Here is a 137,919-nt window from a genome sequence, read left to right as displayed (position 1 = left end):
ATCTAAATGAAGGTTGATAATGCACTCTAAAAAATGCTGGATTAAAAACAACCCAAGTTTGGTTGAAAATGGACAAACCCGGTCAATGACCCAGAGGTTGGGTAATTTTTAACTCAGCAAATGGTTTATTTTAACCCAGCAATTGGATCATTTTTAACCCAGTGATTGGGTCGTTTTAACCCAGGGAATGGGCTGTTTTAACCCAGCAATTGAGGCATTTTAACCCAGCAATTGGGCAATTTTTAACCCAGCGAATGGTTTGTTTTAACCCAGCAATTGAGGTGTTTTAACCCAGCAATTGGGTCATTTTTAACCCAGAAATTGAGGCATTTTAACCCAGCGAATGGTTTGTTTTAACCCAGCAATTGAAGCATTTTAACCCAGCAATTGGGCAATTTTTAACCCGGCGAATGGTTTGTTTTAACCCAGCAATTGAGGTGTTTTAACCCAGCGAATGGTTTGTTTTAACCCAGCAATTGAAGCATTTTAACCCAGCAATTGGGTCATTTTTAACCCAGAAATTGAGGCATTTTAACCCAGCAAATGGTTTGTTTTAACCCAGCAATTGAAGCATTTTAACCCAGCAATTGGGCAATTTTTAACCCAGCGAATGGTTTGTTTTAACCCAGCAATTGAGGTGTTTTAACCCAGTGAATGGTTTGTTTTAACCCAGCAATTGAGGCATTTTAACCCAGCAATTGGGCAATTTTTAACCCAGCGAATGGTTTGTTTTAACCCAGCAATTGAAGCATTTTAACCCAGCAATTGGGTAATTTTAACCCAGAAATTGAGGCATTTTAACCCAGCAAATGGTTTGTTTTAACCGAGCAATTGAAGCATTTTAACCCAGCAATTGGGCAATTTTTAACCCAGCGAATGGTTTGTTTTAACCCAGCAATTGAGGTGTTTTAACCCAGTGAGTGGTTTGTTTTAACCCAGCAATTGAGGCATTTTAACCCAGCAATTGGGCAATTTTTAACCCAGCGAATGGTTTGTTTTAACCCAGCAATTGAAGCATTTTAACCCAGCAATTGGGTCATTTTTAACCCAGAAATTGAGGCATTTTAACCCAGCAAATGGTTTGTTTTAACCCAGCAATTGAAGCATTTTAACCCAGCAATTGGGCAATTTTTAACCCGGCGAATGGTTTGTTTTAACCCAGCAATTGAGGTGTTTTAACCCAGCGAATGGTTTGTTTTAACCCAGCAATTGAAGCATTTTAACCCAGCAATTGGGTCATTTTTAACCCAGAAATTGAGGCATTTTAACCCAGCAAATGGTTTGTTTTAACCCAGCAATGGAAGCATTTTAACCCAGCAATTGGGCAATTTTTAACCCAGCGAATGGTTTGTTTTAACCCAGCAATTGAAGCATTTTAACCCAGCAATTGGGTCATTTTTAACCCAGAAATTGAGGCATTTTAACCCAGCAAATGGTTTGTTTTAACCCAGCAATTGAGGCGTTTTATCCCAGCGAATGGGTCGTTTTAACCCAGTGGTTGGGTTAAATGTTTACCCAATGTGCTGGGCAGTTTTATTTAACTCAACTATTGTTTAAAAATTACTTTATGGCTAGCTTAAAATTAACCCAAAATATGTTGGGAATTAACATTTATTAAGATGTTGATTTACTGAAGTAAGTTTAATAAAAAACTGTCAAAAAATGACATAGGCCTAATGTTCTTTTATATATTCCATAATGCTCAGTTCTACGGAATATAAAAAGAAAAAAAAAAATCTGTAAATATAATTATATACAGTATAGGTATAAATGTAATGTAATGTAATTAAACACATTTATATAGAGAAAGAATTATAACGACAAAGTTTCCAAAAACATAAAAAATGTGATAAAACAGTGAATTTCTCCCTGTCTCTTTGTCTGTACAAAGTTTAAATCAATGGAAAATGCATGTCAATTCAATACCAACGCCTCAGAGTTGTCATGACTAATGTTTGACTAATGGTGGTTATGAGAGGCTGGAGATCTGGTCCTAGTCATTGAGTCACTCATTCGGTGACAATGTATATTTTGAAACAATAACCATGACAGTAAGTTCGCCCGTGGGTCAGCAAGCCACAAAGTGGTGCTTTATTCTACTGTAGAAAAAACGCCGGGTTTACCGTTAGTCCCACGCCGGTTCTGTCTCGTAAATGAGTGAATGGACTTCCTTTCCGGTTATCACCATACAATGCTTTAACAAGAGGGATGTCATCCAACGTCTGTAAATGGGGACAAAGGCCATTCATCTGGAAAGCTCCCACCACATTCATTCATTCTGCACTTATCCTGTAACTCCATGCATGTGCCTTATTTGAAAGATCTGCACTTCTAAACATGTTCCTAAATATAAGCTACACTTCCAAACAGTTACTCATGAGTAACACACAAGAGTCGATGCATGCTTAAGATTGTTATGTCACCTCACACTCTAAAAAATGCTGGGTTAAAAACAACCCAGGCTGGGTTGAAAATGGACAAACTCAGCAATTGGGTTGTTTTAACCCAGTGGTTGGGTTAAATGTTTGCCTAACCTGAGGGGTAGTTTTATTTAACTTATTGATTAAAAATGACTGTATGTCTGGCTTAAAATGAACCCAAAATATGTTGGAAATTAAAAATCAGACACATAATTAATAGAGGAAACAATAATAATCAAAAGGTGAACATTTATTAATAAGCAATTTATCTATCTAATCTATTCATTAAACTTATTAATAAATGATAATTTCCATCATATTTTGGGTTCATTTAATGCAACCAATAAAGTAAATTTTAAACAATAGTTGAGTTAAATAAAACTATCCAGCAGGTTGGGCAAACATTTAACCCAATCGCTGGGTTAAAACAATCAAATTGGTGGGTTAAAACAATCCAATCACTGGGTTAAAACAATCCATTCGCTGGGTTAAAATAACCCAATCACTGGGTTAAAATAACCCAATCACTGGGTTAAAACAATCCAATCGCTGGGTTAAAACAACCCAATCGCAGGGTTAAAACAACCCAATCGCAGGGTTAAAACAATCCAATCACTGCGTTAAAACAATCCAATTGCTGGGTTAATTGTTGGGTTAAAGGGGTGATGAACTGAGAAATCAAATTTTCCTTGAGTTTTAACATATTAGAGGTCATCATATTATAAGAATATCCTGTACGTTTTAGAGCTGAAAACTTCCTTGTTAGTCCAATAAAAGCTTTAACTGACCCCAGACCCAGTGAACGACAGGATTTAGAAAATGAGGATCTATGACGTCAAAGGGCAGCAAGCACCGCCTCCGCAGAAGAAGATCAACGCCTACTTCATCACTGCCTGTTTAGCCCCGCCCACCGATTCACACATGACATGCAATAGAATAGGTAGCCTAAGTAACATAGGCCTATGTGGTGCTAAACCAGATTGAGCTACCAAGCAATATGTTGAGGATTACAAAATATTGTGCACTGCCTGGACTGACAGTAATGCAACAACATGTCTGTAACTGTGTTCATTCTAATGCCTGATCTGATATTAATGATTCATGTACAGTTTCAATGACGAGATCACTGCTTTCATGAGCTCAACAACATGTCTGATCGACTACATGTTCATCACTGCAACCTTTCATGCCACGATCTAAATATAATGCAACACTTTTCATGATTAGTTAACCTTAGAGCTGTACTAGTAAAAACGCCCTAAAAGAGAGAGTAATACCTGGATATTTCATATGCAAAGATGTCAGCCAATCACAGCAGTGGGCGTTTACACTGAAGTCTCACAGCAGACACGCCCCTTAAAACAGAGCGTTTAAACCGGAGAGATAAAATCAGGGTAGCAAAAATGCCTTTTATTTATAAATTATGACAATTTTGGATGTAAAAAAGCATATTACATTATAAGTGCACACCAGGAAACATTACAATAAAACAACGCAGTTCATGACTCCTTTAAAACAACCTAATTGCTGGGTTAAAACAATCCATTCGCTGGTTAAAACAACCCAATTGCTTTGTTTTTAACCCAGCATTTAACCAAGCACAGTGATGTAATAAAGCATGATGATGTAATCACAACAAGCTCAGCAGGTTTGAGATAAATTAAACAGATTAACAAGGTATAATGAAGTAGCTGTAGCTGGGAAATACTCGACATGCACGTGGTGATTTTACCCAGAAATAGGCTCCAGATTTCAGAGGAAATTGTCTTACGACCATCTGTCCCAGATCTTTGAGTCTTTAGGAATATAATCCAGTCCATTAAACGACTTTTGGATCAACTTGAAGGGTGAGAGTGATTATACTTTTCACTAAATTGTAAAAGATGGGAGAATAATCCAAAACATTAGCTATGCAGATTTTCTCCAGTACTAGAGTATCTGACTGATGTGTTAAAAGAGTTCTGCTTTGGATACAGAACAACAGGGATAGTTAGAAACAGAAAAGCAAACAAGAACTTCCTCCCAGCAAATGAGTTACAACATAAATCTCTCGGCCAATTCCGATCGGACACACACCCAGCTAGGTGATGCCTATCCAGAACATGACTTAGACTTCAAGGAATTGTCTGTATCCAAGAGGACATTCATCCTCCAGAAGCCTGCTCCGAGACAGCACAACACACCATAATGAGACAGGGAAGCATTGATTAGCGGGACCCTGTGATTTAGTGGGTGAGCTCTGGCATGTGGAACAAATTATCCCACCATAAAGATTTCAGGGGGAATTCTCTTCGGGACAGAGGCTTGGACTCTTCAAGCCGAGTGTGAAAGCATTGGCCGCTTTGTTTCGAAGCACTCCGAGGAACCCAAATTGGACATGCGGCAATATAATGATGATTACCCAAGAGGGGGTAAACCGTAGTCCAACACACCTCAGCGCTTCATGTCCAATCGCAGAAACCCTCTTAAAAATGTCTGGAAAGCGGGGAGAGGCTCCAGCTCTGCGAAACATGTGCTGAAATCACTGTAAATCAAGCAATTTCCTCTTAATACACAGAGACAGTCACTGACCCCAGCGGTACAATCCTGGCTGATTGGGAGAAAATGTTTGTTTGAAGTAGGGTCAAAGCCTTCCCAGACTCGGCTAAGCTTTGTTTATATTGTAATGCATGTTATAATGTATTATTACTTCTTTTTAGAACAGATAAATGTGAACTAACATGGAATGAACAGACAAAGAAACACAAATCAGATCATCATTTCTGACAGATACCCCTGACATAGTTTCTAAAGCCGGAGAAGCACCTTTGGCAGCCCCTCGAATAATGCATGACAGATGTATATCAACCATACGCTCGGTGATGGCAAGATCGAGCAAATGTGTAGCCGAAAATCCCACGGGACACGGAGTTGTTAAGTTGCTCTTTCTCCTCGTTCCATCTGGATTCAATGTGCTGGGTGAAATGCATCGACAATCAAAAAAGAAATGAGTGGAGAATGTATAGTATATTTCACCCTTCATTCTCTTCTTTTGCCAATTCTTTATTCATTCCACCATACTTACTCCACACATATCCTCTTATTCAAACGGGTTATGCAAATCCTGTAGTATTTCCTGCATTTCTGCCATATATTTGTGCTGCTGTACTCTTAGTGAAAGGAAAAATATTTGGGGAATGTATTGTTGTTCATGTTCAAATACATGACTCAAGCCCTAAGGGCTGATCATATGATTAAGAAAGTAGAACACATTTAAAGTCAACACATTCTGTGATCATTCACATGCCTGAATTGTTGTGCCAAAAAAAATGCTGTTCAAATATATTTTGCTCAATGCTTTTGTTTTGTATTTTCTTAAAGATTACGGTGAGTTATTTGGAAGCATAACAACATACAAGTTACACTGCATAAATAAAGCAGAGCTCAAGGCAGTTGAGCTGCGTGTCATTCAGAGGCAGCCATTAGAGGGAGCACAAACACAGTGTATTTAACTCGCTTTGATAACTGCATCCAGGACTGAGAATTATAAAAGTGAGAATTATACAAAATTAATAATGCAATAAAGATATCAGGCTATGCAAATAATCTAGCACATAAAACATGTAAAAAAAAAAAAAAAGGTTATTTAGCTAATTTGTTATTGCAAAAATATATAAATGTAAATCCATTTATTTTCAGTTCATTGTTTTTTGTGTTGATCAATCAATCTACAGATTGCTTTAATACACATTACCAATGAATCTGAAGCAATCAAACACAATGGCCTGGTTTCACAGACTGGGTTTAGATTAAGCCAGGATTAATTCAGATATTTAAGTAGCTTTTATAAACATGCCTTAGAAAAACACATAACTGGTGTGCAGCTTGAGACAAAACAATGACGAATTTTAAGAAACATGCACTTTAGTCAGGGACTAGACTTGATCTTGTCTGTGAAACCGGTGGAGAGGGTTTTATATGATTAATATAATGATAATAATAAATGATACATGTCAGAAACAAGTGCAGAGGGTTACATAACAGCATGAGTCTGTGTGGAAAGTGCTGTGCATGCAGGGTCATCAGTCGATCTCATGTTCTTCTGAACTGCTGTGTCATTCTGCTGTTGGGCATTTCCTTCATTCTCTCAGCAGTGAAAGAGCACACCTGAGGTCTCACACGCAGTGGTTTACATTTTATACTGGACAAAGACCTCTATCTTCGTGTGCAATAAGAAAGAAGACAAAATAACTGCACCTGTCCTCAAAGCCAAATGTTGATCACTCAAAATGCTGGGTTAAAAACAACCCAAGTTGGGTTAAAAATGGACAAACCCATGCAGCATCTGGGTTGTTTTAACACAGCGGGCGGGTTAAACATTTGGCCAACATGCTGGGCAGTTTTATTTAACCCAACTATTGTTTAAAAATTACTATATGGCTGGCTTGAACCCAAAATAGGTTGGACATTAAAAATCAGACACATAATTACTAGAGGCAGCAATAATAATCAAAAGGTGAACATTTATTAATAAGCAATTTAATAAATGTTTATTGTTATTATTATTATTAATTAAACGTATTAATAAATGTTAATTTCGAACATACTTTGGGTTCATTTTAAGCAAGAAATACAGTCATTTTTAAACAATAGTTGAGTTAAATAAAACTACCCAGCAGGTTGTGCAAACATTTCACCCAATCACTGGGTTAAAACATCCCAATCGCTGGGTTAAAACACCCCAGTAGATGGATTAAAACAACCCAATTGCTGGGTTAAAATATCCCAATCGCTGGGTTAAAACAAGCCATTCGCTGGGTTAAAACAACTCATGGGTTAAAACAACCCAATCACTGGGTTAAAACAACTCATGGGTTACAATAACCCAATATCTGGGTTAAAACAACCCAATTGCTGGGTTAAAACAACTCATGGGTTAAAATAACCCAATTTCTGGGTTAAAACAACTCATGGGTTAAACATAACCCAATCACTGGGTTAAAACAACCCAATTGCTGGATTAAAACAACCCAATTGCTGGGTTAAAACAACTCACGGGTTAAAATAACCCAATTGCTGGGTTAAAACAACTGATGGGTTAAAACAACTCATGGGTTAAAATAACCCAATTTCTGGGTTAAAACAACCCATTCGCTGGATAAAAACAACCCAATTGCTGGGTTAAAACAACTCATGAGTTAAAATAACCCAATTGCTGGGTTAACACAACTCATGAGTTAAAATAACCCAATTGCTGGGTTAAAACAACTCATGGGTAAAAATAACCCAATTGCTGGGTTAAAACAACTCATGAGTTAAAATAACCCAATTGCTGGGTTAAAACAACTCATGAGTTAAAATAACCCAATTGCTGGGTTAAAACAACTCATGGGTAAAAATAACCCAATTGCTGGGTTAAAACAACCCATTCGCTGGATTAAAAGAACCCAATTGCTGGATTAAAACAATTCATGAGTTAAAATAACCCAATTGCTGGGTTAAAACAACTCACAGGTTAAAATAACCCAATTGCTGGGTTAAAACAACTCAAGGGTTAAAATAACCCAATCACTGGGTTAAAACAACTCATGGGTTAAAATAACCCAATCACTGGGTTAAAACAACCCATTCGCTGGATAAAAACAACCCAATTGCTGGGTTAAAACAACTCATGAGTTAAAATAACCCAATTGCAGGGTTAAAACAACTCATGAGTTAAAATAACCCAATTGCTGGGTTAAAACAACTCATGGGTAAAAATAACCCAATTGCTGGGTTAAAACAACCCATTCGCTGGATTAAAAGAACCCAATTGCTGGATTAAAACAACTCATGGGTTAAAATAACCCAATTGCTGGGTTAAAACAACTCATGGGTTAAAATAACCCAATCACTGGGTTAAACTAACCCAATCGCTGGGTTAAAACAACTCATGGGTTAAAATAACCCAATTACTGGGTTAAAACAACCCAATCTCTGGGTTAAAATAACCCATATGCTTAAAACAACCCAATCACTGGGTTTGTCCATTTTCAACCCAACTTAGTAGGGTAGTTTTTAACCCAGCATGTTTTTACTGTGATTCTAAACAGTGTTTCCAAAGCTTGCATGACAAGCATTAAAAGGTGGCATATTAAAGATGAGTTTATTATTTATTATAATTATCATAGTAAATAAATCCTAAATGATTAAAAATACTTTGATGGAACTGATGAAGAAGAACTCGATGCTAACGCTGCCATAATAAAACACTTTGCATACGTACCTGATCTTTCTAACAGTAAACTTTGCTGTGTTTTGTTGGAACAGTATTTGCTCTTGCACCTCCTGCTCTTGGTGGAATTTGCATGGAAAACAACGTTCATGCGTCGATGACTTCCTTAAGGCCATGACAAGACAAGAATCAGTAAAACAAACCTCACAAATTCTGCTGAGGTCAAAGGCCTGGGTGTAACCCAACAAGGAATATGATCTTCAGGAAACCTTGAGGAATTACTTACTGTAAAACAATCTGCTGTTTGTCAGAGATCCATAAAATCTGATATAGGCCTATATATGTATTATATATGTATGTGTATATATATATATATATATATATATATACACATCAGAGACTGGACTCTTAGGGATGTAAAAAATATCACATTCTACATACAATCTCCCATTAGTATCCACAGCTAATATAATAAAGTCGCTGTGCATCTATAAGCAACCGTTTAATTAACAGTCATTTCTGTTAAACATTTACCAGATTTAATAGTGGTATTTCCCTGTCAACATTGTTAATCACTACTTTTGAGGGGGCGACATGTGAGGCTGAAGTTCCCAGATTAAAATGTAGATTAGCTTGTTCATTATTGTGTAATGACACTCAGTCTCCATATATTCTGACTCAATGAAGCCTCAGGAAGAATTAAAATCCCGACAAGCCCAAACAAATACACTGCAAACACAACTTCATTTAGGATTAGGAAGAGGGTTTCCCAGTGGGTGTCTGTTTGCTTTTTACATAACAACCTTGAGAATTGTTGGCAAAGAACCGTGAAGCAGACAGAGAAGGATGCATTTAAAAGACAAATGAGATCAACTGACAGTCCTCGATATATCTTTGCTTTCGGTTCAGCTGAACAGAGGAGTTGCACAGTCATGCTGATGTCAATGGCACTCTGTGTGTTTGGAGCGCTGCCAGCGGGAGCGCGCTGGGGAGAGTGTGTGCACGAGCCTCCTTTACCACTCATGTTTGGAAGGCTGCTGCGCGCGTGAGTGACAGACAGAGTGCACGCGCGTTTTCCCTCACAGAGCCAGTTGACAGCTGGAAGGCGGTGGAGCTTCACGACACAAGAAACTTTCGGTTTTTTGAGTGAGTGTGCGCTTTGCTTTGACGTTTTTACGCGCCAACTACGAGAAGGTTCTGTTCGTGAATGCGCGTGGAGGGCATTTCCCTCTTCATTTATTAATTTTATCAGCATCATTCTTTAAATAAAGCATCTGTGCTGACAGTAGGCAAGTGGAAGTAAGCGGAGAACTGTCGCCGGTTCCTGATAGAAGGTGAGTGTTTTTAGTGGGTGTAGAAAGAGGATTGCGTTACGCTGGTGTCGATGGAGACCTGCGCGCGCTTGACGCGGTGCTAACTAACTAACTAAAAGTGATTTTTGCCTCTCGACTCGAATCGAATTGATTTTATCAGGGGTGCGAAAATGTGTCACAATTGTTAAAATCTTACATGACTGCTTTTTTTTCACCAAAGAAAAGTGCTGACAGAGTAGTTGAGCTCTTAATATTGTACTGAGGCGGCTGTTTTTGGCACGAGATTGCAGGTAAACATCAGCGTTACTGATATTTGCTACTACAGCAGCATGATTGCTAGTGCAATATTAAATATATCGAGTAACTTACGTTGCAAAGTTTGGCGAGTTATTTCGTACATTTCTTCTCAGCCTAAGAAATTAGTTCCGAAACAAGCCGAAGCGTCAGGCTTCGAGTCTCACCAAGCAACGAACATGCTAAAAGCCGGACTGGATCAGCGCATATGAGCGACCCCTCCCGCGCTCAAAGCGTTCTGTGATCCCTGGGCTTGGAGTCCACTCCGGGTTTTCTATTTCATACGCCTTGCACGAGAAACTCGTTCGAGAAGCAAACGAGAAATGCTTATAAAACACTCCGTTCTTTATGTAAAATCCTACAACTCTGTAGTGGTGTCATCGAAACTCCGATGATTGTGTCAAAACAAACAAACAACAACAGTACTGAAGCAGTGTACCTGGAGCTGAAACCACGTGAACACGATCTGGCATAAAAGCATCGATAAAACTTTTTTTTTTTTGGAATATGGTAATTCTTAAAGGGATAGTTCACCCAAAAATGAATTGATCAGATGATTTACTTAATCCTAGATGTATATGACTATTTTCTTCCAGATGAACACAATCAGAGATATATTAAAATATATATATATATATATATATATATATATATATATATATATATATATATATATATATATATATATATCCATAGTCCTCCAAGGTTTATAATGGTTGTGAATTGGCGCGTTTTGAAGCCTAAAATAATGCATCCATCCATCCATAAAAAAAGAAAGTAATCCATATGACTCCAGAGGGTTAATAAAGGCCTTCTGAAGCAAAGTGATGCATTTTTGCAAGAAAAATATCCATATTTAAAACTTTATAAATTGAAATAACTAGTCTCCGGGGGATGACCATACCCACACAGCAAAAGGACTCTGCGGCGGATCGGCCGTGGAGGTATCGCGGCTTCCGGAACGTATCCGCGAACGGACCCGTATCGGCGTCCACTTGCGCACAGTGACTGATCCGCAACGAAGGCCCACAAATTTGGGATCCGCAAATTATTACAACCGTTACAGTAAAGGTGCGTGCGCGTCCGCGGATCTGACATGGGTCCGCTCAGGATCTGCTGATTGACAGTAGAATTTACCGCCCAGAGGATCATCTCCGTCAAACGAATGTGACAGTCACGCGGGTTTGGCGACTTGAATGCGGATCCGCCTAGGAGTCTCCTGTTGTGTGGCAGAGATTTGCGGCAGAGAATATCCTTTGACCTGACAAACGCGGAGGCGCAGAGGATACAGCAAAATTACAAGTCTAAAATGATAATTATTAAAGAGAAATGATGGAGGATTTCGATATAAGAGAAGAGGAGCTTGAGTTTGTTGCACAGCCCTATTTGTTTGAACTGCGAGAGGCGTGTAAGCTTACGATCCTGCGTTATACATCGCGTTAGAAGATTACTCATTTTGTGCAAGTCGACTTGTGCATTCTGCGTACGGTTGTCCACCAGAAGCTAGTTATTTGAATTTATAAAGTTTTAAATATGGATATTTTTCTTAAAAAAATGCATTTCTTGACTTCAGAAGACCTTTATTAACCTCCTGGAGTCGTATGGATTACTTTTATGATAGATAGATAGATAGATGGATGCATTACTTTTGGCTTCAATATGCGTCTCCCCCACCCCCATTCACAACCATTATAAAGTTTGGAAGAGCCAGGATATTTTTAATATATCTCTGACTATGTATAAGGGATAAAGTACAGTTAACTGGTCATTATTGCGAAATAAACCTCTGACAGGGCGATCAGGACCTCATAAGACTATCCCGAAACTCTCTCACACTGGCCCAGGGCCATCAGGCCATGCTAATTGTGGAGCCCTGAGCTAATCAAACTATCATTATTAGTCATCTCGGTGAATCACACTGCAGTGCATTCCTACAGTGTGTGTGTGTGTGAGCACGTCTGACTCTTCCAAGTTAAACAGATTGTTATGCAAAAGGTTCAGTGTACTTAGAAACTTTATCTGAACAAAGGCTTTCCCATCAGCCTGATTCCAGGTCAGTGATCAGCACCCTGCCTTGATTTTATGATTCACAGTTCCAGACTGCTCATAGACTGACTGGCTCTTTATCAGGGCAAAGGAGATGTGTCATGGTGCAGTTATCAATGAGGTGCTTGTACTCGCAATAACCTCGGATATATAACTGTGACACGGTGGAACTTCGCGCTCTCTCTCTCTCTCTCTCTCTCTCTCTCTCTCTCTCTTTGAGCACTTTATGTTGTTAAACTCTGTGCAGAAGCAGATCTCATGCACACTACATGTGTTGTTACATATTAAAGGTGCAGTAAGTGATTTCTGAGAAACGCTGTTGAAAGTGGATCGGACTGAGCACCACAACACACTTGTAGCCAATCAGCAGTAGGGGGCGTGTCCACTCAAACTTCCCCTTGGGGGAGTCCCCACCGCCATTTTGATGTGCTTTCAAGTTTGCGAGTCAACTCAAACTTGGACACTTCAGGCAGATCTATAGACCACAATGCACCATGATTGTGATGTCACAGCAGATCACGCTTAATTTACCCCCTCCCCACACAACTAAACTTAATGCAATACAGTAAGTGTATTATATTGACATTTAACCGCATTTAATACTTAAGCTGACACAGTTATAGTTTATTGTATTGTTATCATTTTTCATGACACTGGTTCAATGTTTTTTTCAATGAACTCAATGGCCAATCAGAGACATATCTGTTGAGCACATGAACTCAATGGCCAATCAGAGACATATCTGTTGAACACATGAACTCAATGGCCAATCAGAGATATATCTGTTGAGCGTGTGAACTCAATGGCCAATCAGAGATATATCTGTTGAGCACGTGAACTCAATGGCCAATCAGAGACATATCTGTTGAGCGTGTGAACTCAATGGCCAATCACAGATGTATCTGTTGAGCGTGTGAACTCAATGGCCAATCAGAGATATATCTGTTGAGCATGTGAACTCAATGGCCAATCAGAGATATATCTGTTCAACACATGAACTCAATGGCCAATCAGAGACATATCTGTTGAACACATGAACTCAATGGCCAATCAGAGACATATCTGTTGAGCGTGTGAACTCAATGGCCAATCAGAGATATATCTGTTGAGCATGTGAACTCAATGGCCAATCAGAGACATATCTGTTGAGCGTGTGAACTCAATGGCCAATCACAGATGTATCTGTTGAGCATGTGAACTCAATGGCCAATCAGAGATATATCTGTTGAGCACATGAACTCAATGGCCAATCAGAGACATATCTGTTGAGCACATGTGAACTCATTGGCCAATCAGAGACATATCTGTTGAGCGTGTGAACTCAATGGCCAATCAGAGACATATCTGTTGAGCGTGTGAACTCAATGGCCAATCAGAGACATATCTGTTGAGCGTGTGAACTCAATGGCCAATCAGAGACATATCTGTTGAGCACATGAACTCAATGGCCAATCAGAGACATATCTGTTGAGCATGTGAACTCAATGGCCAATCAGAGACATATCTGTTGAGCATGTGAACTCAATGGCCAATCAGAGACATATCTGTTGAGCATGTGAACTCAATGGCCAATCACAGACGTATCTGTTGAGCGTTTGAACTCAATGGCCAATCAGAGACATATCTGTTGAGCGTGTGAACTCAATGGCCAATCAGAGACATATCTGTTGAGCACATGAACTCAATGGCCAATCAGAGACATATCTGTTGAGCATGTGAACTCATTGGCCAATCAGAGACATATCTGTTGAGCGTGTGAACTCAATGGCCAATCAGAGACATATCTGTTGAGCGTGTGAACTCAATGGCCAATCAGAGACATATCTGTTGAGCACGTGAACTCAATGGCCAATCAGAGACATATCTGTTGAGCGTGTGAACTCAATGGCCAATCAGAGACATATCTGTTGAGCACGTGAACTCAATGGCCAATCAGAGACATATCTGTTGAGCACGTGAACTCAATGGCCAATCAGAGATATATCTGTTGAGCGTGTGAACTCAATGGCCAATCAGAGACATATCTGTTGAGCACGTGAACTCAATGGCCAATCAGAGACATATCTGTTGAGCGTGTGAACTCAATGGCCAATCACAGATGTATCTGTTGAGCGTGTGAACTCAATGGCCAATCAGAGACATATCTGTTGAGCATGTGAACTCAATGGCCAATCAGAGATATATCTGTTGAGCACATGAACTCAATGGCCAATCAGAGACATATCTGTTGAGCACATGTGAACTCATTGGCCAATCAGAGACATATCTGTTGAGCGTGTGAACTCAATGGCCAATCAGAGACATATCTGTTGAGCGTGTGAACTCAATGGCCAATCAGAGACATATCTGTTGAGCACATGAACTCAATGGCCAATCAGAGACATATCTGTTGAGCATGTGAACTCAATGGCCAATAAGAGACATATCTGTTGAGCATGTGAACTCAATGGCCAATCAGAGACATATCTGTTGAGCATGTGAACTCAATGGCCAATCACAGACGTATCTGTTGAGCGTTTGAACTCAATGGCCAAACAGAGACATATCTGTTGAGCATGTGAACTCAATGGCCAATCACAGATGTATCTGTTGAGCATGTGAACTCAATGGCCAATCAGAGACATATCTGTTGAGCATGTGAACTCATTGGCCAATCAGAGACATATCTGTTGAGCGTGTGAACTCAATGGCCAATCAGAGACATATCTGTTGAGCGTGTGAACTCAATGGCCAATCAGAGACATATCTGTTGAGCACATGAACTCAATGGCCAATCAGAGACATATCTGTTGAGCATGTGAACTCAATGGCCAATAAGAGACATATCTGTTGAGCGTGTGAACTCAATGGCCAATCAGAGACATATCTGTTGAGCATGTGAACTCAATGGCCAATCAGAGACATATCTGTTGAGCATGTGAACTCAATGGCCAATCACATACGTATCTGTTGAGCATTTGAACTCAATGGCCAATCACAGACATATCTGTTGAGCGTTTGAACTCAATGGCCAAACAGAGACATATCTGTTGAGCATGTGAACTCAATGGCCAATCAGTGCTCAAAGCATCACATTTGACACTTTTGACAAAACTAAAAAGCATCAAACAGGCATAATGAATTTAAATTTAATATTTCGTGTTGTAGCTTGAGGTACAAAGTGGCAGATAAAAGCACATTTCTTAGAGAGTTATAAAAGTAGGACTGAAAAGGCTTGCCCATGTCATGCAAACTTATCCTAATCCGAGTAATTCCTCACTCTGACAGTTGGTGCACATGTAAACCTAGCCATTGTATGGAAAGTGCTGCGTAAAGGCTCTTCATAAATATTCCACAGACACGGCATATGGGTTTCGAATGACACAAGGGTAGGCAAATAATGACTATTCCTTTAATTGAATCAACATCGAGGTAGTTAACCAGGACAAAAGTTCACTTGGCAGCACCAACCAAAAAAGTTCCAGTGCTTTTCACTTTCTGTTTTATAACAGCAGCGAGTTAATGGTTAATCCCACCAGAGTGCACAGCACAGCATGTTAAAGTCCAGCTTTGCTATATGGCATGTGGGAGCATGACACAATGAGCCTTTATGAGCGATGGAGGCCACGGCTGAAGAGAAGTCTTGTGATAAACTGTGCTTTAAGACAAATAAGAGACTCTGGGTTGTGCAATAACAGCACCAGAGATGACCTGCAAGTGTGGGACGTTGCATAAGCCATGAAAAAAAAAAAAAAAAAGAATCACTAATGAACAACAACAGAGACTTTGGCCTTCACTTGAAAAGCATGTTAGTGTGCACAAAGGTCTTTTGATACTCAACTATTTCAAGCATGGTTTTGGAAGTATTGTCTATATTATGCAGGAAATCACGTTTCGTCTGCGAACAAGGGTGTGGCTTAGCTGTTTATTTATTTATTTTTTGGTAGTGTACTTGACATCCGTCAAGGAATAGGGAAGTGAAACTTGATTCAGCCGAGTCTGTGCAACATAGTCTGTAATTAAAGACAGTTTCTTTAGAAGGATTTGCGTAATGCTTCCAGTGTATTCCTTTTATATTGTAGTGTTTGTTTAGTTTTACATCTAAGATATCTTCCTCAATCATCTGTGGCTATATTCAATTATGCATTTGATAAACAATGAAAGCATTAACTCAGTGTTTTATCTGTTTTCTTTGCAGGGTGAAAAGGGCACAATCCATCTCAGAGGACAACAACCATTTGGAAGAAAAGAATATTGCTTAAAATAATTTTTAATAAAAATGACCTTTTACCTCCTCTGTACAAGATAAACAGCAGCATTTGTCTAATTTAATGCTATAATATCTATTTGTTATATACTGTGGATATTTCAACAATGCCAACTTGGCTTGATACAGGATCTTGGTATGGCGGACTTCTAACCCGGCAGAAGAAACATGGCTCTCTATCCCTAAGCGATCATCAGTTGTGCCTGTATTTCTTCATGACACGCGGATGGATTTAGACATTCTCTCGCTGCAGTCGCCATCCATTTCCTACGTATATCAGTGACATTCTAGGTCTCAGAGAATGATATGTCCAAGAAAGAAGAGGCCCATTAAAGATGAGGATTTCTCCGCCATCGTGGTGCCCTCCATGAGGGGTCATGGTTACTTGGATTACACGGTCGAGAGTCATCCCTCTAGAGCCATGCAGGTCATGGATGAGTTCCGCCATCACGAGCTGCTCTGTGATCTGGTTCTACATGTGATGTACAAGGATAAGATAGTGGATTTTAAGGTGAGAGTCCTTCAAGGTGTACCAGGTGAAAAAGCTGTCTTAGGGGGCATCTCAATCAGAGTTCCAGTTCCATAGTCAGGGCACTGGTCAGGGAGTTGGCCATCCCCTTCTTTTCTGGGGCACACTTGGTAGCTTTGTGTGTGTTCACATAGATAATTCGACAAAAGTCACCAAGTATCATCCCATTCTGATGAAGCAAAACATTAAAAAAAATTCAAAACGTAAAATTTCCCCCAGAGGGGATTAGTTCACTTCAGAATTAAAGTTTCCTGATAATTTACTCACACCATGTCATCCAAGATGTTCATGTCTGTCTTTCTTCAGTGGAAAAATCATGTAGAGCTCTTTGAAGCTGCACTGAAACTGACATTTGGACCTTCAACCCGTTGAACCCCAGTGAAGTCCACTATATGGAGAAAAATCCTGGAATGTTTTCCTCAAAAACCTTACTTTCTTTTCCACTGAAGAAAGAAAGACATGAACATCTTGGATGACATGGTGTGAGTAAATGATCAGGAAGTGAACTAATCCTTTAAGGGCTATCTCAATTGCAGTGCACTCAAACGTTTGCTCCATAAAAAGTCCACCGTGAAAACCAGGGAGCATCGATGTTCCCGTAACAGAAGTTCTGAAGCACGAAACTCACTACACGTAATGACACATGATAATTTTTTTTTAAAATACAAACCATTATTTAATTATATGTTAGCTTTATCGCTAGACAGATATTGAGCTAACATTTATCATTTATTCACAGCTGAAATGCTGCACGTATATGTAACAAGCAAAGTGTTTATCACACTGCACTTTAAGTAACATTAAAACAATTTCATAAAGATATCAGCTCCGCTGTTATTCATGAATACCAGTACAGTGAGGTCGTTGTCATGTCGCCGGGAATAGTCATCAGTGTCTCAATGTGCAGTGAGTTATTACTGTCCTTACCAGTGCTGAATTCATGTACACAATGTACTGAATGACAAGCTGATTGAGACGCACCCTTACTCTACTTAGTGTCGTGAGATCTCCCGTTCCAGCACAGTCTGTTCTCACCTTTTTGTTTATTTATTTGCTTTAATGGAGTTGAAGTTCTCACAATTAACAATTGCATGATAGAGAACAATGTTAGCATACAGTAGTTTGGGGTATTTGGGGATTTTATTTGGGGCTATATGTCAAAATCACAGGACTTTTCCCATTTGATATTAAAATTTTGAGCAATGCGAGTACAAAATTGCCCTGGCACTGCAAATTACAGCGTACAAAGATAAATCGTTCTCATTACAAGCGAAGAATTATGTCAGTACATGTTAAGGCATTTAATTGTAATTACAAGTACATGGCAGATACTGTACAGCTCTCATGATTTAGTTTCAGATGTGTCCTGACAGCTTTTTCTACATTCTCCAGGTGCATAAACTGGTGCTGGCTGCCTGCAGTCCTTACTTCAAAGCCATGTTCACCAGCAACTTCAAGGAATGCCACGCCTCGGAGGTTACGCTACGGGACGTGTGTCCGGCGGTCATCAGCCGCCTCATCGACTTCGCCTACACCTCCCGCATTACGGTGGGCGAGAAGTGCGTTCTTCACGTCCTATTGACAGCGATGCGCTATCAGATGGAAGAAGTGGCCAAGGCGTGCTGCGATTTCCTGACGAAGAACCTAGAGCCGTCTAATGTCATAGGCATCTCGAGATTCGCAGAGGAGATCGGCTGCACCGAGCTGCACCTGCGCACGAGAGAGTACATCAACACTCACTTCAATGAGGTGCGTGACTCCGTCAGCGGCGGTCGATAGTTGCTACCCGCTGCGCTCTCTTAAGTAACTGTACTGAGCCATTGACCTCTAACAGTCTGTGAATGAATGAAGGCTGTGGAGAACGGCGCTGTGCGGCTAATTGATCTGTCGATGGAACTCGGGTCTGTCTTACAGATGGATATTGATTTGTATAAATTATCCAGCCGTCAGAAGAATCATGCATTAAAGCAATAGTTAACCCAAAACCCAATTTACTCACCCTTATTTCTTCCTTCTTCAGCTCAAAAAGAGATGTTAGGCACAATGTGTGAGCTGATGGTGATTTATACTCAAAAAATCAAGCTCAAAAATTAAATGTAATGCATAAATGCAATTACCATAACAAAAGTACCAGAAAAGTTGTCCACATGATTCCATTTTCCTATACATCCCCATACGCAACGGCTCAATTGTGCACAATTTTGAAAAACCTACTTTTGCGAACTAGTCGTAGGTTTTTGACCCAATTAGAACCAAACCAATGCAGCCACATTCTCTGGAGTCTGATTATCAATAGTCAATAATCCCAAAAAAAGTTCAGAAATTCCAATTACTAATCCCTAAAGGTCCGCCAAAAAACGTTCAAACTGGGTGGAGCCACTTTTACTAAAATAGCTATAATTCATGAACGGAATGAGATATTTTCACCAAACTTGGCACACCTGTGTAAGAGCTCATTCTGTGGTTGTGAGAAAAATAATGCAGCGAATGGCCACTTGGTGGTGCTGTAACAGGAAAAAAACAGGAAAACTGCTATAACTACTTCACCGATAGTCCCATAGACTCGAAAATTGGCATGCAGTGTCTTCGTCCAAGTGGCCACGACTGCCTATGAGGACACTGATGTATCTTGATAAACATGTCTGCCATCGGCCAATGAAATTTGAGCAGCTATCAGACAAGGTTAACGGAGGCCTGTGAGAAATTCGCAAAAAATTGGCCACCGGGGGGTGCCTTCACGTTTTTCAAGTGCATAATGGATCGTGTATCGCATGATTTTTCACACATGGTAGAACTCCTCATTCTGAGCAGCTTTGCCTCTATCGAATCATTCGTTAAATATTGGAGATATTGGAGAACCAACTTTGCCAACTTTGGCAAACTAGTCCTAGGTTTTTGGCTTAACCTCGATAACTGTTAAAAAGCTTTAAAAATCATATTTTTCTTACGGTAAATTGCCCGTATTGTCTGTAAATGGTCTTTTCCATGTATGATCAAAAAAGTTAGAGGCTTGCTAAAAAAAATATTATTACGCATTAAAGCGCTTGAATCCCGATAATTGCTGCTCGCAGCTATATTTTAATTTATTATTCCTCACATGTAATTGACATACTCAAATGCAAATGCCTATTTACAAAGATTCAGTATACTCTCCCGATCTAACTATCCTCCATGCCCGTGTCACAGGTGACCAAAGAGGAGGAGTTCTTCAGCTTGTCCCATTGCCAGCTTCTGGAGCTGATCAGTCAGGACAGTCTAAAGGTGCTCTGTGAAAGCGAGGTCTACAAGGCCTGCATCGACTGGGTGCGCTGGGACGCGGAGGGCCGTGCACAGTACTTCCACGCCCTCCTCAACGCGGTCCACATCTACGCGCTGCCGCCGACGTTCCTCCAAAGGCAACTGCAGTCCTGCCCCATCCTAAGCAAGGCCAACTCCTGCAAGGACTTCCTGTCCAAGATCTTCCAGGACATGGCTCTTCGAAAACCCCTGCCTCCCCCTCCTCATCGCGGGACGCAGCTCATCTACATAGCAGGAGGGTACAAGCAACACTCTCTGGACTCTCTGGAAGCCTTCAACCCGAGGAAGAACGTCTGGCTGAAGCTGGCTGACATGGGATCTCCGTGTAGCGGACTGGGGGCCTGTGTGTTGTTCGGGCTGCTTTATACGGTTGGGGGACGCAATCTCTCGCTGCAGAACAACACAGAGTCTGGATCTTTGTCCTGCTACAACCCCATGACTAACCAGTGGACCCAGCTGGCTCCGCTCAACACGCCCAGAAACCGGGTGGGTGTCGGGGTCATTGACGGAAGCATTTACGCCATAGGGGGTTCGCATGCCTCTACACATCACAACAGTGTCGAGAGGTGAGGCTGGGACAGGAAGAAAACCATTCAAAAAGGTTTTGTGTTTTATGCTGTGGGGTTTTTCCCCTTTATGTTATATTTCCTTCCTTTTATACGTACGCTGGCGGAATCAAAACATTAGCACAGTGCAGAGTGACAGATTGGTTGACGGAGCTCGTATTACACCAAACACTGAGTCGCGCACCTGTCCGACGGAAGAACATTCACACAGATGAAATATTAGCAGACAGGTCACGATACACGCTACACTTGTCATGCAGAAAGTGTTTTAACTTCCATCGGTTTGCTCTGTTCTTTTCAGAGCAGTCACTCTTGACTAACAAGCTCCAGGCAAATCTGTTTCATAACGTACATTCCACGGCACAGAGTCAGGTCAGGTCTTTCAGGAGAAACGCATCTCCACAATATGTGTAATGATATATTATATTTATTAGCCAATGGTGATAGATCAGGTGAGAAGACCTTGCATGAACTTATAAACCCTAAACCTGAAAGGAAGGACTGAGGAGAACTGAGGTGGTAGCTATATTACTTTAGTTATTGGGACTGTCAAAACATATGCAGGAAGTGTGTACTTCGAACTGACTACATTATAATGATGAATGCATGAATTGGAATTAATTATTAGTCTTGTTTGTAAGGGAGTGAGCAGTCTAAATAAGAGCAGCTTTTCTATAAAAAATGCTTTTGTTGCTTAGTATTTTTGTCTTGTTTCTAGTCCAGATATCTAAAAATTCTTAAATCAAGCAACATTTACTAGACAAGTTAAAAATTATTGTATTGTTTTGTGAAAAAATAAGTTAAAATTAAGTGAGTTTTTGCTTGAAACAAGCTAAATAATTTGCCAGTGGGGTAAGCAAAATAATTTTTGATAAAACCGAAAACAAGATTTCTTTGCTTATCCCATTATCAGATAATTTTGCCTGTTTTAAAGGGGTGGTTGATTATGATTTGACTTTAACTTTAGTTAGTGTGTAATGCTGCTGTTTGATCATAAACAACATCTGCAAAGTTACAACACTCAAAGTTCAATGCAAATGGAAATATTTTCTTTTACAGAAATCGTTTTTTAAGGACTACAACAAACGGCTGGTAGGGACTACAACGAGCTTCTTCCTGGGTTTGTGACATCACAAACCCTAAAATGTGCATAAACCCCGCCCCTGAGAACACACAACAAAGTGGGCGGGGCCATGTTGGGCTGCTTTAGAGAAGAGGAAGAGTTGTTGTAGTCGAGTGTTGTTGTCATGCATTATAGGTCCACTTTAAGCACAAGTTAATTTTAACTTTTTTTCACAAAACAAGAAACTACTACTAACAACTAGTAAATGCTTTTTGATTTAAGAATTTTTAGATATTTTGACTAGAAACAAGATAAAAAATATTAAGAATTTTTTTTTTTTCAGTTACAAAACAATGTGGCGATTATAGTTCATTCACAAGTTTTGTACAAAAATAATTTAAAAAGTGGTTTATGCTCACCAAGGCGGCATTTATTTAATCAAAAGCACAGTAAAACAGTAATAATGTGAAATATTACTATAATTGTCTTAAGTGTCACATGATCCTTCAGAAATCTTTCTAATATGCTTATTTTCTGCATAGAAACATTCATTATTATTATTATTATCAATGTTGAAAACAGTTGTGCTGCTTCATATTCTTGTGCAAACTTATACATTTTCTTTTTCAGGATTCATTGATGAATCCTGAAGCATCCATTTGAAACTGATTACATTTTTTTGGTAATATTATACACTCTACACTTTCTGATCAATTTGATGCATCCTTGCTGAATAGAAGTATTCATTTCTTTAAAAAAAATCTTTTAGATGGTAGTGTGTATACAGTTAAAAAAAAATATGCCACAAAGTCAAACAGAATATGTAAGTGGCATAAACCTCATTAACTTCGTCTTTTGCTGTGGATTTGTTATTTAATTTTCAAAAAGCTCAAGTACAGATTCATAACCGTGGCATGTGAGTCCTATTGAGGATCATTTAAATCTGAGCACAAAGTTAATCTGTCCAGGAATGCAGGGAGAGAATGTGCTTGTATTCTATTCAGGAATTACAGCTAGACACAAATTCAAACAATGAATGTCGATAGATCATCTACAGTTTCAAAGATGTGTGAAATTCAAGACTCAGTATGTGCTGGGAGACAGAAACTCCTGGGTCCGTAACAGTAGCTGTTAAATGGAGATGCTGCATTGTTGGCAGGTTAAATACAACCTCTTCTTGCTGAAGGTGATATAACAGCTCATGCGAATTGCTTGCAGTCATGATTGGTATTTGGCTCTAGATATCACTGTGATGAGCCTGAAATATTTGCATTGACTTCTTCAACTATGTGTAAGGAAATTATATTCATACTTTATCTAAACTGGTTTTGTAAGGGTTTCTGGCTTGTTTGTTTTCACAGGTATGATCCAGAGACAAACCGCTGGACGTTTGTGGCCCCGATGTCAGTGGCGCGACTGGGGGCCGGCGTGGTCATGTGTGGGGGGAGTCTGTATGTGGTGGGGGGGTTCGACGGGGACAACCGGTGGAACACAGTGGAGCGCTTTCAACCTGACACCAACACCTGGCAGCACGTGGCACCTATGAACACAGTTCGGAGCGGCCTCGGTAAATATTCTGCACCATTTATCAAATTAATGAATTGGAACCGCTTTCTTTTACTTGACATGTTAACCACAGTCATGTGATGTAGTGCATGAATCCTGCCATTATATAAAAGTGATTAAAGGCAACAATATGAACAGAAGAGAACAAACGACTACATCAAATCTAATCAAAACCACATAAGAAAACATAATACTGTACTGTTCAGTGTTTGAAACATTGTATTATTAGCACTTGTCATGTTATTTCCTCCTTAAGATGAATCACTTTTTGTAAGATCTGCTAAATGAATAAATGTAATAATAAACCTGGATCAAACATAAACTAAATAATAGAGGTCGACTGATTGGATGGATTTTACCGATAACGATAACTAGGTTGGCCCACGCTGACTGATGAACACTGAATGAAAACAATCATACATTAAACATTAAAAATAAAACATTAAAGAATGCTGAATTTTATTACAAAAATTAAAAACAGTACTTTTTAAATATAAATATTAATATATTAATTAGCCTATATACGGAAGAGGATTAGGGCCAAGCAATAATAAAAAAAATAAAACCATCTCAAGAATAAAGTCATTAAATTACGAGAAAAGACTCGTTAAATTTCGAGAAAAAAGTCTAGATAAAATGTTGAGAATAAAGTTATTAAATTATGAGAAAAAAAGTCATTAAAGTATGAGAACAAATTTGTTAAATTATGAGAAAAATGTCGTTAAATTTCAAGAAAAAAAATTCGAGATAAAATGTTGAGAATAAATTTGTTAAATTATGAGAAAAAACTCGTTAAATTTCGAGAAAAAAGTCTAGATAAAATGTTGAGAATAAAGTCATTAAATTATGAGAATAAAGTCATTAAATTATTAGAACAAATTTGTTAAATTATGAGAAAAATGTCGTTAAATTTCGAGAAAAAAGTCGAGATAAAATGTTAATAAAGTCATTAAATTACGAGAAAAAAGTCGTTAAATTTCAAGAAAAAAGTCGAGATAAAATGTTGAGAATGTCATTAAATTACAAGAAAAAAGTCGTTAAATTACGAGAACAAATTTGTTAAATTATGAGAAAAATGTCGTTAAATTTTGAGAAAAAACTCGTTAAAAAGTCTAGATAAAATGTTGAGAATAAAGTCATTAAATTATGAGAATAAAGTCATTAAATTATTAGAACAAATTTGTTAAATTATGAGAAAAATGTCGTTAAATTTCGAGAAAAAAGTTGAGATAAAATGTTGAGAATGTCATTAAATTACAAGAAAAAAGTCGTTAAATTACGAGAACAAATTTGTTAAATTTGAAAGAAAAAACTCGTTAAAAAGTCAAGATAAAATATTGAGAATAAACTCATTAAATTATGACAATAAAGTCATTAAATTACGAGAAAAAAGTTGTTAAATTATAAGAACAAATTCGTAATTTAACCATCTTGAGATGGTTTTATTTTTTTATTATTGCTTGGCCCTAATCCTCTTCCGTACCTATACCTTGATCATTCATATTAGTTCATAGTACGTTAACTAATTTTAAGAGATATGAGAAGAAAAAATGACTAAATGTTCAAGTTAAAAATTAACAATCCTTTGTTTAACCTTAGTTAATGTTAAGGATGGGCTCTTACTGTAAAGAGTTAAAGTTACATTTCTTTTAAAGCCAAACAGACCTAACTATCTATCTTTAAACATAGCATTGAAATTACACACATATGTATATTGTATGTATACTCTCATGCTTCATTAGCTTCTATTTTAGAAGACTTCATGATTATCTAATAAAAAAAAACGAAATATGTATTACAATCACGATAAAAAAAAGAACTGAAATGGAATGCATTTATATGTTTTTGTCAGCTGCATAAACCATATCAATTTGCTTTCTAACGTCACTAGCTTTAAACTTTGCTGCATATCGAATGCACTTAAGTGAGCTGCTGGATATAAACGAATGCAAATACATGATAATAATTGTGATGCATGTTTTGTCACACTGTTTTACCCACTTGAGGTATTGCTAATGTTAGCGTCCTCTCAGCCTCACGGCAAACAAACTTCTGTTTTCCACTAATGCAGCGTCCAGTCAACAAATTAATGACTTTATAATGATATAAAACATGTACTGTATACATACTGTCTGTTTTAAATATGTGAGTGTCCGGCTCAATGCAGCGCTCGGTCTCACGTGTCAAAACAAACTCCATGAGGTGTCAGTGTACGAGAGCGACTGGAATAAAAACTATCAGTGTAATGACAGGAAAAACTATCGGTAATTGACCTGATTGATCTACTAAATAACTTTCGAAGTAAATAATTAATACACTATGGTTTCATTCACAAGTTAATAAATAAAAAAAGATAAACCCATTTTTAAAATGTCCATGAAGGTGACTAAACTTCTAGGAATTCACACTTCCCAGAGTTGCTTGACCCTGCAGCCTTACGCAACAATACAGCATGTACTGTAACTGATAAAGCTGTGGCAATGTCATCAATAATTCATATCAGAAGAGTTGAAGAATTACCTGTGCAGTCGACATAAAGAATGAATGCAGATAGGGACCGGGAACTGCCAAGCATCGTAAAAGCGTCATAAAAGTAGTGCATACATATATTTCATAAAGTTTTGTTTGACTTCCATTGTATGGCTGTAAGCTTCATACTTCAAATAATGAACTCTTATTGCTCTGTCTGTAGGGGTGGTGTGTATGGATAACTACCTCTATGCAGTTGGCGGCTACGATGGTCAAACCCAGCTCAAAACGATGGAGAGATATAACGTGTCTCGAGACGAGTGGGAGCCCATGGCCTCTATGAACCACTGCCGCAGCGCACACGGAGTCACAGTCTACCAGTGCAAGATCTATGTGTTAGGTGAGCTGGACTGCTGGAAGGGAATGCATGAATTGATCAAATGTATACCTTGGACGCAGTGGAAGTTGCTTTGGATTTAATGCATAAATCTGTAATATTATTCCATGTCAGGTGGATTCAATCAAGGCGGTTTCTTGTCCAGTGTGGAGTACTACTGTCCGGGCAGTGATGTATGGACGTATTTGACGGATATGCCTGTCGGGCGCAGTGGAATGGGTGTCGCCGTAACCATGGAACCGTGTCCTGGAATCCTGCCGGAGGAGGAGGAGGATGAGGAGGAGGAAGAGATGTAATGTGGAAGTTTGACCTGTGAACTTTGAACACGTGCCATGTTGAAGACCGCACATTCCTTCGAACATCTTCCTGCATGTGATGCCAATAAGGACATTCCTATGTAATTTAGGTTAATTAAGTATAATTTGATAAATCCACTACAAAGTGTGTGTGTGATTTAGAGAGCTAACCACTGGACTAATGAACCTCCGGTCACTGTATCAGGACTGAATGAATATCTGAGACACGCACAATCTTTTTGTCGAACTGCTGAACATGTAATTTTGTGAGCTTGTTCGATAATGCTTCTCATGTCTGTAAATACCTGATAAAACACTGAAATCTGATCAATGTTTGCTTTGATTTTTCTCACGACTGTTTGTCTGGAGCAGTAACACTTTCTTTGAAGCCAGGATATATATGATGCATTAAAAGGATATTCTTGCAGTTCTTAAAATAATGTCTTATAATGCACCATGTCCTAAACCAGTGTTTTCCCAACCCGGTTCCTGGAGGCACACTAACAGTGCACATTTTCCAAATCTTCCTAATCAAAAACACCTGATTCAACTCATCAGTTTGTCAGTAGAAACTCCAAGACCAGAAATATATGGTTCAGATCAGGGAGACATTCAAAATGTGTACTGTTGGTGTGCCTCCAGGAACAGGGTTGGGAAACACCGTCCTAAACTGATGCGATAAAAGGAATCTTTTCCAGTTTTTATCTTAACTAGCCGTGATGGATAGGTTTCTATTTGTGGTTTCTATAATGCATTAGAAATATCTTCTTTATAGGCAACAGGCTTCATAAAATGTGTCGTGTTTGCTTTTTACCACTAGGTGGAGGACTTCTACTTCCAGACACACTTAGAGCCTGTCTCAATACTGGTGCATGACCACTCGTCAGCTGACATGATGCATTTCCTGTATTTAGCCTAGTGTTTAAGTGGGTGTAAGAACTTCTGATCACCCAATGGGACACACTTACATCACGGTGCAAGAGCTTTATTTACACATTTTGACGTTCATCACTTTGCACTTTAAAATAAATTATATAACACGACACCACAACAATGTGGTGCTTCTAATTAAGTGGTGAAAAGCAGTTGCAAACATTTTATATAATACACACATACTCATAATTGCACCAATAAAATGTGCAACACTTTACATTTTACTGCCAAATTATATGTAATATCTAATTAACTTACATTGGATTGTTTTGGAGATCTGGTGATTTAAACATGAAGATGATGAATGATGGGATCTGAAGCAGTAGACTAATAGAAATGTGTGGATTTAGTGTTCAATAAGGGCACTGAGCTTGAAATTACTGTGCAAGTGTCCAATATCAACTTTTTCAAAGTTACTTTATTAAAATTACAAACTAAGCAAATGAATAATTCAAAAAACACATTTAAGTTGACAATCTTTCACAGATTAATTTAAAAAATGTCACATTTTGGATAGTTATTTTCTGCAAGGCAGTTTGTGTGCTTTTTTTTCACTGATAAAGACGATTATTTTTGTGATGTCACAATCATCCATCATGTACGGAAGAGGATTAGGGCCAAGCAATAATAAAAAAATAAAACCATCTCGAGATTAAAGTTGTTCAATTTCGAAAAAAAAAGTCTAAATAAAATGTTGAGAATAAAGTTGTTAAATTACGAGAACAAATTCATTAAATTATGAGAAAAATGTTGTTAAATTACAAATTTGTTCTTATAATTTAACGACTTTTTTCTTGTAATTTAATCTTTATTCTCAACATTTTATCTCGACTTTTTTCTCTAAATTTAACAAGTTTTTTCTCATAATTTAACAACTTTATTCTCAACATTTTATTTCTTGTTTTTTCTTGAAATTTAACAACTTTAATCTCGAGATGGTTTTATTTTTTTATTATTGCTTGGCCCTAATCCTCTTCCGTAGTCATGTCATAGGCTTCTTTATAGAAACTGGCCTCTTTTTTCTTTTGCTTCATTTGTGAGTTATAAAGTCAGAGTTGCGTGATTTAAAAACTCACAATTGCAAAAAAAAAAAAGTAAATTGCGACTTTAGATCTCACAATTCTAACTTTATAACTCGCAATTCTGACTTTTTTTCTCAGAATTGCGAGATATAAACTCACAATCTTGTACAGTCAGAATTGTGAGATAAATTCGTAATTCTGAGAAAAAATGTCTGTCTTTTTCTCCTCACAATTGGAGTTTATATCACGCAATTCTGACTTAACTCGCAATTATGAGAAAAAGTGAGATAAGTCATAATTACCTTTTTAATTTTTTATTTCATGGCGGAAAAAAGCTTCCATATGCTTCAGTCAAAGATTATAGATATAGAAAGACGGTTCACTCCTCTTAGTTGAGACTCGCTCTTAGGGCTGCACATGTGCATTCGCTCATCTAGCCTGAAAATCAGCTTTTTACGCTATTTGAGCATAAGAAACAACATTTATGGGACAGTTATTGTTGCTGGTTTGAAATATTTTTTTTAATTGTGAGTTCACCAAGCAGTTTATGAGATTTCAGAATTTCCCCATTCAAAGAAAGCAAGAAACTGTGAACAGTGTTATGAATCAGTCAAGATTTGTTGCTGTGTTAAAGCAAGCTTTTTGTAAGCAATTTCGGAGCAAGCTAGCTTTGAAGGCATGAGATCCCACCCTCCCTTCAGAGCGCTCTCCAAAGCCACGCCTCCTTCAAAACACATGACCGCGCAGGTCGCGCACAGCCAGAGATCCAGGACGAGACGGCGTTAAATTACTTCATGTCTCAAAACACATAACATTAACACGCTGAACGTAAACAACTTACTTATACCACCTGACTGCTGCAGATTAATTTCGCTTTTGACAGCGTTGACAAAGAAACATTACGGGAAACGTGTGATGTCCGCGTGCGCAGGAAATGGAAATACATGTTGACTGATTGGACAAACATTTTTTAGTCCTATAAGACTTCCACAGACGATATATGATTATATGATATATGTTTAGATATACATATATTTAAAAATCTAGACTTCTATTTTTGATTGCTATCAGGATGTGAAGAGAGTTTCAACCAGAATTACAAAAATTGCCTACCCTACCTTTAATACTCACTGTCTCCATGTTATAGTTTACACAGAGAGTCTCGTTACATTTCCACGGTGAGACTCGATGGTTTGTTTACCTACTCATAACTGTTTAATCCACAAACACAGGGGCTCCACTTCTTTTCTGCAGGTTCCTGGCTTTATCCGTATCAAATCATGAGGTGCCATGTCAACACTGGCTGATTCCAGTCCTTGGGCGAGATCCTCGCCGTGAGACGTGTGATCAGCGGGCAGTGGATCTGTCACACACAAACACATGCTGAGAGACACATCAGAGTGTGAGTACGGACCCAAGGCCTTGTTTTGGCTCATCCTGGACTCTGATTGGATGATGAGCCGGAGCTGTCTCTTCCCCGAGCCTAACAATATATCCGATGACTCACATGGCAAAGTATGACGCACTCTCCAGTACACACACACTGCCTGAGTGATCTGGAGTGACACGCAGCTGCCTTCAGTGTGTAAGGTACTTGAGACCGCATCCCTCGACATGTGATTATACTGGCTGGTCAAAGCAGAGGAGGTGCCTGCAGTCAATGTGAAAGATGCAACACAAAGTATAAAATGCATCAGTTTACCTGTGCTATAGGTGTAGTGTCCAGTAATGTGTTAATCTTCACTTCCACACATAGGAGGCGCTAGGATCCTTTGCTTTCAATGACTGGTTTGCTGGTTTCTCAGTGTCCTGATGTGGGAAAACCACCAGAGAAAACATGCATCAGTCCTGTTCAAAATCTCATATGGCCGGAGCCCAATACATCATTTTTAGATTGTCATAAAACCTTTTACATTTAATAATATTACATTTAAGTCCTTATCAATGTGTGTTTTTAGTTGATGGCTTGACATATCTTCAGTCATGGACTACAAATCCAAATGACCTTGACAGATGCCAATCATAAGTAACTCAGTGTGATATTTACAATACTGTAATTCAGTATTTTTTCACTCATTTCATATTGTGATATTCAAAATATAGTGTTGTAAATACTATAATATATACAGTATACTAAAATTTACTAGTTTACTATAGTATGGGGGGAACCATGATTTTTTTTTCGGGGTGGGGGGGTGTGTGTTTTTTTATTAAAAGTAATTAAATAAATTACATTTAGTAATTTAAGGGAATAACGAAAAAATAAATAAGTACGATAAAAGTTCCAGGTCTTTTGTAATTATTAAGTAATCAATTTAAGCTATATGTAAATACAAAAATTAAAATATATATACACTTATTTGTATGTCTGATGTCAAAAACGCAAAACGTTTCTTGTCTCATCACATTCAGATATAAATTACATTAATCACATCATATAAATTAAATAATAGCATGTTTCCAATTCAAAACAGCGAAATTTCATAAAAATGTTGAGTAGTTTGCATCGCTTGAAATTGCTGTCGGTTGCTGAATATTTCTATCATAAAACAGTCGACAAATATTAAAGGTTTAGTTTACTATAGCCACACACTCTTTCACTGTTAAAACTAAAACGTCACATTGAAATTCGTGCTAGTCTTCTGTGAACAGCAAGCCCCGCCTTCTTTGATTTGATTGGCCAGCTCACTCATTCTGACAGAGATGAGCGCTCTTAGCCTAAAACGTAACTTTTAAAACTTGTTTTGTCATCCTAACAACAAACAGAGCTGTGCGTAATGGAGTACAACAGAGCAGCATCAATAATATCAAATATTTGGCCATTTCTAATTATTGAGAAGTACTTCTCCCCCTCAATAACTATGTTTCCATCCACCTATTTTTATGCACATTTTGGAATATTGCATCAAAAACTGCTGGATGGAAACACCAAGATGCGCATATATTCTAAAAATGCGCATAAAAAAAAACGTATGTGCTATTTGATACATTTTCTATCCGATAAGAAAACGTACATAAACTACAATGGAAACACATTTACCGAAAAAATTCCTCGATGCGCATAAAAAAAATCGTGACTTTGTGCGATGGGACGGCGTAACTAGCGGAAAAATCTTGTTGCAAAGCATCTGAAATGCTGTTTTGGTTATTCAGAAGTACGGTCATCCGCTGGAAGCTAGTTATTTGAATTCATAAAGTTATAAATATGGATATTTTTCTTATAAAAACCCATCGCTTCACTTCAAAAGGTATTTATTTACCCCTTGGAATTGTACGGATTACTTTTTTTATGGATGCATGCATTATTTTTTGCTTCAAGATAATTTTCATTTTTTAAATTCGCAACTTTGGATGGAAATGTGGTTATCCCCACATTTTACATGCGCCACTAAATGTAAATGCTATCGAAGTGAAATCGCTTTGAGGAGGTAACCATAGCAACTACTGCTCGATCGCTGTCTGTATCGTAGAGCACCGTCGACAAAAAATACTGTAATTATTTTAACAATCACAAATATATCATAAATATACACATTTTGCAGATAGTTGGGAAAATGTAGACATTACTTTAAAAAGTTATTACTTTGAAAATCGCGGAATAACTCGCAGATCGGCATTTTAGTGTTAAAATGCAAGAAGATCCCTGACTTTGGGATTAAATCTATAGGATTTTAGTGTGTTCTTGGATGGGGATTTACCTCTAAATGCTCCACCTTTTTTCTTTAGCATATCAATTAGCTATTATCCCAGATAATAAAATGTTCTTTGTATATTTTACTCATTTGAATGCATGGCCGATGTCACACAGCGTCAATAACTTATAGCAGCTGCATAAGCGCGTGTGAAGATGGATATCTTGCGTCCAACGTGCGGTACGTGATTCAGGAACAGCGTCAGGAGGCACGATATCATCTCTTAACGGGTTTAATGTGGATGTCGTGTGAAAAAGCGAATGACTGCAAGAACGTCGCAACCTTCTCTCCCAAACCACATCGTGCAACTTTAAAATCCAAACTGTGTTCAAGTCTTATTTTTCCAAAACTAAGCTGAGAGAAGCACGAGTGGACGGTCTCAAGCTCCCCACTGTGTGAATTGATTCTACTATGGGTCTGCCTGAAACAGGGCTTCCGGAGCCGGGGGACATCTACACATCATTCCTACTGAAACATTCAAATATTCAACATATATTGATAAATACTTGGTTTGATCACTAAATATGTGTTTTAATAAGGTTTAGTGTTCAATCATGGAGAAATTCAGAACTTTAGGTTCTTATTAGTGGCATACAGAACCTTAAGCGTCCCTGCATGAAAAAATGGAACATTCCACAATTTATTCCAGGGAAAGACTGACAGTTTTTTGGGTCATGAAGCAGCTGTTCGAGTCAGCGTCGCGCCCTCCCGCCGCGGAATAAGAAATTAGTACATTTCAAATTAGATAACCAAGATTTAAACTTGGTTAAACGAAAGTAAATACAGCATACAAGAAGAAGATAATACTAGTAGTAATAATAATTATTATAACAAGGGTTATTTTGCATATATGTGTAAAGCGATGTTTAATATTTTATAATTTTGCAAATGAACAATATTGGACATTTTTGGGAAATATTTGTAAGTTAACATTAACAAAGAAATGTCATATAAAGCCACAGTTTGTAATTTATTTGAAAAATATAAAACTTATAAAGGGGGGAGTGTTTTGACCAAAGCCATTTTTGTCATTTATGATGCAAATGAACAATATTGAACATTTTAACCTGTTTGGTCAATATTTGTAAATGGATATTAATACAAAAATATATAAAACCATAGTTTGTAATTTATTTGGAAAACATAAAACTTATAGAGGGGGTGCGGTTTTGACCAAAGCCGTTTTGTCATTTATAATGCAAATGAACATTATTGGTTAACATTACAAAAAAATAATATATATTTTTTTAAAGCAATAGTTTGTAATTTATTTGAAAGATATAAAATTTATAAAGGGGGGTTGTTTTGGCCAAAGCCGTTTTGTCATTTATGATGCCGACTGTCTCAGCTGAAATGACCATGGGCACATGCCACCTCTTATGCCAATCATTTCTCATCAATTATTCAGACAGGAATGACTTCCGCTTGCAAGATTACAGTTCTTTTGCCGCTGGGACTTGCAGCGAGTACCAACCACAAGATATGCATATTTCAGTCAAGATGATGGCATATTTTTATGCATATTAGAGTATCTGTGCAGTTCTTGGCGGTGAGAATTGTAAGGCACTGTTGCATACTGATACTGTGTATGAGAATGAATGAAGCATATGAAATCGACAAGGATGAGAGATAAAGATGCATATGAAATACAAAGACATTTATTTGATGATATAGGTATGCATAATACAGCAACATAATGAATCACATTGAAACAAATGATAAATAAATTAGGACTCCTGCTGAATTCTCTCTCGCCCGCTGCATGAGAACAGCTGCAGATGCCCACTCTGCGTAAGTGGATAAAAACTATAATGCAATCTCTAGAGACATGAGGACATTGGTCAATTGGAGTTAGTTTAGATAAAGATTTAACCTGGATAATCGCTGCTGCTGTCCTGTTCATGTCTCTCTCTCTTTGCTGTTCAATTCAGTTGGAAATATCAGAAGGCAGATGCGTTTTAATTTCACCCAGGTTTGCTGTGTGACATCATACTAACTCAGACCTGAAGAGGTTAGCTCCATCTTGCCTCACCACACCTGTCTGGAAGTTTCTAATCTGCCTTGTAAGAGCTTGATTAGGTGGTTCAGGTGTGTTTAATTGGGGTTGGAGGCCAAAACCTGGAAGCACTTCTGGTTCCATCGTCAGTGGGTTAATTGGTTGAAATAAGGCCTGCGGTGAACACAAGCTCACAAGATCTTTTCAGGCTTTGTCCTACAATATAAAATACATCAGAAATACACTCTTGAGATGGTTTTGGGTTTGTGCCTCTCAGTGGTGGTTACGGCTCTGCTGCAAACTATTATAACTTGAACTTTCAATGAAAATGAAAATTTAATTTTTAAACAATTGACATAGAAGTCATGTGACCATTTAGTTTTTGACTTCTGTTGATTGTGCTCACGTGCTCAGCAATTGGGTTGTTTTAACCCAGCGATTGGGTTAAATGTTTGCTCAACCTGCTGGGTAGTTTTATTTAAATAAACTATTGTTTAAAAATTTAAAGACTGTATTGTTTAAAATGAACCCCAAAATATGTTATAAAATTAACATGTATTAATAAGTGTAATGAATAATATTTAAACAATAAACATTTTGATTATTATTGTTGCCTCTAGTAATTGTGTGTCTGATTTTTAATTTCCAACCTATTTTGGGTTCATTTTAAGTAATACAGTCATTTTTAAACAATAGTTGGGTTAAATAAAACTACCCAGCAGGTTGGGCAAATATTTAACCCAATCGCTGGGTTAAAACAGCCCAATCGCAGGATTAAAACAACCCAGTCGCTGGGTTAAAACAGCCCATTCGCTGGGTTAAAACAACCCAATCACAGGGTTAAAACAACCCATTTTGTGGGTTAAAACAGCCCATTTGCTGGGTTAAAACAGCCCATTCTCTAGGTTAAAACAACCCAATCACTGGGTTAAAACAATCCAGTCGCTGGGTTAAAACAGCCCATTTGCTGGGTTAAAACAACCCAATCGCAGGGTTAAAACAACCCAATTGCTGGGTTAAAACAACCCAATCGCTGGGTTAAAACAGCCCAATCGCAGGATTAAAACAACCCAGTCGCTGGGTTAAAACAGCCCATTCGCTGGGTTAAAACAACCCAATCACAGGGTTAAAACAACCCATTTTGTGGGTTAAAACAGCCCATTTGCTGGGTTAAAACAGCCCATTCTCTGGGTTAAAACAACCCAATCACTGGGTTAAAACAATCCAGTCGCTGGGTTAAAACAGCCCATTTGCTGGGTTAAAACAGCCCAATCGCAGGATTAAAACAACCCAGTCGCTGGGTTAAAACAGCCCATTCTCTGGGTTAAAACAACCCAATCACTGGGTTAAAACAATCCAGTCGCTGGGTTAAAACAGCCCATTTGCTGGGTTAAGACAACCCAATCGCAGTATTAAAACAACCCAATCGCTGGGTTAAAACAGCCCATTCGCTGAGTTAAAACAACCCAATCGCTGGGTTAAAACAACCCATTCGCTGGGTTGAATCAGCCCATTCGCTGGGTTAAGACAACCCAATCGCTGGGTTAAAACAGCCTAATCGCTGGGTTAAAACAGCCCATTTGCTGAGTTAAAAAAAAAACAATCGCTGGGTTAAAACAGCCCATTCGCTAAGTTAAAACAACCCAATCGCTGGGTTAAAACAACCCATTCGTTGGGTTAAATCAGCCCATTCGCTGGGTTAAGACAACCCAATCGCAGGATTAAAACAACCCAATCGCTGGGTTAAAACAGCCCATTCGCTGAGTTAAAACAACCCAATCGCTGGGTTAAAACAACCCATTCGCTGGGTTAAATCAGCCCATTCGCTGGGTTAAGACAACCCAATCGCTGGGTTAAAACAGCCTAATCGCTGGGTTAAAACAATCCATTATCTGGGTTAAAACAGCCCATTCACTGGGTTAAAACAACCCAATCACTGAGTTTGTCCATTTTCAACCCAACTTGGGTTGTTTTTAACCCTGCATTTTTTGATCATCAACAATAATTACTGCATATCAACAAGCACATCAGAAATGACCTTGACTAATTTATACCCACCTTAACTCAAAAAATGTTTTTTTTTTACAGTCTATGGTTCTTTCAACCCAAATTTATATGGACAAACTCAACCGTTGGTTTAAAATTTAAATTTAAAAATGTAAATTAGGTCTGTCCATTTTTGACCCAAATTTGAGTTGAAATAACCCAGCAATTTTTAAGGAGTGTTGGTCATTTCCCAGATATGTCAGATATGGTCAGAATGCTCCCTGTTAACACTTACATTGCTCAGTGCGGACCTCTGTCAGACGGTGAGGGCGCGGGTCCCGCGAGGCCCTAATAGGGATCATATGTGGAGTCAGCGTGTAGACAGAATCCAAGACCTCTGGCCGCTCAGAAAAACCCTGTCAGCAGCGGATCCCGGCCAGCCAAACGGCTAAAAGGCTGAGATTTGATTTGATGACTTTGCACCTCTACCTCCTCTTTGCACTTAATCTTTTTTTCTCCTCTGTTGTCTAACCTGTGGTGCCGAGGTGGTCGAAGATGAGCCGTCTGCTGCAGGGTCCTAATCTAATATAATTATTGCTTCTCACCAAATCATCCCAGTGGATTCATCCACAGTCTTTGGTTTCTCTGTGTAACGGCCAGTGAGATACGGTAATGGTGAGCTGCTCGGACGAGGAGGCTACTAAGAAGAGACAGAATTGGTTTTGGATGTCCACATTATGTGTTCAGGCACCTTACTTAGAGACAAACACGTGTATTGTTTTAAAACTGCTTTACTTGCTAACTTTCTTTCATGCTTTTGATTGGCTGCTCTTGTTAAAGCAAAAAGTTTGGTATATAAACAAATGAACACATTTAATTTTACAAATATGTTTAACATCATTTACAATTACAACATGAGATGAAAACGTTTTGTTTTTGCGCACAAAAAGTATTCTCGTCACTTCATAACATTAAGGTTGAACCACTGCAGTCACGTCGACTGTTTTAACGATGAAATTAATGACAGAAATTTCATTTTTGGGTGAACTAACCCTTTAGGGGACTGAAAACTTTGAGTAGCAAACCACAGCCATCCTACTGATTCCCGACGGACAAAATCAACTCCGGCCCTACATTTGTTCTTGTTTGCGAAGCAGTTTCAATCAGAAATATGTCACAATAGGGATGAAAAGACTATATCAACTTCCATTTCACGTCGACTTTAATAAGACCTGTTGTTTATCAAATCTTCCCCGATGGATGCCATTGAGGTGATGGGTGTCTGTACCAGGGCAGAATGTTTACAGAAAGGATAAACAGTGGCTGAGGCTATAATCTAGTGTCGAAAGAGTAGGACATGTGTGGATTACCGTCTCTCTATCCCTCTGTATCTCTCCTCTGCTCTCTCGGCACCTCATGACATTTCTAATTGAGTTAAATCTCATTATTCACGCCCAGCTTTGGGGCTGACACCGCATGCGTCCGCATGTCTCAAAACTGAACAGCCTTACTTGCCGCTGTGGTTAGCGCTCTGAAAGAAGAGAGGGATTGGTTACTCCGCTGTGAGTGCTTCCTTCTCCCTTCAACATTCCGTCGAGAATGTGTCTGAACACACGCTGGAAACACTCTAAATATGCAACTGTTTTCCAGAGAAATCTGTGAATGAAATGCCAAACGAGAGCCTTTGGGATGCTCACATGTTGAGTTTGTTTGGGTAGTTCTGTGTTAAGTTTTGGCACTCTGCTGGAGCGGACGAGATCCACAGCTGCAGCACATAAGAAGTCCCAAAACTGACTGCTGTAGTGCAGGGAGCTTGAGGTCTGCTTGAGATTTTCAGATGTTTTTGTGGAGCAAAACCCATTTGCTTTTACCATGTTCTTTATTGGCATTGATGGTTTCATGAAGAACCTTTCCATTCCAAAAAAGTTTCTTTATAGTGGAAAAAGGTTCTTTAGATTATTAAAATGTACTTCAAATTAAGAATAAACATGGTTCTTACAAAAACTACTCACTGAAAGGTTCTTTGGGGAACCAAAAATGGCATCACTGCGAAAACCCAGTTTTGGGAGCTTTATTTTTAAAAGTAGCTGTCATTTTTTAAAAATGTTCCATCTTTTTCACTCAAGATCTGTTCTTATTTAACCCCTTAAGTTAAATAAGAACATATTTTCATTTTCACGTCTTTCGCACATGAAAACATGAAAATGCACTATCCAAACTTAAATGGCTGTAATTCAAGAATGCGTTGGAATATAGACCTAAGATTGGTCTTGTTTTAAAGAAGACAGATTATTGTAGAAGTTAAATAAATTATGAATGTTAAAGAGAAAATAGTTATAGAAGGTTTAGTTTATGAACATGTAAAATGTAAAAATATATTTTACAAAACATGTTTTACTATAAAATGGCTAGAAAATCAAAGCAAACAAGTTGAGGTTCAAATCTGAGGTTGATATCTCAAAAAATGAGCTTTTAGTCAAATTTTGTTTGGGTGCAGTACCAAACGCTTCCACTAGATGACAACCAGACTCCATTACTGACCATATAAGGGCGCCTCCATTTCCATTTGTGATCTGAACCATATATTTACATCATTTTCATACAATTTATGAAATCCTATTCAGAATTAGTATGGGCAGTTTGGCAGATTTCAACCTCTAATAAACAAAAAAAGAACACGTGTGTTACAGCTCGCCGCCGCTTCACAAATGGCGAATCTATCATACATTTTCAGACCTTTTTTTTCCTCAAAGAACAGAATGGATGTTATCTTTTAAACTCTTGGCATGAAAACAAACCAATGTTTCTACCAATCTTTCATGATTTTTCATGTTCATCGTTATTCCAAAATAAAGGTCTGAACACGCTTTATTAGCATGAAAATTTTCTTGTTGTAAATTGATAAATTATTGCTTCTCTGTAATTTGTTTTGAAAATCACCAAATATGAAAACTAGAGACTTTAAGATTGTAAATGATCTATAGTTTGTTATAGTTCCATATTACTTTAGGTTTTTACTATATTATTGTTTTAAAACTATATTGGCAAACGTCCCACAGGTCGGAGACAGTTAAGGGGTTACGTATCTTATCATATCACTTATTATTTTGAAGATTCTTTTAATGATCTGTAAAATTAATGTGGATAACATAGTCCAGATAACTTGGTTTTGAATGAATTAATTGAGAGAAATTTTCTTAAATTTAAGCTTTTATTTAAATCTGTGAATTTTGACTTTGGTGTTTGGTGTCTTTGACTTTGTTTGTGTCAAATAACCCAACGGTTGGGTTTGTACACATCTGACCCAAACATGGGTTGAAACAAAACAGCATTTTTTAGTGTAACTTTCTCCCAATTGCAGCTTTATTTCTCATAAATGTCACTTTATATCTCATAATGTGACTTCTTGATTTAAAGAAAAAAATTATAGACACAAATTAGACTTTTTTGACATTTGCTACAAATATAGAGCTATTAGTCCAGATATTTGGTTTTGAATGAATGAATTGAAAGAAATGTTGATTGATTGACAAAACCAATGTCTCACATTTGCAACTTTTGATCTCACAGCTGTTTAACCGTGGCTTAAGGTCTCACGTTCTCCCAATTTGAACTTAATTTCTTGTAAATGCAACTTTATTTCTCATCATGTGACTTTTTTCAAGTTATCTTACAAATGCTTGTTTTATATTGTACTCTGAGGCTGAAACAGGCTTCCACAGAGATTTCTTGGGTCTTTTGCTCCGGCGAAAAAAATTAAAGCAAGATTTAATCCCTCTTTAATCTCGTTGCGATCTAGGGGAAGCGATTGAGAAAATAAAGAGATCTCATTTTTATTTGTCATTCCTATGGGTTTCTGTATGAAAAAGGCACCACTCAGGCACACAGATATTATTTCTCAGTATTTAACACAGGTCTTCATGTGTGAACGAAGGACAGAGCGTGTTGTAGGGTTTCTGTGAAGTGCTGTCAGCAATACTCCAGTGCTGTTGGCCGAAGAGACGAGACCTGGCCCTTTGTAGGTCTGTCTGTCTGTAGTTTGTACACAGGCTGTGTGTGAGGGAATGGGGGCGGAGGACCACGGAGGCCCTGAAAAGGGTGGATAAGAAACTCTACAGCACTGGCTCAGGGCAAGACTGTCAACAATGTGTATTTCACCCCATTGAGACGAAACACACATTCCTACAGCAGGAACTTCATTGAGATCACTGCAGACACATCTGCTCGCAATGTTCGTCAGTGTGTGAAAATGTCATACCAAGAACTTCCTCAGAAGAGTTGGGAAATAATGTAATGTATATAATAATGAAAGTTGGTTCAAATGTATTATATTATTGTGGGGTTTTTTTTTAGGTTACCTATTATTATGCCCCCTTTTTCAAGATGAAATTTAAGTAAACAGAATATATCTGTGAAGTTTTAGCTCAAAATACAACACAGATCATTTATTATAACATAAAATTATAAACCATTTTTGAGTGGAAGGAAAAACACGCTGTTTTCGTGCATGTGTCTTTAAATGCAAATGAGCTGCCTCTCCACGCCCCCTTTCCAGAAGAGGGCGGGGCCTACAGCTTGTGCCTCTGCAAAAAACTTAAAAACATCTTTTTGGTTTTGATTATCATCTATATCGCGATCACGCTCACGGACATTGCAGTTATTCATCATCATGAAAGTTTATTAAAACAATAAATTTCTGAAATATGAGTGCACAGAAAGCTGTCTGTCAGACGGAGCGTCGTGTGAGTATCAAACTAACTTCTCTTTCGCGTCTTATTGTGTTTAAAAAGTCAAATACACACAAGGTTATGTCAAAAACACAGAAGTTCACATAAACACAGTGGGTTTGTCTGTGAACGTAAACAGCAGGGACAGAAATCACATGTGTATTAGATTAAAGTGACAGCAGCGTATTATAAACAGTAATTGACTGATTAACTTGAGTAGCTTTAACAAGAAGACATTTCTTACTTGAATGCTGCTGTTAAATGATAAACATAGAGGACTGTACACATCACTGAGGGCGGGTCTGTGCTAATAGGGCGGAGTCTCAGCAGTTGTGGGCGGGGCCTAAGAATTTGTGATTTCACATTGCTTGTTCTGAGACACTGCTTATGATTTATGAGGATTTAAAAAAAGAGGAGTGTGTGGATTTTGATCATATAGGGTGGTGTTCACACACTGCAGACACATTTATGTTTTGCATAATAGGCTGGATTTAATTGGTTTTAAATGTAAGTCATTGCAATTTCATGCAAGAAAAAGTTTAATAATATTACAACATGCTTCAAAATCAGCATAAAAACTCCATAATTGAAATAATCAAATTAAAGCTATATTTCTTGCATTTGCAGAGCTGAATCATAGGTAAACATGTCATCTCCTTTGAAAAGCATGACTCTTTTAAATCTGTCATTTCTAGGTCTGAGTGGAGAGAAAGCTGCAGTCAGAAATAGGCCAGGTTAGGTCGGGCTTTGTTTTATAATCTCACACTGACCTCTTTACTCAGTACTCTCTCTCTCTCTCAATCTCTCCTTCCAACCCCCAACTCTCTCTTTCCTCTAATTCTCTTCTCCTCGTCCAGCATCTCCCCCTCTCGGCTCTCTCCACCGCCTCTAAAAGGCTGTTTTAGATGAGTTTGTGTGCAAAACAAATTGTGTTTTTCATAGTAAACGCACAAAAGCAGGCCTGTGTTTTCTTCAGCGACGGCTCCAGTCACTGATAACTAAGATGCCATACAGATTCACTGATCTCATGGAGATTTAGTATAGTAGATGCATGAAATTGTGAGTTGGATTGTCCATTGATGCACAGCCTGTAACCTCTGGAAAATTTTATATTTGTTTTTTATGGGTCTAGTCCGACAAGAGGCATTTTATTGATGTCAGCATCCAAATTCTGTCTGTTGCAGGCCTACAGTTTTTATGAGGCAAGTGTGGAAGTCAAGACGAGCCGACGGGTAGAGCAGACATGTTCAGGAGAAACATACATATATTACATATGCATGTTTGTTTTCGTATATTTGTGGGGATTTCCATTGACTTCAATTAATTTGCCTTTACTGTTTTTCTACTTTTACCTGTTCTGTCATTTACAGGTGCTGGTCATATAATTAGAATATCATCAAAAAGTTGATTTATTTCACTAATTCCATTCAAAAAGTGAAACTTGTATATTATATTCATTTATTGCACACAGACTGATATATTTCAAATGTTTATTTCTTTTAATTTTGATGATTATAACTGACAACTAAGGAAAATCCCAAATACAGTATCTCAGAAAATTAGAATATTGTGAAAAGGTTCAATATTGAAGACACCTGGTGCCACACTCTAATCAGCTAATTAACTCAAAACACCTGCAAAGGCCTTTAAATGGTCTCTTAGTCTAGTTCTGTAGGCTACACAATCATGGGGAAGACTGCTGACTTGACAGTTGTCCAAAAGACGACCATTGACACCTTGCACAAGGAGGGCAAGACACAAAAGGTCATTGCAAAAGAGGCTGGCTGTTCACAGAGCTCTGTGTCCAAACACATTAATAGAGAGGCGAAGGGAAGGAAAAGATGTGGTAGAAAAAAGTGTACAAGCAATAGGAATAACCGCACCCTGGAGAGGATTGTGAAACAAAACCCATTCAAAAATGTGGGGGAGATTCACAAAGAGTGCACTGCAGCTGGAGTCAGTGCTTCAAGAACCACTACGCACAGACGTATACAAGACATGGGTTTCAGCTGTCGCATTCCTTTTGTCAAGCCGCTCTTGAACAACAGATAGCGTCAGAAGCGCCTCGCCTGGGCTAAAGACAAAAAGGACTGGACTGCTGCTGAGTGGTCTTAAGTTATGTTCTCTGATGAAAGTAAATTTTGCATTTCCTTTGGAAATCAGGGTCCCAGAGTCTGGAGGAAGAGAGGAGAGGCACACAATCCACGTTGCTTGAGGTCCAGTGCAAAGTTTCCACAGTCAGTGATGGTTTGGGGTGCCATGTCATCTGCTGGTGTTGGTCCACTGTGTTTTCTGAGGTCCAAGGTCAACGCAGCCGTATACCAGGAAGTTTTAGAGCACTTCATGCTTCCTGCTGCTGATCAACTTTATGGAGATGCAGATTTCATTTTCCAACAGGACTTGGCACCTACACACAGTGCCAAAGCTACCAGTACCTGGTTTAAGGACCATGGTATCCCTGTTCTTAATTGACCAGCGAACTCGCCTGACCTTAACCCCACAGAAAATCTATGGGGTATTGTGAAGAGGAAGATGCGATATGCCAGACCCAACAATGCAGAAGAGCTGAAGGTCACTATCAGAGCAACCTGGGCTCTCATAACACCTGAGCAGTGCCACAGACTGATCGACTCCATGCCACGCCGCATTGCTGCAGTAATTCAGGCAAAAGTATTGAGTGCTGTACATGCTCATACTTTTCATGTTCATACTTTCAGTTGGCCAAGATTTCTAAAAATCCTTTCTTTGTTTTGGTCTTAAGTAATATTCTAATTTTCTGAGATACTGAATTTGGGATTTTTCTCTATTCTTATGTAGCTTTATTACTTTGAGTTTGATGAACTTAAACCAGTTTCAGTTCATTTTCAGACATATTTCAGAACGGACTTCACTGAGAGAGAGACATCAGATCATGCATCATGTTTTTTTTCTTTATTTCGCAAAAAGCACAACATTTTGTGTTTTTTTTTTTTGTGAACGTACACACATAAAAGTAGACACTTAACAGTTTCAAATGATGTATAACACTGGTATGTATGACCAAATTCGATGGAGTATTTTGAGTCTCTTTCACACTGATAAGAAAAAAAACCTGAGAGTTAAGGCATTTGGTTCCTTCAAACCATTTAAGTGTCTATATCGTTGTTAAGACTTAAGATTTTTTACCTGTATTCAAACTGAGTAGAATTAACTTAAAATCTTGAAGTTGAGTTTACTCTAATGATTGACTAATCCAACACAAAAGTGAATTTAACTTAATGTATATGAGTTTACAGTACTCATACTTACTGGTAGGGATACACCGATAGGAAAAGGTTGGACGATATCAATAACCAATAATTTTTTATATTTGAAAGCCAATAATAATGGCTAATAATCCTAAATCTAAATTTTTATATAATTTTTTAAAGCCTGATTATAAAAACAAAAGTCTCAAATTTTGGCTGATACCGATAACTAATAATCCTTTATATTTGAAAGCCGATAACCGATATATTGGCCGATATATCTAAATCAAAGTTTTATATAATTTTTTAGAGCCTGATTACAAAAACAAAAGTCTTAAATTTTGGCTGATAGCGATAACCGATACTTCTTTATATGTGGAAGCCGATAACTGATATTTTGCCTGATAAATCTAAATACAAATTTTATTTAATTTTTGAGAGCCTGATTACAAAAACAAAAGTCTCACCATTAAAAGCCATGTCCCAAGCACACAATTATAATGTTCTCATAACATTAAAAACAAACATATATTGGCCAATCCCGATATGATTGCTGATATATCATGTATCCCTACTTATTGGTTTTAAAAACTTAAATGGTTAAGGCAGTCACTTTCCTCAAAAGATTTGAGTTACCATAACTTATCGTGTTGTACAGTGTATAATGAATTATTTTCAGTTATTTTTAATTTAAATGCTGTTTTATTTATATAATTTATATTTTGTTAATTCAAAATATCTATTTTATATGGCAAAGAAATAAAAAAGATTAGCGCCCCTGGCAAAAGATGCAATTAATTAGATTTTTTTTTTTTTTGACAGTATTTTGCGATGCCATGTTTTTCAGCTAAATTTAAACAGAAAATAATTTATAAAACAGCAATAAAAAAAAGTGTTTTTAGCAACAGAATTTGTATTACTAAATTGAAAAAAATACAAAAGACATGTGACAACTTGCCCCGCCATGACATTTTTGTAAAAAACAAACAAACAAAAAACCTCCTGTGATCACAGTTTATGATATTATTACAAAATATGGCAATATGGTAATTTTAGTTTAGGAGGACAGAATGTTTATAAACAACTCAAAAACTCAGGGAGTCTGATTTATTTTCTCATGAAATCATTTATTTTATCATAAAGTATCTCGTCTCTTCCCAGCTCTGAAGGTCAGCACTGATTCTCTCAGTATCTGTGATCTTCTGGAAATTCATTAATGCAAATACACAGAACTCACAAATAAGCTGATTGACATGCAAACAAGTCTATTCAATTAGCATGAAATCTGAATAAAAGCCCTCTCTGCTGATGAGAGACGCAGGTCTGTGATGGAGCGTGACCTCAGGAAGAGCTGAAGAGGGTCTTGCCCTGATGCTGTTTTCTGGCTTCTGGTCAGGAGCAATTACAGCTGTGCCATTTAAATAAATCAATCTAAAGAGATCAACAGATCATCCTCCGTTTAGTGCTTAATTACTCAGACTCCTCCTCCAGAATACAGTTAGCTGTGCAAATCAGCCGGCTGCTGCTCTCATCACACATTTATACTGACAGATACTGTATGAGGAATATTGTTTGAAAAAATAAGAAATGTAATTATTTTTTAAATTCTTGATATATTTTATACATTTATATACAATAGTGTCCAAAAGTGATGGAAATTGACATCTTCACCCCTTATTGTAATATTATTCAAAAATTAATAATGCATATTGTGTAGCTGTGCTTGGAGTCGATTGTTTTATTTGTGATAATAACCTGATGAAACAAGACAAATTTTGGTCCAGGTTATCATACAGAAAAATTATGAAGACATGCAAAAACAAGTGAGAACCAATGAAATATTAATAACTAATTATGTCCTAAAGTCAGTGAATGATTTTTCCTCTGAGCTTTTTGTTTTTTTATGCATTTTTTTGCATAAAATAAAACCTGTAGCTGTAGTTTGCCTCTTTTTTTGCCTAAATAATGTCAGATTAAATACCTAAACCAACTTTAGTGTTTTACTCTTCCCTTATATTTAAAATGTTTTAAAAAATATAATATAATTTCCTCATATTTAGTTTTGAATATATATATATCTTTATATTTATATTATATAAAATATAAAAATCTTATAATAATAATCTTATTTTGGAGGGCAGTGTGTATATATATATATATATATATAATGTATACATTGATTTCTGTTTTCCCGTCGCTGATGATGGTGTCCGTTAGGATCGTGTGTTCATCTCAGTAGAAGCGGGATGTGTCAGGAACGCTCCCGATCTCTCCTGCAGTAACAGTCTGTCTCAGAGAGGCATTATTCTATAGGTGACACAGACCATCTTCAATTCAAATGATCCTGCTGGAGCTCAACAGAAGATGCAGAGCGTCAGTTCTGGGTCTGAACATCTGAAGTTAAACTGAGAGACTCCTTCACACGTCCTTTGAAATGGAAAAACAAACAGCTGATTGTGATGAAATCCATTCATCCTGGTTTCTCAGAGTTTCTCAGTGTGTGATCAGGGCTGGATGACGCTCTGATTGCTGAGCTCTGAAAGTCACACACTTTTAGAATATGAAGCTGATTTTCAATAGGTTCTGTTTTGAAAAACTGTAGTAAAGTTCATGACTGACTCTATATGAGTGTACAGCACACTTGAGTCTCAGAAAGAAGAAGTCTAGAAGTATTAGAGTTGGTATATTATTTGTTATTCATTTATTATTATTTATTTATTATTAATATAGACACACATCTTGATCAGTTCTGCATATATACAATTCAGAATCAGAATCGGACTCTTACAGAATGTCAAAACGCAGCCTCAGAGCAGCACTAAATTAAAAAGATGCTGTTTTTAGATCACTTTTTTTCTTTCTTTTCAGTTAGTCCTGTCCTGACATAACTGTTTGACATATATGAATACATTTAAAACAATTTAATTCATCTTTTTTTTTTTTTTTTTGAGTCAATTCTTTTTAGTGAATCAGTTCATCCAGGTTATAATACTGGTATAAATGATTCATTGATTCACAAACTGAACTGATCAATTTCTGACTCGACTCACTGAGTCACTGATTCAGGTGCTCATTATTGTGTGTATTTGTGTGTGTGTGTGTGATTCAGATATACCCAGTGTTGTGGAGACAAAATGTTTTGGTCTCCATGAGGAAAACAGCTTATAAATCACACTAAATTATGTGTTTTTGAAAATGTAAAAATGCAGAAAGTGTTCATTGATGGACAGAGTTATGATTAGAGCTCAGAATAAACAGTAGGTACAGTATAAACATCATGTCTATAGAAAGTCCCCATAAAACATGGAAACCACACATGTGTGCGTTCTGGAGATGTTTTGTGCAAAAACAGTGTATTGTAGTGTGTGTGTGTGTGTGTGTGTGTGTGTGTGTGTGTCTTGAGCAGCACAGCAGGTTATTTCAGCATGCACACTGCATCCACTTATTCTGTGAAGAACATCTATCATTTTATCCTGTGATTAATGGCTGTCCTGAGCCCGGCTGCTACTAACACAAATGCACTGAGAGGGAAATGACGGAGAGAAATACCACCAGCTGCACGACACACACACACACACACACACACACACACACACACACACACACACACACACACACACACACACACACACACACACACACACACACATCGTTCTCTTTGAGACCACATTCTGGGAACTCACTTTCTTGTAGACTTTTCGGAACAGTAATAATTCATTCGAACCATGAGATTCTGCATATTTTAATCGGGTTTTCCAGACAGTGAAAAGTAAAAAGCAGAGAGATGTAGTTTAGACAACATTATACATCCTCAGAGATCCTTAACAATCGGTCTCCGTCACGTTACACTAGTTCCTCAGGTTGGGTTATACCTGAGAATCACCCTGTGAGCGGCACAAGAGGCCCACCCATCTCCAGTTTAATTAAATATTTCCCTCCTGAGTCGGCGAGGTGATGCCGAGAGCATTATAAATCAAGAAAAGGGCATCTGCTGATAGGCAAATGAAAACAGGCTTGCTGAATAGGCAGTACGGGATGAGCGCGGCAGATTAAAATAAACAAAGAGAGTGACGTAAATAGCTCTCCATCCTCACCCGTCTCAAGTCACTGTCGCTTGTGTGTTGTACACACATGTGTGTGTTATGTTAATGAGATGCTGAGTGTGTGTGTGTGTGTAGGGGGATGTAGGTCACGTTTCTCTGTTAGACCCCCACCTCTACACCCTCAGCTGGGCTTGTTATGATCCGGATCGGCCTAACCACACACACACACACACACACACACACACACACACACACACACACACACACACACACACACACACACAATCCTGATTGGATGATGGCACACATGCACACACACATGCAAATAAGCACACATTTGCATATACACATGCATGTGCTTAAACTATTTCTGGCGTCATTTATCAAAATCTTTATATGCTGCAAAACAACACCTCCAGTTCACATTATACTCGTCTAGCTATATATATATATATGACCCGTGTGGTCCGACCCAACAGACGAGCTACTGTAGCTCCAGAAGTTAATGCTGGTTCTGATAGAAAGGAGTCAGAACACACAGTGCATCGGTTTGTTGCGTATGGGGTGCCCATGCTGACCCCTGTCCACCGCCGAAAGAGCCAACAGTGAGCATCAGAACTGGACCACAGAGCAATGGAAGAAGGTGGCCTGGTCTGATGAATCACGCGGATGGCCGGGTGCGTGTGCGTCTCTTACCTGGGAAACACATGGCACCAGGATGCACTATGGGAAGAAGGCGAGCCGGCGGAGGCAGTGTGATGCTTTGGGCAATGTTCTGCTGGGAAACCTTGGGTCCTGCCATCCATGTGGATGTTACTTTGACACGTACCACCTACCTAAGCATTGTTGCATGTACAAACCCGATTCCATAAAAGTTGGGACACTATACAAATTGTGAATAAAAAAGGAATGCAATAATTTACAAATCTCATAAACTTATATTTTATTCACAATAGAATATAGATAACATATCAAATGTTGAAAGTGAGACATTTTGAAATGTCATGACAAATATTGGCTCATTTTGGATTTCATGAGAGATACACATTCCAAAAAAGTTGGGACAAGTAGCAATAAGAGGCCGGAAAAGTTAAATGTACACATAAGGATCAGCTGGAGGACCAATTTGCAACTTATTAGGTCAATTGGCAACATGATTGGGTATAAAAAGAGCCTCTCAGAGTGGCAGTGTCTCTCAGAAGTCAAGATGGGCAGAGGATCACCAATTCCCCCAATGCTGCGGCCAAAAATAGTGGAGCAATATCAGAAAGGAGTTTCTCAGAGAAAAATTGCAAAGAGTTTGAAGTTATCATCATCTACAGTGCATAATATCATCCAAAGATTCAGAGAATCTGGAACAATCTCTGTGCGTAAGGGTCAAGGCCGGAAAACCATACTGGATCCCGTGATCTTCGGGCCCTTAGACGGCACTGCATCACATACAGGAATGCTACTGTAATGGAAATCACAACATGGGCTCAGGAATACTTCCAGAAAACATTGTCGGTGAACACAATCCACCGTGCCATTCGCCGTTGCCGGATAAAACTCTATAGGTCAAAAAAGAAGCCATATCTAAACATGATCCAGAAGCACAGGCGTTTTCTCGGGGCCAAGGCTCATTTAAAATGGACTGTGGCAAAGTGGAAAACTGTTCTGTGGTCAGACGAATCAAAATTCTTTTTGGAAAACTGGGACACCATGTCATCCGGACTAAAGAGGACAAGGACAACCCAAGTTGTTATCAGCGCTCAGTTCAGAAGCTGCATCTCTGATGGTATGGGGTTGCATGAGTGCGTGTGGCACGGGCAGCTTACACATCTGGAAAGGCACCATCAATGCTGAAAGGTATATCCAAGTTCTAGAACAACATATGCTCCCATCCAGACGTCGTCTCTTTCAGGGAAGACCTTGCATTTTCCAACATGACAATGCCAGACCACATACTGCATCAATTACAACATCATGGCTGCGTAGAAGAAGGATCCGGGTACTGAAATGGCCAGCCTGCAGTCCAGATCTTTCACCCATAGAAAACATTTGGCGCATCATAAAGAGGAAGATGCGACAAAGAAGACCTAAGACAGTTGAGCAACTAGAAGCCTGTATTAGACAAGAATGGGACAACATTCCTATTCCTAAACTTGAGCAACTTGTCTCCTCAGTCCCCAGACGTTTGCAGACTGTTATAAAAAGAAGAGGGGATGCCACACAGTGGCAAACATGGCCTTGTCCCAACTTTTTTGAGATGTGTTGATGCCATGAAATTTAAAATCAACTTATTTTTCCCTTAAAATGATACATTTTCTCAGTTTAAACATTTAATATGTCATCTATGTTCTATTCTGAATAAAATATTGAAATTTGAAACTTCCACATCATTGCATTCTGTTTTTATTCACAATTTGTACAGTGTCCCAACTTTTTTGGAATCGGGTTTGTACACCCTTTCATGGAAACGGTATTCCCTGGCGGCTGTATCCTCTTTCAGCAGGATAATGCTCCTGCCACAAAGCAAAAATGGTTCAGGAATGGTTTGAGGAGCACAACAACGAGGTGTCGACTTGGCCTCCAAATTCCCCAGATCTCAAACTAATGGAGCATCTGTGGGATGTGCTGAACAAACAAGTCCGATCCATGGAGGACCCACCTCACAACTTACAAGACTTAAAGGATCTGCTGCTAACATCTTGGTGCAGATCCCACAGCACACCTTCAGGGGTCTAGAGGAGTCCATGCCTCGACGGGTCAATATTATGAAGGTGGTCATGATGTTATGCCAGTGTTTGTGTGTTCTGTGTACACCATGTGTTGTTGTGAGTTGCTTCGTACAGTCCAAATCATTCAGTTATGAGGCTCTAAAATGCACTGATTTACAATCCAGCTCCCTAAGTAGTACACAGTGAGGAACAGAGCCTCTATCTCTGGCTTCATCTACCGCAAAACAATCAACATACTGTACGCTTCACATTAGCTTACTTCGCTTCGTCTAGCTCACTTTCTCCCACTTTTTCTTTCTCAACCACACACTCACACACACATTCATCCCCCACTCCTCCAACACCCACAACACGCACCCGAGAGCAAAGAAGATTTCTCGCTGGCACTAATAATGAGATCCTTTTCTCGAAGGCTACCCCTACCAACTCCATTCAATATGGAAACCACAAACACATTATGCACAACTGTCGTGACGAGGATCTGGTGCAGTGCCCACACTGCGGATGTCAAAAATCAGGCACATTTCACAGAGCGCTGAAGCTGTTTTGTGCATTACATTTTGTTTTAATTCTTCGTTTTCTTCATCACAGTGCTTCCAAAGCAGTGTATTTATAACCCTCACACTTTCTGGTTGGGGGTTTTTCTAAATCTTTAACCCTGAGTGAACTTAATTCATAATTTCAGTCTTAAAGGGATTGTTCATCATGCTCCACAGAAAAAAAGAAAGTCTACATTCAGAACAATACATCATATATTGTGGAGATTTATGGGGGAATGATCATAATATTAATTGGAGTGGAAACTATAGCATTTACGTCAGAGTCATTAGTTGCTTTACACATCGGGGTTGAAGACAGTCTGACCAAAATAATATTTACATAAGCCACTCTCTGGAGTTTGAGTGTTTAGCTCAATACAGGGTTCAGCTGCTGCTTACGGTGGTGAAGTTTGTGTGTCTGTCAGCCTCACTGCATGTGTCTCGAGCAGGGATGCTTACAGTCATGTTTACACACTCGTACTGTAACTTCATCTGAGGAGGAGACTGTCAGCGAATGACGCATTCATTGAGCTTTTCACTTGAGCACTGGTCGATTTCTGCCGACTGCCCGAGTGGTGCGGGTCAAACTGACCCTAATTGGATTCAATACAATTCCCCAAAAATCACTATCAAAATAATATCAATAACTTTCACAATAAATATCTGAATTCATGATTTATAAAAATGTTTTTAACCACTATTTTTACTGAATGATACACACAGCAAAATCTCCAGAGTTAAATCAGCTCTGCTCAGAGTACATACGGTCCCTCTCTAAACAGTGTTAAAGTAACACTGAAGCAGAGTTAATGAGATAATTAAGCGATTAAGTGATGATTGAGCATTAGTGATGAACGCCTGCTGTTAACAAGCAGAATCACTGAAGAAAAGAGAAACACAAGAACAGCCTTATTAATTGTTTAATTATCTCATTAACTGTGCTTCAGTGTTACTTTAACACTATTTAGAGAGGGACCATATGTACTCTGAGCTGATTTAACTCTGGAGATTTTACTGTACATTATACATTTATAACAATAATATCTTAAAGTACTATATCATTTGCAAGCTTCATTTTTGGTGACTGATTTTCAAAAGAAATGAAGCGATGGATTCACTATAACACACGCTCTGACTCTTTCCGTATGTTTTTATGTGTTTTAGAGATTGAATTCAAATCAAATATTAACATTACTGCACAAACTGCTTCTGAATAGGATGTCTGGTTCAGTTCACTGACTGGTTCAGTTCACTCACACTGTATCGAAGAGTCACCGGTGGAGTCTGGATGTCATCTAGTGGAAAAGTTTGGTACTGCGCACAAAAAATCTTACTGAAAGTTGTTTTTTTGAGATATCAACCTAAAATTTGGCACAGAACTTGTTCAGATATTTAACTTTGATTTTCTTGAAGTTTTGGAGTTGAACATGTTTTATAAAATATATATTTTCAATAAAATACATATTTTATGTATTTTAAATGTTCATAAATGTAAACTTCTATAATTTTTTTGTAACCTTTACTTTTACAACTTTTTTTCTTCTACAATAATTTGTAAAGTGTTCCCTTTAAAAAGATAGCAAAGTTAAGTCTGTGCTCTGAAGTGCTCAAGATTTTTAACAATTTAAGCTGAAAAAGTCATTTTCATATCTCTGCTCAAAAAGTGGGACAGACAATTAACAGGTAAAACAACTTTATATTTTCACAAACTTTGAAAATAAAAAGCTGTTAAACTCAGTAAGACACTGAAGAGTTCTGACGTTGTATTTAGTTGGTTTTGAACAGCTGTCTAAATGGGTCAAATTGACCCGCGAACAGTATGAACGTATAAAATCTCTGTATGCACATTTCACAACACATCAGCGTGTTGAAACTTTGCATGCATGTTCATGACCCTAAATGAGAAAAAGTCACAAAATTTCAAGAAAAAAACAACACAGGTTAACTGGTATTTACGAAAACTGTCATTAATTGCTCACCCTCATGTCATTCCACACTTCATCTTCAGAACACAAAAGCAGATATATTTAATACAGTCTGAGACAGTTCTGTATCCTCCATTGACAGATGTGCAACCACCATTCAAAAACTTCATAAAATTGTAAAACGAATCCATGAACTAATGAGGTTCATTCTCATGTGTTACGCAGCAAGTTTGAGCTTCAGCTTCCTGTTCATCATCTAAAGCGATCGAGTCTCTTCAGAACATTTGGACTAAACCAACTTAATTCATGTGGATTCGTTTTATGATCTCTTTATGAACATTTTGAAGCGTCACAGCGGAACTTGCGTAATGGAGAGTACAGAACTGGCTCCGATTTCATCAAAAATATCTTAATTTGTGTTCTGAAGATGATCTTACAGGTGTGGAGTGACATGAGGGTGAACTCATTTACTGGATTTTTGGGTGAACAAACCCTTTAACAGAGAAACAGTCTGTGAATGGTGTGGACAGACATGAGTTCTGCTCGTTTATGAAGTATTATATGAGTATGACAATATTGAGAATGTGAAGGTCTATAATAAACTATCTGTTAGCATTCAGTCATGTTTTTACTGTATTTTTAATCAAATAAATGCATCCTTGGTGAGACTTCTTTTAAAAACAGAAAGAAATCTTACAAACTCCAAACGTTTCCTTACATTATAAAAGTATATTGTGTATGTTCCAGCATCCACCAGCAGGGGCTTACCTTCCCATGCTTTAACCCTTTGGAACATACAAGGAATGCAGGAGTGGAAGAATGTGAGAGAATGTGGATCAGGGAGAATGTTTTTAAGACTCATTCCCATTGCCACTGAAACACTGAGCTTCTGAGGTCTGCTGCGTTTCCACGCAATGATGCCATTCACCACACTTGTTCACAGCGCGGCGTTTTTCCACAAGCACTTCTGCTCGATCTGCTTCACCCACAGCCAATGACACTCTCAGCGGTCAACAGAGAACACAACTGCACCCCTGGTCGCCATTTAACTGGGCGTGTCTGTTTATACATCTCATTACATTTCATGATTAGAAACAGAAGACATTTTTAAATGCCATTTCAGACACTTATTTGAATGTAAAGACCTTTTTTAGTATAAAACATTCAGGGGTAGGTTTGGGCTCTGTTAGTACAGATTGTTGTGCTTCTGCTGCAGAGGTGGAGAATGATGCAGGTATTTGCTATTCTCAGAGTGTCTCGGCTCTCTCCATCTCCCTCCATCTTTTGCGTTCTCTCTATCTCCACCTTACCCTCCATCTCTCTCTCTCGTCTTTCGCCCTCTGCCTCTCTCTCTCTCATCGGGAGACGCCTGTGGAATATAGTCATCAACATGAATTTTTTTCCGCTCTCTGGAAAAGCCGAACCCTACAAACATGCAGTCAGCTGTGCAGTGGCTCTGTCTTTCCCACAATAAAAAAACAGCATGAAAACATCACCTCAGCTCTGGCATTCCACCTTCAGAGTCTTAAAGGGACACTGAAGCAAGTCATTCATTTCTAACAGGTAGATATGCATTATCCAACATGTCGGCCAGCAGACGTACTGGTATTTAAAGAAGAAGTTGCCAGAGCTGAACATGACTCAGCCGTGCCTCATGAACCACAGGAGGAGGCCGGAGAGCGTGGAAGAACATTCTGGATAAACATCACTGGTGTAATGGAGACGATGTGGTTAGTTGTCCTACACTGGTGTCCTTGTTGACCTAGTGTCATTATGCGCCCTATACATGCTGTAAATCAGAATCTGACGAATGCATTTCAAAATACAAGTCACTTTTTGGAAGTTCCAATACAATGTGTGTAGATCAGAGGAAATTTAAAGGGATAGTTCACCCATAAATGAAAAGTTGCTGTTAACTTACTCACCCATCCAAGATGTAGATGTATCAGTGAAGAAGATTTTGGTCCTATGTGATTCATATAATGGAAGTCAATGGGTGGCGTCACTTTGAGATTAAAACAAAAACATATACAGGCGAAACAAAATGAATACCCGCGTCTCCGGGAGATACTTTGAGGTCTTATGAAGTGAAGCGCAAGAAATTTACAACATTATTACTTGTAATCCACAGCCTCGGCAAACATTCACGACAGTCACGTAATGACAAATGTTGTTTTTTGACACTTAAAGTGACGGTAGCCATTGACTTGCATTTGACAAATCACCAAGGACCATGGTTTCTGCTAAAAATCTTCTTTACTGTTTAGCTGGAAAAAAAAAAAATTCACCTACATCTGGAAATGGCCCGAGGGTGAGTAAATTAACAGCAAAAATTTCATTTTTGGGTGAACTATCCCTTTAAAGGGCCAATAGGCTTTAGTTACATCACAGCAATGAACCATGATTTGCTACTTTCTAGATATCTGCGGATGATATTGGAGAGGAAAATTTTAAATGTACCTTTCACAAGATGTAATATCAGTCTCTGGTGTCCACAGAATGTGTCTGTGAAGTTTCAGCTCAAAATCCCCCACAGATAATTTATTATAGCTTGTCAAATTTACCTCTATTTGTTTGTGAGCAAAAACACGCCGTTTTTGTGTGTGTCCCTTTAAATGCAAATGAGCTGCTGTTCCAGAAGAGGGCGGAGCTTTAACAGCTCGACAACAACAAAGCTGGAGAATCTCACGCAGCCAAAATGAGGAAAGTGTTCAGCCTTACATTGTTCAAACTGTTCTTGGGGGCGGAGTTTATGTAAATGTTGGGGTTTGTGATGTCATAAACCCAGGAAGAAGCTTGTTGTAGTTCCCACCAGCCATTAAAAAGCGATTTCTGTGGAATAAAATATCTCTCTTTGCATTGAACTTTGAGTGTTGTAACTTTGCAGATGTTGTTTATGATCAAACAGCAACATTACACACTAACTAAAGTTAAAAAAGTCAAATCATCATGAACCACTTCTTTAATTCCAGAAAGCATTTGATTAGACAATAATCTTAATAGTGCAAGATGATGAATTATAATATTTTGGTTAATTTTCCTAGCATTTAAAAAATAAATAATAAAACAGTTTTATGTGTATTTCTGCTAATAAACTCTAAATTTGATATGTCGGGGTCTTTAAAATTAAGTCAAAATGAATATCAGAGCAACAAAAAATACAAAAAATAAAAGAAAAAACTTGATTATGTTGAGTGAACGTTACAAATCAAGATCAACATGAGATGGCCTCTTCTTTTGTCAAATAAATATACTTATTTCTGAAGCATTACTATTGAGAATCCCAATATCAGTATTTAGTATTAGTGCCTTGCATGTGACATGTTTTAGTTTCCAGTGAAGTTTGATTTCCACAGGTCTAGACAGCACAACAATCCGCTCCTTCCCCTTTAAGGAGCCCCTCCTCTCCTCCACAGCGGCGGGAGGAAGAGAATGATCCTGGAACAGCGATTGAAAAAAAAAAATCCACCAGTAGACTGTTTCAAGTTCCCCCAGTAGAAACTGTGCCTGATTTGTGGCCAATGCTGGAGATGTACGAAAAGGGAGGAAAACACTAAGCGGGTAGCTATGGAGATAGACCGTTTTCCTGGCCGCTTCCTTTGACAGGTGTTGAGTAGGTTAAAAGTCTTCAAACAGAGTCCACCATGTACGCCAAAGGGAAAGGAGCTGTCGTTCCATCCGATAGTCAAGCCAGAGAGAAGTAAGTGGATTTGTGCTTGTGTTACATATAGAGTGAAACATGCACGCGCTCTGATGTAGTTTGGTGCAGATCCCGTGCATTGTGTTGATGCATGCTGCTCGAGCTCGATTTAAAGTAACTTTGCAATGCATCCAGGCAGTGTTACATGTAGCATGCAGATGCAGAGTTTAAATGAATGCATGATGTAGATGCTCAGATGCTTCTTGTGCACGAGACACTCAGAAGTCCCAACATCTCTTGACTGTGCAATCTAGTGTAATGAAACAGAGATGCTTTATAGAAGTTAGTTTAAAACGCACAGAGTTGCTGTTAATCATTGATCATAGTTTCCACTTTAAGTTTGATCACTAAAATTCTCTATTTTCTTAAACTTTTTTTGTCTTAAATATATAAGCAAGGGCCAAGACATCCAAGTTATGATGCTTTGTACATGTTATGTTGTTTAAACATGCTTCCCAAAAGCTTGTTTGTAGTACAGGCTTTCTGGTCTTATTGGGGACTAATGTGTTTAATTGTTTACATGATGCATTCAAAAGCTCTCCCTCTGTGAAATGACTTTTAGAAATCCTCATCTGGTAATTATGAATGGCTGGAAAGGTCATGGAACCCTATTTAAACAGTCTTATATCTCGGCATTATCTAATTCCAGAGATGATGGAACAATCAAACCTTTCCTGGTTCAGCGTGTGTTATAATTCAGTGATGGCTGATAAGTGTCCAGGGGTGAAGACATTTAGATGTCGCATCAATAGAAATGTGCAAAAGCACATTAAGTGCAAGTAAAACGTCTACTTTTAAGGTTTCAAAAAGTTTCGGGAGAATAAAATGTCAAAATGTGGGTGAAAATGTTCCATTGTCATTCAGTGTAGCACTTATATTTATGTACAAATTGAAATTCTGACCTGTATGCATTAAAATATGTAAAAGAATAAGTGAGCATACTAGATTTGATTGCATTTTAAATGAGTAAAAAATCTTGTGCAAAACCTTGGATAGTGGCAAAGTTTAAAAATGTAAAATTACAAGTAATTAGCATTTGTTACAAGATTGTTGCACTGAATGACATTTTAGTGTGTGTCTTTTGTAATCATGGTACAAATGTAGGATATTTTTGCTCAGAAAACAAACAAATAAATGAATCCGGCCTCATTCTGATGTACTGAAAAACAACAACAGCAACAATTCAAAGCTGTATTACACTTACTGTTTTGATGCTTGAAAACCCTTTATGGTCTTTGACCCCCATATGGCGATGTTGTTCTCGTACTAACACTTGTTTTTTGGCTCTGCGCTTCAGTTGAAGTCAGGTTGCGCTGATAGTGACCACTCAAAATTCTGAGATGTTTGATGGCTTTTGCATGTCCAGAAATGTCTTGAATGAATGCTTCACCTTAGCAAACATGATTCCAGCGGAGCTGTTTGTGTTCTCAGCAGTGAGAGTTTCTATCCTCGGTGTAAAGTGTGGCAGAGCATTAAAACACTATGAAAAACAGATCCATTGAAAGTGCATCGTCTCTGGCCAAAAGAGCAGATGGATTCCCGAGTTTGGCAGCGTTGACGCGAGGATGCGGCGCTTTGGTTTTTCGTCAGAAAACTTTTTAGGAACTTGTCATTTTCTCTCTTTTCTCTTGTCTCGTGCCTCTGAATAATTGATGGGAGGCTTGAAAACATGATGTTCTAACAGTGCCTTTGTAGGACGGTTATGTGTGATTCGTTCATGTTTAAAGATGGTTTTATCAGAGAGCCTCAGGCGAGACGTCAGGTGTGCTCAAGGCATACATTTGGCAGATTTCTTTGATGTGTTGAGAGCAGAACGTGGGACCCGTTTATCTCTGGCGATTCATCGCAGAAATTTTACTTTGGAGCTGTCATGAGCTGATTTGTCCTCTCCTTGGTTAATGTCTAACGAAAAATGTCACGTCCCTGAGCAAAGCCTGATTTACACCAAACTTATTTATGTGTCCTTGTGTCACTTCAAACTGTTATGCTGCTCATTTTTATGTGGACATTTAGAATAATTTCCAATACCTGTTTCCCATACTGTTGCACAGTGACTATAGTCTGTTAAGATCCAAAATGCACCATGAAACTAGTCCATATGAGTTAGTTTTAATGTTTTTTTTAGTACGTTTGACTATTCTGTTTTCAATTGATTTAGTTTTTATATTAGTTTTAGTATTTTAAGGTTGCCAAAGTTAATGTAGTACTAGTATCGATTAAAATGCTTAACTGTGTTAAATGTAGGGATGCACAATATATCAGCCTCCGTATCGATCTCGATCGATATATGTTAATTTTTAATGTTATCATTATCGGCCTGATAACAAATTTGGCCGATATATTAAAGCTGATAAATAATTGATTATTTCCTTCAGCTGAAACACTTCAGATACAGCACAAGTCTGTCATCTAGACTACATAATATTATAATGAGGACATTATAATTGTATGCTTTTAATGGTGAGACTTTTGTTTTTATAATCAGGCCCTCAAAAATTATATAAAAATTGTGATTTAGATTTATCTGCAAATATATCGGTTATCGGCTTTCAAATATAAAGAATTATCGGTTATTGGTATTGGCCAAAATTTGAGACATTTGTTTTGAAATCAGGGGCTCAAAAATTATATAAAGATTTGGATTTATTGGCCAATATATCGGTTATCGGCTTTTAAATATAAAGAATTATTGGTTATCGGTATCTGCCAAAATGTTCATATCGGTGCATCCCTAGTGAAATTCAGTCTATTTAGTGGCATTTTTAGGTGTATTGCAGCTGGGTGGTAAATATTTCAGTTTTCATTAGAAAATCTTTGAAAAGTTTGGTTTAATGTTTTTGATCAAAACAACAGTAAACTTTTTCAAATCATGCAATTCATTAAACTCTCAAATCGTATGCCGCAGTTTTCATGACATCCGATCACATGACCCATGACGCTTGAAGTCACTGACATCCAACCTGTGGTGAACTATTCTTTAATGGTTCCTTTCCTTCTCTTAGAGGAAGGGGAAAGGACTATGAAAGTAGTATTTCGCACCTGGCTTTATATTGTAGGCCAAGCAATCTGACCTGTGTTTAATGTTCCCAGCGCGCTCCAGACTCCACACGGTGCTACAGGGAGTCACGGCGAGGCTATTTTGCAGATGTAGCAGTACAGTAACATCAGCTCGTTTTACCTCGAACACACCTATACTTCAACATCACTGGAGTTAGCTCTTCTGAGCACCTCGATTGTCAAGGCTTTGTCCCAGAGGGAGACTGTAGATCTGGAAAACAAGGGGAAGGGGCTGAGAGACTCGTGGGTTGTCCCTCTGGGCATTCCCTCCAGCAGACCTCTTTTCAGGCTTTTGAACAGGGCGGCTGAGCTTTAAGACGGTGTGCCGCAGGCTCCTGTGACGAGGTCTCCGCCACCCCTCCCCATCTCCATAATGTGCTTCTTTATATGTCCCATGCTCCTCTGGAGAGATTCTGCTGATCAGGTTTGCATACATTAACACCTGCTCCCAGTCATTTGAATATGAGAGAGCCTGGTGTATAAAGACAGACGCATTGGAATGGTTTAAGTATATAGGGATGAACATATATCAGCCACCATATCGGTATCGGCCGATATTTGTTCATTTTTCATGTTATCGTTATCGGCCTGATAAGTAAATTTGTAAATTAAATATATTAAAGCTGATAAATAATGGATTATTTCCTTCAGCTGAGACACTTCAGATGCTCCCTGTTCACCATTATGATTTTGAATTGCTTGAAATATGATTGAAATCACTTAAAAAAGGAAAATACAGTTCAGTACAACGTACAGTCAGACTACATAATATTATAATGAGAACATTATCACTGTGTGCTTTTAATGGTGAGACTTTTGTTTTTATAATCAGGCTCTCAAAAATTATATAAAAATTTAGATTTATCGGCCAATATATCGGTTATCGGCTTCTAAATATAAAGAATTATCGGTTATCGTATCGGCCAAAATGTTCATATTGGTGCATCCCTATTGAGTATTAAATAGAATATATTTATTTTTTGTTTTAGAGGTACCTGCTAACTAAAGCAAGTATTACTATTACTACTGCTTGTACCTTTCAAACAGAGATTTCATACTCAAAAAGTACGAAACTTCAACACACAACGTTTCTCACACCGTTTGTGTTTCAAACATGAACCTCAAATTATCGGCTTGTTTAAAGTGTTTTCAGATCTGTAGATCGTTTGCTTTGTTCTGAAACAGGGAATTACTTTGTTACAATGTTAAATTTTCTTCTTGGTTTGGTTCACTTTCACTGAGCAGCATTTCAAAGCGTTCCAAAATGTGTTTATGCAAGTCACATGTGAGTAAATCTGTCCTGTTATTAGTCTGAGCTACTTCTGCGTCATTCATCAAGATGGATGTTTTTTTTCTCTCCATACAATGAAAATCAATAATGTGAAATTTTGACAAGTATTTACAAAAGTAGTTGAAACTTTCTTCAAAATATCTTCTTTTGCATTCTTCAGAAGAAAGTTAAGGGTGTGTTCACACTTGTATAAACAGGTATGCTTGAGCGTTCTGTCCTTTAGGATCGCATCTCGTGACATCATGTCCTGTTTTTGGTTTGTTTATGTGTCTTTGGTCCATGTTGTGTTCATATTTTATTCAAACCGCACCAGAGTTAGTTTAAAAGACGACCGAGACCCATTTTTATCAGTGGTCTCTGTCCCATTGTTGGGGCGTTCACACTTCTTCAAGTGAACCGCACTAACAGAGCAATCGCACCAAACCTGCCAAGTGTGAACACAGCCTGAAAGAAAGAGTCAATGATGAAAGAATTGTCATTTTTGGGTGAACTATCCTTTTAACCACATAGAAATGGTATCTACCCATACCACCCGAGCAACAGCAAAGATACATACTTTATTTTTTGGAAAAACATTCAAACCATCTTAGCATCCACATTGAAATGTGCTAAAAACAATCATAACACCTTAAAAGGATAGTGCACCCAAAAATGAAAATGGTCCCATGATTTACTCACACTCAAGCCATCCTAGATGTACACGGCTATCTTCTCTCAGACGAACACAATCAGAGATATATTAAAAAATAACATTAGTCCTCCAAGCTTTATAATGGGAGTGAATTGGGGTTGAGATTTTGAAACCAAAAAAGTGCCTCTTTCCATCATAAAAGTAATCCATACGACTCCAGGAGGTTAATAAAGACTTTTGAAGTGAAGTGATGGGTTTTTGTGAGGAAAAATTATCCATATATAAAATGTTATAAATGTACACAACTACACTCTGAAAAATGCTAGGTTGAAAACAACCCAAGCTGGGTTGAAAATAAACAAACCCAACAATTGGGTTGTTTTAACCCAGCGGTTAGGTTAAATGTTTGCCCAACCTGCTGGGTAGTTTTTATTTAACTCAACTATTGTTTAAAAATTACTGTATTACTTGCTTAAAACGAACACAAAATATGTTGGAATAAGTTTAATAAATCAACATGTATTAATAATATTTATAATACAAACAGTTAACCCAATCACTGGTTTCGTCCATTTTCGTTTTGTTTTTAACCCAGCATTTTTTAGAGTGTAGCTTCCTGCGGACGACCGTATGCACACTGCGCCAGTCGACTTGCTCCAACATAAACATAGATCTGTTTGAGGTTGTTGTGAAGAATGTACTTGTTAGCGGCTGAAATTGCTGTGATTAACTTATCTAATGAACTTGATGTAATTTATTTTGGCCGTATCCCAGCGTTGCTTGTAGTGTCTGCTCTCTGTCAGGCCAAACGCTTCTTCTTGCCGCACCTCAGGGTTGCGTCCCATCAGCTGGAATTCCCATCCCTCAGACGGGACCTTGGGAATCCAGAGGTCCTGTTCCTGGCTCTCACACTCCATGTTCCTGACAGCTCTACACAAGGTGCTCCTTGAAGGCACAATTGAATGAATGGTGTTTAATAATGCATCAGGGCCAGGTGCTGGTACCCTGTACCAAAGCTCACAGTACCCCTCTTCACCCAGATCACATGGGCCTCCCTGCCATGAAATTTTTATCAGCCCACTCCTGGGAATCCACATTTTGATCCAGATCGTCTCGCGCTCCCTCATACTTGAGCAGATGGCGGCCGCTAAATGTTTTCTTCAAGCCCTGAGGTCGAACCTCTTTGGCGTTCCTGAACTCTTGCTTATGGTGAGAGAGTCTTGTAGTTTATTTCATAACCAATAAATATCTGGATATTATGATGCACGGCTGTTTTCAGAGGCTTATATGCTTTCTTGCATTTTTTTGAGTTTTGATTTAATGCACTTCTACAGAGAAAATGGCATGGTAGAATTATATCCGACATGCTTTTTGTTTATTTATGTAGTGGGTACGAAGTAGAGATGCAGCGGTCGACCGGCCGGTAAATCGGTACCGGATATTTTTTTGTTTCAAACACACGGTCGGCTTTTAGGTTTATTTTGGCCGTTCTCTATTCTGGACTTACACACAAACTGCATTGTATAAAGTATAAAGTAGTGTTTATAAGCACAGCGCTGCTTTGTGTTCAATGGTACCCAGAGAAACCGTGGCTGGTTCATAAGCGCCACCTACTGTCAGAGAGTAAAACGGCATTTTCATTGAGTCTGCTTTTTTTTGTCTTGCGTAGCGCAATTTTACAAATCTAAAGTCAGACAATTGTGTTTTTGCTTTAAATTGTGAAATTATACAATTTAATTTAAATCAAAAACGTGTGTAGATTCTTTGTTTGGATTGTGATTAAAATGCAGTGGTTGATTCAAATTTCAAATGGCTACAAATATTATTTTTTTTGTTTATGGCCAGTTTGCCTGTTCGGCAAAATCGGCAACCAGGATATTGATAACAGCCAATTAAAACAATCAGAATCGGACATGAAAAATCATCACTAGTACATTAAGCTAAGATACCATGTTTAATTTTATACAAATGGCAATGTCTATGAGGGACAGACGTACTGTATGTTCAATTGTTCATACTGTTGTGTACTTCGTTTACATTGCAAACATATCTTTTTCTGTAAATTTCCAGTGGACGAGGCTGAAAGGTTATGATATGTGACGCTATTGTATAGACGGTTCATCTGAACGGACTGTCCTTAACAGCCTTGTTTACATTCATGTGAAATTAAATATGGCATTTTCCCTGACTAAGGTCTTTAGCGGAGCTTGAATGAGTGTCATGGGTGCCGTTCAAATCCTGACAAGGCTTTGAAATGTATAGTGATATTCATTAGCTAAATAAGTAGGCTAATTATGCCATGATTCGAAAACCGAAAAATTTAGAGCCAGTTTTTTGTTTTTTTAAGCTGTTTTATGTTGGCTTTTTTCCTAGTTTCTGTTGCATAACCTAAACTTTTATTGACTCGTAGTTCTGGATTTTAGCATCTCTCAACGATTTTTTTTTTCAGGCAGAATCACGATCCATCTTATCACAATTATTATTAGTGATACATGATATATTGGCCACGATATCGGTATTGGACGATATATGTTTCATATCATTATATATATCAGCCGATATATATTAAAGCTGATAATGGATTATTTCCGTCAGCTGACACACTGTCCACCATTATGGTTTTGAATTGCTTGAAATATGACTGAAATCACTTCTATAAGGAAAATACAGTTCAGTACAACATACAGAACAAGTCTGACATATAGACTACATAATATTATAATGAGAACATAATAATTGTGTGCTTGAGACATGACTTTTAATGCTGAGACTTTTGTTTTTATAATCAGGCTCTCAAATATTGTATAAAATTTGGATTTAGATTTATTGGCCCATATATATCGGTTATCGGCTTTCAAATATAAGGAATTATCGGTTATCAGTATCAGCCAAAATTTGAGACTTTTGTTTTTGTAATAAGGCTCTCAAAAATGATATATAATATGCAAATGTTGACTTTATCAGCCAATATATCGGTTATCGGCTTTCAAATATAAAGAATTATCAGTTATCGGTATCTGCCAAAATGTTGCATCCCTAGCTGTCATTTTAGTTTATACTATATCTTATACACTATATTTTAGTTTTCAGGGAATTTATATTGGCTGTGCTGCTCAGTAACTTGCAGAATAGTCTTAAATACCAACATGAAGAAGAATCTTGATAAGACCGGGCATTGTGAAAGCTGTGATATGATATTTTTGCCATATCACCCACACATACTTCTGTTTGTTTTGCCTATCTCATGAACTTAAAAGTCTTGCTTAATTTTAAAGCCTCATGAGTGGATATAGCTGACTTGCTAATTCAGTAGATCCTTTGTGGCAATAAAGCGTTAGATGGACTTTGTTTGAACCTCTCATCCACAGTTTTATGGTCGTCGTTGACTGTCTCTCGGTGGGAGGCATTGTCATTCTGCTCACTCTCCCGCGCCAGTGATGGAGCGCTGGATCTCCTCCCTGTCTTTCATATCCAGCTTTATCACAGTCATTGACTGGCTGATCAGAGGAGCTCTCCTCAGCTATTTATGAGCCTGCCACCCTGGATGCCTCCTTCCACCGACTCATTCACCTCCTCACGCTTCCTGCTCCACACAAACACATGCTCCTGCCTCTGTGTGAGAGAATGACAGATCAGTGTTATTTTACCATTATCTATATACTATTATAGTTTTTATTAATACTATTGAATTTGTTTTTATTTTTGTATTTTCAGTTTTCATTTTCAGTTTTTAGTCATTTTATAATGGGCTTTTGTCAGTTTATTATTACTATTATTATTATTATTATTATCATTTAATATTGCTATTTCAGTTTAATTTATTTTTATTTCAGTTTTAGTTTTTATTCATTCCCAGTTTTTCTGCTTCAACTAGTAGGTAGGGATGCACCGATATGAAAATTTTGGCCGATACCGATAATTCTCTATATTTGAATGCCGAAAACCGATATATTGACTGATAAATCTAAAACAATATTTTTATATAATTTGAGATACTGATTACAAAAACAAAAGTCTCAAATTTTGGCCGATACCGTTAATCGCTAATTCTTTATATTTGAAAGCCGATAACCGATATATTGGCCGATAAATCTAAATCACAATTTTTATATAATTTTTGAGAGCCTGATTACAAAAACAAAAGTCTCAGCATTAAAATCCCAATCACACAGTGATAATGTTCTCATTATAATATTATGTAGTCTATATGACAGACTTGTGCTGTACGTTGTACTGAACTGAAGTGATTTCAATCATATTTCAAGCAATTCAAAATCATAATGGAGGACAGTGAGCATCTGAAGTGTCTCAGCTGAAGGAAATAATCCATTATTTAATATATAATATAATACAGCTTTAATATATCGGCCAAATTTTCTTATCGGACCGGTAACAATAACATTAAAAATGAACATTTATCGGCCAATACCGATATGGTGGCCGATATATCGTGCATCCCTATTAGCTGGTAAGGAAATGTTTCTAATTTTCATTTCGCTTAAGTTTTCCATATAATATTTATATTATATGTATTCTATGTATTCTATATATTTCTATTTAGATTTAATTTCTTCCCTATTTCACTTAAATTATTTTTAATATTTAAATATTTTTAATAAAATTTAAAATGTCTTTCATTCCAGATGTACCCCAAACTTAATGATTCAGGCAGCTATGTAACATTTTTATTTTTTTTTAATTTTTATTCTTTTTAAAACTTATATTTAATCATTTTCATTCTCTGCTTTTGTTATCTTATTATTTTAATTCCTTTTCTATATAAAGCACTTTGAATTACCAAAATGCGCTTTTTAAATAATCGTGCCATGCCTTAATAGTTTTAATTAAAAATAATAACCAATAATTAGATAGATAACAAGATTGCTGATTTTCTTGAATATTGGTTAACAGTCAGCATACATGCTGCAAAATATTGAGCCGTGGTGCTTGTGTGGGTGACACTAATTTGAATTTTGTTTGCAACATTTTCTTTTTCCCATTTCCTGTTCTCAGTCTTACTGTATCTATTCGTTAAAGTGGACAAAAAAATTGTCAAAAATTTTGTCATCGTGTTACTCGTTCCCAAACCTCTGTGACTTTTTTTTTTCCTTCCGTAGAACATTAAAGAAGAACTTTTCGGCTGTTTATATTCATACAATGAAAGCCAATGGGGTCCGAAACACACCAGACACCTTGACTTTTATTGTGTTTTGGGTGAACTTTCCCTTTTAAGTTATCTTTTCTGTTTAAGTAGTGCTTAATTTTACATAAAGTAAGCAAATATGACTCTGAAGAGTCAGATTTGTTCCACATGGAATAGCTCTGTTGTGAATGCCATCATCACCTTATCAATGGTGGAAATAAATGTTTTTGCCGCATCCAGGCGAAAACCATGCTTCTACCAAATTGTGCCCATCTCTCGATGTAATTTTGCCAGGAGAGCTATTTTCTCTCATGGCTGATGGAAGAGGAGAGGAAGGATGGTATGTTTCGCCCCTGCGGTACACTGGGAGCTGGGTAATTGCTAGCCCAAGCGGCTAAACAACAGACATAATGGATACAGAAAATGACAAAAACACAAGAACCGCGATGGTGCCGTCTGATTGCCGTGACAACTCCAGCCATGCTTGCTTTGGCCGATCTTTCGGTTCTTTTCACGGAGTAAACGGGCTGTGGAGATCGGATTCGTGGCCGCTGTGGTTGATGGGTGTTTTGTGTGTACTTGTGTAATCAGCGGTCTCTAGCGAGTTTTCTGCAGCCACTGATTTTCTTTCTGAACAACTTCCAAACTAGAGTCTGTAGAAGTCTGTAGCTCTGTTCTAAAGCCTAGTGAGCTCCCTACATGAGCAGCTACCTTCTGAGGGGCCGTACACACAGAATGTGCTTTACTGTGGGTGATTTTCACCTGAGCATGCTGACCTGTATGGGACGCTCTACTTAGGCAGCAACACAAACCGCGATCTGCACTGAGAACTTGACCTGTAGTTTGATGTCATAAAGTATGATGTTAGTAGGTTTATGTAAGATAGACTATGCACTATATTTGTATTGATATTGTTCATTATTGAATGAAATGAAGTCTGTTCATCATCATACCATGAATGTAACACCCGTTTCTTTCTTGTTTTCTTCTAGATTAGCTTTATACGTGTACGAGTACTTGTTGCATGTTGGGGCCCAGAAATCAGCACAGACCTTCCTTTCTGAGGTAAGACTCTGATCACACACACACACACACACACACACACACACACACACACACACACACACACACACACACACACACACACACACACACACACACACACACACACACACACAGGTCAATGATAATTGCTATCGTCTAACCTGAACCCATCCCCAAACACGACACTTGCAGAAACACTAGATTTAAGTACAAGCATGATCGAATGCACCTTTCCTTCATGCTTTACTGTGGTACAGATGCATTTATTAATATATCTCAGCAGATTTTCTCTGGAGCATCACCATGACTTCATTCCACACACAACTTCCCAAATTCTGCCAAAAACTTCATTCTGTCTTTGATGTTTTTCTGAGACAGCAATGTTTTTTTTTAAGCAGTGCATTTGCTTAAATTTTGCTGATTTCCTGAGCAGTAATTTTCAAAAGCAAGTCTTTGGGAACAACTAGAAGCTATTTGGAAGTCAATAAGAACAGAGACTGTGGGAAAGTACATAAAAACACTGCCAGCAGGAACACAAGCTGTTATGAAGGCCAAAGGACACCATACAGAATACAGATAAAATATATATATTTTTTTTGGTTATTTTGTGTGAATAAAGACTAATTAAGTGCTTCAGATTTAGAAGTTTTTGACAGATTCCTAAAATATTTGTTTTCTCTTTATTATGACAGGCGGAAAGGCATATAATATGGAAAGGCTTACAATTTGCAATATATATTTGTACTTTTCATCTGTCAAGCATTGCAATTAAATGTTTTCTTCTAATGTGGTGATTTGGCATCACTTACACAAGCATGTTTTCTATCAAGCTTGTTCCTTTCTGTAATGCTATAAAATCCAAATTGAATCCACTTGTTGGGTTTGAACTGGTCAGGATGTTGTGAGTCCGTGCTGTAACATTTTTTTCAGGAATTTTCTTCATCCACATTTACTTTAGAATCATTTATTTGTGTTGCTAGATATCTTAAAATATTCACATTAATAAGAACATTGACTCATCAATGCATTTATTGATCCAAAACATACTGAATGGTTAGCTTTTCCACGTATTTCTATGTCTCAGAATCTATGTGAGCACCATCCATGTGCAGAATTATTAATTACTCGTCATTAATTATGTTTATGTTGGATTTTAGCTGCTGTGTGTTTGTGAACGGTCACTTCCGCTCGTTGCTCTGTTACCCCAGGCTGTTTTTTTCCGCCCCGTTGACTCGCCGGCATCTCTGCAGCGTTGTTTCCCTGACTTTCTGCTGCACTTCTCAGAAGCACCGCAAGTTGGTCAGATGTTTATCGTACCGTTTGGCAGCCCGACGAGGTGAAATTGACTGATAATGTGTTCTTAACCTTCAGACCTGCTTCGGTAATCCACTTTCAGCTGCAGTGAACAAACCTATCCTCTCTATCCTCTTAGATTTTTTTTTTTCTCCTCATCACATTTTCCTGTGTAATCATCCATATATAATTGTTATAATAGGCTAATTCTTTCCTCACACTTTCCACGGTCAGTTCAGGTCCCTCTACTCACCTATTACAAAGGGGAACGTTTCTTAAATACACTGAGATTATGGCCTTAATGAGAGTCGCCCTGGTCATTTCCACACAAGCAGAAGGGACGGCGAGTGAAAGTGAGCCCCGAGGACTGAATGAAGTGTAGGAAAAACAGAAGCCATGATTAATTTTTGGGGTCATGGCTCTAAGAACGCTAACGCCTGCTGTAGGTCTCCACAATGCTAGATTGAACAGGATAAAGTGGAGTAATGACGTTGGCTCCGTGTAGCAGTGCTCGTGTTTATGAGATGTGGGAAGGCATCAACATTGTAACTACCAGTTGGATTTTCTTTGAGCTCTGATTTTCTGAGTTAAGGGTGCTCCGAGCAGGATTTTTGGGACCGATCACTGGAAGCATTATTGTCCGATACTGATTACTGAAATAAATAATAAGCCAACTATTCTTAACAATAATTTATTTTAAGTATAAATAAAAACTAAGAGATGTGAAAAAACTCTATTTATTGGCAAGCAAAATGCAATCTATTCTCTTGGAGGAGATTAGGAACAGATTAACAAATACAGAAATAATACAAAATACTGTGAAATAAATACAAATAAAAAGACAAAATAAATAATCAAATGTAAAACTACACTGCATAGTGTTCACTGTGTAAATTAAATATAGATAAATCTACTAAAGAGCAGATTTTCTTAGGGATGCACGATATTTATCAGCCACCATATCGGTATCGGCTGACATATGTTCATTTTTAATGTTATCGTTATCGGCCCGATAAGAACATTTGGCCGATATATTAAAGCTGATAAATGATTTCCTTCAGCCGAGACACTTCAGATGCTCACTGTCCTCCATTATGGTTTTGAATTGCTTGAAATATCATTGAAATCACAATTTTGATTTAGATTAATCTGCCAATATATCGGTTATCGGCTTTCAAATATAAAGAATTATCGGTTTTCGGTATCGGCCACAGTTTAAGACTTTTGTTTTTGTAATCAGGCTCTCAAAAATTATATAAAAGTTTTGATTTACATTTATCGGCCAATATATCGGTTGTCGGCTTTCAAATATAAAGAGTTATCGGTTATCGGTAATGGCACAGACGTCAGCAGGTTTATTAGGCTGCTGTCACTTTAAGACTGAATGCATGGATCCAATATACTGATACACATGCAAACTATTTCTCAACTGTTTTTGTTCACTTAAGAAATAACCAACGATGTTCAAGTGAATACTCACCAAGCTGCGCATTTTGACATATTTCGGTGTGTTTTTAACCGTTTAGGTGTGAGCCCAAAGCTCAAAATTCACTTGTCCGTGTTTGACTCCGTCAACATCATAAAGACACTTGAGGAACAGTAACACATTCACGGCTTAATGCAGTTTAAATAACTCTTTATTATCGAACACGGTCTGCATTTCTGATGTATTAGTCCGAAAAAAGAATGAAACTGCGCACTGAATCTTCTTATTCAGACCAAAATCCCATCGGAATTATGACTTGTATGTTGGGGCTTCCCAGCAGGACTTTCTCCTCTCCGCCTATGTGGAGCTCCGGTGTTGTAGAAGGATGAGTGAAGGAAACAAGTGTGATGCTGTGGTGGAAAAAAACGGGATGATATATGGGATCTGGATTGGGTCCGGGACCGATCTGCTGACCGTCTGACAGAAAAATGTTTCGCATGTTATCTACAATCTCACATCCCTCTCTTTCTTTTTCTCCTTTCTTTCCTCTCACTGCCTGTTGTAGATCCGATGGGAGAAGAACATTACGCTAGGGGAGCCCCCTGGATTCCTCCATTCATGGTGGTGGTAAGTCCCATACGGTTTCTTTATTTTATTTTTCTCCATTTTCTTTATTTTATTCTTTTTCAGTACAGACAGATCTTTTTTCTATTATCGATGCTCTTATATGTTGTCTTTATCAGGCACATCGTATGCAAGTTTTATTTTTCTCAGAACTTGCTGAAACTGTTGAGAGAGAATCACATCTCATCCGAACATATTTAACAGTGCTTACTAAGACAAGCATCACTATTACTCCGAGTTAGTTTCACCAAACCTCAAATGTGCTGCTCGTTATGGCTGGTTAAAGCAGAAACTCAGAGCTGGGATTCATTGTTTGTCACTGTGTCGCATTACACCTGCAGGGCTCAACAGCAGGGATGGAGGATTCTGTCCGTTAACGTTTTTAACTTGTCAGATAGGTACAATTATCTAGCTGGTTGACAGATGAGATTTTGTTGAGATTGCAAGAATGATTTGTGTTAAAGTGATAGTTCACCCAAAAATGAAAATTCTGTCATTTTCACAGTTTAACAGCTTTTCGAAGTTATGTGATATTATGAAGACCGTTGGTATCCAAACAGTTGATGGCCCCATTGACTTTTTTCTCTACAATGGAAGTCAATGTCTACCTTCAACTGTATCGATATTCTTCAAAATATCTTCTTTTGTGTTCAGCACTTAAAAAAATAACTCTTTGAACGAACATAAAAAAAATCATGGAAAGGATTTCCACATGATTAAGTTGCTTTATTTCAGCATTATGCAATTCTGTTATTCCAATTTAATGTACTTGCGTTGGGTCAACACAGCCAACTTAGTTTTTATTAACATTAAAGGTTTATTTTTACTCTATGCAAAATCCTTGAGATGTGACAAAATAACTGACTGAGGAAGAATCTATGTAAAATAGTTATGTCCTAAAATCCCAATAGAATCAACCATGTTAAATGAACTAGAATCAATTGTGTTCATTTAAAATAAAATAAATAAAAAGCAATAAATAAATAAATAAATAGTTTTCATATACATTGATTTTTACAATTAATTCTTCTTGTTTAATTTTTTGATTTATGCAACTTTTGTGATGTTCTGTGTTAGAAATCTAGATGTGATGCTGGATTCATCCTAAATTGCCTTAATCAAAAACATTGTAAAGCCTAAATTGATCATAAGTCCATTTGTTTTAATGGTTTTACAATCAACATAGGCTTACAATGCTTTTGGGAAATGCAACCCAGAGCAGTTCCACAATGATTACTTTCTTATTAAAGTAATTTGAAAGTTTGTTAGCAGGTCCTCAAGCCAAGCACAAATGCAACACTTCACCACAATGGTAACCGTAAAACTATTTATTAACAGAAACTTTTAAATACCAACATAATAGAACAGTAAACATTAAAAAAGTCTTTCCATTTTCTCATCTTCCTAAAAACTGCTTAAAAAAATATTTACACTCCTAGTTCAGCCCCTTTGCAAAGCATGATGGGAAGTGAAAATCCTGTTTGATCGAGTCCTGGTTGGGTTTACTTGATTAAAACATGTTATTCCAATATGAAAACATCAAGTTAAGTCAAAGATTAACCGTTTCAAGTCAATATAACATGAATCTATCACATTTAAACCAGAAACCTGATACAATGGTGTTGAATCAAAATAAATTGTTTAAATAAATTGAACCGCATTAAAAATCATTTTTTTGAGTGCAGAAGAAAGAAACTAGGTTTGGAACAACTTGTGAGTAAATGATGACAGAATGTTCATTTTTGGGTGAACTAACCCTTAAATTTCGGTAGTGTTGTGATGTTAAAAATTACAAATCAAACCGTTAATGTTTTGCAAAGTATGTTATTGTTTTTCAACAAAAGTGTTCATGATCTTATTGCAGTCTTGGAGATCCCTGTGTGATTATAAGAACTGTTTTCACAACTACTATTGCACATTTTCTTAAAAAAAACAAACAAACAAAAAACAAAAAACTTTCATTTTATGAAAGAATCACGTATGATAATATATATATTTTTTAATAAGAAATAATATTCTTAAAAATAATTCAAAAATAAATATTAAATAATAATTGTAAAATATATACATTTACAATTAATAGAAGTTTTTAAATCATTTTTTTTAAAGCATGTGTTGTGGACAAAATAATATGGTTGAAATCTGAAAGAGTTAGTTCAACCGAAAATGAAACTTCTGCCATTACCTTCATTCATCTTCAGAACACAAATGAAGATATTTGAAATCTGAGAGTTTTCTGTCTTTCCATCGAGATCCAACACAACTACCACCTTCAAGGTCCAGAAAAACATATTTACGAAAAGATTGATTCATGCGAGAGCTGACATTGTTTCGTGAACATGCTTTGGATAATATTATTTTGTAACTAAAGTGGTAAATTATGTTTTTTTGCTCAAACAAAGCACTCGCGTCGCTTCATAAACTTGAGGTTAAACCTCTGGATTCACATGGAGTACTTTAATGATGTTTTTACTACCTTTGTGAAGGTCAGTTGAGGGACAGAAAGCTCTCAGATTTCATTAAAAAATATCTTCATATGTGTTGCGAAGATGATTACGACATTTTTAGGAGAACTAACCCTTGAACTATTGGCCCAAGCCAAAATAGTCCTTATTCTTGAACCCTGACCTGGTTAACCAACAAAGTGAAAGATACAGTTAATATCCTCAGTGTTAACTCAAATCAATCGAGAGGACGTATATCTCTTACAAGAGCAATCTCAGGATTGTTTGCGTTCACTTTCTCTGTATTGATTTATACTAATCTAGGCCTGAGGTTGGCTGTGACACCAGCCGTCAGACTGTATGTTTAACCTGCTGCGGTTTGACCCGTGTATTATTGGGTCAGGCAGCCTTTATGGAGGGCACGTCTGCCCCGGCCCGGCTCTCCCACCCCGCTCCTTCAGACAAAAGGCCCAGATGGTGGGGCAAAGACGTGTCCCGTTCCTCCTCTAAAGCCCTTCCATCAACCTTTGTCTCTGCTGCTGTCCTTTGTTCCTGTTAAAGACCCCAAACACAGATTAACTCTTTGCATACTGTTTCCCTTTGTGGGGAAGTGTCTGAATCCCCCGCTGGCCCAATTTGGATATATTCTCCTCCATTGGGGGTGGCCCAGGGACAAACTGAGGGCCGGCGGGGGGTCAGAACAGCTCACCGGTCAGTAGTAGTCGAATAGAATAAAGAGAGATAAGTGCAGATTTGAGGAAGGAGCTCCTGTGTGTTAACGCATTGTAACTCCACTGTGACGGCTCGCCAACTTTCCCATAATTGCATCTCTCATATTGCTCGTGCTCATCCGTTATTAGCCGTCAGCCGTGCGGATGTTCCGGTACCTGAGGTCAGCGGCCGGCTTGACGGTCGGGATATCTTGTTTCTCAAATGCAGATGACACACCGCTGTACTCTTAGTCATACACATGCGAAAGAGCTCCTTACTGTAAAGTCCGTATACGTATGGATGTGGCTGTATTACCCCTGCTTTTGTCTCACATTGTTTTCACCATTAGGATTTGCTTAATTGCCCCCAGAGAAGAGCTAGAATCTATTAACATGAGAATGTAGTTCCCTCCAATTAGCATCGGAGGCACGCGTAAAGCCGACTCATTGTGATTGCATTGTTTGGCTCGGACGTGACGTCATTCAGGAGAGCTGCATGTGTGTTTAGACCATGTATACGAGTCAACCATTCATCTTTACCACACAGGTTATTTGGTTTTAGAAGGGTCCACCATCTTCCCAATGGAAATGATAAACGTTTGAGCTCAGTTTTTAACTTTTATTCAGCCAAAATGCATTAAATTGATCAATCACAGCAAAAACATCTATTTTGTTGTTTTCACTAAAATATTAAAGCAGCACAACCATTTTCGACATTCAATAGCGATTATAAATGTTCCTTGAGCAGCAAATCATAATATTAGAATGATTTCTAAAGCGTCATGTGACACTGAAGAGTGGAGTAATGATGCAGAAAATTTGCAGATCTTTTCACGTAGTAAATATGTTGTCATTTATCTGGAACTTGAGAGGTTTCTCTCTCACTTCCTATCCCTCTCTTTTTCTCCCTCCATTTTCCCCCTCTCTCTTTCCATGTCTGTTTCTAGTTTCCTCTTCCCATTAATGTTCCCCACCCCCACATTCAACGGGTCCCTCGTTTCTATCCTCTCTCTCTTTCTCTCTCTCTCCTTTTCCTGTGTAACTCTTTCTCTTGCTCTACAAGTGTTCAGGAATGTTCTTTATCCTGGTAAATATTTGCAGGAAAAAAGCGGATAGTTTCCTGCACACTCACACAAAGGCAGTCGTATCAACATGTTTCCCAATTCGTATAATATCACAAAGTAGTTTTGTCGGACATATATGATATACTTGATGAACAATGTTTATTTACCGTTTGTCGGTGAGCGCTCCAGCAGGCGCGTGTCGTGTGGCGGTGGTTAGTCTTTAGCTTTACCGCCGCTGGCCTTTTCTTCCAGGAGATTTTATAGTTTATCCATTAAATCGATATCTGAAGACCTGGAGTGATCTAATTTGGGCCAGTTAAACAGGTACTTAGTTTCAGTGCAGTAATTAAAATACCATTTGGACGCAAACCTTGTTCCCCCTCCAAACAGCCCTGCAGGACCCAAAGGCTCTTAATTGAGGAAATCCCTGGCTTAATTGATCTGTAACCTGCTGCTTTTGCCAAGCGGGTGGGAGCGGTGAAAGAGTGTTCGAATCTCACGAATGCAGCTCAAGTTTGACTGCGCTTTATTTTTACCAGGCTTTCCTAATCAGATGAAGTCAAAGCAATTTATTTCCAGGAGCACGGCTCCAGACTGCGACCAAATGGATGCGTTTGCGTCCTTTTTTCCTGCTGGCGCGACTAAATTTTGTTAGAGTTCGCACTGGTGCCGCCACCACAATGGCCAACTGATAAGAGCTGCCATTTCTGCTGCATATGAGAGGTTTTAAGTGGCAAACAAAACGAAACGGCGCCTGTTTGAGCTGCGCAGCACAGACCGTTCATCAGCTCACAGCAATAACAGAGCCCAGAAGAGGTTTACTCGATCACGTGACACCGTTACTACACCAGTGAGAAAGCGTTTGAATTTACTGCAGTATTAATAACAAGTGTTCAAATTCAGTTATAAACCGTATCAGATCAAACAGTGCTGACGTGGAAACACTGTGCCATGAACGAACAAGTTATAGAAGGCTTTTCAATCCACAAATCACCAACGTTCACCATGGATTTACTGTAGTAACGCTAACTGTAACCATGGTATTGTGGCGGAAATTTTCAAATGTTTTTACAACATTCATTTGAGGTTTCATACAACCTTCTCAAGGGCTTTCATGTGCTTCACACTTTCTCCAGAACTTCAAAGCTCATAATATCATCCAGTTTAAATGTTATTTAATGTGATGATTTTTAAATCTAAAAGTTTAAAGATGTAGGAAAACTCAGACTTTGTGACAAACAAACACTTTTATTTAAGAAAAAAGACATGAAATGACCACTATAACCTGTAGATGGCGGCAGAGGAGCATTTATTGACCTATGAGCCAGTTCCATTCCCTAAGTAGGAAAATTTCAATTCAATTCACATTTATTTGTATAGCACTTATAGTTTCAAAGCAGCTTTACAGAGAATGCATGTCAACATTACAATTTAGAGAATGCAGTTAGCAAATAATGTAATAATTTAGGAAATTAATTTACAAACATTGTCAGCAGTTTAACTGAAGGTAGAAGCAATGATCTTCTGGAAAAATGAATTACATATTAACAATAATTAGGATATATAGAAATTTGGGAATGTGCATGAACGTGCAGAAAAGTCTCATGAAAAACAAAAACTTTTCTTCAAATTTCCACTGAATTACATCAAGCAAAGAGCGCTCCTTTCATAATCGCTGAAGCTGTCGGTCAGTTCAGTATATAGCACAGCGATGGTACATTTAATAAGAGTAGAATATTTACATTTTCCCTTTAAAAATTAGGTTTTTGCATGTTGTTGTTGTTAATTTTATCTGCATCTCAGTTCAAGCTCAGTGCTTTACTGTCAAATTTCCAGTAAACAAACATGTTCTGTTATTAGTAACTGCATTTATTAATGCAAAACAATAGTAATCTTATGATTAAATTAACTTTATGATTAAAAATCCCCCCCCAGTGCTACCAAATCAGGTGCTGGCGCCACCATCCGTAGAACTTAGTCTGCAGCTCAGCTTTTACAAGTTTTGTTTGTGATAGGATGCTTATAGTATGTGTATTTCAACCGGTTTGACTTCACATGTGTCTCATTCTCTCCTGTTTCCTGTTGCAGTGTATTCTGGGATTTGTACTGTGCCGCTCCCGACCGCCGTGAGACCTGTGAGCACTCCAGCGAGGCCAAGGCCTTCCACGACTATGTGAGTCACAATCTTTTAGTCTCCTGTAGGTGGCGTGAGCTTGAACCCCTCGTCCAATGGCGATGTGCGTTGGGTCTTAGCCTCAATCTACTGTCCGTGTTTATTGATGTGATGGTGTTTAGTGAACGACACATGGCTGATCTGCTTACCAAAGCGTCACATGATGCCGGCGCATAAAGGTTCAGCGAGCTGAATAAAGGGTTTTTGCGTGAATTGGTGTGTGTTGGATGCGTTGTGTGTGTACATAAGTGATCATGTTTCTTCCTGGTTGTCCTTTTTAAAAATGCTCACGGTATGTAATTGTGCGTGTTAGGAAGACTAGTATGGGATGCTTATTTTTCCGGCAGCGGCCTTCATAAAGCAGCCCAACACAGAATCGTGTGCCTTCTTTAATTTGCACAGACAGTCATGTAATCTGATTAACATACTGAATGCTCTGCATTCACAGATGTAATATTTCAGTAACGGTGAAAGGCATAATGAAATGTCAGTTGTTGTTGTCGCCGCGGGCGTGAGTCAGAGAGCGAAACGCCTCAGAACAGGTTGACTGTAAACGTTTGGTTTATGCATGTGTTTGTTAAAAAAGACACTGCAGTTTTTAATGACAGTTGTCTTAAACAAACTAAATGAAAGGAATTTATTGGGTTAAATGCAGCTTATGGCTTATATTCAACATGAATGCAGTTTAATGGTGCAAACTAATGCTCATGTTACACAATATTTGTTCAAAATCATATACTATCCATTGAGCTTTGAGCCTATCGCTAATATTGAGCAATTAGTTATAAATATACCAACTTTTGTTGCATTGTTTGTGCTTGCAGAGGTCAGTTCATGAGCTGAGACCGAGCGAGAGAGATGAGAAGTGATTTAGTGGAATCGGGGTTAGTTCAGAGTTCCTGACCTCTAGTCTCTCTGCGTTTATGGAGACGACAGCTCGGACACGGCAGCAAGAGTTACGGAAAACGGATTTCGTTCCACTCACCAACATCGCACTGGCTTGTGTAGAAACCAAACCAAATATGAGTCAAATGTTTCAGGAGGAGATGCTAATCTCAAACGCCTCACGCTGATCTGAAATGTATTACTAGTTTAAAGGATTTGGTTATTAAAATTAGCCAGTGTTGGCTAGATCTGGTGCATTTTACATATTGTATGTATTATTAATGTGCATTGTCCCTGATTAAATAAACAAATGAATTATTAAATATGCACATCCTTTTCATTAGTTGTGCGAATATTCCAGTTTTTCCAAACTGACAGAAAATGTCCTGTTTTTGAATTTTTTTTTATTCTGCATTTCTGAACATTACCTTCATCTGCTTAAAGCAGTGGTTCAACTTAAATATAAATCCTGTGTGTGTGTGTGTGTGTGTGTGTGTGTGTGTGTGTAAACGAGCCCATGTGTGTTGTAGAGCTGCAGTATCATGTGTGCCGGTCTTGGCAAGGTCTTTTCTGCTACTAGGGTGTCCTTGAGTTCAGTGATTTATCATGTTCTTATTCTGATCCCTTTGCTCCCTTGTTGGGTCACAGCTCTGTAGAGGCCTGTGTGTGTGTGTGTGTGTGTGTCTTCAGGTCTGCATTGCTCACACCTTCCTAGCTGCGTCTGCGCTGAAATCAAAACAGTCAGGAATCCTCTTGGTGTAAGATAATGGAATATAACGATCTAATCCTCTAATCCTGGGAATGGTTAAGGGCTAATCCAGGGATCTTGTGGGATTGGTGTCTTGGCAATGGGGATGGAATTGTGGGACGCGACACCTCTGAATGCCAGAGTCGTCTGTGTGCTCTTCACTTAAGTCGTAAAGCTTCGTAATGAGCATTAAAACAACTCCCAACATGTGTACACCTCAGATCCTACTGCTTTTCCTGCTTTTAAATCAGAATCCAAAAGTGTTTCGATTTAAAGGGCCGCTATTATGCAAAATTCACTTTTACATGGTGTTTGAACAAATTTCTGTCCCTGCTGTTTACGTTCACAGACCATCTGTAATGCAGTAAGACATGAAAGAGAAGTTAGCGTGATGTTTCTGTGCGCTCAGCCGTTTATCAGAAGTTCAGACGGATATGGTTTTAATAAACTTTCATGATGATGAAGAACTGCAATAGAGATGATAATCAAAACCAAACAGATGTTTTTGGCAGATTATCCGCTGTTAAAGCTCCGCCCTCTTCTGGAAAGGGGGCGGGAGCAGCAGCTCATTTGCATTTAAAGGGACACACACAAAAACGGCGTGTTTTTGCTAAATTTGACAAGCTATAATAAATGATCTGTGGGGGATTTTGAGCTTCACAGACACATTCTGGAGACACCAGAGATTTATATCACATCTTGTGAAAGGAGCGTTATAGATCCCATTTTTAGTTATTTTCTCATGGTGGCTGTCATGTTGAAATCACATGAACATATTTTTCAGTTTCCCCTTAATATTTTTCAGAAGCATGGGATATTTATTCCTCAGGTTAACTGATCTCGTAGACAACATCCGGAACATGAGGGCTTTCACACGTCGATTAACCCTGGGTTATCATCGTTCCAAACCCCGCTTTGAATCTTGGGATCAGGAGCGTTTTACACTTGTAGTTCAGACCACTTTTGCACGTTCTAACATACTGAGGTTCCAGTCCAGCCTCCAACACATCCCGTCTTTCTCCCGGATATAGTCTGCAGCATTAGGTTTCTAATTAATCATTCTGATGGTTGCTGGCTGGTATGATGTCATCAGGAAGATTAGTGTAGTAAAATATGGAAATTGCGTACTGTATATAGATACCGTGTGTGTGTGCCTTTCTCTCCTTTCCATCCCCCTCATTCCCTCTCTGGGGAAGATTGATTGGGTAATCTTGCTGTTTCTTTCCCCCATGATGCCGTTCGCTGGCTGGCCGTGCGGGCAGAATGACGACACACAGGAATAATGATAATGAAGGAACACACACACACACACACACACACACACAGAGGGAAATGAAGGAGAAGTGAGGCTCCTAGTTAAAGAATCTATATTGAGAAGAGCACACACACACGTCCTGTAATGATTTTCTCTCACCTGTCTTTTATTATTATATGGATATTGCGCTGCTGTGAGTGAGGAGTGAAAGCCGCTGGCTGTTTATGATTGCTGTCCGCTGAGCATGCCCAGTTCGAGTTAATATTTGATCCAGACTCACTGGAGGAGGACTGGCTTTTCTTGCAGACTTGCCAGTTTCCAATTTTATAGAGCTGTATGGAGCTGGATTTTTGGACCAATCGGCTTCGACTGTGGGCGGAGCTAAAAAAATGAGCCACGGTTCCAGCAGGCAACAGGTCAGTTCTGATTGGACGAGACGGCACAGATTTCTTCACCATACACACAACAGATTATCAATGCTGTGTGTGTGTCAGGTCCAAACAACGCTGAGAATGACCCTCACACAGTTTACAAGCTCTGCCTGACTGTGTTGATCACAATCTGATGCTGGAGAATTAAAGGTGAAGTGTTTTTTTGAGGTTTGAATATGCAGAGACAGTTATAAGTATCTGTCACCTGGTCCCCTTTTTTTCATAAATCACAATCATAACCCAATATTTGGCACTTGCTAGTCGGTTCAAGGTTAATGTAGTTTTGATTTTTTTTAAATTTTTAAGTTTAGTTTAGTTTTCAATAATCTAATTTTAGTTAAATTTATTGTAACTGATTTTAACATTTCTCAGAACAGTCTAGTTTTTTTGCAATTTTATTTTATTTTATTTTATTTTATTTTATTTTATTTTATTTTATTTTATTTTATTTTATTTTATTTTATTTTATTTTATTTATTTTATTTTATTTTATTTATTTTCCAGTTACATTCCAGTCTACACTTTTGTTTCATTTAACAAATAATTTATTTAGTTTTTTTCCTTCTCATTTTTCATTGGTATTAGGGTCAGGAGCTCTTATTTTAAAGTGCATTTGATTGGATAAAAACCATCAATCAATTTTTGTTCTGTTTTCCTAGAAGACAAAGATTGCACAAAGATGTTAAAAGCATTTTTCTGTTAATCCCATTTTTGGCTAAAATGAAATTTCCACTTAATACTTTGGAGCCCAGACTTAATTTGGTCTCCTTTTAAATGAGATATTTGGTGGAAAACGTTATGAAAATGTAAGGTAAAAATTCTTTATATTTTATATAAAATTTATATTTTACAAAATTTTGCAAGAAAATCAAAGCCATAAATCTGAACAAATTGTATTCCAAATTTGAGGTTGATACCTCAAAAACTGAGCTTTCAGTAATATTTTGTTTGGGCGCAGTACCAAACGCTTCCACTAGATGACAACCAGAATCTATTGGTGACTATATAAAGATTTCCATACATGGTTTGAGTGATCTGAACCATATACTTACATAATTTTCATACTATTTATGAAGTAGACATCCTATTCAGAAGTAAAATGTTTAGTTTGGCAGTATTTGATTTGAATTCGACCTCTAATAAACACATGTGGAAACAACACGGATGCGTATAGCTCTTCGCCGCATCACAAATACAGAATCTTGCAGTTTTTCTTTATATTTAAAACATTTCCAGGTTTCTACCAATATTTCATGATTTTTCAGGTTTAGGCTTTAAGATATTGTTTCATGACGGTTTTAAACATTCATCATAGCTGATGAGGGTTCAACCCTAAACCCTTCAGTCAGCAGCCCAGATCTGCCCTTCTCCCCATCGCCCCTCTCCACTCGTCACAAGCGTTCTCTCTCTCCGGCAGGGTTGGCAGGCCGCGCTGGCAGTCAGTCTTGGCGCGGCGCGCGTCTGGTGCTGTTGTAGCGTTGGCTGCTAGCAGCTTGTGAAGGGTGGCGCCAGAACACCAGACTCAAGTACCAGCTGGGCATCAAACCCATCCCTCCACCAGAAGAGGCTTCCTTGGATCGCTTGTCTTTCCTTTGTGTGTGTACGAGCGCCTGTACATGTTTGCATATGCCGTGTGTTTGTGTGCGTTTGAACACACGGTTTTCTCTACATCTGTGTGCAACACACTCGATGCTTATCCAGACGGACACACGTTTCCTCGGAGAACCGCCGCGCCGCCTCTGCTGACGGGAGAATCAACTCTTTCCAGTTACGCTGATACTTTATAGCTGTTGACACAAGTTGCGTTCGTTAGCGCTCAACGAGGCACTAATTAACGGGACACACAGTGAGAGGAAATGTTCATGATTGAGAATGAGAAGCTCAGCTGCTGTTTCTGGTGTTGTCTTTAATCCAGTCACATGACTGCAATCAAAACACCAGGGTTCAGATTAGTGCTCACCTGCTATTCGTCAATAATTTATTACCGATGAAGTTATCAGAATGACCAGTATAATGCTGATATTTTAGTCATTCTACTCAATGATGACAACAAAGATATTGCTAAAATATTATTTATAATATTAACGTATTGTTCCGAATATAAAACGGCCCCCTTTTTCATGATGTACCTTTTGGGGAAAAAAGGCTTTTTAAGGACCAAATCTTGTAATATTTTTTTCCATCCTTTTTTTTTTTTTTTTTTGGCATACCATAAAAATGACCTGTAGCCTATTCTGAATTATATAACAATTAAACTATCCATCTTATAGTGTGTGAACCATGTAGCGTACCAAAATTTCATTAACAATAAAATTGAAATCTTATTGTAGTTTTGAAATCTGGGCACCATCTTATGTTTTAAAATCACGTATGGGGGAAGTTCGGTCCCGTACGCAAACATGACAGTCTTTCCTTTGACTCTTAGTGTTTTTAAGACTCTTTTTGCAACATTACACTCTGACACACAGTATTTCTTGGCACACTCGTTTTACACATATTTTGGCGCCACCTATAGTTACGTATGTATTATTGACACGTAAAAGTCTAGACCCTGAATATATGACCAACCTGTTTTTTCAGATGTATTTCTAAGAAATTGTCTTGTATTCGGAACAATACAGTAATAATAAGGGTGTAACGATCGTTATATTGAGATAATGTGACAATATGTAAACAATATGATTGGTGATATAGAGTTATCAGCTTACTGTATTTATAAGGTATAATTCACTCAAAAATGTAAATTCTGTCATCACGTACTCACCCTCATCATGTCCTTTCAAACCTGTATGATTTTCGTTCAACTTCCAAACACAAATCGAGATATTTTATGAAACCTGAGAGATTTCGGTCCCTCCATTCAAAGTCCATTCTTCTAAAAGTTAAAAGATCCAAAAAATGTCATAAAGGCATGATGATAATAATCTGAAGAGATACAATGGCTTTAACCATCGTCTATAAAATAATCATTCATAAAGTTCAATAAGCTTGAAGTGTGTAATCCGGGGTCATAAAAGCATTCTCAGACTCATCCGAACGCACGAGCGCTCTTCTTCATGAGCATTTGAGCGTGCGGCCGAGAGCGCCATCTGCTGTTGAAAAACTAACCTCAGAATCGCGATGCATTCGGAAAATCGATTTATTCTCCTAGTTCTGATCACATGATGCATAAGACGAAGCATGTGTTATAGATGTATTAGTCAGAACACAATGCTGTGTGCAAAAGTAAATGTTTGCTGTTTCTTTCCATTCTCGGCGCCCCTCCATATTACTGTACTTCAAACATCAGATCATGTTCTGATTGGCTGTTGTTCTTGTGGAGTCCAAGACAAATCTCTCATTCATTTGTTAATTGCAGGTTAGTTTTTTAAAACCTGTTGCAGGTTGGTAAATTTTATTATAGTTTTAAAATGTGTTGAGTTCTCTTGTTCAGACTATGTGAGGCCTTTATTCAATACCATGTTTTTTTAAATAAATTATTATTATAGTACATTGACAAGGCACTTTGTTATTGTCAGTTAGTAGGAAATCAAGAGCGATTGTTTCATGGCAGAGACTGCTTTTCTAAGATATTTCTCATTGTAATGACGCTGAAATCTTGTGCATGGTGTGATCAGCTGATGCTGATCCAGAGACGTCTGTAGGGTGGATCATGTACAGGGTCTTCAGTATATTTGCAGCCGGTGACGGTAATGCTCTTCGATTACTGTTGTCATTCCAGCAGCGTCTCGTGAATACACCTGCACCGTTACCTGTGTGTGTGTGTGTGTGTGAGCCAGAGCAAAGCCTTCAGTCTCGCTCTGAACCAACATTTGAACTTTTTGAGTCCTGCCGAAGGAAAAAAGAGCTTTATCAGTACCTGCCCCGGAGCAATTTAGCATGCAGACAATGATTTAATGTTTTTAATAAGCCTGTGGAGCTGCCTCCCTTCTTTGTGACTTAAATGTCTCATTTATCAATCAAAAATGTCGACGCTATTATGCTTGAAACATTTTAAATCACGCTAGGCTTAGTTTACAGTAATACTGCTGCACCATTCATTGATACAGGGCTGAAATAATGCTGAAGTACGGAGAGACCGCAGTGATTCTCACTACACACCTCATTTACATTCTGTACCGCACTGAAACCCCAGCACATCGCTCGCTCTTTCCTTGACCCACTGTCCTTCTGCAGCGTGAGAAATGGAAAGAAATATAGGAGAAAGGGAAGGAAAGAATGAAGGAAAAACACAGATTTCAATTCTTTTTTTGTATTCTTGCCAAAATGAGCAGCTAGACGTTTTTGCCAGTCGCTTGTATTTTATCTTTGTGGTGTTGCACTGGGTAGCCCCGCCCCCTGCGCAATCTGATTGGTCCAAAATCCCACCCTACTTAACACTAGCTTTCGAAAGTTGAAAGGGTTGGTAAGATTTTTATTGTTTTTGAAAAAAAAAGCCTCTTCTGCTCACAAAGGCTGGATTTATTTGATCAAAAATACAGTAAAAATATGTGAAATATTATTACAATTTAAAATAACAATTTTCTACATGAATATATTTTAAATTTTGATCAAAGCTGCATTTTCAGCATCATTACTCCACTCTTAAGTGTCACATGATGCCTCAGGTCCGATATTTTTTTTTTTTTTTCGGTATTCTTTGATGATTAAAACATTAAAAAGAGCAGCATTTATTTGAAATGTATTTATGTATTGCATTTATTTATTTATTATAGGTATTTACTTTCACAGCTTGGTTTATCACAGCCAATCAGCTCCCACTTCCTCTCCAGTCCAGTCCGGCGGAGCTCCAGCCAGTTTTAAATCGATAAAGTGAATCTGCTGTAATGTAGAGCAGAACGCCTCCGACAATTAGAAGCATGTGACGCTCGGAGCAGCTCTGCTTCCACACGTTCCAGGAAGCTCAGTTGCGTGACTGCTGCGCACACGCTCACGGTGTTGACCCGTTAATTAGTTGAAGCTTGTGTCTAAATTCTTATAGATTTTGCATTAGAGCAAATGAAGTGTTTGATTGTAATTTCAGTCGTCGGAGGGCTCGAGTCGTGTTAATGAAGGCCGGAGACAGTTACAGTGATCAGGTCAGTGACCTGACACAGAATGTGCCACACATCTGTCACTGCTGGATGAAACAACCAGTCAGGGCATCTGTCACTGCCTGTTCGTGCACGCGCATTGTTTTGGAGTTGATCAGTAGTGCGTTAATGATTTTGAGTTTTTCAGAGTTCAGTTGGACCAGCTTTTCTTTCTTTAAGCTGCGATGCTCATGTGGGCGACACAAGTTCGACACAATGTTCCCTGACCCTTTTTTGTTCTCACAAAAAGACCAGGAAAAGCCTTTGAAGGGGTCATGATTTAGATTTTTTTTACTTTTTTAATGTGTCCCTTGAGGTTAACTTATAATGTTAATTAAGTTTTTGTGCACCAAAAATGTGGAAAATGATTATTTTCAAACCTCATTCTTCCCCTCTGTCTGAAACCTCCTTTAAGGCTTGTCAGTAAATGGCCACAGTTATGATTGGCTAACTCGGAATTGGAAACAGTACCAACGCCACTCGCTATTGCATGCGAGTAAGTGTTTTGAAAACCTCCATATGAAACCATCATTTACAGACAAAGCATTATGAAATCATTTACTTACTGTTTGATGCAGCTGCTGTCAGATCCAATACAGTCGACTGCTCAATCGGTCAACAAAAGTTTCTTAGCGAAGTCTCCATCACACTCGGCCTCGTTTACAAAACAATTTGCAGTCAAATGCTCCGAACAAACATATAATCCTCAAAATCGATCCGGAGGACGCCATTATAAACCATCCACTTGTTTCTGAAGCTGGGATCCTTCTGAAGTCTGTACAGAGACTCAAACCAGCTGTTTAGGATCCCCGTATCCGCTTGCATATATTTATATATAATCGATTTTTAATCTCTATAATAAAAATGTACAATTCAGATTTTGATCTCCATATACATTTACATATATATATCTTCCAAGGGGTTTTTTCCCTCCTAGGACTTTTTTCCCAGTGCTAGCACGCTGGGTTTTTCTCCTAGGGGGTTTTTTCCACCCCTGGAAGTCAGCCGACATTGGCTTAATGTAGCACCATCTTGTATATGTTACATATTACCACGCTTGTTTGTACAGTTTTAACCACTTCCCTTTTTTTCTGTGCTTCTAATATGTAAAGCTGCTTTGAAACAATTACCAATTGTAAAAGCGCTATATAAATAAATTTGACTTGACTTGACTTTAAACTGCGAATGTTCTTTCACTCTTCCATTCGTCGACAGACTCAAGCATGTGGAGTATGTCAGAAACTGAACACACATCTGTATACTGTATCAGTGTAGACAGCGTCAGTGATTATAATGGCTTCTGTTTGCTTTTGACTCGACGCTCACATCCAGTGTAGTGAGATGTTTTGAGACTCTTAAGAGACGGAACATCAGTGGGTGGGGCCTATGGTACTAGGGGCGGGGCCTATGGTGCAATGATGTATAACTGTTTGTCGATGTCTTGCTCTGGAGGCAGTCATATGCAAATGTATTTGCCCATGTGACATCACAAATCTCACAAATTCCAAACGAGCCATTTTTGGAGCTTGGTTGACGGTGCTGAATGACATTTTTTTGACTGTTCTAAAAAACACTTTTATGTGTTTGCAGAAATTTAGTAAACATGTTCACATACTTGTCCACCAAAAACAATTCTACAGCCAGTTATTCTACTTCTGTGTCCAAATGTTGATGTAATGATTTTCAAGTTTTTCAACTTCAAAGCTCTTGTCGTCATTTTCTGGCCTCCTAGTTATGTGAAATATGATTGGGAGTCTACACAGGGTGATTATTTTGACTTTATTTTGTATTTGAACTGTGCGGCTTGGACGTGGTGTCTGTCAAAAATAGACTTGACGGCTATTTTTAGCATAGCGGCGCTGTGAGCCGCTTCTGAAACGTGCCATTGCGGGGCTGGTGTAAACGCAAGCATTGACTAGAGTGGCTGCGATCGACTCCGGTGGCCGCGTTGGAGCCGTAACACGCCGCAGACGTGTAGATAATTTCAACACCCGGGTTGCCAGTTGGTGGAAAACACAGCACCCATGGACGCAAGCAAATGAACTGGGTCAGCGATCAGACTCTACCTGACAAAAAGCCACAGTATCAATCTAAAAATCTCAATGAACGAAGGCATATTAAACATTAAAATTCCTGTTGCGTGTCCTCAATCTGGCAACCCGCGTGAGCGTCGAGTCTGAGGAGGAGAGGGCAGGGCAAACAACTCTAATATTTTGAATTTGGACTGCACTACCTATTTCAACCACTAGCTGTCAATATTACATACTGCACCTTTAAATAAATGCCTTGTTTATAACGATGAGGATGTTTTAATGGTACAGAGACCTCCTTATATGTCAAATTTGATTTCTCATGTCATGACTCCTTTAAGACAATTGGTCTAGTTCCTCATAACTTCATCAGCATTGATACTTGGCTCAATAATGCAGTAATGACTCTAGACCGAGGATTTTATTTTGTAAAAGCTGCAAGATTAACATTTTATTTAAATAAATCCCTATTTTTTTTAAATCCAAGTCATTACTTTTATGGAGAAATGCGTTTCTGCTCTGCTCGCTGATATCCGTGAGCTTTACCGCCCTGAATTAATGAGGGTCTTCTTCACTGTGAAGACGGAAAGGAAGGAATCTGCTGTTTTTAGATATATTCTTAGTCATTGATGTGACCTCTGGAGTTGTTTTTAATGTGGCCTTTTCTTGTGTTGGTATAAACAGATCCAGCACATCAAGACAGGCTCAAATTAACCATGTCCGCACGTACAGCATGCACACGTTTGACATGGTGTCCATGGCAACGTTAATGTGAAAAATACTGCTGTTTTTAATGCTCTAGACCGTCCTTGGCTCTTCGCCGTCCTCTGTCATCCGAGGGCATTTTTGCCTGGTATTCTTTTCCTCACGCACACACAGGTATAATAATCTCTACTGTGGTCGCAGCGCTGTGGAGTTGAATACTCGCGTAAAGAAGCCCCGAGTCCATTTGTCTTCATAGTATGGTTAATTACTCAAGGTTCAGGTCATCTCTAACATGATGAACACACACTGAACCTGACTCAAACACGCCTGCACTGAGTGAAAATGAGTTTCATTCATAAAAAATGTAAACCATCTCTTCAGTTTTAAGTTCAGGAGGCCAGTTTCTTATTTAAAGGATTAGTTCACTTTCAAATTAAAATTTCCTGATAATTTACTCACCCCCATGTCATCCAAGATGTCTTTCTTTCTTCAGTTTTTGAGGAAAACATTCCAGGATGTTTCTCCATATAGTGGACTTCACTGGGGTTCAACGGGTTGAAGGTCCAAATGTCAGTTTCAGTGCAGCTTCAAAGAGCTCTACATGATCCCAGACGAGGAATAAGAGTCTCATCTAGAGAAACCATCGGACATTTACTAAAAAAAATAATGATTATATACTTTTAACCACAAATGCTCATCTTGAACTAGCCCTCTTCTTCTTCTCTATTTGAATTCCGGCAGTGTAGACGCTGCTAAGTGTATTACTGCCCTCCACAGGTCAAAGTTTGAACTAAATTGTCATATTCAATATGCTAGTACAAGTATATAAGAATTAGTTCAAACTTTGACCTGTGGAGGGCAGTAATACACAGTGTCTACACTGCCGGAATTCAAATAGAGAAGAAGAAGAGGGCTAGTTCAAGATGAGCATTTGTGGTTAAATTTTTTTTAATTTGTGTGATGGATTCTCTAGATGAGACTCTTATTCCTCGTCTGGGATCATGTAGAGCTCTTTGAAGCTGCACTGAAACTGACATTTGGACCTTCAACCCGTTGAACCCCAGTGAAGTCCACTATATGGAGAAATATCCTGGAATGTTTTCCTCAAAAACCTTAATTTCTTTACAACTGAAGAAAGAAAGACATCTTGGATGACATGGAGGAGAGTCAATTATCAGGAAATTTTAATTTGAAAGTGAACTAATCCTTTAAATAATTTGAGTTCTCCGTTTCAGTGTAGTTCCTGATTATTTGACGCTTCATTCATGTCTTCCCAAAGAAGCGGTGAAGATCAAACTCAAAAGAATCCATCAGTGGCCAGTCGTGACATACGTCGCTTTCGGACGTTTGCGTGTTTGGTCTTCCCCACCAGCGAGTGTGGGCTGATCCTACACACACACACACACACACACACACACACACACACACACACACACACACACACACACACACACACACACACACACACACACACACACACACACACACACACACACACACACACACACACACACACACACACACACACACACACACACACACACACACACACACACACACCCTCTCTAGCTGTGTGATGTGACGTGTTCTTCCCTCTTTATCTGGCAGCAGTGTGAAGCAGTCACCTCCTGTCATCAACACCATCAGACTGACAGCAAGAGTGTGTGTGCAAACAGCGTTATCCCGCCTCGTTCCTGTTACGATAGGAGCCCACACGCTCACACTGTTTTTTTCACTGCTTCCCATGCTCCCTATCCAGACTTTTCTCTTACACACACACACTCTCGCACATACACATGTGTTGGATTTCCATGTTTTATGAGGACTTCCCATAGACGTAAGGATTTTTACACTGTAGCAAGTGTTTATTCTCTAACATACCCCTAAACCTACCCATCACAGGAAACGCTCTCTCTCTCTCTCACACACACACACACACACACACACACACACACACACACACACACACACACACACACACACATAATCTCTCTCGCCTCCTTTTTTATCTTTCCCCTCATTTATATGTATGTTGTAGTCTGGAACACGTGTGGTTTGTTTATAGCGGAAATCTCACTCCCCCTCTCCCGCTTCGCCTTATGCAGTGCTTTCTCTATCTTTTCCGTACGCGCTCACACGCGGATCTGAGGACGAGGGGGTTAAAACCAAGCGGATTACAAAGCCAGTTTAATCTGGCTAAGGCACAGAGGGAGTTTTCTCTCTCTTTCGCTGTCCCCCCCTTCTATCTCTCCCTCTTTCTCCTCTGATGGTGACAGAAAAGGTGACTGAGGAGCAGAGGCTCTGATAGGCTCAATTACGGCACAGATGAGCCGGCCATACACAAGCAAAAGTCATCCATTATCTCGCACAAGACCTCCCAGCCCCTGCATTAATGCGCTCACTTCATATTCACGCGGGAGTTATTGCTTCGGACTTGCGAAAGGCAAATGGAGTGAGTTGGCAGAGCTGCTTTACCTCAGCGCTGAACACCTGAGGGGCGCAAATGACTGTTTGAGGTATCACGGTTTATGTAATGGAAGTCTAAATGATAGTCTGGAGTCGGCGGACAAAGACATCTGTTATTTTACCTCAGGCCAGACCGCCTCCTCCTCCTCCTCCTCTGTTCTCGTTCCGTGTGTTTCAGAGTTTAAAGTGACATCTCTCATGTCCTGTTATGACATATCGCCCCCTTAAGCCAGAGCAGGAAACCCCCTTTTGTTCTCGCGACTGACTTTTGTTAGCTACTGGAAACAGACGCATTGAACTTCTGCACAAGTTTACAGGCGTAATGGGGGTTCAAGCCAATTAAACCGTGCCGTTTGACAGCATGACAGCATTTGATATGTGATCTGGCTGGATTGGAGCGCCGACGCTACTTCCTTCTTCCTTCTCTAGCATGTTTTGCTGTCTCATTTCTCATCCGTCATCCATAGCAAAGGATTTTCTCACTAATGGTCGACGCTAATTGACCAGCCGATTTACTAAATTGCTGTGCTAGTCTCTTCTATCGCTCTACAGTCTTTTTTATTCTTAGACAATAAAAGCTCAATATTAATATTTAATGTCCTATTATTTATTTATTTGATAAGTAGGTGTGATATAAGCAGCGTAATGTTCAGTCAGCAGATCATTTTCTTAAAATAAACACGTTAAGGGTGGTGATCATCCTTTTGATGAGTTTATTTGGTGAAAATAATCAGTGTTATCATTGCATTAACACAGTTTGAACTTATATAAATTAAGTGAAAAAAATATTAGGGATGCATGATATACCATAACAGTATCGGCCGATATATCTTCATTTTTAATGTTATAGTTGTCGGCCTGATAAGAAAATTTGGCCGATTATATTAAAGCCGATAAATAATGGATTATTTCCTTCAGATGCTCACTGTCCACCATTATGATTTTGAATTGCTTGAAATATGATTGAAATCACTTCAGTTCAGTAAAACGTACAGCACAAGTCTGTCATATAGACTACATAATATTATAATGAGATCATTATCATTGTGTGATTGGGACATGGATTTTAATGGTGAGTCTTTTGTTTTTATAATCAGGCTCTAAAAAATTATAGAATACTATTATAGAATTTTTTTATTTAGATTTATCGGGTTATATATCGGTTATCGGCTTTCAAATATAAAGAATTATTGGTTATCGGTATCGGCCAACATTTGAGACTTGTTTTTGTAATCAGGCTCTAAAAACTTGCATAAAAATTTGGATTTAGATTTATCGGCCAATATATCCATTATCGGCTTTCAAAAATAAAGAATTATCGGTTATCGGTTATCGGTATCTATCTATCTATCTATCTATCTATCTATCTATCTATCTATCTATCTATCTATCTATCTATCTATCTATCTATCTATCTATCTATCTATCTATCTATCTATCTATCTATCTATCTATCTATCTAAATATTTATTATTCCCCCACACACTTTTTTTTCACTTAATTTACACAATATTTACTCATTTATTATAAATATTACTATGTACTATGCATATTATAGTTAAAATAAAATATATAATATATATAATATAATATAATATAATATATATATACATATATATATATATATATATACATATATATATATATATATATATATATGTATATATATATATTCTATTATATTATATTATATTATATTATATTATATTATATATTTTATTTTAACTATAATATGCATAGTGTGTATATATATATATATATATATATATATATATATATATATATATAAATTATTTTAGTTCTATAATTTTACTTACAACACTTATTTAATTAAGACTTACTTTACTCAATATTTACTCCAGGTTACTGAAATATCAACAGTCGGGAGTAACACTTAATTGGCCAACCGGACACTATTTTCAGCCGAAGTCCATAAGCTCAGTTTAGCCAAATATCAGCTATACTCATTTTGAGTTCTCTCTCCTGCACTGTTTCTTCTTTCCCTCTCACTCTTTCTATTTTTTTCTCACTCTTTTATCCCTCTATTTCCCCCCTCTGCCTTCTTGCCTGGGGGACGGAGAGCAGACAGGACCCGTCTCCATGGCAACAGCTTCTGCAAGCTGCTGACACCCATCCCCTATTGGCAGGGGGGGGGGGTTCAAAAGGGGGGAGGGAGAAACCGTAGAGGGAAGGGTAGGAGCGAGCAACACTGTTCCTTCTCTTGGGACTCGGTGGCCTGTGCGTTCACTCACAGAATTAGCATGGAGGAGGAGGGGGGAGGGGGAGCTTGGAATTTTCTGAGGTGTGTGTGTGTGTGTGTGTGTGTGTGTGTGTGTGTGTGTGTGTGTGTGTGTGTGTGTGTGTGTGAGTGTGTGTGTGTGTGTGTGTGTGTGTGAGTGTGTGTTAGGGTGTATGACTCTCCCCAGGGTCTTAAAGTCTCTGATTCTAGGTCAGTCTGTTGCCTGGAGGTTTGCACTGTCATTGTTCGTATTATATTGTGTTTATTATTTTTAAGTCACCATGACCGTTTTAAAAATATACCATGGTAAGCATTGTTTCTGCCAAATGTTATTGTTGTTATGATTTAAACTTAGGAGAGAAAATTATTAATATATAATATAATATAATATAATATAATATAATATAATATAATATAATATAATATAATATAATTTGAAAAAATTGCCGTTGGCGAGTATATGAAACTGTCACCAGTTGTCTGGTAACATTTTTATAAATTCTGACAATACAGTGTTCTGAGACAGTTGCATCATCACAAAACTCTAAGTCTTGCCAATTTAAACATTCAAGCGTGGTACTAGAAAAGCCGCATTTCAGACAGTGTGTTAATACTGGATTAAGCTTCATTTAACGTCTTCTTGCACTTAAACGGACAAATTCATACAAAATTAAGTAAAAAAATTCCCTTTTCTACTAAATATAGTCAGTTATGGGAACGTAAGCACTAAGTAGTTGAGAAAGATAACGTTTATCATTATATAGGGTCTTAAAGTGAAAGCAGCCTAATAATCCTGCTGCCGTCTGTGTTTTTAATGTTAATCAAACAACAACTTTACTTACTTTATTACATTTCTGTATCTGAAAAGTGAACATTTTACTGGTATCTAACATTTTTAATTTTTACAAAAATAGTTTTATGTCTGGGAAAAATATTTATGATATATTTATGATTTTATATATATATATATATATATATATAATTTAAAATATAATGTTTAAATATTTATATATTTGTTTCACCGACCGTTGGCAGGTGTGGCAAAAAAGGTTAGTTTCAGGCCATGGATATACTACTGTTCAAAAGGCTCTTGTGCTCACAGAGGATGTATTTATTTGAACAAAAATACAGTCAAAACAACGATGTTGTGAAATATTATTACAATTTAAACATGATCCTTCAGAAATCATTCTAAAATGCTGATTTGCTGCTCAAGACACATTTCTTATTATCACTGTTGAAAAAAGTGCTGCTTTTTGTGATTTTTGTGGAAACTGATTTGTCTGAACACTGGTTTTCCACGATGATTCTCAAGAACATGCTTTTATAATTAGATGTTTCACAAAATAGATTTTTTTTTTTTTGTATGTTGTATAGAAAATATGCAGTTAAAATGATTTGTAGCTTTGGGGATCTAGCAACCGTACTCCATAACAGCAGACATCAGCGCAGACATGATTACAGATGACATGGAAGTTCTTCTAAACGTTCCCCATGTGTGCGTGCATGAGCTTCACCAAATCAGATCCAGAAGTTGGATGGGAGAAGGAGCGCTGATGGGAGGGGAGGGGTTAAACATCTAAAGGAAAACAAAGATCACTGTAAATGTATAGTTAATGCCTAACACACCCTGCAACACACTTTTGCCTCTCGTTGCGTAACGCTGTCTCACACGCACCAGCACAGAGGAGAGAGAGAGAGGGATGAAATTCCATGACATTGAGGGAGTGATAAAGCTGTATGTGCTGTGCTGTGTGGCATGGCCTGCAGGGATATTTTGAGGTGTGTTGTTATTTATTCATGGAGACGCTGGTGCAGGTTGCCCCAATGACATGCAAGTGCCTGTTCGCAGGCTGCCAGCTGCCGAGAGGAACCCTGACAACTTCATCTGCAGTCTCGCATCAGGGCCAAAGAACATTTCAATGCCAGGCGGTTCTCCTTAAAGTATTAGTGCTTGATTTTTGTTGAAGAATTTATGGGATTGCTCATCCTCATGTAGCTCCAAACCTGTATGGGGTTTTCTTCTTCTGTGAAGCACAAAAGATTAGGGCTGTGTGATTAATCGTAATTGATTTTTTTTATTTTGATTTTGGCTTCCAAAGATTATGAAAACAATATAATTGAGGTAAAACGATTATTGTGCCGCATTCCCTCCGGCGCAGCTTCCGTTTCTCCACAGCGGTGCCCTTTCATTCCTTCCTAAAAGCCCAAACTAAACATCCAAATCAGCTGAATAAGTGAGTGTTGTAAAATGCAGTCTACTGTTGCTAAACTGCGGGAATGTTTAAAATTAAACCATGTTTTTAAAAGCGAAAAAGAGACCCCATGCGGCTTTCTGTGTGCGCTCCAGAGTCGGGCTTCGGATACGCGCCTAAATGCGTACACGCAAAACTGCCAAAATGCCTTTTTGGAGAGTATTCACTTGGGTTATGTCTTAAATGTATCAGTATATTGGATCCGTGCATCTCTTAAAGTGACAACAGCCTAATAAACCTGATGCTGTCTGTCATTAATGATAATCAAATAACTGATCTTGACTGAATAACTTAAGTAGCTTTAATAAAGGGTTTCATCTATATTTAATGTGTACAGTAAGACTATGCAGTGTTATTTTACATTTAATTATTTATTTTTTCTTGTTGTAGGCTGTTACTAATCTGAATACCACTATTGGTAGGCCTACATCTTCCTGAAAAACTTAAAACACTGTTCATTTAAGTTGTAGTTTTGTTTGTAATTCTTTGTAGTTGTTGTTGTATTGACGACTGTTTATTTGTCTTATGTAATTATTTTGAGGACCATTACATTAATTAACCTAGTATTAGTGTTTGCTGAAGTATTGATAATTGTGATATTTCACTGATATTTATAATTATAAATATGAGTAATCATGTTAAATAATGATGATATCAATATTGACCGTGATTATGATTTTTGTCATAATCGAGCAGCCCTACAAAAGATGAGAAAGTGAAAGTCAATGGGGTCCAAAACAACTGTATGAACAAACAATTCACAGAAGAAAGAAAGCCATACAGGTTTGGATCAACATGGGTGTGAGTGAATGATGACAGGATTTGTTGTTGGATGAACTGGTGATTAATTCAGTTTATTTAGCAATATAATTGATTATATAACGTGATTTCATTTATTTACAGATGCAACATGAAATTAAAATCTCCATAAGGCAGGGAAGTGTATTTGCTGAACACACAGAGCGCCCCCTGTTGCTGTTAGCGCTGTATTACATGCAGGCGTTTTAATAGACCCCCAGTGTGATCAGTAAGGCTTGAGATGTTTGTGTCCGCTGCCCTGTCAGCCCATCCTCTGGCTTTCCACTGGATTAAGAGATGTTGTGAGCGGTTGTTTATCTGACCTGTGCTCACACCCTGCTGAGGACTTCAGTGGAGAGTTTGCTCTGAGCTCACGGGAGGATCCACACCGAAACCAGTCGCTCGAAATGTGTGCTTGTCCAAATTATTTGAGTCATAGAGAGGTCAATGAAGTTCAAGCAAGATGAGGTGACAAAACCAAGTTTAGCAGTCTCATCCTAAAGTGTCAGTTTTATCAGCGTCATGTTTTGTTCTTTTTCTGTGCCTCTCACAGTGATCGTGAGATCTTGGTTTAGTATGGCAGAGGGTACCAACATTCAGCAGTCAATTCAAACACCTGTGAAATGAAATGATACGATTGAAAACACTCATGTATTTCATTATAGAAGTTATACACATTAAAAGATTCAGTCAAAACAGTGACATGTAGCCTTCAAGTGTTTCTCAGTTAATTAGATATTTCTTCACGATTTTCAATTAGTCAAGTGAAGATATTACGAGCAGCCGAGTAGTTTTTTTGCCACTGTTGTTTATCAAGATAAATTGCATGAGCAGATCTATTACATAACAAAATGCACAAATCCAATAAAAAGATCATATTTTATGTAAATTTTGTGCTGTTTGTTCCCTTTTTAATTGTTTTTAATTTAAACTAAATTTGATTTACTTGGTAATGAAGCATCAGAACTTTTAAAATCGCTATGGTAAATTTGTACACTGCATGGCTCTTATTTATAAATAAGTTATTAAAGGGGACCTATAATGCTCCTTTCACAAGATGTAATTTAAGTCTCTGGTGTCTCCAGAATGCATCTGAAGCTTCAGCTCAAAATCCCCCACGGATCATTTATTATAGCTTTTCAAATTTGCCTCTATTTGGGTGTGAGCAAAAACACGCCGTTTTTGTGTGTGTCCCTTTAAATGCAAATGAGCTCCGCTTTCCAGAAGAGGGCGGAGCTTTAACAGCTCAACAACAACAAAGCTGGAGAATCTCACGCAGCCAAAATGGCGACGGTGTTCAACCTTACATTGTTCAAACCGGAGTCGACACTGATGGAGAGACTCAGGAAGAAGTTACAACTTTTAGACGTTTCTGAATGGTTAGTGGATAAATTGATGTAGTTGCTGTGGAGTTGATAATAATTAGGGCTGCACGAATTATCGCAATTTTATCGCACGCGATTTGGCAAAAGCTGCGATTATTTTATTCGCAGCTTGTCAGAGCTGTACGCCGCTGTGATCAGTAGTAAATGTTTCTTTATCTGAAAGCCAGAGGGCGCTCTTGTGCAGAAACTGCAAATATGCCCTGCTGCCGAAGTAGAACACGCGTCATTCCAGGAAATCCCATACTATCGCTGAATAAACAGAAACGTTTTGATGGATTAAACATGACTGAAACGTTCTGATAATGAACACTCGACTGCCTTATTCAGTGTAAGAAGCCACATCATCTCACAGAAGGATGCTCGACTGTCATTATGAAGTGAGTTTGGAGTAAAAACATGTAATTAAATGTTGTCATTTGTTGGACAAAATGTTAATAAATGCTTCTCATGTCTTGAAAGATGTTTTGACACGTGTTGTTTTTTCAAACACATAAGCGATTCAAACTCTCAGTGCTTTCAGATGGATTAGCATTTGACACGCATAAAAAAAATAATCACTGCTTTGCGATTTCAGAATCGCACTAAGCCAAATCGTTTAAGTGCGATTTCAATGTTTTTTTTTTTCTAATTGTCCAATTAATCGTGCAGCCCTAATAATAATATTATAATAAGATCCCCTTCCTACATCACTAGGGGAATGAAATCTGATCAGCTTGTAAGCAGAGAAAGGCTCACCAAATCAAAGTTACTGGGTTGTTCTTTTTCACATTTTCTGTGTTGGTAGATGCACCGATAAGAGCACTTAAACACAGAAAAAGTCCGATTTTCATGATATGTCCTCTTTACGTTGTCAATGCTGGCAAATGACCATGATATAAGTGGGATAATGACTAGCTGTGCATTAAATGATTTAGTTGTAAAGAACCACTCGACGCGAAGCGAAGGATTATCCCTTACATAAACTCACTGGAATGTATGTGTTACTGTACATAACATGCCTTATTTCACTCCTTCCTTGTATCTTTTAGCTGGGCCATTGCTTGTAACTCTCCCCTCATCTACGAGTTTAAAAGTGCACTGCCTCATTTTGCATTGCGGATTTTCCGCGGGCCAAAAGGTGCGCTCCGAGGTGCCATCGACCCCCTCTTACCCGGGTCACGGAGGAATCAGACACTGTGAGCGCAAACCAGAAACTCCTCGGTGCTGTTCTCCGTCCCTCTCCTGTTTCTCTTCTGCATAACTGCTTCCCTCCCCACCCCTCCCTCCCTCTCAGTGCCTAATTAATGGCATTAATTATCTCCAATTAGCAGTGTGGTCTTGGCAGCCGTTTCTGTCCCCTCATTTCTTTTGTTTCACAGAGGTCTGTGACATAGTATTCTCCCTGTGGGGCTGTCACCGGCCTAATGAAAGGCTACAAGGCCTGGCTTTCACCTCTCTCTCTCTCTCTTGTTCTGTTAGAGCACTTCAGCACGTTAGCCTCATTAGCAGTAGTTCACGGCGCCGGAGTTAAGTTTGCCGAGACGGAATCTGCTGTGTGTTTTCCCCATACAGGTGTTTGTCTCCGTGTCTTATCTGTGGAAGGTGATAGCGAGTGGGTCAGTGCTCTCTGCCATGTGAGGCTCGTGTGAACGAACGGACATGCTCGGGGACATTAGTGTGTTTGCGTTCAAACCGTTTCCAGGCCGCAGGTCTGAACTGAACATGATTCCCAGATGAACGTGCTTTGGCTTCAGCTTTGGTTAACCTGCTGACACTAGTCCAATTATCACGTTAGCAGCTGTTTTAGAGAAGATCGTCAGTATGGGATGAATGTGCTTCCATCCGATTGCATTTGTATTGACGGAAGTGGATGTGAATGCTGTCACTCTTGAAGGATGTCCACAAGCTCTGGGAGTTTAGGAGGTTTTGAGGTTCTGGTTCCTCTGTGCAGCGACTTTCACTTCACTTTCCTTCACAGCTTCTTACACACGCACATCTCCCGTTCGGTTAACGACGCATCTGTCCTCAGCTTGATTATGCATGCAGGTCTCTCCAGCTAATCTTTATAGACTCAACTCCAGCTGCACAGGAGAGTACCAGAGAGATGGGAGCGTGAATGAGAGAAAAGCAAGGATATGGAAGCCACCGGAGAGAATGCCGTCAGGAGAGAGTTGGAGAGGAGGAGATGTGCAGAGGTTAAGGATGCTGGACCGAGCTGAAGGGTCTGATCCTCGCTTCCCACTTTGCTCTTTGCCTGCTGAATCTTTTTCAATAACCTGCACAGCTGCTTGGAGGTCCGTTCGTCAAAGAAGAGCGTGTTTACGGGAGCCAGGCATTCAGGGATGCCACAGGTCTCGCTACTTGGTCCGATAATGTTAAAGTTTTAATTAACTGAATTTCAGATTGAAATGTAAATGAATGAGAGAAACAGCCTTGGTGGTGTTTTTATCAAGCATATGTTCTTAAGAGCTGTGTGTTTGTGAGTGGGAGTGTGTAGGAACTGCTTTCAAAGATGTAATACCAAAAAATGAGAACAAAAATCATAAACCGTAATGGTATAATTACCTTTCATTCTTTCTTTTTTGTGGAAAGATACGGTGGCTCCATCATTTCTGGACAGTACCATGATCATAATTCTTTGAAATATTGATATGCCCCTTCCCTATTTACAATATTGTTGTATTTTGCCGTATTGTCCAAAATTAAAATTTTAAAATTCTCATATGAACATTTTTGGGAAAAAGGAGCGATGGACCACCAATCCAAGCAAGAATGTGAGAAAGATAAATGGATGGATAGATTTATTAAAGGGGTGGTTCACTTTTTTTACTTTAGTTAGTGTGTAATGTTGCTGTTTGATCATAAACAACATCTGCAAAGTTACGACACTCAAAGTTCAATGCGAAGAGAGATATTTTATTTTACATAAATCACTTTTTAAACAGCTGGTAGGCACTACAACGAGCTTCTTCCCGGGTTAGTGACATCACTAACCCTAAAATGTACATAAACCCCGCCCCCGAGAACACTGAACAAAGGGGGCGGGGCCATGTTGGGCTGCTTTAGAGAAGAGGAAGAGTTGTTGTAGTAGAGTGTTGTTGATATGCCGTCATTTTACGCCGGACTGCTTCACAAACGAGGATCAATTCAACACGAAAGATGAACATGACGGCACATGCTAGTGGATGAGTTGAATCAACTCCACAGCAACTACATCAATTTATCCACTAACCATTCAGAAACGTCTAAAAGTTGTAACTTCTTCCTGAGTCTCTCCATCAGTGTCGACTCCGGTTTGAACAATGTAAGGCTGAACACTTTCCTCATTTTGGCTGCGTGAGATTCTCCAGCTTTGTTGTTGTTGAGCTGTTAAAGCTCCGCCCTCTTCTGGAGCAGCAGCTCATTTGCATTTAAAGGGACACACACAAAAACGGCGTGTTTTTGTTCACACCCAAATAGGGGCAAATTTGACAAGCTATAATAAATGATCTGTGGGGGATTTTGAGCTGAAACTTCACAGACACATTCTGGAGACACCAGAGACTGATATTACATCTTGTGAAAGGAGCATTATAGATCCACTTTAAACAAATGCTTAGTAATTATTTTTATTCTTTCGCACCCTATTAAGGTCAGGTATATGAATATGGTAGTCACACAGTTGTATACCGTGGTAAACTCACAGCACTTTCAGTAAGAGCCACATGTATCTATTAGCTCTGTGAACTGGGTGTCGAATATTAGTTTTGCAACTGGTGTTGAGACGTAAACCCCAAGTGTTTATGCGAGCATGCTCGAGTGTTTGTTTACTTGTGCAGCGGGTATTGAGTACCGTGCTGAAGCGTAATACCCGAGAGAGCGTGTGTGTGTGTGTGTGTATGTTTATGTTTACATGAGTACTGTTATTTAGCGGCTGGTGTAGAGGTGTGTATACCGAAATGAGCTGCTGTTTAATGGGTTGATGAGATGATGGCAGTAATCAGTGAGCAACGAGACGAGCGCTGAAAAGCTTGGTCCCTCCCTTCTCACATGCATACACACACGCACACATGCACACGCTCTCCCTACTGGCGGATGATTGACGGCCTGAGGGTTTTAATGGCACTGTAGAGGGAGAGCTGAGGTCGGAGTTGTCATGGCAACAAGACGAAGGAGGCCTCTTTCTCCCCCTCTTCCTCACTCTCTCTTTATGCACCTGAACAGAGCCGCATCTTACTCGCAGGACTTGACTCACACACACACACACACACACACACACACACACACACACACACACACTGCAGTTCTGGTGTCCCTCCCCGCTGTCCGCAGTATACACAGTGCTTTGTGTGTGTTTAAGCGTGTGTGTGAAGCCATATCTAGCCACCGCAGTCTCTCTCTCTCTCTCCTCGTAAAAGAGCTGGAGCCCGAGCGCTAATACTCGCTGGTCGCCCCGGGTTACGGTTCACCACACGCCCCCTGCACTGCTGCGTTAGCTGGGATTGGTTGGGTTGGCGTGTGTGTGTGTGTGTGGCTCGGGGTGATGCTGTATAACAGCTCTATAAGAGCCACAGATCTCAGGCGGATCAGGGAACCAGACCCTGTTCACAGACACTCGCCTCCCTTGAGTATTGGATCGGTACCAGCCGCCAGTATCACAATGTGTGTGTGTGGTAGAGTGTGTGTGTGTGTGTGTGTGTGTGTGTGTGTGTGTGTTTACAGGGTTGAGCAAACTCAATCTCAGTCCTTCTTCCTGCCTCATGAGTGTGTTTGCGTCATAGCTTAAAAACGGGTAAAAAAAATCAATTGGTTCACTCCGAGCAGAATGTTTCTGTTCATGTGTTTCTTCTGTAATGTTATTGTTTTAAAAACAGTTAGATTAGAAATTTTAATGAATAATTAATAACTACTTTTTGCCTATACTTAATACAAGAGCTTGAATAAACCTCATATCTCCTCAAACTGTCAGTAAACCTCACACAGAAGTCCTGCACGTCTTTGCTTGTTTGCAATGCAATTAAGGAATAATTGATGACGGGCCATTGAATTATGAGAAGAATAATGCACACCTGTGTTATTTTTCAATATTTGAACAGCCCGGAGTCAATTATTCTGCTTATACTACGGTCACCACACCTCAAAACGTTGTTCAGATGTTTTATTTCAAGACATTTGTCAGGTTTTTGTCATGTGTGGGACTCATTTCTTACACATCTCATCCCACATCTCTGTCGTAATGTAGTAATGGAGGCTTGAGCTTTGAATGATGCAGTTATTAGAGAGATTAAGTGTGTGTGAGTCTGTACGTCTCTCAACTGTGTTCTACTAACAGCCAAACTGTAAGTTTATCTGCTTCAAAAACAGCGGCATTATTTCCTCGCTACTGACAAATTTCATGTAGCTTTAAAGTTGTTAAACTATTTTACTGATGAATCGGGAGAAAGAGAGTAGACTGTGCTTTTGTACATAATAAAACGTGATTTAGTGGCAAAAACATTGGTCATTTTTATCCTATTTTTTACTATATTTATTTGCTTGGTCAGTGTCGTTGTGGGTTTTGGTTCTTTAGTTGTAAGACCTGAAATCATTGGTAAGAAGTGATACGGAACTGTAATGCGGTCAAAACCTGCCTGGAACTACTTCCCTGAAAATAATTGCACACCTCAGAGCATTCGTCAACCAATCAGTATGTATTTGAGGAGTCATGAAGAGTGTCTTTGCCGTCGAGTCATAGCCAATACAGTCTGTGCATAACGCTTCATCTTTTATAACACAAGCTTTTGGCCAAATCAATTAAATGATAGGAAAAACTGAGCGCCCACATTTAGCTACAATAACCAACATTTTATTGCATGAAAAGTGACACTTTCTGTTAACGGTCAACTCGTGTGTTGAAATTTGAGCGATGATTTGAACGAATCAGTTTAGAATTCATTGAAAAGGCCAGTTTTAGCAAATTCAAAGAAATGAACTGAAGTTTAAAGTCATGATGTTACAAAAGTATCATCAGATCTTTTCTTCTGTGCTGTGACGTACATCCAGGTGAAACAGATATTTGAGAAAAGGAGAGCGGCTTCTTCCATCCATCGGTTGTTGACTGAGAGCAGGATCTGAATGTGATCTGGCAGTTGATTGTATGCAGCGGACGGGTTTAAGCGGACTAAATGGTTGGGAAATCTTGGCATGTCACTTGAGAGAAGCTTGGCATTTTCACCAGCAGATCAAGCTATGACATTTGATTAAAAATCACGAGGTCAACAACAAATATTGTATGAAATTAAACTTATGCATGCATGAATTGTTCAGAAAAAGATCAATAACATTCATTTAGAAAATAAGGGAATTTTCATTTCATGCCGACTTTAACAAACAAATCAGCGAATTATTTCATTCAGAATTAATTCATTGAAAAGGTTTGAACTAAATGAATCAGTCTCACCAAATCTAATGACTCTTTCTCTACTGAAGTTTAAATGAATGCGTGAAACTAATGACACAGTCTTTATAAAACTTAATGGCCTAATAAAAGCACATTAAAATCATCATAATTTAAATTTAACTCCTATTTTATATCACCAGCAGCATAATGATTTTGAATACTGAATATATTGCAGGCACTCAAATGTTTAATTATTGAATCATAATTTTGAATCGATTCATTTAAATCGACTGTTAAAATGAGTTTAAATGCTTCATAGAAATGAATCAAACTCGCCGACTTTAAACGTGTTTTTGCTGCTGAAGTTTATGGTCTGTGACATCATCACAGTCCTGGAGCTGCCATATTTGAAACTTCATTGACAAATAAAACACATTAAAGTCATCACAATGTTGCCTGATCTGATGTCACCAGTGAGTATTCAGTATATCAGCCAGCTCTAGTGTGTGATTGTGGAGTGTATGGGAGGAGTCATGCGGGATAAGCTTCGCCCACCGACCCTACGGGTTCTGCGAGTGTGTGTGTGTGTGTGTGTGTGTGTGTGTGAGGTCAGGGGTGGCGTGGCTGTTTGTACGACGACTGTAGAGCGGTTCGAGTTACAGCAGGGGGAAGGGAGTGTGTGAGCCGACTGCCAGCTCCTGCTTTGTAATCCTCCCTCTCTTTCTCTTCTCCTACTTTCTCCTTTATCTTCCCCTCTTTCACTCCTTGTTTAGTCTCCTTTTCTCTCGTTTTCACTCACACATACACAATGTCTTCTCCCTGTCTGTGGTAGAACAGGGCAAACACACAAGCCTCCAGCAGCAGACTGTTAAAGAGGTTTGAGAGGGAACGGGGCCAGCGGAGGAAAGGGGCCCCAGTCTCTGAGTGTTCCTCTGGCTCGGGAGAATCCACTCCAGGCTCCTCTCGCTCTGTTTGCTTGTTTTATGCCTCTTTTACGAGGGGAAGTATGTACACAGATACACAAGAGCCGTGCTGTAGTGCAGCCGTTTTTTCTGATGCAAATAAGCGTCATGTTTTCAAGTGAGGGTTTACCGAGAGTGATCTTACTTGTGTGTTAACTACACACTGATTCTTACGTTATTCTCTGTTTTAGTGAGGCTGTACAGATAAAAGCTTTGTTTGCCGTAATTAGACAAACTCTAACACACTTATATAAACATTTCATTTCTTCTCCTATCATGTTTGGTTGTTTTGATAATATTGGCATTGGTGAATAATGCATTTGATATAAACATATAATACAGTTATATTATGAAATATTATTACAATTTAAATAAACTATTTTAGAATTAATATTTAATAAATATATAGTAAAGTGTAATTTATTCCTGTGATTTTCAGCATCATTACTCCAGTCTTCAGTGTCACATGATCCTTCAGAAATCATTCTGATATGATGATCAAGAAACATTTATGATTATTATCAATGTCGAAAAGAGTCCATTTTTTTCCCAGAATTAATAGTTCACAATAACAGCATTTATTTGAAATAGAATCTTTTGTAAATGTCTCTACGGTCACTTGATTTAATTTATTGGATCCTAGCTGAATGAAACTATTCAATTATTTAAAGAAATATTACAAATAATTATCAAATTTTATTTTTTTGTAAATATTATTTAAATTTAATTGAATTAAGGACATTTTTATATCATCAAAATTTTAACAGTTATAAAAAAAGATAATTTCTGTAATGTGATTTACCAATTAAAACAATATTCCCTGTTTTGTTTAAAACATTTTAATGGAAAATGGTGGGAAACATATGATACCTAATCCGTGTTACGAAGTCTGCGGATTTCCCGCGGAATTGGGCTACTTTAACAGTGTTGCCGCGGGTTGTTTTTCATGCCCGCGGGTTGAAGAGACCTCAAATAACATAATATTTAGCCCCTGGAATATTAATTTTACCTAGGGAATCCTGGCAAAAAATGCGGATTTTACCCCACGGGAAGCAATTTTTACTGGTGGAAACGCGATTGGGCTAGTGTTGAGTAGCAATTGGGTGGGTTTTGTTGTGAAAAGTAGTATTAGTGTAATATTAATGGTTTGACTAATTCTATGGGCATTTTTCAAACAGCATTTTTGCACCCTTGAAGGGCACTTTGGGAAGGGGACGCCATTTGTAGTGGCGTTCCAAAGGAAAGTGAACAACTGAATCCCTTCATGAAGGTCCTTCCACAAGTTCATTAGCGAAAAGAACATGCCATGGTCACTTCACGGAAGTAAATTGTTTGTTTAAGGTTTATTTTTGGTGTTTTTGCCTTTTATTAGGACAGGACAGTAGGTTGACAGGAAGCAAAGTTGGGGGAGAGAGGGGGGAAAGGTCAGTGAGCCGGGACTCGAACTCAGGACGCCTGAAGGGCAACTGCGCTATATGTCGATGCTGCCCACAAGGCTATCGGCACGCTGACTCCAGGAAGTAATTTAATCATTTGACAAGTCCGCGTGATTCATTTTAAATCTAGATATGGCAGGAGACTTGGAGTTAACGTTTTGTTTTGTTAATGATCTATTACACACATTTTCGTCATGCATTTCATATTAAGTGAACGGCAATAATAAGATATTCCTGTTGTCGCTGCCTAGCTTCTGTTGTGGTAATGTTCCATGTGAAGCTGATGAGGAAATGATGTGTTCTTTCATTGCTCCCTTTGGCGAGTGCGTTCTGGCTTCATTATGACACACAAATGCCCTGCTCCCTCCAAAGTGCCCACTTCAAGGGCTCTGCCCTTCAGAGAGAGTAGGGCATAGGGATGCTCACTTCCGATTGGATTTTTCCCTAAATCTCTATACTAACTGCTTCCCTCTTTCTGTTTCCCAGAGTGCAGCAGCAGCTCCCAGCCCTGTAATGGGCAACATGCCCCCCAACGATGGCATGCCAGGCGGACCCATGCCCCCTGGTTTCTTTCAGGTAAGCACAGCTGGTTTCATTCTCTTCCTCGCCTACTTTTCCATTCATCACCCTGTCACGCCTGCGCTTCATTCATTCATCCATTCATTCATTCATTCTCTCTCTGTCGGTGCATGTGGGCGGCTTGACAGCAGCCTGGAGCTCTGCTATCAGATCATTCCGAACTTTGCTTTTTTCCACACTGGAAAAAAAGTCCTCCACCGTTCAATGGTAAGATGGAGGTTTAGAGAGTTAAATGTTAGTGGAAATTAGCTTCATTTCTGGAGTTTTTGAGATCACCATGGATAAGATCCGGAGTTAGGATGTTTCTGATAATGAGTCAATGGAAACAGTTGCTGATGATCAATTTTCTGTCTTACAAAACATATTTAACTGAATGTGAGAGAGAGACTGAATGGGATGCCCACTCTTCATGTGCTTCTCAATGAGTTTTTTCCTTTCCTTTCTTCCCTGCAAAGATATTCCCTTCTCTTTCTTCATCATCCCTCCATCCATCTGCTTGCAGCTTTATTCATTCACACTGCAGGCTGTGTTGTGTTCATGCAGGTGTTATACTCTGTGTTTTTCTTTAGTGGACAGTTAGTTTTCTCTCTCTGATCAGTACTTTGAGCCACTGAGTGAAAACAGATCAGTAATGTCTATACAACAACTGGATTGTTCTTGTTCTGAAGAAAACGTGACTGGTGTTCATCTATGAAAAACGGCTCTTTCGTCTATGAAACATTGCTGCCATGATGCTATTGGGGCTTCTTTGCAGTTGCTTAGGAGTTCAGAATGTTTTTAACAGTTGCTAGGTGGGTACTTGCTGGCACAAGTTAAATAAAACAAGTCTTTCTGATATTCTGTTCCCTTGATATATTCCCTCCTTCATTCCGTTTTTTTTTTTAATCGTCCGCCAGAAGAAAAGCCATTCAATTTGAGTTAGGATTCATGTCAGTAGTACAAACTGCAGAAAATTGTAATTGTTAGTAGGGATGCCGTGTTTCCCACAGGATTTTGTGAGATTGTGATAGATGGAACTCGGTCCCTCCGCAAGAATATTTTGTACATTTTAAAGTTAAAATTGATCAATCTGGTGCACTTTGAAAGTTCAAAATTAAGAGCTCCAACCCATGTTCAGTGTACGAATTTAACAAAGAAAAAAGTCTGTTAATTGACTTGTACGTGAACTTTAAAGGGGACTCAACTCTCTTTTTAGATGTGATATAGTGTCTCAGTCCACATTACATTCACACTGCTTTTTTAGGAAGCCAAACAATTAGAATATAATAATAGTAATTAGGGATGCACCAATATGAACATTTTGGCAGATACTGATAACTCTTTATATTTGAAAGCCGATAACCGATATGTTCGCCGATAAATCTAAATTTAATTTTTTATATAAGTTAAGAGGCTGATTAGAAAAACTAAATTCTCAACATTAAAAGCCATGTCCCAAGCACACAATTATAATATTATGTACTCTATATGTCAGACTTGCGTTGTACGTTGTACTAAACTGTATGTTCCTTTTTGAAGTGATTTCAATTATATTTTAAGCAATTTAAAATCATAATGGAGGACAGTGAGCATCTGAAGTGTCTCAGCTGAAGGAAATAATCCATTATTTATCAGCTTTAATATATTTACTTATCGGGCCGATAACGATAACATTAAAAATGAACATACATCGGCCGATACTGATTTGGTGGTCGATATATTGTGCATCCCTAGTAATAAAAATAATAATAATAATTTTATATTATTATAATTATTATTATACCTATGAGAGTATCAGCCATATATTGTACAATACTTTTGTCCTAATTTCTATACTTACAGGAAATTAAAGCCATATTGCGCTTTGGATTTTAGTTCGTTTACCAGATACTTTGCCAAAGCAATGGTGCAAAACACAATGTTAAAGACCTTTTATGTGAGAAGTTTAAATATATTGTTACATGTTATTGGATAATAATAAAGTGTTTTATATTACTATTCATATTTAATGGATAGGCTGATTTTTGGATGTTTTTTTTGTCAAATAAATGTTAATAAAACATTGTATTAAATTGTAAGTAATTGAAAACAAGTTTTAATTCATCTTTAAAGTCACTAATAAATTAAACGTAAGCAAATGTCAAAATGAATATCCATTTTCACACTCTACTATCTATATGTGTGTGTGTGTGTGTGTATATATATATATATGTGTTTATGTATGTGTATGTATGTATGTGTATGTATGTATGTGTGTGTGTTTTATTTGTAATTTTTAAGAATTGTTTTTTATATATATCTGTATAGAACTTTAATATTGTCATTGCCATTTGTCAGTTATCGGCCATATAGTGACTTATTTTAATATCCGTTCATCCAGAACAGTTAGTGCTTTGTTCAGATCCCTGATCCTCGGTGTGAGCTACTAGTGGTCCTCGTTATGAAATACTCAAAATCCTCTTAATTTGCATCAAATTTTTCTCTACTTGTCCTGAGGTAGAGATGTGGATACATTTTGTCAGAGCTTTTTTCTGTTTGTTCTCATCTGTTTACAACACATACATGCACGGACACACATAGCCTCATAATCAAACATGCTTGTACACATCCACAGCCCTTCCCATGATGCAGCGGGGGTGCTGGAGCGTTTGCTCAGTGATGGACAGGCCTGGCATTTGGCAGAGCTAGTGATAAGGCAGAGTCGAGGGAGGAGACGCTTTCTACCGCTGTCTGGAATCTGTGCTGTATGGAGAGGGACGGGCTGGGAGAGCAATATAGGGGAAAGGTTTGAGGAGCAGGAGGGCACGGAGAGGTGCGGAGGAGATTTTTGGAGATTTTTGGAGAAGCAGAGGAGTGCTATTTATATCAGATCAGCGCTGAGGGAGTGAGGGAAGAGGTGTGAGGTGTGTGTGTGTGTGCTTCTCAGATCTGTTTCTAAAGCATCAGTGAGAGAACAGGACTGTGGGTTTGGGTTCATTCATCTGTTTACGAGGAATTTTTGTTCAAACTAGATTATTTTTTTTGTAATGCAGATGATACAGTAGCAGAGATTAGTGTTTATACTATGGTATCTGTTGATTAAATAAAAAGTAGTGCTATAATCTAGGATTTTATGTTTCTAGTCGAGTTAGGCATCAAAACAATATCATGTGCAATTTAAATCACTTTTACCAAAAAGTACCATCGTACTACTGTGATTATAAATGTTTTTTTTTTTTTGGATGTTTACCATAGTAATGCCATGTTTTTTTAGTTATGTACCATGGAGTTCATTGGAAAATCGTGAATCATTTAATATCTTTGTGTACATTGAAGTTTAAAAGTCTAAAAAGCTTTAAAAAATGTTTCTACTCTCGTTTAAGTTTAAGAAATTAAAAAGATTATATATATTATATAATATAAATATATATATATATATATAAAAAATAGAAAACTAGCATGGGTTTAAATTTTCATAGTATTTTTCAATATTTCTGTTTCCTACAGAATAAGCTTGTTTCCGCCATGAAATAAAAAATAAAAAAAGTAATTGCGACTTTTTAATTTCTCAATTCTGATTTTTGTTCTCTGAATTACGAGATATAAACTTGGATTTCTTTATAAAAGACTTTATAACTCAAAGTCAGAATTGCGACTCTATAGCTCGCAATTCTGACTTTGTAAAACGCAATTCTGACTTTATATCTTGCAGTTGCGAGTTTAAATCTCGCAATTCTGAGAAAATAGTCAGAATTGTGACACAAAAAGTTGAATTTCGTATTTTTAATCAAATAAATACAATCTTGGTGAACACATTATTACACATTAAAATCTCAAAACTTTTGAATTGTATGGAATGGATTTCTTTCTTTAAAATGTAAGCTATGCTATTAGCACAACAATTGAACTAAACTCACGTATTATAATAAATATTCTTAAATATTTCAAATCAATTAGAAATTGTTAGTTTCCAGGTGTAATTGAGATTTTCAATTTCTCAGGACTTTGAAACGTGGCGTAGGAAATTTGTAAACATAACAAGCCTTGATATTGTCTGCTTCCGATATCTTTCCAATCACACTGATTATGATAATGGGAAAACCGCACATATTTAGCAGTGTGATCACAGATACACCGCACACCCCTGCTTTCATTCTTCAGGCAGTCAGGTGGAGAGGAAGAGAAGTGAACGAGTGTTACTCGAGGACAAAGATTGTTCAGCGGAGAGAGCGGTGTGTGATGAGGTGTGATGAACAGTCGTGACCTCAGCGCTGCCATGAGTTAAAGAGGCCTTGAGCATCTCTAGACCCTCGAATCCTCCCTCAGACCCGCTCTGACACAGGCAGGTGGCCAGGGAAAACACGCATGCTCATGTGTTCCTGTTGTATCAGCGCATGGTTTCTGGGACAGTCAGTAGAGCAGCTCTCATGCCAGACCCCGCAGCGATCCACTCTCACAGGGAGGTCAGAGACGGGTCACGGCTGAATCAGAAACCAAATCTCCCAAAAACCAGCTCAAAAACTCCTGATGTGTGTATCGTGCACATAAGTCACGCATGCTTCTTTAAAACGAGTGCTTGTATCCCTAAACTCATCGGTCACGAATGAAATGAAATGCCTTTTGGCCACTTTTATTTTACAGTACAGAAAGGATAGAAATTATGAAGAAATGATTGTGAAAATGTATTGAGAAATGTGACCAGCATTTGTGTATAATAGAGGCATAGATCGCATAGATGCCGTATCGCACCGAATAGTTCTAGGAACTCGATTATAGGAACTAGTCAACAGGATAGTTCCCCGAGAACTCATTTCTCGCCCGGGCCGTGTTCCTGGTTGCATTTGCACCGGGAATAGAAACACTGACAGTTCCTATAGTGCTGCTTTAGACCCTACTCTGAAGTAGGAGCTAATTTAGTTCCCCCAAAAGGAGTTCCTAGAACTAAACTCGTTGCTGTGTAAACACGGAAAAATCCGGGTACTTCAGCCAGTAGTTCTAGGAACTATGAAAAGGTTCCTCCAGTGCGAAAGCCCCTATTGATGCCACTTTATTTTAAAAAATATATAAGTGTGAAGAGCATTTTTCACTATAAAGAACCTTTTTTCCCATTAAAATGACCTTTTGAGCAATGGAAAGATTCCATAGATTTTAAAGGTTCTTCGTGGAGCCATTGATGCCAATAAATAACCTTTAATTTTAAGAGTACATGATCACATGTGTACGAACCGGCGAGCCACAGCGCCGTCTCTGAATGTGGTGGTGTTATTTCTGTTGACGTGGGTGGGTCAGTCTCGTACCCTGGGCAGATGCTGTTCTGCGGCTGTGGTGGTCATCAGCGTGGAGGTTTTTCGGTCGTGTTGGACGGATGGTTTCCTCAGCCCCTCTGAAGCCAGCAGGAGGGCTTGTCTGAGGTCTGAGCACTGGCCAGAGGTCAAGAGGCAGTAATCAGTATGGGTCACAACCACATACACACACTCTCTCCCTCAAAGTATTTTGCTTCCTTCGTTTTGCCACTAAACTTAAGAGCCGATCTGTTGACGTCAGTATTGTTTGAAATGATTAGCATAGAAATGAATGCATGTGATTGCTGTAATTTTTTAAATCGAATAGAGATGTTCAGTGCTCAGACATATAAATGTTGTTGTGCTTCTGTGAGATGGATCCGAGAGGTTTGCTTTGTTAACACTGCCCCCGAGTGGTGGAGGAGAGCTATTGCAGCTGTCCTGCGGCCGTCATTCAGAGTGTATGAATACTGTCAAACTAACTGCCCCTTTAGGGCCTGAGAATGGAGATTGAAGGGCTCTCTGTTGATCTCTGCCAGTAAGTGGCAGGTTATTATCTTCTCAAAGGTGTCGAAAGTGATTTTTATATATCGCCGTTTTGAGATCCTTCCCCAATGAGGCAGAACTGCAGAGCGACTGCGATTGGCTGAACGCTCCTAATGTAGGTGCACAGGACCCATAATGCCATATGCTTCTCATTCGGGCTTGTTGTTCAGAGGGAGAGAGGTATAAAAGCTAATCTCCTTTGTTTTGTGTTAGTTATTAGTCACGATGTCTCATGTTCCTTCCAGAAGCGTTCTGGACTGGAGCTCAATGGCCTGTTGATCATTAATGAACACTAATGGATGCTCTCTGCAGTAGTTATATAGAATGAGGGGTTTATATGACACATTTAGCAGGAAAAAAGTCCTCTGAATGTATATAAATGATGCTTCTCTATAAATTATTTTTGCATTTTCTGATGAATATATGTATGTGGTGTTTGCAAAACTCTGCATCATGGTACAAGGGTGTTGCTATGTGTTTATTTATTGGTATTGGTTAATATTGTATATGCAATTGTGCATGCTAATTTCCCCGTATTTTATATTTTACTAATAATTTAGTATCACTGTTAAATGTGACCTTTAGAAAACCTCAGAATTAATATATTTTACATTATGATGTTGTCATGCCTAATTTTATTTTTATTTTATGAAGATTTCTGACGATACCGATAACGGATAATTCTTTATATTTGAAAGCCGATAACCGATATATTGATTCTTTATATTTGAAAGCTGATAACATATTGGCCGATAAATCTAAATGTATATTTTTATATAATTTTTGAGAGCCTGATTAAAAAATCAAAAGTCTCAAATGTTGGCCGATACCGATAACCGATATATTGATTCTTTATATTTGAAAGCTGATAACATATTGGCCGATAAATCTAAATTGATATTTTTATATAATTTTTGAGAGCCTGATTACAAAAACAAATTCTCAAATTTTGGCCGATAACCGATAATTCTTTATATTTGAAAGCCGATAACCGATATATTGATTCTTTATATTTGAAAGCTGATAACATATTGGCCGATAAATCTAAATTTATATTTTTATATAATTCTTGAGAGCCTGATTACAAAATCAAAAGTCTCAAATGTTAGCCGATACGATAACCGATAATTCTTTATATTTGAAAGTCAAAAACCGATATATTGGCCGATAAATCTAAATTCATATTTTTCTATAATTTTTGAGAGCCTGATTGTCGTCCAAATTGTGCCGATAACGATAACATTAAAAATGAACATATATCGGCCGATACCGATATGGTGGCCGATATATTGTGCATCCCTAATTTTTATTATTATTTGAATTTTATTTTTGACATAAAATGTTAACATCTTTGTGAACATATTTTAAATATAATATATCGGCTATCATATGAAAATAATTATCCACGTGTCAGCGTATTGATATCGGTATACATCCATATTTGTAGTGATTTGGATCTTTTGATCCATTAAGTCAACATGAGCTGATGTCCCACAATGCCTTGGCTTGTTGTTGAGCTTGTATGGTTGTTGTTGAAATATGAATTTGAAGACATCACTTATAGATCCGAAACACATTTTTCTTCAAGATGATGAAGTGGGTCTATAAAATCCTGCCACGATTTTTCGAGAACTTTCTTCTTGAAATAACAGCTAGTTGTTTGATTCCCATAAACTGCCATTTTTCATTGAAATCCACACACTAGCTTTGGGTCTCCCAGCAGTGTTTAGTGAGTTTGTGTCGTGTGTGTTTGTGCAAGGGCTTCGGCAGCAGCAGGCCTCACTGGAAGGCCGTCTGTGCATCTCTCATCTCCCTCTTCTCTCTTAAAGGGGCCTCCCGGCTCGCAGCCGTCACCACACGCACAGCCTCCCCCACACAATACCAGCAACCCCATGATGGGACCACACGGCCAGGTAAGACACACACACACACACCGTGTCCTTGCTTACACCCTCGATATACACACACGCTCACACATGAGAACTGTTGGCGACGCTGGCATCCTCTCACTTGGGCAAGATGAACGGTGTAAATTATATGGTTATTTATAATTCTAGTCCTCTTCTTGTAAACATTCACAGAAACACATGCTTCCAACCAAAGCTGCAGAATTACTGAACTGTCCTGTGACTTTAGTCAGGGTTGACGCTGTTTTTGAAGGGATAGTTCACTCGACTCATTGTTCCAAACCAGTATGACTTCTTTTCTGTCTCATAAATGTGGACATTTTGAAGACTTTGCTGGAAAACATTTTCATACAACTAAAATGAATGGAGACTGAATCTTTTAAGAAAGAAAGATCATACAAACAAACAAGCACCATAAAAGTATGACAAAAGTGATCCATTTGACTCTAGCGCTGTCTTTTAAGCCTTCTGAAGTTGTATGATAGATTTGTTTAAGAAAAAAAAAGACCGCAATTAAGTTATTCACTGAAGCTCTTGACATCTAGTGTTCGTTAGAGAAGCACATGTGTCTGATTTGTGAACAAACGGTTCTTTTGAATCTGATTCAGATCTGGTCTGAATGATTCGTTCATGATCTGGACTGGAACAGCATTTATTTGCAATGTTTTAATTTTTCTAAATGTCTTTACTTTTACGTATTTTTATCAATTCCTTGCCGAATATAAAAAAAAAATCTTGAATGGTAGTGTATGTTTTATGGTGCTTTATATCCTTTTTGAAGCTTGAAAGCTTCAGTCCCTGTTCATTAAAATTGTATGGAAATGATCGGCCAGCACAGTATTCAGAACATCTTCTTTTGTGTTACACAGAAAAATAAAGTCGTACAGGTTTGGAACGACGTGAGAGTGAGCGAATAATGACAGAATTGTTATTTATGGATTAAATATTTCGATTTTTTACTAAAACTGAAAGCAAAGCTGTGAGGAATACGAGTAGAGTTCAATGGGTTGTACTGTCGGGGACAATATATAAAATATCTGGTACGTCAGTTGGGTATGACGGTAATAAAATATATTTTTATTGCAGGATTAACAGAGTTATATTATTATGTGTAACATCATTTGTAATTATTTAATAAGAGAAAAGCAAGTCAATCAAATCTGGTTGTACTCATGTAACAGGACTGCATATACAATATGATTTTGCAGCATTGAGTATTATAGCCAATCACAGCCATTTCTGTTGAAAGTAATGACCAATCAGAGGTGTTTTAAGTTACCGGTAGTGAGAATCCGCTCAGTTTCTCTCAAAACACAGTATGAGTTTGTTTAGTGCAAGTTTACTAAGCTTTAAACGCGCACAAATCCTCTAATTATAACAAACAAGCAAAGACGCTGTTTAAATAAAAGATTTATTGTGAAGTTTAGTCAGATTCGTTGATTAAAGCAGGAGTTTGTACTGACTGACAGCTTCAGTGATTATAAAGACAGCGTTTTTCATGAACATTTCTGACCTTTCCTACATATATATATATTCACACTTACAAAAAGTGACAAAAAATAGATTTTGATGTTATAAAAGGGATTTGATAATCTCTAAAAATATATATGAAGGAGTGGAAATGGCTAATGAGACAACAAGTGGTCCTCTGCCGCCATCTACTGGTTGTAATAGTAATTTCATGTCTTTTTTTATTCTAAAAGTGTTTGTTTTTCACCACGTTATTTTTCCTACATCGTGAAACTTTTAGTTTTACAAACAGAGACAATCGTTGGAAGATGAATAAAAAGTGTTTTTTGGTCATCACATTAAAAATAACATTTAAATTGTATATTATTCAAACATTCAAGCTTTGAAGTGCTGGAAAAAGTTGTGTGAAGTACTTTATTCTTTAACAGTGGTCTAATTTGCTGGGTCATGATCAAAACTACACACACACACACACACACACGTCGAGGGAGTAAGATTCGATGATCATCGGAGTTCGCCATACCTTGGCTTTTGTTGAATTGACGTCTTCTTTTTTTCCCCCTCGTTCTGTTTCTCTATACTGGGAGTGTGAAGTATCCTGTATACCTCCCACCCCCTCCATAGAGTCGACTCCCTGCGAACAGGATAAATAATTCAGTCTCCTCCTTGTTCTTGGAGATGGGCCTCCACTCCCGGGCCTCACCCCAACCCCCATCAATAACACATTAATATTGTAGAGCCTCCCTCACACACACACACACACACACTGACTGAACGATGCGCATACCCACAAAACACAGCGAAACCTACCCTTATCATGCACTTCCGTTTCCTTTCTCCTGGAAAAACACTCATAATAGAGCGCTACGGTGGTACAACATCTTCCTACAATGGTGAAATCACTCTAATTAGCTGCACACACACACACACACACACACACACAGCCCTTCCCTCATCCGTTCAGCGCCGGTACATGCTTCAACAGAGCTCTGAAAGTTGGCGCGAGTCTCTCGGGATCTTCCCACAGGCCTCGACCGCAGAAGTGGCGTCGGGTTTCGTCTCCAGACGCGCAGCCACACGGCTCTAATGGTTTGTATGTCAGGACGCAGGCACGATACTGCCCTCGTTTGGGTTGTTGTGGTCACTTTCCTTCCTGACCAGACTTTCACTCGAGAAGTGCGGCCTGTCCCGATGCTCTCCTGTATATGAGAGTGTGTGTGTGTGTGTGTGTGTGCAGAACGGCAGCAGTCTCTGTTGACGGACAGAAGGAGACATGTCAGATGTACATATTTGATGTCATCTTGCGTTGGCTTCTGCTCTCCGTGCATCTGTCTGTCCATTCCATCTGCTATAGCCTGGCCTGCTGCACTCATTCATTCTGGTCTATATAATGCTCTCGCTTTCTTCTGAAATAGAGCGACATGTTGCTAATGATGCCTTTTTTCTCCTCTTCTTCTTCTTCTAGCCTTTTATGTCTCCACGGTACCCTGGTGGACCACGGCCGTCTCTTCGCATGCCAAATCAGGTACGGAAAACATCATCACACCGTCTGTCCTTCTTCCATTTTTACACGTGTTCAGGGTCAACACAATCAGTCAGGATATTTTAAGGGTCATTTAACTCTTTCCCTGCTACTGACGGAATGTTCTTGCTGTCCGTGTTTTTGCTGTTATACTGTAGGGGGCGCTGTTACGCAGCTTCTGAAAGAGCACTGAATCTCCTGGCGGGGAAAGAGTTAATCAACAAAATATTCTGGGGGCTGTGAATTTTCTTTTGAAAAATTATTTAAAAAAAAGAATGCTGGCGGTGGCTGGCAACTTCAATCAATCAATAAATAAATAAATAAAAATGCTGGTGGGGAAAGAGTTAAAAATCCAAAGTCATGAGAATTTCTATTCTGAATCTATTTTTGGTTGTTGTTTTGCACAGCTAGAAGTTTGTGTTATCCAGTAACTAAAACTATTACTTAGTTTTCAATGAATAATTGTATATTAAAATAAAATATAAATAATAGAAGATAAAGTAAAACCTTGACAACTAACTGAAATAAAATAAGGTTAGTAAGTATTAAAATAAAATGAATAAATCTAAGTAGTAAAATAAAAAATAAAAATAACAAAAACGCGTAACATCATTGCTAAAATTTAAATTAAAAATAAAATTGTACTTAATATTTAATAATAATTTTAAAAATATATAATTAATAATTAATTAATAAATTAATTAAATAAACATAATTACATAATTAAAATATAGATAATAATTAATAATAGCACATTAAAAATATGAATAATACTATAAAGGTATAAAACTACTAAAATGACTGATTTTTTTTGGATTCTTTTATTTATTTTATATTTATTTTGTATGTGATTATTCTTATATATGCAATTATAATTATTTTAAAATGTAAAATATTTAATTTAAAAATAACATTTTATTATTTATTTATAATAAATGTATTTGTATATATTTCTATTATATAATATTTCTATTATATATTTCTATTATAATCAATTATAATTGTGTATATATAAGAATGATATACAAATAAATGTATTAAAATTAATGCTTTTTATATTTATATTTTTATTATTTTTATATGTAGAAATAATTACATACAAATGATTGCATTAAAATAAATAAACGTATTTATTTTAAAAATTAAAATTAGGTATAATTTAAGTATTATAACTGTATATATATTTAATATTAAAAATAAGTACATGTATTCAGTGTATTTATTTTTAAAATTGAAATTCTGTATAATTTAGTATTAAGTATTATAATTGTGTGTATATATATATATATATATATATATATATATATATATATATATATATATATATATATATATATATATATATATATATATTATATAATTTTAAAAATAAATACCTTATTTTAATGCATTTGTTTATGTTATTATTCTTATATATGTACAACTAGAATTGAAATTAAAAAAAATATTGTTTATTTATAATAAATGTATTTGTATATATTTATTATGATTACTTAATTATAATTGTGTATATGTAATAATTATATGCAAATGAATGTATTAAAATAAATGTTTTTATATTATAATAAATAAAATGTAAAATTAATAATTATTGGTGTTTATGTTAATCTTTATGTTAATTTTTTTTCTGGCTTCTGGTTTCTGGTGTCTAATGTAAAATACTCTTCCTTAACGGATTCCGTGTATGTCCTCCTCAGCCTCCCGTAGGAGTTCCAGGATCACAGCCGCTCCTGCCAAACAGTTTGGACCCAACCAGACCACAAGGTATCATCCACTCCAACACTTCACACGATCACCTGTGCAATACCCCTAAATCTAAATCAATCTAATATGTTCCAGGACATCCTAACATGGGCGGCCCGATGAGAATGAATCCTCCCAGAGGGATGGGTGGCATGGGTCCTCAGGTAGGCTCATATTTGTGCTCATTTCCTCCTCGTTTCTCCTCTGGTAGTCAAACGCCACAGGACTGAGACCGTCTGAGCGCCGTCACTCCTCTGTCCTCACCTGTGCTGGAAGCAGAGTTCTCCTTGCTCCTCTCTCTGTCTGTCCTTCTCGTTCTTGGCAAGCGAGGTGCCGCACAAATCGGCAGCTGGTGCAGCATCTGTTCGACAAATTGGGTAGAGCGGCGAACAAAGGCTCGGGTTAGAGCGAAGCTGCCTCAGGCCTGAAAGGCTCTGTCACACTTTGCCCTCCACCCACGGGCAGCAGACAGGTGGGCCGCCGTCTGCCTGAGCAGAACTTCGTTAGCATAGTGGCAGTCGCATCCCAACCCGTTTGGTTGGATCCCCGCCGCTACGAACGACAGTGGATGAAGGGCAGAAATTCCAGGCTTCAGCCCCAGAGCAAAAGAGGAATATATTTTTTCACGAATTTTGAATTACTCTGAATTGAAAAAGATAGTCTACCAAAATAATGCCAAAACAACACAGATTGTTCAACTGAGTTTGCATTTATTTATTTATTTATTTGTGTGTAATTATTCTTATATATGCAATTATAATTATTTTATTATATTTAAAAAAAATAATATTTAAAAAATAAAAACATTTTGTTTATTTATTTATTAGGATTAATTCATTTTAATTGTGTATATATAAGAATTATATTCACATAAATGTATTAAAATAAATAGATGTATTTATTTAAAAAATTAAAATGAGATATAATTTAAGTATTAAGTATTATAATTGTGTATATACTTAAAAATAAATACACTATTTTAATACTTTTATTTAAATGTAATTATTCTTATATATACGATTAGAATTAAATTTTTATTTAATGAAAAATAAAAATATATTATTATTCATAATAAATGTATTTGTAATTATATATTTCTTATGATTTTAAAAATAATTATAATTGTGTATATATAAGAATTATATACAAATAAATGTATTAAAATATTTTTTTTATATTTTACTTAATAAAATTAAATACATTTTTTTAAAATAATTATTAAAAATAATAATTATTTGCATATAGATAAGCATAATTATATGTAAAAATGTAGTAAAATTTAAATTAAGTATCATTTAAGTATTACGTATTATAATTGTGTATATATTTAATTTTAAGAATAAATACATTTACTTATTTTAATACATTTATTTGTATGTAATTATTCTTATACAATTAGAATTATATAAAATGTATTTATTTATTTATTTTGAAATGCAGTGTCAGGGTTAATAATGGATCCAGTCCAGCCAGATTTTAATGGTTCTTTTTGAGTGATTGTTGTGATTGTTGAAATGTTTGTGTTTGTTTTCTCTGCCCACTGCAGAACTATGGTGGTATGAGGCCTCCTCCCAACTCTCTCGGTGGTCCAGGCATGCCCGGAATGAACATGTGAGTTCGATGCCATGCAAAGTGACAGAACATAATTTATGAATCATAACCCGCCAAATTGGCTAGTGTGCTATGCGTTCCCCGCCATGGTGGATTTTCACCTACATTTGCCGGGTTGGCGGGTGTTAATTTCAAACCCTGTTTGTCAACCTTCTGTTTTTCTGTCTTTTTCTCAGGGGACCTGGAGGACGTGGCCCCTGGCCAAACCCCAACGCTAACTCGGTAAGTTCATACATGCACTGTTGTCTGCATGCAACTTTGTGGGTGCAGACAAACACGTGACATGCATTATTCATGGTACTTATTATATACCAAAGATTATTATATTCATATATCATAGTATGACTAATAACTGGTGTAGTTTAATGTTTTATTCTCATCAAAACAAGCTGTAGTAATATTCTTTTGCTTGGGTTGACAGATAGCATACTCCTCCTCGTCTCCAGGGAACTATGTGGTAAGTCAACATGAAGTCAAAATGCACTTTTTGTAGTATATATAAATTGTGTTATTGCATAAAAAATAATTAACTTATAAGCTGTCTTTGTAATATTTAAGAGTTCATTTTTTACAAATGAACTATTAATTGAAGCTTTTGAAGCATTATTTTTAGGCTGCTCTTGTAGTTAATGCAGCCTTTCCAAAATATTGCCAATAATTAATGCAAAAATGTAGTTTTGTTAATACATGAGGGGTTAATGGGTAGAGGTCGACCGATTGATCGGTTTTGCTGATTGATCCATTTTGGCGATTAATTGGCACAGATAACTGAATGCTGGAACAATTGGTTATCCAATTAAGAGTCCATCTGTAACATTTACTCTTTACAGTAAGAGTCCATCTGTAACATTAACTCTTTACAGTAAGAGTCCATCTGTAACATTAACTCTTTACAGTAAGAGTCCATCTGTAACATTAACTCTTTACAGTAAGAGTCCATCTGTAACATTTACTCTTTACAGTAAGAGTCCATCTGTAACATTAACTCTTTACAGTAAGAGTCCATCTGTAACATTAACTCTTTACAGTAAGAGTCCATCTGTAACATTAACTCTTTACAGTAAGAGTCCATCTGTAACATTAACTCTTTACAGTAAGAGTCCATCTGTAACATTAACTCTTTACAGTAAGAGTCCATCTGTAACATTAACTCTTTACAGTAAGAGTCCATCTGTAACATTAACTCTTTACAGTAAGAGTCCATCTGTAACATTAACTCTTTACAGTAAGAGTCCATCTGTAACATTAACTCTTTACAGTAAGAGTCCATCTGTAACATTAACTCTTTACAGTAAGAGTCCATCTGTAACATTAACTCTTTACAGTAAGAGTCCATCTGTAACATTAACTCTTTACAGTGAGAGTCCATCTGTAGCATTAACTCTTTACAGTAAGAGTCCATCTGTAGCATTAACTCTTTACAGTGAGAGTCCATCTGTAGCATTAACTCTTTACAGTAAGAGTCCATCTGTAACATTTACTCTTTACAGTAAGAGTCCATCTGTAACATTAACTCTTTACAGTAAGAGTCCATCTGTAACATTAACTCTTTACAGTGAGAGTCCATCTGTAGCATTAACTCTTTACAGTAAGAGTCCATCTGTAACATTAACTCTTTACAGTGAGAGTCCATCTGTAACATTAACTCTTTACAGTAAGAGTCCATCTGTAACATTTACTCTTTACAGTAAGAGCCCATCTGTAACATTTACTCTTTACAGTAAGAGCCCATCTGTAACATTTACTCTTTACAGTAAGAGTCCATCTGTAACATTTACTCTTTACAGCAAGAGTCCTGTTGTAACATTAACTCTTTACAGTAAGAGTCCATCTGTAACATTAACTCTTTACAGTAAGAGTCCATCTGTAACATTTACTCTTTACAGTAAGAGTCCATCTGTATCATTAACTCTTTAGAATAAGAGTCCATCCGGAACATTAACTCTTTACAGTAAGAGTCCATCTGTAACATTTACTCTTTACAGCAAGAGTCCTGTTGTAACATTAACTCTTTACAGTAAGAGTCCATCTGTAACATTAACTCTTTACAGTAAGAGCCCATCTGTAACATTAACTCTTTACAGTAAGAGTCCATCTGTAACATTAACTCTTTACAGTAAGAGTCCATCTGTAACATTAACTCTTTACAGTAAGAGCCCATCTGTAACATTAACTCTTTACAGTAAGAGTCCATCTGTAACATTAACTCTTTACAGTAAGAGCCCATCTGTAACATTAACTCTTTACAGTAAGAGCCCATCTGTAACATTAACTCTTTACAGTAAGAGTCCATCTGTAACATTAACTCTTTAGAATAAGAGTCCATCCGGAACATTAACTCTTTACAGCAAGAGTCCTGTTGTAACATTAACTCTTTACAGTAAGAGTCCATCTGTAACATTAACTCTTTACAGTAAGAGCCCATCTGTAACATTAACTCTTTACAGTAAGAGCCCATCTGTAACATTAACTCTTTACAGTAAGAGTCCATCTGTAACATTAACTCTTTAGAATAAGAGTCCATCCGGAACATTAACTCTTTACAGTAAGAGTCCATCTGTAACATTAACTCTTTACAGTAAGAGTCCATCTGTAACATTAACTCTTTACAGTAAGAGCCCATCTGTAACATTAACTCTTTACAGTAAGAGTCCATCTGTAACATTTACTCTTTACAGTAAGAGTCCATCTGTAACATTAACTCTTTACAGTAAGAGTCCATCTGTAACATTAACTCTTTACAGTAAGAGTCCATCTGTAACATTAACTCTTTACAGTAAGAGTCCATCTGTAGCATTAACTCTTTACAGTGAGAGTCCATCTGTAGCATTAACTCTTTACAGTAAGAGTCCATCTGTAACATTTACTCTTTACAGTAAGAGTCCATCTGTAACATTTACTCTTTACAGTAAGAGTCCATCTGTAACATTAACTCTTTACAGTAAGAGTCCATCTGTAACATTAACTCTTTACAGTAAGAGTCCATCTGTAACATTAACTCTTTACAGTAAGAGTCCATCTGTAACATTTACTCTTTACAGTAAGAGTCCATCTGTATCATTAACTCTTTAGAATAAGAGTCCATCCGGAACATTAACTCTTTACAGTAAGAGTCCATCTGTAACATTTACTCTTTACAGCAAGAGTCCTGTTGTAACATTAACTCTTTACAGTAAGAGTCCATCTGTAACATTAACTCTTTACAGTGAGAGTCCATCTGTAGCATTAACTCTTTACAGTAAGAGTCCATCTGTAACATTAACTCTTTACAGTAAGAGTCCATCTGTAACATTTACTCTTTACAGTGAGTCCATCTGTAACATTTACTCTTTACAGTAAGAGTCCATCTGTAACATTTACTCTTTACAGTGAGTCCATCTGTAACATTTACTCTTTACAGTGAGAGTCCATCTGTAACATTAACTCTTTACAGTAAGAGTCCATCTGTAACATTTACTCTTTACAGTAAGAGCCCATCTGTAACATTTACTCTTTACAGTAAGAGCCCATCTGTAACATTAACTCTTTACAGTAAGAGTCCATCTGTAACATTAACTCTTTAGAATAAGAGTCCATCTGTAACATTAACTCTTTACAGTAAGAGCCCATCTGTAACATTAACTCTTTACAGTGAGAGTCCATCTGTAACATTAACTCTTTACAGTAAGAGTCCATCTGTAACATTTACTCTTTACAGTAAGAGCCCATCTGTAACATTTACTCTTTACAGCAAGAGTCCTGTTGTAACATTAACTCTTTACAGTAAGAGTCCATCTGTAACATTAACTCTTTACAGTAAGAGTCCATCTGTAACATTTACTCTTTACAGTAAGAGTCCATCTGTATCATTAACTCTTTAGAATAAGAGTCCATCCGGAACATTAACTCTTTACAGTAAGAGTCCATCTGTAACATTTACTCTTTACAGCAAGAGTCCTGTTGTAACATTAACTCTTTACAGTAAGAGTCCATCTGTATCATTAACTCTTTAGAATAAGAGTCCATCCGGAACATTAACTCTTTACAGTAAGAGTCCATCTGTAACATTTACTCTTTACAGCAAGAGTCCTGTTGTAACATTAACTCTTTACAGTAAGAGTCCATCTGTAACATTAACTCTTTACAGTAAGAGTCCATCTGTAACATTAACTCTTTAGAATAAGAGTCCATCTGTAACATTAACTCTTTACAGTAAGAGTCCATCTGTAACATTTACTCTTTACAGTAAGAGTCCTGTTGTATCATTAACTCTTTACAGTAAGAGTCCATCTGTAACATTAACTCTTTACAGTAAGAGTCCATCTGTATCATTAACTCTTTACAGTAAGAGTCCATCTGTAACATTAACTCTTTACAGTAAGAGCCCATCTGTAACATTAACTCTTTACAGTAAGAGTCCATCTGTAACATTAACTCTTTACAGTGAGAGTCCATCTGTAGCATTAACTCTTTACAGTAAGAGCCCATCTGTAACATTAACTCTTTACAGTAAGAGTCCATCTGTAACATTTACTCTTTACAGTAAGAGCCCATCTGTAACATTAACTCTTTAGAATAAGAGTCCATCCGGAACATTAACTCTTTACAGTAAGAGTCCATCTGTAACATTTACTCTTTACAGTAAGAGCCCATCTGTAACATTAACTCTTTAGAATAAGAGTCCATCCGGAACATTAACTAAGGTTATTAAAAGCATTGTTCATTGTTAATTTCAACATTTACTAATACATTTCAAAGTTTTTTTGATGCTCTCAAAAGTGTGTGCCTGCAATGATTGAGGAGGAAAATAGTCTTATAGAACTAAAATTGGTTGCAAATGTACTTCCATATTGACCATTCAGAGAGCTGGATTCTCTTCGTTTCCTCTCTGTCTTCAGCTCAAAGGAAAACTGCAAAATGTAGCTCTTCCCTTTGGAAGCTAAAAGCATAACTAAGCACATATTAAAATTTCTAAATGTATTGATTTTACTTGAGCAATTACTATCCCGCTTAGTTTTGCTCCTAGCATTGCCTCTCTTAAAAGTAAAATAACTGTGCATTAGTCAAAGCGGCGTAATGGCTCCCCCGTGCCTAGTGTGTCTTTGTTTAAAAACTGCTCCTCTGGTAGTTCTGCTACTGTTACACACTAAAAAGCCACGCTCATGTTTGTGTGTGTGTTTCCTCCCTCAGGGTCCTCCAGGAGGAGGCGGTCCACCAGGAACTCCCATAATGCCAAGCCCAGGAGGTACAGTAGATCTGTTCCTTATGCATGTCATTCACACACTTGCTCTCACCTCGTGTCTATAATCGGCACAGCTGCAAACGCTTCGTGTTTCTCCAAGAAGAACGATGCTCAGCACTTCACAAACACCCTGTTTAACACCCACTCCCTCCCTCATTACCCAGCAGCCAATATCACTGCAAGGTTACCTGCACTTCCTCTGGCAGGAAAACAAAAACATGTGACAGCATCAGCTCATCCCCATGTGATGCTGAACCACAGATCAGGGTGTGAGCGGTGTCTCCCTCCCTCTTTCTCTCTCGCACACAAGCCATAAATCATTAAAGCAACACGTTTGTTATGGTGATTAATCCAGTCCGGCCGTGTTCTGCATTGATCTAGTGTGAATCTGAATAGACTCTGGTCTCTTACTTTGGAGAAGTTGTGCTGCTCTTAGAAACAAACTCAAATGATTTTCTCTTCTAGACTCCACAAACTCCAGTGAAAACATCTACACAATGATGAACCCTATCGGACCAGGAGGAAACAGACCCAATGTATGTATCAGTCCTGTTTAGATGTGTGTTTATTCCAGAGCAATTTTAAGATTGTTTTTGAAAGAAGTCTCTTATGTTCACCGAGGATGAATTTAATTGATAAAAAATGCAGTTAAACAGTAATCTTCGCTATTTAAAACAGCTAAAATCGTTGATCTTGAGCATGGCGCTCGCTTTCTGTGACATTCATTCATGAAAAAAGTTATTGTTTTTCATGAGATTTTTTTGAGTACTTCATACCTTGACTAAATGTATTTTTAAACCTAGTGATTATTTAATGTTTAATATTTATTCAAAAGCAAGACTATTACAGGAAATGGCTAATATATGCATAAATAATAAATGGTCCTCTGCTGCCATCTGCTGGTTATAATGAATGTCTTTTTTATTTCTAAATATAAGTGTTTTCTATCAATTATTGGATTTCCTACATCTCGAAACGTTCGGTTTTACAGTCTCAGAGGGATGAATAAATAGTGTTTGTGGTCATCACATTAAAAATAACATTTGAGAGCTGGAGAAATGTCTAATTACAGACACCACGTTTCTTATTCAAACGTTCCCATTAGCTTCGTCTGTATTGCACTCAATTGAACTGGTTTATTGACAAATTAGGCAAGTGTGATAAAAAGATTTTCTCTGATAGTTTTGGGAAAAGATTATAAGTTGAAAACAGTGCCATCTTGTGGCAGGTCAAGTGTATAGCAGCAACAAACCCAAGTGTTGTTGAATGTGTTTAGTTTTCTGATAATATGATTCACACATAAAAGTGTGTCAATAAATTAAATATAACCAGAACAACAGCAACAATAGTTTTAATAATACTAATTATAATACACATTCTGATTGGTCAGTTATAGCATTCATCAGAAGTCAAATACTTGTGTGTCATCATGACTGTGAAGCTGTAGTACTGTAGCTGTGCTAGTGCTCATAACATTATACTATAATTGAGCTCAAATTGAAATTAAATGTACAGTTATTTATTTATTTACTCATGTAGTCATGTAATAAGCTTCATAATGCCAGTCGGTCATCGTAAATCCCGTCAGTGTGATTTAAGAGCTGTCTGGATTTATTTGTAATCATGAGCTCCTGACTTATATTAATCCTAAATGTCACATTATGATCATTGTTTTCATAAAAATGCTTTCAGAGAAATCAAAGGGGACCTGTTCATCCTTTTCAAATGAATGTTGATGTCTCATATTCAATAAGGCAGTCTTGTTGTACGCGGGGCACTGGATGTGGATGGTTGGTTGAATGTGATTGTTTCTCTGTGTTTCTCAGTTCCCCATGGGTCCCGGTCCAGATGGCCCAATGGGCGGCATGGGTGGCATGGAGCCGCATCATATGAACGGGTCGTTAGGTAAGCATTAAGATTTAATGCATCAAAACTGGCTCCGGATGAATATTGTTGGTGTTATAGGGCTTGAATTTCGGCTTGGGATTGTGCGTATTGCACATTAATTTGACTCATTCCCGCAGATTTTATTCTCACACCCAAAGTGCGCCACATAAATCCTCCTCTCAGCACTGAATTGAGTTCTTTTTCACTGCTTATTGCACTTAAACAGTCAAACACACACAACATAATGTCAAAATGCCGGTCTTGGTGAGTATTCATGTAAACACAGTCAGTTGTTTGAAGTGAATGTAAACAGTTGAGAAAGAAAATGCATGTGTAACAGTATAATGGATCTTAAAGTGACAGCAGCCTAATAAACCTGCTGACAAATTATGAGATTATATTACAAATATCTATACGGCAGTTTTTTCCCATGGTATACATGTCAAAATTGTTGCCAGTGAAAATGCTGAGAGGATATTAACTTTGGGAAACCACTAGCCACAGTGTCTGGTGAGCAAATAAGTGTAGTATATAAGCATATACTGTGTTTGTTCATTTCAGGCTCTGGTGACATGGATGGGTTGCCAAAGGTAAGGAATGTTTTAGTTTGCCAGTCAGTATCATACCCCCCCCCCCCCCCCACCCAGTGTTTTCACATCTCATTCTCGACCGTCTTTGTCAAACACCTGTTTTGCTGCAGAACTCCCCCAACAACATGGCGGGCATGAACAACCCACCGGGCACACCGCGGGATGACGGAGAAATGGGAGGCAACTTCCTCAACCCATTCCAAAGTGAAAGTGTGAGTAGACTCAGACCCAAACCCAAAGACCTGCCGCTCCCCTCACCTGCCAGTCATGTGCGCTACCGTTCAAACATTTGGGGTCGGTAAGATGTTTCGAAAAAAATAATGCTTTTGTTCAGCAAAGACACATTAAAGTGATCCAAAGTGACAGTTACATTGTTACAAATTGATAATAATCATAAATGTTTCTTGAGCATCAAATCATCATATCAGAATGATTTCTGAAGGATCATGTGACACCGAAGACTGGAGTAATGATGCTGAAAATTCAGCTTTGATCACAGGAATAAATTACACTTTACTATATATTCACATATTTTACATCGTAAAAATATTTCACAATTTTTACTGTATTTTTGATCAGTTAAATGCAGTGCTGGTGAGACTTCTTTCAAAAACATAAAAAAATCTTACCGACCCCAAACTTCTGAACGTTAGTGTAGCTCCGCCCAGCAGGCACTCACTGACCATGTGACTCAGAACAGAATATCAAATCAATGGCAAATTTTTTAAGAAGACCGAGATACAAAATGATTTGAAGCGTTTCTGATTCAGAGTGAGTGCTGGAAAAGGCTTTCGTTATAAAAGACCAGCAGTTTCCTGGACAGCTTCTCCTGTCCTCTGGTTCCTGCTTTGTCGACAAAATCATGCATTTTCTTGCTGTATTTTGGGATGGTGATGTCATAACCATCTTGTATTTTGCTCAGTGCTCATGATCTCACCTCCGCTGTATATCCCCCCCTTCCCCTTTCTCTCTCTCCAGTATTCACCCAACATGACGATGAGTGTGTGATTTCTTCGTGTTTTATCATTTTATTTGGGGTTTTCTTCTTTTGTTTTCGTTTTCAAACCCCCTCCGTTCCTTCTCGACCCCGTCCCCTCGTCACGTCGACCGACCCCCGGCACCCTGGCTTTTTCTGCACAGCCTTCTGGGATGCCCCACGAGCAGAGGACTCACATGAAAGTGGCCCATCCCAGCTTGTGCAAAATGGCCAGCGGAAACAGGAAGCAGCCCCAGAGCCACAGGAAGAGCTTGTTGACTGAATCTCCCTGCCTCCCGGACTTCCTCTCTGGTTCAGGACACTAGCGAGGCTGAAGGCAGGTGTGTGTGTGTGTGTGAGGAGCTTCACGGGCTGCTCACGTTATGATCTTTACGAACTCACTCCACTTTTTTTTGATTCTTTCTTTTTAAAATCTTGAATGGATGCAGTCGTTTTTACAGTGGAAAATATCTGCACCTTTTTCCTCCGTTTTATTGTGTAAATGCAAGAGGGAGCTCGTCACCACGGGTTCGCCGATGAACGTTTTCATTATTCTGTGTATGTATTGTATTATTATCAATTGTTGATTTTATTTTTATTAATATTGTAATGATGGTTATTGATTAGTTTTGTTTTTTAAAGGGGCACATTGTATGTAAACCATGAATTTGGCAGAAAAAGCACACATCCATAATGCACAACAACGTGTCGTGACTTTTTCAGTAAGTCCACACCACGTTTTGTGTTTGCTGTGAAATCTTACCTCCCGCAGATTGAAAGGGTAGCCGTACCTTTTCTTCTACGTCTCTAGTGTACAGGTTTCATCGTCCCTGTTGAGTGAACGACCGAACCAGCAGTGACTTTAACCTCTCAGACCAGCCACGTCTGTAGAGAGGAAGTGATGTCATACCAGAGCCGAACACATGCAGTTATACTAGTAACCGGTGACTCAAACACACGACACCGTGACTCATAACGTATTTATTTGTTGTTTTTGTTGATTTATGGCGCACACGTCTCGCATGCGACCCGTCAGGACATATTGTACACATGTAAATATGCCAGTCTAAGATACCTCCTGAAGATTTGTATCGTTCTGTCCCTCGCCGGAGACCCACGTGCTTTCTTTTTTGCATGAATCTGAACAGGTCACGTGACATTATGAGGTTCCTGTTGGCTCGGTGCTCCCCATACTGGATACTTTGTCAGCTGTGGAACAAAATCCTCCTCCTCAAACACATTTTGTTAATTATGTGTTCCTTTATTTCAGTCAAAAGCATTTCCACCGCCCCCTGGTGGCTGGCTGCAGTATAGGTCATAAACCCCGCCTTCTCCATGTAATCAAAAGGGATGCGAGCCAAACTAAAATATCCAATTACGCTTCAAGTATTTTTTTTTTCAGGGCTACACCGATATGAAAATTTGTCCGATACCGATAATTCTTTTTTTGAAAGCCGATAACTGATATATTGGCCGATAGATCTAAATCTAAATTTTTATGCAAGTTTTTAGAGCCTGATTACAAATACAAAAGTCTCAAATTTTGGCAGATACCGATAACCGATAATTATCTATATTTGAAAGCCGATAACCGACATATTGTCCGATAAATCTAAATATCAATTTTTATATAATTTTTGAGAGTCTGATTACAAAAACAAAAGTCTCAAGTTTTGGCAGATACCGATAACCGATAATTATTTACATTTGAAAGCCGATAACCGACATATTGTCCGATAAATCTAAAAAAAAAATGTATATATTTTTTGAGAGACTGATTACAAAAGTCTCAAATTCTGGCCGATACCGATATCCTATAATTATTTTATATTTGAAAGCGATAACTGATATATTGGCCGATAAATCTGAATCCAAATTTTTATATAATTTTTTTTAGAGCCTAATTACAAAAACAAAAGTCTCAAATTTTGGCCGATACCGATAACAGATAATTCTTTACAAAAGAATGCTGAAAGCAGATAACCGATATATTGGCCGATAAATCTAAATCTAAATTATTTAATTTTTGAGATTCTGATTAGAAAAATAATCTAAAAAATAATCTAATAATCTAATCATTATTTATCGGCTTTAATATATCGGCCAAATTTTCTTATCAGGCCGATAACGATAACATTAAAAATGAACATATATTGACTGATATCGATATAGTGGCCGATATATACTGTGCATCCCTAAGATGGTTTCTGTCATTTTTAGTAGTTCTCGTCACGCTGATGTTTGTTCAAGTGTATGTTTTGTTTTAGTTATTTGATGCTATAGAAATGGGGTGTGACGTCATGATTGACAGCTGTGCTGCTCAGACTCCGCCTCCAAAATACGTAATTGGAGCATGATGTCAGCAGCCATTTCTGGGCTATTTTGGCTTCGTGGAAGGAAGTGGACACACGTTGTCCTTTTTTATTTTTACAGTCTATGATTACACCTAATATAACCTGCAAAAACATGAGATGTCAGCCACATCCAGACCTTTCCTGAGCTAAAATGAAGGGTCAGTAATATGACGTCGTCCAGGGACTACTGAATGAGGGATATTTGAGCTCAATGTGCCCGACAGCCCGTTTGTTTGTCTCGTTTTGTCTTGTGTCCTTTAAACAAAATGTGTTTTTGGAAATCTCAGTGAAATGGTTATTAGGGGTCAGAAGGAAGCGGTAAATCCTCCTGCTGATGACATCCACACACACATTAATCACCTGTAAGTTCTCCACAGCGCAACGACAACAAGAAACACATTTATACAGCGTTTATCTTATTTTATTACTTTCTTTGTTTGTAAATACTGTAAAGTGCATTTTGATATCATCAACATGTTTTTGATATTTCAGTCACTACCAATGAATACTACGAGATCTTGGGTGTAGAAAAAAAAAAGAAATGTAAAGAGTCGCCATTCTCTGTCCTTGACTCTGTACAGATGTACTAAATCATGCAAATGTAAAGATTTTGTCAGCCTCTACTTAGTAAACGAGCGCTCATGTTTTAGGAGAACAGTACCGTTGGCTCCTCGTAGACGCTCGTGGAGCGCTCTCTCTCGGACGTGTCCTCACTTTGCACTTTCCAGACAGCAGCCCACCTTTTAACACATCGCCTATATGGACATACACGAACACGGGAAGTCGTCTCTTTATGTGCAAAAGGGACCACGCATTGCAAACTTTACTATGAAGGATTTTTATCTATTTAAATTTTAAAAAACGAACAAAAAAAGAGTGAGGATTTAAAAAAAAAAAGTACTAAAATGGAGGGAAGCATCCTTCCCGTTCTCTAGTGTTTTCTAGGTTGCAGTCTCTCTTCTCCTCGGCCAGTCCTCTGTATGTAAACCACTCACGTCTCTGTGATTCTCTTGTGACGCTGTACGATACTGTAACATTAGCGAGGAGACGAGGGCCGAGAGCAGTATTGAGTATGAAGCAGTCTGTCTCCTGGGTTTGCTTTGTATTTCATGTTTAGGGTAGTTTGGACTCTTTCTGTCTCGTGTAGTAAATTAAGATGTTCTTTGTATGTTTCTTTATATTGTAAAGTTACTTTTAGATTTAAAAGTTGCTTATTAAAAAAAAAAAAAAAAAAGGATGGAAAAAGTGCTTCAATAATGTATTTTTTTTCTCTCTCTCTTTGATTTCTTTCTCTCTTTTTTTTTTTTTCATGGAGTTGTTGCTTATTTTTTTGCTTGTCCCTTCGTTGTAGATACAAATTTAAGACTAATAAAATAACATAACCCCTTTTACCAAGACTTCCTGCTCTCCCAGCTCTTAATTTATTAAAACTATTTATTTTGAAATGTGTGTTGTTTTTATGTTCTGTTCACTGCACCTGCTTCAATACACACTTCCGTTCAGAAGTCTCACAAAAATTTAGGGGATCAAAAATTGTAAATATTGAATATATTTAAAATTTTGTCAAAGCTGAATTTTCAGCATCATTACTCCAGTCTTCAGTGTCACATGATCCTTCAGAAATCATTCTGATATGATGATTTGATGCTCAAGAAACATTTCTGATTATAATAATCAATGTTGAAAACAGTTGTGCTGCTTCAGATTTTGTGGAAATTGTGATTTTGTTTTTCAGGACTCTTCTATAACGATATAAATATATTTACTGCCAATTTTGATCAATTAAATGCATTCTTGCTAAATAAAAGTTGTAAAACATTAAACATTGGTAGTGTACATTAAATACTTAGATACATTTTTTTTTATTTTTCTAGCAATATATATATTACCATTCAAAAGTTTGGGATCAATACAATTTTATACATACATAATTAATCTCTGTTGCTAAAGATTTTTGCATTGTCACAATGTAAAATTAAAATTCAATTCAAAATATAGCTGCAAGCAGTGATGATGGGCCCAAACCTTAGCGCCATAGTCACCCCGGTGGCTTAAGGAAACATGTGCATGGCAGGCAACATACAATCTTAATTTAAGTTAAATCAAACGATGATTTTACACAATATGAGACACTTCCGGTTTCCATTTTTTTCATTACTTTAATTCCTCACCATGGCAACACTTCCAGATATACTATAATTGTTTACAATTTACAGTCTTTGTTTCATTCAGTGTGAACAATACATTTACCGAGTTTGGTGACTGTAAGTAATACTAACCCTCCAACTTTTGTCAAAAGGTGGCGCTATAGAGCCCCTCCTCCCTGTCCATTTCTAAGGATTTGCGGACAACTTTGATGTGTGTGTGTTGAGTTTCATGCAATTTGAAGCATGCTAAGAGCCTCAAAAACACCCAAGAATATTATAAGTTTTAAGTGTTGCCATGACGACAGTATTCAAGATATCAAGAATCCTTTCACAGGTGTACATCTGCGGTGTCTTGACATTATTCTAACGAAGACTGAAGCAAATCAGGTAAAAATAAAAAATAAGCATTTTGAAAGTGACACACTTCTATGACCATGTGATCGGACTCTTACAACGAACACACAGCTGAAGTTTCATCAAAATCAGTTAATGTATGCAGAAGTTATGACACAGAATCATTGACATGGTGTGTGTTATGTGTGATGAGGTCTCTGTCACAGGTTTGTAGTTTCATCCTCTCTCTACGGCACCAACGTCAGTCTCCCCTCTCTGAGCCATTATAAATAAATTACCACTGCTTTTCTCTTTGGGCAGCGTGTGAATATTAATTAATACAGTGGAACAGTGACCCTTGGGCCACAATTAATTTCAGTTGAGCGGTGACAGCGAGAAGTCATACAAACAGCATTAATGCTATGAAGTCTCCAAGGTTGTGATGTCCCTGAGGTATAGAAACATTTCAACTGCCGGCTTATACATGATTCTCATGCTGATTGAAACGTCTCCTCCATGCAGATTCACCAGTGTCAGACAATACGGGAGACACTGCAGTGGCTTACAATTCTTTATTAAAAAAGTGCTTTGAATTCATTCATCAGATGTCCATGAGCTCTGAATCACGTTAAAGTGCGCTACACAAGGTCACAATAGTTGTTCACAACAATTTTAAATGAATAATAATCATCTCCTAAATTACCGTTTTACTAAAAGCTTCAGCCTTCAGGAAGCATGAAAGAGGCCGTGACACTTTGCGCAGTTACTTAAAAAGAACATTATATTATCAGTATTATCAATGTGTTTGGATTTTCTTTTTAAATTATACTTATATGGTTCACCTGCATTAATTAAATACAAGTAGCATTGATATTATCTATCATGTTTTTGATCTTTTTATTGCACATCCTTGGTGGAATTTTCACAGAAAAAGTTGCCGGATGACCTACTGCTTCTGCCGAGATTCTTAAAGGGACAGTTCACCCCAAAAAATGACAGTTCTGTCATCATTTACTCTCCCTCAAGTTGTTCCAAACACAGTGGTGTAGTCTACGTGATATGCAGGTATACGCCGTATACCCACTAGGAAAGGTTAAGCATTTCCGTATACCCACTTAAAAAAGCACAGGGATACGTAACCATCCAATAAATCACAATAAGATTTGTGGTTTGTTGCTTTTGACATGAAACAAAATCTCATATTTCAAATTCTGCCCATTTTACTACGTAATAAAAAAAAAGTAAATACCGTTTTGGCACTCTTTAATGTGTCGTGACCGCTGTATCGCCTCATCACTTAGCGTGAAGCGCACGTGAACTGGTTCTCTCCTCCAATTTAATACCAGTTACAGCACGAAATAAACATGAATTAACTTCTGAAGGTATGATAAAATATACAGTTCAACTTACTGAAATCCATATCATGTTTCGTGTACTCGTGTAATCAGTGTTTCAACCGCGGAAAGACGTTACAGCTTGTAAACAATGCCACGTAATGTCACATTTAGCCTAGCGTTACCTCAGAAAAACATATTCAGTGACCATAAACTCATTAGTCAGCTAGAAAAATTAACTATATGCACCATATTACATTATAATTTTTAATATTCTTCAGTAGCCTATATAGGCCTATTGCATGATTGAATAAAGTTGACAGCCACCATTTAAATGTTTTATATTTCAAAAAATGAATTGGAGTAGAAATTATTTTAAAATGAGCTATTATAACTTTATTATTACAAAAAATTCCTTAAGTGTAGTTTAAGTTTGTATGCAAATCAGTTCATTTTAACCTTTTAATATTAATGTAGTAATTGATTTCCATGTATATTTTACAGCATTAGTTGAGATATTTTTTTTTTTCTTGAGGAAATTTGCCATACATTGACCTGATATACAGTATATCCAAAATAACTGATATTGAATCCAATTTCAAGTTAGTGAATTGAGATGCATAACTATGATGACAGACTGGCAGGAAATGGTGCAAAACAGTCCAAACAGGGTGATATTGTGATATACTGATAATCCTCATCTTTCCATTATTGTTACACTCTAAAAATGCTGGGTTAAAAGCAACCCAAGTTGGGTTGAGAATGGACAAACCAAACGATTGGGTCGTTTGCCCAACGTGCTGGGTAGTTTTATTTAACTCAACTATTGTTTAAAAATGACTGTGGCTGGCCAAAATGAACCCAAAATGGGTTGGAAATTAAAAATCAGACAAGAGGCAACAATAATAATCAAAAGGTGATTATTAATAAACAATTTAATAAATGTTTATTGTTGAACTATTATATTTTAAATAATTTATATTTTGGGTTCATTTTAAGCAGGCAATACAGCAATTTTTACACAATAGTTGGGTTAAATAAAACTATCCAGCAAGTTGGGCAAACATTTAACCCAATCGCTGGGTTTGTCCATTTTCAACCCAACTTGGGTTGTTTTTAACCCAGCATTTTGTAATAATAGTTGCAACTTTAACTCTTAAATGTGCATTGAAACTTGCCAGCTGATGATCCAGAGACCACATTCATATACCATCTAAGGCTAAATGTAGATCTTAACTGGCTGAGTTAGATGGTGATTGACGCTAAACAGTAGAAAATCATTCCAGAGCTGTTAATGTCATTGGCTGTTAAAGTCTTGTGTTGATTTATAGTAAATTGACATGTTGATAA

General features: G+C 37.8%; 2 protein-coding genes across 6 annotated transcripts; both read left to right on the top strand.

The window, feature by feature from the left end:
• The first annotated feature begins 9,605 nt into the window (after window positions 1-9,605).
• Window positions 9,606-27,040, top strand: keap1a (kelch-like ECH-associated protein 1a). 2 transcript variants are annotated; one of them, XM_067362740.1, is made up of 7 exons: window positions 9,606-9,947; window positions 16,444-17,023; window positions 18,434-18,790; window positions 20,228-20,904; window positions 23,329-23,534; window positions 26,226-26,402; window positions 26,514-27,040. In XM_067362740.1, exons 2-7 carry the CDS (start codon window positions 16,814-16,816, stop codon window positions 26,693-26,695), a joined length of 1,809 nt encoding a protein of 602 aa, XP_067218841.1. In that variant the 5' UTR covers window positions 9,606-9,947; window positions 16,444-16,813; the 3' UTR covers window positions 26,696-27,040. The 2 variants fall into 2 exon arrangements, with proteins under 2 accessions (XP_067218841.1, XP_067218842.1); XM_067362741.1 differs by having other exon boundaries at window positions 9,695-9,759.
• A 29,966-nt stretch (window positions 27,041-57,006) lies between these two features.
• zgc:110158 (uncharacterized protein LOC553590 homolog) lies at window positions 57,007-134,161 on the top strand. 4 transcript variants are annotated; one of them, XM_067362727.1, is made up of 19 exons: window positions 57,007-57,205; window positions 68,320-68,392; window positions 71,656-71,717; window positions 78,021-78,105; window positions 107,596-107,685; window positions 115,304-115,387; window positions 118,317-118,376; window positions 120,071-120,137; window positions 120,213-120,280; window positions 121,663-121,727; window positions 121,904-121,949; window positions 122,149-122,184; window positions 126,897-126,951; window positions 127,414-127,484; window positions 128,775-128,853; window positions 129,397-129,425; window positions 129,536-129,635; window positions 130,249-130,256; window positions 130,590-134,161. In XM_067362727.1, the coding sequence occupies exons 1-19, from the start codon at window positions 57,150-57,152 to the stop codon at window positions 130,725-130,727; spliced, it is 1,272 nt and encodes a 423-aa protein (XP_067218828.1). In that variant the 5' UTR covers window positions 57,007-57,149; the 3' UTR covers window positions 130,728-134,161. The 4 variants fall into 4 exon arrangements, with proteins under 4 accessions (XP_067218828.1, XP_067218829.1, XP_067218826.1 ...); XM_067362728.1 differs by lacking the exon at window positions 130,249-130,256 and having other exon boundaries at window positions 129,536-129,637; window positions 130,566-134,161; XM_067362725.1 differs by lacking the exons at window positions 130,249-130,256; window positions 130,590-134,161 and adding an exon at window positions 130,404-130,561 and having other exon boundaries at window positions 129,536-129,637.
• The last annotated feature ends 3,758 nt before the right edge of the window (window positions 134,162-137,919 follow it).

This window comes from Chanodichthys erythropterus, chromosome 16, assembly GCF_024489055.1.
Source record: "Chanodichthys erythropterus isolate Z2021 chromosome 16, ASM2448905v1, whole genome shotgun sequence".
NCBI lineage: Eukaryota > Metazoa > Chordata > Actinopteri > Cypriniformes > Xenocyprididae > Chanodichthys > Chanodichthys erythropterus.
Note: the sequence above shows the minus strand (reverse complement) of the source record. Positions and strands in the feature narration are given on the sequence as shown.

What these genes read in the sequence shown, in the direction of transcription:
- keap1a (XM_067362740.1), top strand. Translation starts at nt 16,814, where the DNA reads ATGATATGTCCAAGAAAGAAGAGGCCCATTAAAGATGAGGATTTCTCC. An exon ending in TCAACACTCACTTCAATGAG is followed by an intron (nt 18,791 to 20,227) that starts GTGCGTGACTCC and finishes CCCGTGTCACAG; the next exon opens with GTGACCAAAGAGGAGGAGTT. An exon ending in CACAGTTCGGAGCGGCCTCG is followed by an intron (nt 23,535 to 26,225) that starts GTAAATATTCTG and finishes CTCTGTCTGTAG; the next exon opens with GGGTGGTGTGTATGGATAAC.
- zgc:110158 (XM_067362728.1), top strand. Translation starts at nt 57,150, where the DNA reads ATGTACGCCAAAGGGAAAGGAGCTGTCGTTCCATCCGATAGTCAAGCC. An exon ending in GATAGTCAAGCCAGAGAGAA is followed by an intron (nt 57,206 to 68,319) that starts GTAAGTGGATTT and finishes GTTTTCTTCTAG; the next exon opens with ATTAGCTTTATACGTGTACG. An exon ending in CATAATGCCAAGCCCAGGAG is followed by an intron (nt 126,952 to 127,413) that starts GTACAGTAGATC and finishes TTTCTCTTCTAG; the next exon opens with ACTCCACAAACTCCAGTGAA.